Source organism: Lampris incognitus, chromosome 13, assembly GCF_029633865.1.
Source record: "Lampris incognitus isolate fLamInc1 chromosome 13, fLamInc1.hap2, whole genome shotgun sequence".
Lineage (NCBI taxonomy): Eukaryota > Metazoa > Chordata > Actinopteri > Lampriformes > Lampridae > Lampris > Lampris incognitus.
Genome location: NC_079223.1, coordinates 6,574,254 through 6,718,432, shown reverse-complemented (window position 1 = coordinate 6,718,432; position 144,179 = coordinate 6,574,254).

Sequence of the window (144,179 nt, the reverse complement as noted above, 5' to 3'; positions counted from 1 at the left end):
TCCCAAACATGCTGGCCGTTGAGAGTGCAAAATCCCTGAGGAGTGGAAAGCAGAACTCAGGTAGTAGTCTCCAAAATGAAATTCCTCTCTCATTGCGTGGCGCTTGAAAGAAGGGGTCCAACTCCTCTGTTGCTCTCCTTGAGGTTTCTTCCTATTTTTTCTCCCTGTTAAAGGGTTTTTTTTTTTTAGGGAGTTGTTCCTTATCCGATGCAAGGGTCTAAGAACAAGGGTCTAACGTTTTACGTTGCTGTAAAGCCCCTTTGGGCAAATTTGTAATTTGTGATATTGGGCTCACAGCAAGAAGGTCCTGGGTTCGAACCCCGGGGTAGTCCAACCTTGGAGGTCATCCTGGGTCATCCTCTGTGTGGAGTTCGCATGTTCTCCCCGTGTCTGCGTGGGTTTCCTCCAGGTGCTCCGGTTTCCTCCCACAGTCCAAAGACATGTAGGTCAGGTGAATCGGCCGTACTAAATTGTCCCTAGGTGTGAATGTGTGTGTGTCAACTCTGTGATGGCCTGGCGGCCTGTCCAGGGTGTCTCCCCGTCTGCCGCCCAATGACTGCTGGGATAGACTCCGTGACCCTGAGAACAGGATAAGCTGTTTGGCTAATGGATGGATGGATGGATAGATGGATAGATACTGGGCTATACAAATAAAATTGAATTGACTGGACTTGTTGTTCACAAAGTTCAAGCTGCCATTCTGGGGGTTGCTCACTGACAGCAGCAGAGAGGGAATCAGTGAATAACCCAATTCATGGCTGCACGGCACGGAAATCTTGAAAGCATTCCTCGAATTGCTGCTGCAGTGTTTCTATGTCTGCTCTGTATTCGAGAAAGGCTTTCTCACATTCGGGGCATCCTTGGACATCTTTGCCAAATTTGGATGGTCAGATGAAAAACCTTTGAATAGAACTAATTTATTCTTAAATGCATTCATGTGTGAATAGAGATCCGACACAGTTTGGCCTCTTCCCTGAGACTGCATATTAAGGTGATTTAAGATGTGAGGCAATATCCATAAGGAAGGCCATGTCGCAGAGAAAATCTGTATCCCTGAGTTTATTGCAGTAAGCACTTGTACCACATCGAATGCTGTCCTCCAAGAACACTGGGATTTCAGTGTGCAGCGCAAAAAACCTCTCCAAGCACTTCCCGCGGCTCATCCATCTGATCTTAGGGTGCATCTGTAAATCCCCGTAAGAGGCACTCACTTCATCCAAAAAGGCTACATACGTCTTATGATTGAGACCTGTTCCCGGCTCGAATGAGATTGGTAACCTTGGTAACTAAATCCATGACATGACTGAAGTTCATTGTCTTGGCACAGAGGGCCTTCTATAAGATCAAAATAAAATAGGATTTAGCTTATGATAAAAATTTTCATAAAGACAACCCACATTCATAATCGTATATTAATAGTTAGCTAGCAATAATATTACCCACCTGATGTATGATGCAGTGCAATATTGAACAGTCAATGCTGCTCTGTTGGAGGAGCTCGGTGAACCCAGTGCGTCTTCCTCGCATTGAGGGTGTGCCATCAGTAACAACAGCTGAAAGCTTGTCAAAGCCTCCATGCTCACTTGCAACACTTTTAATGGCGTTGAAAACATCCTTGCTCTTGGTCGTGTCATGCAAAGACACCAATTTCAATAATTCCTTGTGCACTTCAAATGAACTGTTAATGGCCCTTGTGTAAATGAGAAGCTGGATCACATGCATCACATCTGTACTCTCATCCAACGCTAAGGAGAAGTACTTGCAGTCATGCACGACTTGTTTTAGCTTTCTCTCGACATGATTTTGAATGTCAAAAATTCTTCGCATCACGGGACAGAGAGACTGTTTCAAAGTTCTTAGTCATGTTATCTCCAGGAGCTTTAGCCATCTCTACTGCACATAGCTTCACTGTTTCGCCATCTGACAAGGGCTTCTTTGCTTTAGCAAGCTCAAGGGAAACAGCATAAGATGCCTTGAGAGAGGACTCCTGGGTAGACGTGGCTTTGGTAAAAAGGCTCTGCTGTCGGTCTATTTTTCCTTTGAAGTCAGCGATGACAGCGGCTCTGGCACCTCTGGTGTACATGCCATATTTGTCTTTGCGTGGTATTGTAGTGGGGACTCAAGTTGAAATTCTTCATGGCCGATTTTGTTTCCAGGCACACTAAACACACGAGTTTGCCTTTGAATTCTGTACAAATATATTGTTCCCCATCTTGCCTGGAAGACACAGTTCTCTAGGTCAAATTTTCTTTTTTTGTCCCTCATGTCTCTCCTCATCGTGTGTTGCTGTGGAAGACCAAGACGAGACCATGTGCATGCAAGCAGTTGCTTGGCTACAGGCCTCTTGTGTTTCGAGGGAGCACCCTCTATCAGTGGACAGTATAATTACAATTGGCATCCGGTTCAAATGTGGTCAAATGGCCCACTTGCTTCTAACGCCTGTGAAACCAACAATTTATTGATATTTGGAAATTGACCCATGGGTGATACTGAGTGAGGAGAGGGGCCAAATGTGGCCCGCGAGCCGCCAGTTTACCATGTCTAATCTACACCAAAAGAGACAACACCAGCACCGACACTGACACCTGGCACACAGCTACAGAAAATTCAGTTCATGGTTAAGGTTAATGAAATGCAAATCATGAGTTTAAATGCTTGGGATCAACTGTCCAAAGTAACGGGGAGTGCAGAAGAGAGGTGAAGAAGAGAGCACAGGCAGGGTGGAGTGGAGGAGAGGGGCCGAAGTTGGCCCGCGAGCCGCCAGTTTACCATGTCTGATCTACATCAAAAGAGACAACACCAGCACCAACACCTAGCACACAGCCACAGAAAATTCAGTTCATGGTTAATGTTAATGAAATGTAAATCATGAGTTTAAATACTTGGGATCAAAAATAACGGGGAGTGCAAGAGAGAGGTGAAGAGGAGAGTGCAGGCAGGGTGGAGTGGGTGGAGAAGAGTGTCAGGAGGGATTTGCGACAGAAGGGTAGCAGTAGGAGTTAAAAGGAAGGTTTACAAGATGGTGGTGAGACCAGCCATGTTGTATGGTTTGGAGACAGTGGCACTGATGAAAAGACAGGAGGTGGAGCTGGAGGTGGCAGAGATGAAGATGATAAGATTTTCACTGGGAGTGATGAAGAAGGACAGGATTAGGAACGAGTATGTTAGAGGGACAGCTCAGGTTGGACGGTTTGGAGGCAAAGCAAGAGAGGCAAGATTGAGATGGTGTGGACATGTGTGGAGGAGAGATGCTGGGTATACTGGGAGAAGGATGCTGAATATGGAGCTGCCAGGGAAGAGGAGAAGAGGAAGGCCAAAGAGGAGGTTTATGGAGGTGGTGAGGGAGGACATGCAGGTGGCTGGTGTGACAGAGGACAATGCAGAGGACAGGAAGAGATGGGAATGGGTGATCCGCTGTGGCGCCCCCTAACGGGAGCAGCCGAAAGTAGTAGTAGTAGTAGTAGTAGTAGTATAATGAAAAGCAAATTGTTGCAAAAAGTGGTATAACTTTTCATACCCACTGTGATCATTGCTTTTTCATAGTGTAGTAGCTGTGTGTGGTTTCATAACGCTGCCTGGCAGGAAACTCAAGAAAACAGCCCTACCCTGCTGTTGCTGCTGCTCTCGTTCTGAGCCACACACGTAGCTCAGTCATCAGCAAGGCCACCAAACTGACAGTCCTTGGACGACCAAAGCAAACAAGACAAACAAAGCAAATGAAAAACAAACCCGACAACGCTTTCAATTAATCACACATCAAAATAAAACCACGAGCAGAAGATCATCAGGTTCTTAAATGGCATAGTGCAAATAAAACATCCCCTTTGCGTCTCACAGTCACTGTCATTTAGGGGCTTTAAATCAGCAATTAGGGAAGGCAATTACTGCCATCTCAACCAAGAAATGGGTACAGAAAAGCTAAACCTTTTTTTTTTCCCAGGGACGATGAATGGTTATACAACGTTTAAATAATCAGATTAAAAGGAAACAAATTGTGTCTGCCATTAAGAAACCCAATTGGCCAATGGGAAAACAAAAACAAATCTGACACACTAACAAGATTTCTATTTCAACCAACATCATACTACGACTTTCACACCGTATCGCCATGATCTTCTTGAGATGATTAAACAGGGAGAATTAGTGATTATATCTAGATGCTTTACGACGTTATAAAGGTTTCTTCATTTTGACAAAGCACGAAGATGATGGGTGCGATTACATCTTCACAGGTGAACAACTAGAATTACATATTGGGTTGAACTGATGAATGAAGATATGAAACCTTTTCTGTTAATGCCTGAATAAGGTCTTTCTGGTCCTCAACGCTTTACACACCTATGAATAAAGCAGAAACCTGGGTAGTTGAGTTGTAACCCATAACGGAAACCTTGAAATATGCTTAATGAAATCATTATGGACCAAGCTGATTGTTGTAATTTTTCAACTTTTCTATTGCTTTTGCTTTTTGTGGCAGTATTGGCAGATTCTTTGTTGTTCTCTTCTTCTTCTTCTTTTTCTTTTTTGATTTCGTACTACTGCACACTTATTCTGTAATTCTGTAAACTGTCCTTGAGCTCAGAGACAACGGAAAGATGATATATAATTGTAAATATATGTTTTAATCATCGCAGAAAATTATTAAACAGTTTTGTAGTTGTATGCTAGGCCTCGCCCAGCACTGACTGTGTTTTTGGTGTCAGGGTGTGGAGTGCGGGGAGGTGTGTCGAGGGTGTCTGGCCGGGAGAGCTGGCATTGGATCGGCTGGGGGAGCTCGGTCTGCTTCGTCCAGCAGGCCGGAGACCACGGCCCTTGCCTGGAGCTACGCCCGAGGAGGAAACGCCGAGGGCGGTCTGACAGGACGTGGAAGCGGGGAGGGCTAAGCTAACTGCTAGCCCATACAGACCGGCCGTTACGACAGTCATCCTGGCTGCTCATTCATCTTGGACAGTGAAAAAAAAATAAAAAAATAATTTTTTAAAAATGTTGGATATATGTTTTTGTAGTTTTTTTTGTAGTTTGGGTATATGTGTTCTTGTAGTTTGGATGTGTTTTTGTCTGTGTTGCACTGCTGTGGGCTGGGGAAACGATATCTCGTTTCATTTCATGTACGCAGGTGCATGGAATGAAACGACAAATAAATGTTCCTGATTCCCGAAAGGGAAAATCCTCGACTTGAAGTAAAATCCAAGTTTGAAGTAAGTAATTGCTCTGAAGTCAGCCAATTCTTAGTTATGTTACCAAATAGAATACCAAAAGGATAAAGCTTGATAAAACGGTTTGGATAATGGATGGTGGATGGATGGATGGATGGATGGATGGATGGATGGATGGGTGGATGGGTGGGTGGATGGATGGATGGGTGGATAAAACTTGAAACAGGGACAGACTGGCAACCTGGTAACATCTGGTAAAATGCCAGATGGACCAGCCCACCAGTGGGCCAAAAGGCCAGCAATGTGTGTGTGTGTGTGTGTGTGTGTGTGTGGGGGGGGGGGGGTGTCGACCTGCAGGCCGCGGCCCACTAATTGTTGGAGCAGCCCATCTGATTGGTACATGGTTCCTACTGTCAATAGGCTACCTATAATGTAAGGCAGGTGCAGGAAGTGCTACCTTCGTCCCCCCCCCCACCCCACCCCACCCCATCAAGTGGAGGTGTCCATCCATGTAATGTGTCATCCATCCATCCATTATCCAAACCACTTATCCCAATTGGGGTCGCGGGGATGCTGGAGCCTATCCCAGCAGTCATTGGGCGGGAAATAATCAAATAGAGAGAACGAGTGTAAGCTAAAAGTTATAAGTTATAAATAAAGCTAGCCTGGAATGAATAAAGGTCCCAAAAAGTGAAAAGGTGGAAAAGTCAGAGAGAGAAAAAACAAACAAAAAGAAAACTCGAGGCTTACGCAGCAAAAAGTTTGAAGTGAACACATATATAAAAAAAATATAATACCACTGATGAGACGTCTTAGGGAGGACATGCTACTCTATTCTATTCTACTCTATTCTGTTCTATTCGCTGCTTAAGGCTGCTGTGCGATGCTGTTTGCTAAGTGATGTCAAGGCGAGAGTGAGATTATGGTTCAGCTGATTAGTCACTGTGGGACTGCTCCAATAGGGTGCAGGCATGCTGCTTGTCACAGCCTGACAATAGCAGTGAATGAACCTGTTCAAATAGTGTTGGTATCGTGAAATCCTGACTGCCAAGCCTGATGTGTGAATTGCATCAGATCAGCGGCGAACACAACGTCAGATGATTGACTATTAATAGAGCGCTGTATATTCATGTCCAATTTCAGACACATTTCCAGATCGTCATTACGCTGGGCCGATATTAAGGGAAGCTTTTGTCCAGTGTGAAAACTGAGTTTGGCTGTTTTTGTTTCATGATGAAGTGACAGCAAGAAGCAAGGTTTAGTCAGCAGGTCCAAAATAATGAGCAGACATCTGGCTGAGGGAAAGATCATGTGGCAGGATAGAAAAACAACTGCTGGTGAATGTCAGGAAAGGTAACCATTTTTGTTTTTGTTTTTGTGTAAGCTGAACAACAAAAGTGGCAAATCTGATCTCAACACTACCAAGATTTATATTCTGAAGTAAAAGTTACATTCTGTGCATAACTTCTTTTTTTCCCCTATTTTTCAGTTCTACCTGCAACTTAGACTTTGGGGTTAAGGGGTTAAGTATAGGAGTAGTACCTTTCCTAGATGGCCTTTCATGGCGTCCTAGACTGGTCTCCATACACCCCAGAATCATGTGAAGCGCAAAATATAGCCTCTCTATGATGAACGACCCTCCATGCATGGTGAAGAGCCACACCCTCCTCGTGGTAATCCCGCTACCGTTGTCAGGAGACAACAGAGCAGAACACGGCGGATCTTGAGGAGTAAACCTTCATAATAAATCCTGCTATTCCTATGCGTAGCAGTAGACCTAGGTGCATTCATCAATACACTGATGTTATGAACCAGGGGACATCATGGCTTTGCACACGATCAATGCATCTTGACAATGGGAAGGCACGAAATCTCCAGTTGGTGTAGAACCATAGAACTGGATGTGGAGTAGCGCTCCATGCTTTAAACAAACATGCACAACCGAAACCCTATCGGGGCATCCTGACGGGACGACCTAAGTGAGGTGAGGTGCAACTTAGAAGACTAGAAAACAAGAGATCTCGTGAAAAATCACAAATGCAGTATTTATGTCTGGCAACATGCTCATCTGTCAGTCAACCCAACTCTGAGCAAGCTAAGCAGATCTCAGCCCTGCATTTCAGAAGGGAACTGACCAGCTGGCAGTGGGAGAGAATGCCAACAAAGCTGCATAATTTGGATGGTGCTAATTTACCTGCATTAGATTTGTTAACTTGTAACTTTTTTTTCATTTGATAATGCTTTATGCTTTGATTAATCTACTAAAAGAAATTCATTTGGTTACTACATCTGTAAAAAGCTCCCCTCTGGATATTGAAACCAAAATGAATTAAGAATTCATTTGACCATGAAATTTTCAATATTTGACCCATTGCATTTTTCATGGACTCACATTTCTGAGAGGTTTTACATGTATATTGAAAGCTTTTTCTAACATTCATAACCCAAAAGGCACATTGCATGTGCCCTCTTGCATGAAATGTGGATTTGTACAATATTCACAAAGAAAACCAATGTAAACAAGGAAACAGTATTCACATGGCCTGAGTGGAGAAGAGGCATTCTGTTACCGATTTTCAAGAATAAGGGCGATGGGCAGAGCTGTAGCAACTACAGAGGTATAAAGTTGATCAGCCACAGCATGAAGATATGGGCAAGAGTAATAGAAGATAGGTTAAGAGGAGAGGCGATGATTAGCGAGCAGCAGTATGGTTTCATGCCACAAAAGAGCACCAAAGATGTGATGTTTGCTTTGAGAATGTTGATGGAGAAGTATGGAGAAGGACAGAAGGAGTTACATTGTATGTTTGTGGATTTAGAGAAAGCATACAACAGGGTGCCGAGAGAGGAGGTGTGGTATTGTATGAAGAAGTCGGGAGTTGCAGAGAAGTATGTAGGAGTGGTGCAGGATATGTATGAGGGCAGTGTGACAGTGGTGAAGTGTGCGGGTGGAATGACAGATGGGTTCAAGGTGGAGGTGGGATTACATCAAGGATCGGCTCTGAGCCCTTTCTTGTTTGCAATGGTGATGGACAGGTTGACGGACAAAATCAGACAGGAGTCTCCGTGGACGATGATGTTCGCAGATGACATTGTGATCTGTAGTGAGAGCAGGGTGCAGGTGGAGGAGAGCGTGGAGAGGTGGAGGTGTGCACTGGAGAGAAGAGGAATGGAAGTCAGTAGGAGCAAGACAGAATATATATATATGCATGAATGAGAGGGAGGACAGTGGAATGGTGAGGATGCAAGGAGTAGAGGTGACGAAGGTGGATGAGTTTAAATATTTGGGGTCAACTGTCCAAAGTAACGGGGAGTGCGGAAGAGAGGTGAAGAAGAGAGTGCAGGCAGGGTGGAGTGGGTGGAGAAGAGTGTCAGGAGTGATTTGTGACAGAAGGGTACCAGCAAGAGTTAAAGGGAAGGTTTACAAGACGGTAGTGAGACCAGCTATGTTATATGGTTTGGAGACAGTGGCACTGATGAAGACAGGAGGTGGAGCTGGAGGTGGCAGAGTTGAGGATGCTAAGATTTTCATTGGGAGTGATGAAGAAGGACAGGATTAGGAACGAGTATATTAGAGGGACAGCTGAGGTTGGACGGTTTGGAGACAAAGCAAGATGCTGGGTATACTGGGAGAAGGATGCTGAATATGGGGCTGCCAGGGAAGAGGAGAAGAGGAAGGCCAAAGAGGAGGTTTATGGATGTGGTGAGGGAGGACATGCAGATGGCTGGTGTGACAGAGGAAGACACAGAGGACAGGAAGAGATGGAAACGGATGATCCGCTGTGGCGCCCCCTAACGGGAGCAGCCAAAAGTAGTAGTAGTAGTAGTAATTATCACATGGCCTACATTCGTATACATTATAGCTATACATGGGTAAAACTGTGTGTTATTATTATTATTATTATTATTCTTAGTTTAACCAGTGGTGAGATGGATCATTCTCACCAAATGAATCAAGTATTCTGATTGTGATTTGGATTTACCTCAACCTAGGCAGTGACCAACATATTGTGTGAACCACATGAACAAATTTGCAAACAAAAGATGTAGCTCCCTTCTTTGGGCAGTCAGTGCAATTCTAAAAATGCAAAACTATATTGGAGGCAGGTATCATTCCCGTCCCGCTTTGTCAAAATCTACTAAGTGGTGTAGAGATACTGGGCGAGACAGATGCATGACCAAACTATCGATTTGGCACTCCTGGCTTGTATCAGTGACATTTTCTTGGCTACCTGAAGAAACGAACAGGTAATCAACTCAAATGGTATCACAAGAGCTTGAAGTGCACAAAAAAAAAAAATCTCATAAAATCACAGTCGACAGAAAGAAAAGATGACAGACATCAGACGGCTGATGGAGGGAACTACAAAGAAAGGAAGGCTGATGTGAAAATAGGAGACCATCAGGTTGCCTCAACTAACAAAGGGCTACAGCATCAGAGAACAAATTGATCAAGGCTAATCAACAATGGATGAATAGACTGGGGAGGTGCAAGGACTCTGGAGACTGCGAGATCAAATGCTGGAATCAAAAGTGAACTCTTACACCAGGCAGAATCACACTGGATGCTAGAACACACACCTGAGGCCAGCATGGGAGGATGAGCTGGCTGACATCAACTGTGATGGAGAATATAATCAGGTGCAGCAGAAGAATGGTTTAAAAAGCATTACAGCCATATGTGTGCTGCAAACAAACAATGCCAATGCATATTAAACTGCAGCTTTATAGGTTTCAAACTGAGCGCCAACAGATCAAGCAACATTTATGCCCACTTTGTACTACCTGTTTGCTGGTGGCTTTTACGCTTTGGGTAAAAAAGAAGTATGGTAATTCCAGCAGTTGCTCATAGATTTCATTTCTAATATATGAACACCCGGGGTAAGTTGTACAAACGTTAAATATTGAGTATTTACATTGCTTGCAAATATTTCATAACTGTATCTTTGTGAATAAGGCAAAGACATACAACACAAAAAACTGCTGAGACATTGCAGACATTACATCAAAGCGAGACATACTGGCAGATGAGAAATGAATAAACAGCTCCAGACTTTGGATCAAGACCGGCAAACTAAGAGTGAGCTGCAGACACCACACCCCAATACGCTGCCCCCCACAACGCAGACACAACGGAACATCGGTGATTTCATGTAACATGGCCAGTATCGGCGATTTACGGTCAATGATGTGACAATCATTCATCATATTCCAGCCCAAAATTCCCCCAAAACCCCAACTCAGGGAAGCATGTAAAGAGATAATCAATTCTACATTCTCTTATTAACAAAAATGCATTTCTACCCCTACAAAAGTTGATTCATCCATCCATTATCCGAACCGCTTATCCTGCTCTCAGGGTCGCAGGGATGCTGGAGCCTATCCCAGCAGTCATTGGGCGGTGGGAGGGCAGGGAGACACTCTGGACAGGCCCCCAGGTAAGTAAAAGTTCATATGAAAAATAAAAATGAAATCATGTCAACCTTTAAAGATGCACCTCTCCCTAGTCTTTCTATTGTCTTTTACACTTCTCCGCCAAGCCACGGGAGTCGCTGCTCCAACCTGGTTGGAAAGCGGAACATGAAATAAAGGTTCATGCAACTTGAATGTCCCCAATGAGCTCGTTCTGGCTTGTTTGCTGACTTGGATCTCTTCATAGACTAGACCAGTGTTTCTCAACCGGGGGTCCGCGGACCACTAGGGGTCCGCGGACCCCTGTAATTGCAAGGGGGCCATGAAAATTAAATATCTTTAAAAAAAAGATCCTATGACATTTATAGAAATAGGATTATTTTACTCAAATGTGACTGAGACCTTTATCTACCTAAACTATAAAGGGTAACAGGACTTTTTTCTCTAATTACATCTGTTTCACAAGTGTAATTTATTGTATTTTAATAACAGATCTCGCTCCCGTTTGCATTGTTAAAAGTTACTGCATAAAAATTCTGTTGTTACATATATCTGAAAGTCACTGAATACATATTCTGTTTTGTTACATATATCTGAAAGTTACTGCATACATATTCTGTTTTGTTAACTATATCTGAAAGTTACTGAAAACATATTCTGTGTTGTTACATATATCTGAAAGTTACTGCATACATATTCTGTTTTGTTACATATATCTGAAAGTTACTGAATACATATTCTGTTTTGTTACATATATCTGAAAGTTACTGAATACATATTCTGTTTTGTTAACTATATCTGAAAGTTACTGAATACATATTCTGTTTTGTTACATATATCTGAAAGTTACTGAATACATATTCTGTGTTGTTACATATATCTGAAAGTTACTGCATACATATTCTGTTTTGTTACATATATCTGAAAGTTACTGAATACATATTCAGTTTTGTTACATATATCTGAAAGTTACTGAATACATATTCTGTTTTGTTACATATATCTGAAAGTTACTGAATACATATTCTGTTTTGTTACATATATCTGAAAGTTACTGAATACATATTCTGTTTTGTTACATATATCTGAAAGTTACTGAATACATATTCTGTTTTGTTACATGTATCTGAAAGTTACTGCATAAGAATTCTGTTTTGTTAACTATATCTGAAAGTTACTGAATACATATTCTGTGTTGTTACATATATCTGAAAGTTACTGAATACATATTCTGTTTTGTTACATGTATCTGAAAGTTACTGCATAAGAATTCTGTTTTGTTACATATATCTGAAAGTTACTGAATACATATTCTGTGTTGTTACATATATCTGAAAGTTACTGAATACATATTCTGTTTTGTTACATATATCTGAAAGTTACTGCATAAGAATTTTGTTTTGTTAACTATATCTACGTTACAACTGAAAGCTCTTATTTTTGCCCCAAAGAGTGAATAAATGCTATAATGCAATTTAAAATGCAGTTTCTACTGTTTCTATCAAATTGCAACCCCCCTCCCCCAAGATCAGGTGGAGGGCTCGTCAGGGTAGATCAAAAATATGCAGGGGGTCCAGGACCCCAAAAAGGTTGAGAACCACTGGACTAGACTATTCGAATCATATTTATGACATACTAAGTGCTTCCACAAGAGAATCTTCTAACCAGTTTTGGTGTAAGAAAGTATTGATACCATTCCGACAAATCAAATTAAACCAGTTTCAGCTAACAGTGCTGCTGTTAGACATTCTGCTGGCATTGTTGCGAGCGACATACCTAGTATGGAGATGGCCGCTACTGACGAATTTGGAGCCTAGTCGGAGGGCACAGACAGCGGGGAGAGGACGATGACCAAAACGAGGTGTGTGATGCGGCAACAGCAGCATGGATACGAAGATGTTACCTCCCTCTTTACACCAGAGGCCCTTCCTGCAGGGCTTAATTTGTGCCGGAGCATATGGCAAGGCCTTATAACATTTATTCTGACTAGGCGAAATGACGTTTGAGATATCTGTAATTATGTCAGTGGGAGGCGGGACTGGCTAATAAATGTTAAAAGAGCTTGCCATACTATTACATCGTTTAAGATATCTGTAATTACGTCAGTGGGAGGAGGGACTGGCTAATAAATGTTAAAAAGGCTTGCCATAGGAGCAAGCCAGAGCGCGCTCCGGGACCTCCCAGATTTGGACCAGCACCTATTGGATTGACTCTGCCACCTCTTTCGTCACTATAAAAGTCTGTAAACGATATCCTGGGACAAAACAAAAACTGCATGGGAGAGAGATTTGGGTGTAGAGCTTTCTGAAGAGGCATGGCGGGACAGCTTAACTCGTATACATACGTCCTCATTGTGTATACCACATGGCTTCATTCAGCTTAAGGTGCTTCACCGTCTTCACTACTCGGGGGACAAGCTTGCCAGAATCTTTCCCACCACAGACCCTGGCTGTCCGAGGTGCAGCCATAGTCCAGCCTCGGTGAGACACATGTTCTGGGCATGCCCCTCCCTCAGCAGTTATTGGGGACAGATATTTAATGTATTCTCACATATCTGTAAACAGACCATAACCCCTGATTTTCACACAGCCATCTTTGGCATACCGCCCCCCAACTGTAAGGTCACAACTTTGCAGGCAAAGCATTTGCCTCATTACTAGCACACAGACTTATCCTATTTAACCGGAAGTGGAATAAAGCTCCATCGTTTTTGCAGTGGTTGAGGGAGGTGCTGTCCTTTCTACCTTTAGAAAAGCTCCGATATAAAATATGTAAAACCCGTAAAAACTTTACTTTGATGGAGTCCTTTCATAGACTTTATTGAAGGGTTTCCCTTTTATTGAATGTACTTTTTATTTACCTGATTGTAACGACAATACTTATAGATACACTACCGTTCAAAAGTTTGGGATCACCCAAACAATTTTGTGTTTTCCATGAAAAGTCACACTTATTCACCACCATATGTTGTGAAATGAATAGAAAATAGAGTCAAGACATTGACAAGGTTAGAAATAATGATTTGTATTTGAAATAAGATTTTTTTTACATCAAACTTTGCTTTCGTCAAAGAATCCTCCATTTGCAGCAATTACAGCATTGCAGACCTTTGGCATTCTAGCTGTTAATTTGTTGAGGTAATCTGGAGAAATTGCACCCCACGCTTCCAGAAGCAGCTCCCACAAGTTGGATTGGTTGGATGGGCACTTCTTTGAGCAGATTGAGTTTCTGGAGCATCACATTTGTGGGGTCAATTAAACGCTCAAAATGGCCAGAAAAAGAGAACTTTCATCTGAAACTCGACAGTCTATTCTTGTTCTTAGAAATGAAGGCTATTCCATGCGAGAAATTGCTAAGAAATTGAAGATTTCCTACACCGGTGTGTACTACTCCCTTCAGAGGACAGCACAAACAGGCTCTAACCAGAGTAGAAAAAGAAGTGGGAGGCCGCGTTGCACAACTGAGCAAGAAGATAAGTACATTAGAGTCTCTAGTTTGAGAAACAGACGCCTCACAGGTCCCCAACTGGCATCTTCATTAAATAGTACCTGTTAGAGCCTGTTTGTGCTGTCCTCTGAAGGGAGTAGTACACACCGGTGTAGGAAATCTTCAATTTCTTAGCAATTTCTCGCATGGAATAGCCTTCATTTCTAAGAACAAGAATAGACTGTCGAGTTTCAGATGAAAGTTCTCTTTTTCTGGCCATTTTGAGCGTTTAATTGACCCCACAAATGTGATGCTCCAGAAACTCAATCTGCTCAAAGAAGTGCCCATCCAACCAATCCAACTTGTGGGAGCTGCTTCTGGAAGCGTGGGGTGCAATTTCTCCAGATTACCTCAACAAATTAACAGCTAGAATGCCAAAGGTCTGCAATGCTGTAATTGCTGCAAATGGAGGATTCTTTGACGAAAGCAAAGTTTGATGTAAAAAAAATCTTATTTCAAATACAAATCATTATTTCTAACCTTGTCAATGTCTTGACTCTATTTTCTATTCATTTCACAACATATGGTGGTGAATAAGTGTGACTTTTCATGGAAAACACGAAATTGTTTGGGTGATCCCAAACTTTTGAACGGTAGTGTATATGTGTACAACTTTATATCGTCTTGAAAAATATGGTTATTATGTGGAATTGGAATAAGAAATCCCTACATAGTCCTTTTTTTTCTTTCCTTTTTTTTTCTCTTTTTTGAGCCTTGGGGGGAGGGGGAATTCCTACATGTCTATTTTTGTTGTTGCTGTTGTTGTTCGTGTGCTTTGTATACCTGTTCCAAAAAACTTGAAAATTGGAAAATAAAGTTTTCAAAAAAAAATCTGTAAACCATTTTCTCTAATATTTAGTGTTATCTGTTCTGTCACTCTATTATTATTTCCCATTGACGTTTTTCAGAAATGGCTTGTTTGCCTACGTTTGATGCATTTTAAATCAGCTATTTTTTTTAAATAGAGAAAGAGGGAGAGAGAAGTCAATCGCTCAAGTCACGCAGTGCACGCCACGTCACAGGAGCTAACATTACCACGATATTAGACTCACACCAACTAGCCGCCTCCTCTATCAAAAGCCACTGATTAAAAAATGTCAAAAAGACAGTCACATGTGTTTAGTTTTTCAGACCAGCAGGTCAGCCGAACCCTAAGAAAGTCATGGTAATTTTGGGAGACCAACAGGGAAGGGCACAGCACAGCAGCAGCAGCACAGAACAGCAGCACAGCACAGCAGCAGCACAGCAGCAGCACAGCACAGCAGCAGCTAGCACAGCACAGCACAGCACAGCAGCAGCACAGCACAGCACAGCACAGCAACAGCACAGCACAGCAGCAGCTAGCACAAGCATGGCGGCACCTGCTACTAGCAAACATGACGAGCAGGAGGAAGAAGAGGATAACGAGGAGAACACAGGATCAGAGAGCGATGATGGTGGAGATGGAGATGACACGGGTGCAGTTGGTGGTGAGACAGGTGTAATTTGGACAGAAGCTCAATTCAGCATAAAAAAACAAAACTATTATCCATGGCTTACAATGAGCAAGACAGGTAGTTTGAGCTGTGAGATTTGTAAAAAAAAAAAAAAAAAAAAGTCAGTTCATTGGGTCCAGAAAAAAACTGCTGGCATGAACCTGGCTAAAGAATGGGTCTCTTGCTCAGTTACATCCTCTGCCATGAACCCCAAAAAACAACAAAGGGCTTTAAGGAAAAAGACATGCAAGCATGGAAAGACTAAGGCACACATAGCAGTATTAAATATTCTGGACAAAGCAAAGGAGGACGCATTCACAAATACAGTCATCAATAGCCAATCCCACCAAGTGCAAACAACTGTAAGGGTCTTTCGTACAGCTTACAAGGAGGCCAAGCGCCATAGACCAGCTTACGGCTTTGAGCATGAAATGGACTGTCAAAAAGTGAACGTTGTTGACATGGGGAACATTCTCCAGTCCAACGTAGCGTGTTCCCACATACAACAGCACTCAGCTGAAATGAAAAGAAACATTCTTGAGAGGACAGTTGATTGTGAACCAAAAATCGGGCTGATACTGGATGAGGCAACGGGCTTAAATAAAAACAGTGCATTAATTGTGTATTTGAGGCTTCAGTTGCTGGAAATGACAATGCCTGAGAACATATTTATTGATATTGTTGAGTTACATGACTTAAGCGCTGAAGGCATTGTCCACAGATTATTGGATTCTTTGAGGGGTGCTAATTTAAACGAGGCACTTCTCTCAGAAACGCTAATCGGACTTACATGTGACGGTGTATCTGTCATGCTTGGGCGCAAGAGCGGAGTGGCAATCAGACTTCAAACCCTTTTCCCAAACCTCACGATATGGCACTGCTCCGCACATCGGCTCAAACTCACAGTTGGTGATGTGATGACGGAGATGGGGGCTATTAATCTTTTCAGAATCCTCATGGATAAACTGTATGCAGTGTGCAGCACATCCAACAAAAACAGAATGGAGCTCAAAGAATGTGACGACAGTTTAGACATTTAGTTGTGCAAAATGGGCCGGGCCCTGGACAACAGATGGGTAGCATCCAGTTTTAGAACTGTCGAAGCTGTATGGAGAAATTATCAAGCCCTCTACAAACATTTTACGCAAGCAGCGGAGGATAACGCGCGTGACTGCACTACCCGTGAAAGCTAGTGGCCTAGCCAAACGCCTGTCATCTTATGCTTTTGTAAACAATTTAGGACTCACGTATGATGCATTACAAGAACTTTCGGAACCGTCTCTTGAGCTCCAAAAACGAGACTGCGCAATCATAATGGGACATAAAGCCATCTGTCGGGAGGTCAGGGTGTTCGAGGCACTGTCAGAGCGTCCGGGCCGTCATAGCCAACTGAGCAAGAGGGCAATCGAAGAGAACATTTTTCAAGGTGTACCTCTACATACAGGGCGAATGAGCGATAAAACCTGGACCAGAGGGGTTTTTTCAGAAGCCTGGCAAGGAATCTGGAGAAATGTATGCTAACACAAGGGAAGGCAAGGAATCTGGAGAAATGTATGCTAACACAAGGGAAATACCAAACAGGATAAAATGAGTTAATTGATGATTTAAAAGTACTCTACCCACGGCACTGTTTGGGGAAAATGAAGTCGAAAGACTCTGCCAGCAGTTTAGAATCGATGTCGTGCGGAATGTCATTCGGGCATATACAGAATATAGGGACAATGGTGGGACATTTGTCCCAGATGGACTGAAAGACCTCTTGGCAGCAGTCAACACTGTCCCCGTCTCAAGTGCAGAGTGTGAGAAGGGCTTTTCCCAGATGAACCTACTCTGCACCGCCAACAGGTCATCTCTTCGCACATCCACCATCTCCACGCTACTCTTCCTTTGCCTTGTTGGACCACCGCTCACCCTGTTCAACCCCATTCCATATGTGCGGTCCTGGATTACTAAAGGACACAGAACTGCACAGGACACTAGGAGTAAAGTAAGAAGCAGGGAGAAGGAGGCTGAAGGCTCTACTGATGTTTTGTGGGCCGTTTTGGATGAATAATTAAAAGGTACTTTTTAAAAATTATTTTCCGCAGTGTTGTTAATTGAGCCTTATAGTTTCGTGATGGTAATCAACGTATCGGGTCAAACTGCATAATTCAAGCGCCATAGCCTATATGCATTGTTTGCTGGCAAGTTATTCAATGTTTTTTTCTAAACATTTGGACGTTTCTTGAGCTTGGCATTAACTTGGCGAACTTTGCTACTGTGCATGTGTCTACTGCCTCATTGTCACGTCAGATTAGGCTAGGCTCGTCTATTTAATAAAAGCAACGATAAAATTATTGGTCGAAAACCACGTGACTATTGCGTAGCTGTTTCAGCATCATCAAGGCTCAGCGTTTTTACCGATTTTCACCGAAAAATACCCAGATTTTTTTAAAAGGAGCAGATCGGTTTAAACTGATTTCCATGTTTCCATGGATCCAAAAGTTGTTCCTGTTCGTGTGAGGTCATGTAACAGCGTCCTCTTGCGGCGAAATTCGGTATACTGGATGGCTTTGAAAAATAAAAACCGAAAACACTGAGCCCCGAGCATCACGAAAAGCACCCCTGACCTGCTGGAGCAGCACCCTCTCAGTGCTCCGGGACCTCCTCATTTAAACATCAAGCACCGCCTTCCTGACACAACCACTAACCCTATGGATGGGGGGGGGGGCACATGCCATCCCAGTAGTCACGGACTTGCGCCCATGCCTGTTGCTATTAATAAATAATTTAATAATCTCTCTCTCATCTCTTGTCATCAGCCGCTTCTCCGGGGTCGAGTCGCGGTGGCAGCAAGCTAACTATAAATAAATAGATCGATAGATAGATAGTAAAGCTTACCCAGCTGTATTATGTTATGAAAATAAAGTTAGGGTTAGACCAAAATCGTGACATAGCAAACCTTTTCTTTTTGGAAAGTGCAAGTTCATATTAGACTTGGTTGTAATCACACGAGAGTCCAAGGCCGCACATCCCCAGACTGACAGGCGAAACGTTTTTATATTAGGTAGATTTTTTTAGCTTGAGGGCTGTTTTTTTTTTCTTCATGTTTCCCATTCAATCGACTTGGGGGCAGCGCTTAAGTCTTATATGTGCAGGAAAAACACTTTTTTTCTGTCCGCGTGTGCGTGTATCTGTCCGCTGCTAATCTCACATTCTCATAGGCCTGGCAGCCTAATGATTTTTGTGCACAGTTATGATCAAGGACATGTCATGGTTACTGTGATTCAAAACCTTTAGAAAACCTGTTTTGTACCGCAATTGAGCGCTACCTCCTCAGCTGTTTTTTCGTTTTGTTTTTTTGCCGAGCACCAGAGAAGGGAGATATGCAGGCAGTGCCTCCATATTTTCCCTTCTCCCAGTAAGGGAAAATAAAGGGGTGGTTTGTTGCCAAGGCCAAGCACAGCAGAAAGGGGGATATTATTATCAAACTAGAAGAGCCCCGCTACAATGTAGCGGTGTGGTTATCCACCCGTCTAAATCTCCCTCCTCTTCATCCTGCCAGCTAACCGCCTTCCCCCTGCCCCTAAACCCCCCCCACACACTCCAACTCCCTCCCCCCAAATGCTCAAAATCATCCGAAATGCAGAGAAAGGTGGTTTTTAGCCATTTTTAGAAAATGCATATTTTGCATAATGATGCATAATTTTTTATAATTATTTTAATTTTCTGCTATTTTTCTGATCCTCTCTGGAACAATACCTACCACCTCCAAAAAAAAAATGAGGATCATAAGTGCATTTTTGCAAAAATGCATTTATTTTGCATAATGCCAAAACATTTGTAAGTACCAGAAAATTTTTTTTATATAGGTGAAAAAAAAAATCAAAGATGCTCAGAATCACCTGAAATGCCGAGAAAAGTGGTTTTTTAGCCATTTTTAGAAAAATGAATATTTTGCATATTTATGCATAATTATGCATAACTTCAATTTTCTGGGATTTTCCCCGTACTCTCTGAGACAATACCTACCACCTCCAAAAACAATTAGGATCATAAGTGCTTTAGTTTTCGGTCCCGCTATCTACACTAACTAACACACACACACACACACACACACACACTAACACCACACACACACACATTACGAAAATATATGAGTAGATTATGCCTGGTAGGGATCTGGTGGGCACTCTTCTGGCTGCGTTTGAATTTTGTTTGAAAAGCTCACTATTGCAAGATTTACAAGAATTGTATTTTACATTAAAACATATAAAAGTTGATTAAAACCTGCAGCAGGATGTGCGTTTATGTAGTAGTGGGGCGCTTTCATGGTGTTTTTAACAGCTGTTTTTCACTCGGGTGGAAAATTAAAATGTGGTGGTTGTCAAAGGTGGGGCGGGGGGGGGGTCATTGTATTTTAGGGGACTTTCACAATTTCTACATTTTAAGAAGTTTTGAATAGGGTTAATACATGGTCATAGACCAAAAAAATAGACATTTCATTGTCAAGCCTTTATTGTATGTCACAGAGGAAGTACTGCTAACAGCTAACAAGCACTGCTACTGTTCCAAACCTCTATAGTGTCTCTTTAATTAGCTAGTTCTAACACAAAAGACAAGGTGTTGCCTCTGGGTTTTATATCACCATTTATTTTATTTTATTCATTTCCTTTTATATATTCAAATGTGAGATTGAATGTTTGAACAGCCCACCTACTGGTACACTAGATGGACAGTTTCCCACAGCAGCAAAGCTAATGTGGAACTGTTTAGAATTGTCTCTGGTGGCATTGTAACACATTTACCTGAATCCAATGATTCCTGACACATGATCACATTTGAAATATGTGTTTTATAGCAAATGAAATATGTGTTTTATAGCAACTGGTGATTAAAGGTCAAAATTAAACAATACATAGACAACAATGTATGGTTTTTGTTGTTCTATTGTCTCATAAATGGTGTTTAACTTTGATGGTACTATCAATCTGACGCTTTTGAAAAAAGTCAATTTGAATGTCACATTTTTCAAAACTCGTTTGGAAGGAAATAAGATCTAATTGCTATGACTAAGATATTTCACTATGATTAATTAAGGCCCAACATCTGCGGCATTATTGATATTGCCATTATATTTCCGTCTAAAGCTAATGGCTGCTTTGGCATTGCTAGAAAACAATGTCAGACTTTGTCAAGAAAGAGTAGGCTATTTAATGATCTTGGTGATTTCCATGCCTATAATGCTTTGCACACCTCCAAACCTTTCCTGAATCTTTTCTTTTAATACCATTTAAATTTTACTCTTTGGGCAGGCTCTTGACCTTGTAGATATCACTTTCTAGATGTTACATCGCACTCCCAGATTTGACATGGACCGTGAAAGAGACAAGCAACAGAATCAAGCTCACCTACTGAAAATCAATACAGAGTATGAAATTAATACTCAGTATTAAAAGTCACTGAGCTCTTCAGTACAACCCATTCTACTGCCAATGTTTGACTATAGAAATTGCCTGCATCTACAAGCAATGGATGTGATTGAAATAGCCAAATCCACTCCATTAGAAGAGGTGTCCACATACTTTGGCTATACAGTGTATTTAGATGTATAGTATTGCATGATTGATATCATGGTCAAGTCTCTCTTCTCTCATAATATTTTGAAAGAGCTATTTTGTTCCAAAGGATTACATTGCAGCTTAATGTGTAGCAGTTGGCTGAGGTGAGCTTGCTCAATACTTTTCGAAAAGTAGTGACTGTTACCCGCCACTTTTTTTTAACCCCTAACGATAGAAAATAGGGCTTTGGTTAAAAAATCCCTGTGTTTCCCTTTAAGAGTCTACTATTACGTAATAAAATTAATGACCAAAACACGCGCACGGATTTTGTAAACAGCGTTTCAAAAACACATCCTGTCTTTTGCTTTTTTTTGGGTAATTAGCCTTATAAGATAATGCCGGACTAAGTTTAGTGACTTGACTGCAAAAGAGTGGTTTGATATATTATTGCAAACTGTAAGGATTAACTGTAAGCTGCAGCTGGATAACTCAGTAGGTAATAATGCAGGATTTCCTGCTGGAGATCGGGGGTTCAAAACCTGGTTCTCCAGTAAGAGTCCGTGGCTTAGAGTCCTAATGCTATACAAGCCAACTACCTCTCAAATGTACGTCACTTCGAATAAAAGTGTCTGCTAAATGAAATTGTAAATTCTAACGCCCCTGTTCAACAAGTGATGTTATGGCAACTAATAAACTAGCCAGCTGTGTGATTTTTATCTCGATGTGTACAGATGCAGAAGTCCCTATATGCAAAAAAAAAAAAAGAGAGATGTAATATCATGGTTGTGGTGGTGGGGGCAACCTGAATTCACCACATTATAAACAAATATGGCTTTGTCCCAAACACTTAAGTCTGCTTCCAAGAAGTCACCAATGGGACAGGGAAAATGGGGCTTCTCTTTATTTTCTTTCTCACATACATAAACTCACCTGAGCTCTATGCTCCTCTTTTTGCTTTACGCAAGGGACATCCTACCTAGTTAATGAGGACACATGAGGATGAGCGGGATGTGCCTGAAGAAAACACAAATGCTTCTTTTTTTCATAAACAGGAGGATAACTATTGTAAAGCAATATCTGAGTCAGCCCTCAGACAAACTCAGAAGCATGAGATATTTTTGGGAAATTTTCATTGCTCTGCTAAATGATGCAGTAACAATGATAGACCTCACAGGGGGGAGGGAGACAGAGACAGAGAGAGAGAGAGAGAGAGCGAGAGAGAGAGAGAGAGAGAGAGAGAGAGAGAGAGATTGTAACAATACTTTAATAAAAATGACAAAAAAGTTACAAAACAATAAGCAGGATAAAAACCAACATAGTCAGGAACAGAAGATTCACAGAATCTAAATCATCTCACTTCACTCCCAAAGATCAGCTCATCATCCACAACACAGCAAAGCACATCTTTGTCACACCACACACTGCGAAAACTTTTCCAAATGTTCCATCATTTTGAAAAAGTAAAAATCTACTTTAAAACGTGCCTTTAACATTTTTAAAAATAGCATCATCATCCCCAGCTTTCTCCATTCCACTTCTTCTGCTCAGATACATGGCCATCTTTGCGCTCCCCAGAATAAAATTTAAAAACTGGCATTTGACCTTGTTTTTTTTCCTGAGAGTACCTGTAGCCCAGAATGAACATGGGTTTAGAAAAGACTTCCCCAAACATTCCGAAAATATTTTCCAGCATTGCAAAAAGTGACAGCAGTCGACAACACTCCATGAAACAATGAAAAACTGTTTCATGATTAGTGCAAAACGGGCAATCGTGGCTAACATCAGAATTAATAACAGAGACAAAAGCATTAACAGCCACGATACCATGTAAAACCCTCCACTGCAGGTCTGCAGCTCTTTTGGTGGTTTGTTTGTACAGCACTCTCCACTCAGGTGCAACACTGTTGCTCAGACCTAAGTGAGTTCTCCATGGAGTGTCAGGTTTACCGTTTAATTTGTCCCTGTGCAGAACTTTAACAAACATATTATAACACTGACCTTCCATTTAAAAGAGGTCCTGTACAGTCCTTAAAAATCTGGGGAAATGTTCATTGAAGGGAAAACATCATTCTAATCAGGTTTAACAGAGCCATTGTAATACTGAATCAACAGTGTTTGCTCACCACTTGTGAGAGCTTCCCTCCATTTGCAGCACAGTAATAACACGAGTCGATCTCAGCTCTAAGCGGGAGGCAAGAGGAGCTCTATTGTCCATGTTTGGATCTGCAAGCTGAACTACATGTCCCAGAATCACCACACTAAACACACAGAACCGCCTCTGCCTGAGCAGAGTTGGCCCCACTTAACTTACTGCACTGAAACGGGTGCCATGTATGATTGGTTCCTGGAGCAGCCAAAATGAAGAGCCGTGTTATCTCAGTCTCTCTTTTTTTTTTAACAAATTCCAGACCTTGAACAGCCCATAGTAGAATTCAGGTAGTTCCTTGATGTTAAGCTGCTTTAAGTCCATCAAAACCAAAGATCTGTTCAGTCCCAGTCCACCTAGCTGACTCAGAATGGTGCAGGCCAGCGACCTCCACACTAGCTCAGTAGGACCGTACAGAAACCTTTGTAGGAACTGGAAACCGAAGCTAGCCTCCCTGCTGCTCAGGTGGATCGGGCCCTGCCCTCCTTCAACCCTCTGCAATACAGCATACTCTGAAGCACACAGTGCAGTTTGTCCACTGGACAAATCCACTTCCACTTTGCAAACCGACCTTTGACCTTTTCAAGAATATTTTCCCAGTTTTTAAGAACAGACTGATCACCTAGAAACACTCCTAAATATTTCAGCCCCCTCACCTTCCAAATCAACCCCTGAGGCAAACGGAGCTTTTTCTCCAGTACACCCCCCAACACTGAGAGCTTCATTTTTTGGCTGAAGATATTAAGTCAAACTGGACAATGTCTCTCACCAACATGTCAATATCCTGCTGACTGTTCACCAGAATTACTAAATCATCTGCATAAGCTCACAGTTTTAAGGATGAACTACAACCTGGGATAGTTATACCCTAAAGGTCAGATCTAAGGTTGTGTAACAGAGTCTCAAATACTAGGGAATACAACATGCCTGAGAGGGCACAGCCTTGTCTAACTCCCCTTTGGAGTTGAAAAGGAGCGCTCAAACCACCATTAATTTTCAGCACATTCAGAATGTCACAATACAGAATCTTAATTTTGTTAATAAAGCCAGGACCAAAACAAAAGGCACTCAATGTGAACCATAAATATTCATGATCAACATGATCAAAAGCTTTTTATTGATCAATTGATATGATGGTGGCTTTGAGGCCAAACAGCTTACAGATCTCTAAAAAGTCTCGAATCAGAATGATATTATCTGAAATCAACCTACCAGGTACACAGTAGGTCTGGTCACAATGAATCACTTGTTCCATCACCCCTTCCTCAGCCTGGTTGCTAGCACTTTTGAGAGGAGCTTATAATTAGTGCAAAGCAGTGACACAGGCCTCCGTTTTTTAATGGACTGTAGGTCACTTTTCTTAGGTAGTAAGGTGAGAACTGCCCTGCTGCAGCTTAATGGCAGATGCCCTCTGGTGAGACTATCATTTAGCACTGCCAGCAGATTCCCCCCAACCACCGACCAGAAAGATTTGTAAAAGTCAACAGGTAGACCATCAATCCCAGGAGCTTTCCCACTCTGCATACTCTGCAGATCAGCATAGAGTTCATCAGAGGAGAGAGCTGCTTCCAACTCTACATTACTTTGCGGTTCAACCTGTGGGAGATCGGTATAGAAACTCTGAGACACTGCCTGCTCCTTTCTATGCTCACATTTAAACAGGTTATTGTGTCTCTACAGACACAACTAGCCGTGTCTGCAGGTGGGAAGCTGGATGTGAAGAGTAGGGTAATTGGCCAAGTACAATTTGGGAGAAAAAGTGTGTGTGTGTGTGTGGGGGGGGGGGTAAATAAATATTCCTCACTGTTACAATTCTCAATAACTTCATTTAAAACATCTAGAAAGATCAACCTCTCCACTCCCACAACTGGAGCATAAATATTAATAAACACAATTTTTACATTTCCATACACTGCCCTTACTTTTACCAGGCGGCCTTTAATAACTTCTTCAGACTCAGACTGAGGAATAAAATTCCTGGAAAAAATAATCCCAACTCCACCACTGTTACTGTTTTCGTAACTTAAAAGGGTCTCACCAGTCCATTCTTTTCTCCAGCCAGCCTCGTTATCAGCAGCACTGTGCGTCTCTTGTACAAAAAAACACATCTAACTTTTTAAGAGCACACGGCTTGAAAAGAGGCCCTTTTCTCATAATTCCTTGCTCCATTTAAATTTAAGTTACCTATTCCTATGTCCTCCATAATACAGAAAAAAAGTTTTAAAACAGAAACAAGAGGCCAAAAAGAATAAATTGAAAAACTTATTCATCATTCTCTGACTGTCTTTTGACCTTTTGAACTGTTTTTTCTAAAAGGAAAGTTTCTTGTTCAGTGAAAGCTTTCTCCCCCAAACCACCAGGACTTCTCAGAAAAGTCTTCACTGAATCAAGGAAGAGCTGTAAATCAGGGAACACTTTCTCAACTTTAACATTTCTAGCTCCCTCAGTATCCTGCAAGAACTTCTTAATACTCACTAAAGAGTACCCATTCTTTTTTTGAGTCCCCATCTGCAAGATAGCTAGAGACCCCACATCACTCTCTTCATCACCGTCACTTTCATCTGACTGCAGACACCTACTCTGACAAGAAACCTTTATTGCTATACTAGAAGGCCGAGACACCTCATCAGCTTTCCTCTTCTTATCTTTGACATTAGAAGTCTTTTTTTATCAACATCTCACGTTCCTCCTCCAGAGAACATTCTGCTTCCTTTGCTTCAGTCTGTGTGTCCATTACATCACAGTTAATACTATCTGTGGGACACTTTTCAACAACCTCTACAACAGTATCTTTATGTATAGGACCCGGATCATCAGCAACCGAACCAGCAGCCCCCGGATTAGCAGAACCTGGATCAGTAGCCCTTGAACCAGCAGCCCCTGGATTAAATCGCTGAACCAGGAACAGCAGCGCCTGAACCAGTAGCCTGAAATTCAGCTTCACTGTTTGTTTGTTTTTTCCTGCTGTTTTTTTTCCTGCTTTGAGCTCAGTGCTGCAGTCCCAGTTTTCTCAGGGCTCTGTGCTGCAGTCTCACCCTCATTTGACTCAGCAGTTGGTTTCTCTGGACAGGAACGGATGACATGAGCCTCCATCCCACAGCCAAAACGTTTAATTTTCTCCGAAGATACACAAACATTATAGTCAAAACCATCCACTCTGAACTTCAACATCAAATTCAACTCCGTGTTGTTCTTCAGAATCATAAGGATCTGCCTTTTGAAGGGAACAACATGCTTTAAATGCAAAGATTTACAGCTCAGAGGAATTAGCTTCATAAGGGGCGTTAATTGTCCGTGTCTCGCCAGTTCTCTCCAAAACGTTTCGTTGCTAATAAACGGAGGGACTTTGGACAAAATGACCTTCTTGGCCGGATGAACCAGTGGCAACAAAGGCGTCTTGGATTACCACGTCTTGCTCCACAACCATGTTAACTTTATCAATACTGTCAAGAAAAATAACGACTCCACTATTCATAATACATGCAGACTTTACACCGTCATAACCAACAATTTCACTGATCGCTAAACTGCAATCTTCCACCTAGCAATTGAACGTCGGACAGAGTTTAACTCCATGTCAGCGTGTGAGCTCCTCTAGCCCCACGCTTCCGACTCCACGAGTCTGCACGACTCAACAGCCGGGCCGGTCAAAACTGTTCTAAAATCAAAAACACCACCGTGGCAGTAAATCTGTCAAAATACAAATCCAAAGAAACAATTAAAGTTGGAAAAGACAGAAAACACTCATGCTGAAACACGCACTCACGCTCACCGACTTCTGCTCCCAGCATACGCTGAGAGAGAGAGAGAGAGAGAGAGAGAGAGAGAGAGAGAGAGAGAGAGAGAGAGAGAGAGGAGTTGCTACAAAATACGGCTGAGATTTCTCTCTCCAAAAGTAAATTACATTTCATGTCTATGTGCTTTTCATAGCGTACATGCTACATTTGGTTGCTCATGAAGAAATTGACCAGTGTGTTCACCCTTTCAAATAACAGAGTAAGGTTATGAGCCTCAGTTGTTGCAGTAATTGAAATACTACACCTGAATGGCGTTATTACCCAAGACTCTATTCATTGTGAATCTAGCGCAGGTCGTCTACATTCTACAGTTCATTCCATCCCTTCCAACTCCTGTGGAGCTGTGACCGTGTGCTCTGACCTCGCTGGAAGATGACAAGCCTGAATGGTATTAAGATGTGACGGGAAATGACACTTTAGAAAACGGACACTACATTAAAATACTAGTTGTGCTCACTATCTGTTGATACTTATAACTGTCTTGAATCTCTGTGAAACAGTCAGCATGACCTCATTTGCTAATGTCTGCTTTTTACCAAAATAATTTCAAACTACAAATGAAGACTATGGGGCGGCACGGTGGCGCAGCGGTTAGCATGGTTGTCTGACAGCAAAAAGGTTCTGGGTTCCCGGGGTAGTCCAACCTTGGGGGTCGTCCCACATCGTCCTCTGTGTGGAGTTCGCATGTTCTCCTCTTGTCTGTGTGGGTTTCCTCCGGGTGCTCCGGTTTCCTCCCACAGTCCAAAGACATGTAGGTCAGGTGAATCAGCCATGCTAAATTGTCCCTAGGTGTGAATGTGTGTGTGGGCCCTGTGATGGCCTGTCCAGGGTGTCTCCCCGCCTGCCGCCCAGTGACTGCTGGGATAGGCTCCAGCATCCCCGCAACCCTGAGAGCAGGACGAGCAGCTTGGATAATGTTTGGATATGAAGACTGACCAATAGGGGTAAAGACTGGCCTCCTCAGTTTTTAATGAGATGATGTAAAAAGATCGTTTCATGTGGACAAAAGTTTTAAAACAAGCCACACCCGGGCCGCTCTGGCGGCCGAGCGGAATAACCCGCCGTTCTTGCAACCCGCTCGTCGCGTGGCTGAGAGGTTCGTATCCCAGACTCGCCGTAACCGGTCACAGCCAGAGCGTCCACGGGGTAAGGCCTTCATTAGGCCACCCTTACCCGAGGGATAGTGGGTGTAGATCGGTGTAGTGTTCGGGGACTCGTCGTTCCCCAGCGACCCCTCTGGCCCACCCGGGCGCCTGCAGCCAAGCAACTGAAAGCATTCTCCCTACGCCTCCTTCGCGGCCTGAAGGCGATGCAATCCATGCGAGGAGGCCTCAGCGTGGAAACTAGCGAGAGCAGCCGACACGAGTTTGAAGGAAGCTGGTGTAGCGACTACCTCCTTCCTGTGGAAACGTGAGCCAGGGGAGTTATTCCACAAGAGTTCCGGCCGTATGCCATTGGGTTAATAGGGTGAGATAAGGGGAAAAACTAGAAATAAATTTATGAAAAAAAAACAAGCCACACACAATAGTGCTGCACATACAATACACTATCTAAAAATTATCCCCAAAATTGATCAGTTTCATTTCTCATATAAATCCTGACTGTTTTAGAAGTTATGGTTTGAAGTTTATGCAAATCTCATTAAAGCATGCTGTTTTGCAGAAAAGTGGAATTATGCAATACCGGCAGATAGATACACACAACAACTCAGTCTTCTTAAACTATGACCCCATTGCTTTGATGGCATTTGAATATAACACTATATTTTTTTTTCTCAGAAATTGAAAAGAAAAATCATCAGCAGTCTCATTTAAAACAAGCTACCTTTCAATTTAATGACCTTTATTTCTGAATATCATCAAATGATGTGTTGCCTTAAATATCCTTTGAATAATACTTGATTACCCACAGCTCTTCTTCCAAATACAGTGTGTCTATGTGCATGTATAGGATGTCCATGGGATGTGCACAAAATGAGAAAATTAAATGAGGTGAAAGTGCAGCGGGATGAAACAAGGCAATGATGGCAGAAACCCTTCCGTAACATGGGAGACTCGCCGATGCAATGCGGGGTGGTCTAAACATGCAGAAATGAGTCAGTCATCATGAAAATAGAATCAGAACACATGCAATTAGCTTCCAGCAGAAGAAAATGAGGATTAGCTGCTTTTCACCCAGAGTCATCATGGTTCAATGGCATTACCAATCATTACGACGTCCCTAAATTGATTTCACCTGACTAGATGATTGTGAAATGACAAGTCGATGACTGATGAATATTACAAATGAAATCAAGCCATTGATTCGCTCCGTGAAATGTAAATAACACTTATGAGAAGTATTGTTTGTTTCCCTAGTCAAGATGCGCTGATAGATTTTAACGGCCCTTTTTAAAAGAGGAACCTTGTTATGGAGCTTTTAGAAGATTGCTGTGCCATTATATTTACCAGTACAAATGGGCCCTGTCTCCTCCTTTGTCTGCAATAGCCCCACTAGGGTGGCATTCACTGTCTGGTGCTAATGCCTACTGTGTGTAAGGGAATTCTTCTTGAACCGTTTCATGTATATATATATATATATATATATACCACTACTACCATTACTACTTTTGGCTGGTCCCATTAGGGGTCGCCACAGTGAATCATCCGTTTCCATTTCTTCCTGTCCTCTGCATAATCTACAAACTATTGTTAAAAGTCTAGGTGAACTGGCGTCTGGGTAGCGTGGCAGTCTATTCCACTGCCTACCAACACAGGGATCGCCGGTTCGAATCCCCGTGTTACCTTCGGCTTGGTCGCACATCTCCACAGACACAGTTGGCCGTGTCTGCGGGTGGGAAGCCGGATGTGGGTAAGTGTCCTGGTCGCTACACTAGCGCCTCCTCTGGTCGGTCGGGACGCCTGTTCGGGGGGGGGGGGGTAATAGCGTGATCCTCCCACGTGCTACGTCCCCCTGGTGAAACTCTTCACTGTCAGGTGAAAAGAAGCGGCTGGCGACTCCACATGTATCGGAGGAGGCATGTGGTAGTCTGCAGCCCTCCCCGGATCGGCAGAGGGGGTGGAGCAGCAACCAGGATGGCTTGGAAGAGTGGGGTAATTGGCCGGGTACTACTGGGGAGAAAATCGGGGGGGGGGGGGGCGAAATCCAAAAAAAAAATCTAGGTCAAAGAGAATATACCAGATTGTGACAGAAACTCACGCTGATCTCTCAAACACAGTAGCCGAGTGAGAGACCTTGCTTCTACAGGCTCGTCTGTTTACCACAAAGACGTTACGCTTCAGTTTACTACACACCAGCTTCTTCCTTTTTCCTGCCCGAGATATTTTTCGACATTCATCTCCACTCATTTAGACATAACGCCTGCAATTCTGCGGCTGACACATCTCTCTGGCCATCGCCAGTCGTCAGGAAAGTTTCCGTGGCGTTACTGAGATCTGTCCACGACGCAGACCTTTACATTTCAAAGCAAGGGCTTTGAGCTTCCCCCCACATCTTAAGAACTGAGCTCTGCTTACATCAAGCCAATCATCTCACACTTTGACAAGTTTCTTAATTAGCATTAGATAGCATTAGTATATTCCCCCCAGTGCAGATTGGTGCAATAATGTATGTGAAATCTAGCTTTGGTGTGCTTCCAGCAGAATCAATTAAATTCATTTGTGGAGAGTTTTTTTCTCAACTTTATAATTAGTGTCCATTTCATTTTCATATAGCAATTTTCACACAATGAAAATTGTCTCTTTGCTTGTGGCCATTTACCAATCCTAACTTAGAAACCATAGCTAACCAGAATGTCCGCCAACTTCCACATGACTGTGGTAGAGAAAAATCCCTCCTGTGAATTAAATATGAAGTTGCTCATTTCTTGCAGAATTACGTAGCTCATTTTTTTTTACAAAGAACAATAGTTTATTGGATAGCGTTCCAGGATCTGATATAGACTCACTATTTTGCAAACATTCATTCATTATCCAAATCACTTATCCGTACTCAGGGTCATGGGGGTGTTGGAGCCTACCCCAGTAGTCACTGAGCGGCAGGCGGGGAGACACCCTGGACAGGCCGCCAGGCCATCACAGGGCCCACACACACACACACACACACACACACACACATACGTACATTCACACCTAGGGACGATTCAGTACGGCCGAGTCACCTGACCTGCATGTCTTTGGACTGTGGGAGGAAACCGGAGCACCCGGAGGAAACCCACACAGACACGGGGAGAACATGCAAACTCCACACAGAGGACGACCCGGGGCGACCCCCAAGGTTGGACTACCCCGGGGCTCGAACCCAGGACCTTCTTGGTGTGAGGCGACCGCGCTAACCACTGCACCACCGTGCTGCCCTCTTTTGCAAACAATGGGACTTAATCATTTTGCTATAAATACTTTTGCTGACAAGGCGAGGCAAGCTAACATCATTAGCTACAGATTACTACTACTACTACTACTGCCACTACTTCTACTACTACTACTACTACTACTACTTTCGGCTGCTCCCGTTAGGGGTCGCCACAGCGGATCATCCGTTTCCATCTCTTCCTGTCTTCTGCATCTTCCTCTGTCACACCAGCCACCTGCATGTCCTCCCTCACCACATCCATAAACCTCCTCTTTGGCCTTCCTCTTCTCCTCTTCCCTGGCAGCTCCATATTCAGCATCCTTCTCCCAGTATACCCAGTATCCCTCCTCCACACATGTCCAAACCATCTCAATCTTGTATGTCTTGCTCTGTCTCCAAACCGTCCAACCTGAGCTGTCCCTCTAATATACTCGTTCCTAATCCTGTCCTTCTTCATCACTCCCAATGAAAATCTTAGCATCTTCATCTCTGCCACCTCCAGCTCCACCTCCTGTCTTTTCATCAGTGCCACTGTCTCCAGACCTTACAACATAGCTGGTCTCACTACCATCTTGTAATTGTTGTATTGTGTAAATTGTGTAAACACAACATCCACTGCACGTTGTCCATCTTGGGAGAGCGATCCCTCCTCTGTTACTCTCCCTGAGGTTTCTTCCTATTTTGTCTCCCTGTTAAATGGTTTTTGTAGGGAGTTGTTCCTTATCCGATGCAAGGGTCTAAGGACAGGATATTGTGTTGCTATGAAGCCCACTGAGGCTAATTTGTGATTTGTGAAAATGGGCTATACAAATACAATTGACTTGACTTGATTAACTTTAACTGTTTGGGAGCACCGGATGGCAGTGTAGTGTAGTTAAAGTGCAAGATATTGTCCTGCCCCGCATAAAGTAGCCTTTGTAGTTGTGATGAAACCTCTTAATAGCATATGTATGGTCACACACACACACACACACACATATATATATATGTGTGTGTGTGTATATATATATATATATGTGTGTGTGTATATATATATATATATATATATATATAGTCATATATACATGAGCAAGAGGTACGTACAGTGAATGGGCCTCCGGGCCAGCATGGCGTGTCGGAGGCCATTTCGATCAAGGCATGAGGAATGGCAGCAGGTCAAGATGCACTGTGCCTGTATTTCCATCTACTTTAAAGCCTTTTTAAAAATGTCATGTTTTGTTTGAGTCTGCTTCTTTTTTTTTTATTCCAAAGTTGACGTCTAGATTCTTTTACTTCCACGCGGAAGACTATCAAGATTGCGGCCAAAGCAAGTTAGCGCACTTTCATTTACATGATGTCTCATTTTTCAAGGTGTGAATTCTTGTGAATGTTAAGCTGCCTGTTTTGTAGTCAAAAAATATGTTCTGTACTGTCAAACATCTGAATAATGCATTTTATTTGTATTGTAGAGGAGAAAAGGACTTGTACCGATTGGCTAGACAAAGGGACCGAGCTGCGAGGGATGTGTAGCAAGTTAGGGCGATCAAGGATAGAGATGGAAATGTGCTGACAAGCGAGGAGAGTGTGCTGAGAAGGTGGGAGGAGTACTTTGAGGGGCTGATGAATGAAGAACATGAGAGAGGGAAGGTCGGATGATGTAGGTTTAGTGAATCAGGAAGTTCAGTGGATTAGCAAGGAGGAAGTGAGGGCAGCTATGAAGAGGATGAAGAGTGGAAAGGCAGTTGGTCCTGATGACATACCTGTGGAGGCATGGAGGTGTTTAGGAGAGATGGCGGTGGGGTTTTTAATTAGATTGTTTAACACAATCTTGGAAAGCGAGAGGATGCCTGAGGAGTGGAGAAGAAGCATACTGGTACCGATGTTCAAGAACAAGGGTGATGTGCAGAACTGTAACAACTACAGAGGTATAAAGTTGATCAGCCACAGCATGAAGATATGGGAAAGAGTGATAGAAGCTAGGTGCGATGTTCGCTTTGAGAATGTTGACCAAGAAGTACAGAGAAGGTCAGAATGAGTTACATTGTGTCTTTGTAGATTTAATCGATCAATCAATCAAGTTGCATTTTACATAGCGCTTTTCTAGCTGCAACAGCCACTCAAAGCGCTTCACATTTCTGGTCAAATCTGAATTTCAGACACCTATTGCAATAGAGCACAAGCCATTTTCTGTACAATCGCCACCTATTTCGTCTGCGTAAGGCCACCGAAATGTGATTTACAACGATTAACTTATTCACGCGTGTATTACAAACAGATTTGACATGGGCCGTTTGAGACTACTGACATTAAGCAGACCAGTGCCAGGCCCAGACCTTAGTCGGTATGCAGATAATGGATTGTCGACAGCAGTGGGATGGTCCCCAGAAACTACAAAGTTATTTCCCTGCACCTAACATGACCATTCCCATTATTACCACATGGGAATGAATCAGAGCCTCTGAACAGCACACAGGCACATTAAAAGCAATTCTGAAAAGGTGAGTTATGATTAATGATTTGAACATGGACAGATCGGTGCAGTCTCTGATGTGTTTGGGGAAGGAGTTCCAGAGGGAGGGGGCAGACATGGAAAAGGTTCTGTCAACCAGGTCCGGTTCTTGGACCTGTGTGATGGAGACAAGAGGTTGGTGTCGAAGGAGGGAAGGCTGCGGGAAGGAGTATGGTACTGGATCAGGTCGGTGAGGTAGGGGGGGCCTGGTTATGGAGGGCTTTGTGAGTGAAGAGAAGGATTTTGAATCGGAGTCGTTGTGGGATAGCGAGCCAGTGGAGGTTCTGAAGGACAGGAGAGATGTGGCCACAGGAGCGGGAATGGGTGCTGCAGTAGTCAATTCTGGATGTGATGAAGGCATGGATCAAAGTTTCGGCAGTAGAGAAAGAGAGTGATGGGCGGAGACAAACTATGTTTTTAAGTGAAAAAAGGAAGTTCTGATCATTTGATTGACATGGTGTTCAAAGGAGAGGTTGCTGTTGAAAATGATTCGGGGGTTATGGGTGTGTGGGAAGGGAGACAGAGTGGAGTTATCAATGGTGAGGTAGAAGTTGTGAGTGGTTTTGGTAAGGGATTTGGGATGGATGATGATCAAATGATGATCTTCCAATGCTAAGCTAGGGCACATCATCAGTTATGTAATCTCGGGTCCTCGGTTGTTTCGGGTCTTTCAGCATCAGACACCCTCGCCCAGGCAACCCAGCTAATGTTCATCAAGCCCAAGATTGTGCCCTAGCAGCAATCGCCAACTGAGCCACTCTTAATCCTAGCCAACTGGAGGTTTTCTTGACTGCTTTTGTGCTGTTGCAGATGGCGCCCCTTCGCTCTTCTGTGATGCCGAGTGCAGAGTAAGCCCTACAGAGGGACTGCCCTACCAAGCCTCTGCACCCAACCTCTACAGACAAGCACCTTGCCCTCCAGCCTTGACTGTGGCAGCCCTCATATTTCTCCCCATTCCTCTCAAAGGCCTCCTCCATGACTCAGTGAGCATGACAAAGTTCTTTGTAATATTCTTTGTTGTCTTTCACATCAGAACAATGTCAGGTCTAAGAGTGGTATTGGCAACATGCTGGAGGAACTTGAGTTGCCTGCCCAAGTACACCATCAGCTTCCAGTCGTGTTAGATGTTGTCCTTCGCTTTTCTCCGGGTCTGATGAAGTTGATGGCTGGTTCGTTGGTTTTGACCTCCACCAGCTGGCGATGACACTGTAGTGAAGACTCTCTTTCGCTCTCACACAGGAAATCAGCAGAGAAGATGAGCCTTTCATCTATTATCTATGAAGAATGTCTGCAGTGGCCTTTCCTTCACCTCATGTAAAAGTAACAATTTGACATTAACCAGACCGTTAAAATTCTCCTGGGAGTTTTATGCTTGACTTGGCTAACAGATCTAAACAGTACATGGGACCAATTAACAACCTTTCCAGGTTATCTTCACTGTTGATCACAGGAAGAATAAGAAGGTTAATCCCATTTCAACACAAGACAAGAACCCTTTCCTTTTAGAGTATGACTTTCTCACTCCATCATATAATGAGACCTTAATGGTGTGTTCGAGGCTAAATACATTCTTGTTTTACCAGGAAAATTACTTGAATTTAACAATTCAAACCTCATTCCTTCTCTCTCTCTCTCTCTCTCCGTTTCTCTCTCACACATGCAAACACACAACCACATAAACACCCTCAAGTCCTCTCTGGATTATCTGATTGTCCCAATAATGGAAATTCACCACAATCAACTTTCTGAGAGTGCTTTTTTACTGCGATCTGTGATAAAATCGTCTCATCCCTTCCCTAAATCTGGTCCATCCCATCAGCCTCTCCAGCCCCTTCAGGATCCATCTGACTCCAGGCGCCGACTCAGTGGTCACTGTTAGATCATCCATGAAGGCGCGGATTGGTAGTTGGTGAATCACGGAATTGGGTCCTCTTCACTCTGGTTCAGCACATTTCCCCAATAAATTCACTGTCAGAGCAAGCAGGATCACTGAGATGGTGCAGCCTGTGATGATTCCCACCTCCAGTCTGTGCCACTCTGTTGTCGACCCTGCTGAGACTCAATCTGAAATTGCTGTAATATTCCAGGATGAGGTCTTTCACTTTGGCTGGAACGTGGTGCCTAACCAGCATCTCCTGAACCAACCTAAGGGGTAACAGGCCAAAGGTGTTGGTCAAGTCTAACCAACAATGCACTGCCAACATGGATAGATTAGGACTAAAGTAAGGAAAAAAATAATAGAAATATGAGATTTAATTTTTCTTTCAGGCATTTGTTTCAGAATTTCACTATGGAAAATTCTCCCATAGTGAATCTCTTCTCGTTTATTCCCCCAGAGGCATTATTCCACTACGCCAGCCATGACAGACTGGCAGTGATGACGTATGCATTGCAAATTAAAATATTCCTCTTTTTTCATTTTTTTTTTCATTTTGATATACTTTATTAATCCCTATGGAGAAATTACGCTCTGCATTTAACCCATCCTGTGTAGCTAGCAGCAGTGGGCAGCCACCGTGCAGCACCCGGGGACCAACTCCAGTTGGTCTTGCCATGCCTCGGTCAGGGGAACAGACAGGAGTATTAACCCTAACATGCATGTCTTTTTTGATGGTGGGGGAAACCAGAGCACCCGGTGAAAACCCACCGCAGAAATGGGGAGAACATACAAACTCCAAACAGAGGACGACCTGGGATGACCCCCAAGGTTGGACAAACCCAAGGTTCGAACCCAAAAACTTCTTGCTGTGAGGCGACAGCGCTAACCACTGAGCCACAACATGCTCTTGCCTAACCCCGTGAGGCAACATCATCTAGCAAGTCTAAAACCTCTTCTGGCTCCAGAAGCAATCTCTCAGAGTTAGCATATATGTTTCTTAGCATCAACATGTATGCTAAGAAGCAAACAAAATATTTATGTCTTTTGTACAAATCAAATGTCAAATGCAGAGTGCATGGATAAAGGAAAAGAACATCAATGAAAAAATACATGAGTGAATAAAAGATTAAATGCGATAATATTAAAATAAAAATCCAAATGATGAAGTTCTACAAGGCTTTGAATATAATCTATATTTCTAATAAACAGTGCTACACATTTCAAGGTGGTAGTTCTTTCAATAATACATACAGCCTACTTACACTTAATCTTGAATTTCTGGCTCCAGGGATCAAATTACGCACTCTGCTCTGCACGGGGTTGAGACCTTCACACTCCGTGGTGAAGGGAGGTGAAACCCTTACTGAACTACACAATCAGCTGCAATAATGACACTATATCGTTACTTGAACAGGATGTGAATTTGGCAGATAACAGAGGATTGGTTGATGATTGACTTTACTCAATGGTTATTTTGGTGGAACAGACCAAACAAAAAAACATCCATCCATCATCCCAACTGCTTATCCTGCTCGCAGGGATACTGGAGCTTATCCCAACAGTCATTTGGCGGCAGGCGGGTAGACACCCTGGACAGTCCGCCAGGCCATCACAAGGCACACACACACACACACACACACACACACAAACACATTCACAACCTAGGGACAATTTAGGACAGCCAATTCATCTGACCTACATGTCTGGATTGTCGGAGGAAACTGGGGAACCCGGAGGAAACCCACGCAGACACGGGGAGAACACGCAAACTCCACACAGAGGACGACCCCCAAGGTTGGACTACCCCGGGGCTCGAACCCAGGACCTTCTTGCTGTGAGGCGACCGCGCTAACCACTGCGCCACCATACCGCCTAAAATAAAATAAAATAAAGTTAAATTAAATTAAATTTTAAAAAAATACATACATTTGTTTGTTTTTTTTATCAACTGTTGAAAAATAACTTCTTTAGGGATGAAAAATATCTTCCTACGGACCGCTCAGGTTGGACGGTTTGGAGACAAAGCAAGAGAGGCAAGATTGAGATGGCTTGGACATGTGTGGAGGAGAGATGCTGGGTATACTGGGAGAAGGATGCTGAATATGGAGCTGCCAGGGAAGAGGAGAAGAGGAAGGCCAAAGAGGAGGTTTATGGGTGTGATGAGGGAGGACATGCAGGTGACTGGTGTGACAGAGGAAGATGCAGAGGACAGGAACAGATGGAAACGGATGATTTGCTGTGGCGCCCCCTAACGGGAGCAGCCAAAAGTAGTAGTAGTAGAGAGGTGAACAATCCCTTTTGTCAATAGGTGTTGATTAATGTAAACGGAGGCGCGGGAAGGCTGTTTCAAGGAAACACAATTGATTACAACTGAGCAATAAATTTAACCTCCCTGTTCCGTTAGCAAACTGGAAACTGGGTTACTATTAGTGGATTAGATATACCCAGGACATGGTTAATCATCCTAAGCAACACAACAAATACATTTTCTGAATTGCACACAGAAAAAAACCCCGATCAAAATTATTTTTATCTCAACGACTAAGTCTAGCCAACATCTCTGCAAATGGTTGCTATTTTATCTGATAGATCACATTTAGCTTAGAGGGTGCCAGTTGTTTTCATTGAGAAATGATGTAGTTTATCAAATATATTCACTTGATGAAGGCAGAGGAACTGACATATTTAGCTGCGAAAACCAAAAAGGGAACACAGTATTTCTGAAGCAAAGTGCTGATTTATATTGTAGTTCGTCCATCATTCGGCATTATTTTTATGTATTGACAAAGTAGCCTACATAGGCCATCGGACATAGCATGGACAAAACACCACTATGAGATGCATCCATCCTTTATCCAAGCCGCTTATCCAAATAAGGATCACAGGATGCTGGAGCCTATCCCAGCAGTCATTGGGCGGCAGGCGGGGAGACACCCTGGACAGGACGCCAGGCCATTACAGGGCCCACACACACACACACACACACACACACACCTACGGACAATTCAGTACAGCCGATTCACCTGACCTACATGTCTTTGGACTGTGGGAGGAAACCCACACAGACACGGGGAGAACATGCAAACTCCACACAGAGGACGACCCCCAAGGATGGACTACCCTGGGGCTCGAACCCAGGACCTTCTTGCTGTGAGGCAACCACGCTGACCACTGCACCACCGTGCCGCCCCACTATGAGATGAATTAGTTTATTCAAAGTTGTTAAATATTGATTACATTTGGACATTTTTGTTATGAACAACGAAATAACAACACATTTCATGTGTCCGGGTAGCATAGCGACCTATTCCATTGCCTAGCAACACGGGGATCCCAGTTTGAATCCCTGTGTTACCTCCGGATTGGTCAGGCATCCCTACAGACAAAATTGGCCGTATCTGTGGGAGGGAAGCTGGATGCAGGTATGTGTCCTGGTCGCTGCACTAGCGCCTCCTCTGGTCAGTCGGAGCGCCTGTTCAAGGGGGAGGGGGAACTTGGGGGGAATAGCGTGATCCTCCCACGCGCTACGTTCCCCTGGCGAAACTCCTCACTGTCAGGTGAAAAGAAGTGGCTGGTGACTCCACATGTATCGGAGGAGACATGTGGTAGTTTGCAGCCCTCCCCGGATCAGCACAGGTGGTGGAGCAGCGACTGGGATGGCTCGGAAAATAGGGTAACTGGCCGGATACAATTGGGGAGAAAAGGGGGGGATCCCATTTCAACATGAAAGTAATGTTTCCTAAACAAATCTAAAAAGAATATGGTGTTGGTGTGTGCATGCATGGTTGTGATTGTGTGTGTGTTGTTGTGCATTTATGTATGGATGTCTGTCTGTGCTCGTCTAAACGGCATGTGATGGACCGGACTTTGTTTCTGCAGAACATATCTTGCTCCCATCGGAATACGCGACATATCTCCCTCCTCTTGCATCCAGCTACAAACTAGAAAAGAACCAGAAAAATCTATCACTGAAGAAAGTATTTCAGCTCATGATGACCTCTTGACACCTCAATATGGAGATTGCAGACATGGAGAGACAAGATGAGATGAGACGAGACGCGACGAGACGAGACGACTAGACACACACACACACACACACTTGGGCAGTGGCTGGGTAGATCAAATCAGTTTAATTTATTCAGCACATTTCATATAAAAGTAGACACAGTGGGCTTAACAATGAAAACAACAGGGAGAATACAAAAGTAATTACATCCACAGACACACACGGACACACACTGGCTTTGGGTAATAACTAATGAAAAACTGTTTTGAGCCTATTTTTGAAAGCGGTAACTTTATGGGTACATCTCAGGTCATCTGGCGGGCTGTTCCACAGTCTGGGGGCGTAATGACTTCACCAGGCTTCGATTTTATTCTTGGAGAAACTAAAGGTCTGTGTGAGAGCTATGGTCAGCTGATGACCAGTGTCCGAGTCTACTAACTAACCGGTAAGAGTCTTTCTAAGGACCTTGATTCGTGGAATCAGGTGTGTAACTGTTTGGTTCTAACAAAAGCTTGCATCACACCGGCCCTTTCTAGGTAAGACTGGCCACCGCTGCACTAGACCAGGCTTTTACAGTGGCATCTTACAGGGCGACTGAACACAGGCCTTAAACCTGTCCTTTCATCATCTACATCACCAACAACAGCTACAGCAACAACAAAACTTGAGCGTCTCGAGTTTTGAGCATGGGAAGATGGCGGCGTGAATTCACATTTGCAGAGGCCACACCCAGTACCGTCCATGCAGTGTCTTTGTCCACGTCTGTGTGATGTTCAGTATTAGGGGAATACACCTTTAAGGACACAGGGAATTATGGGATAGTAAACGGAGCAGCCACGGGAGCGGGAAGCTAGATGAGGGTCAGTCGGATTATGTGCACGTTATGCATGGAGCGAAATAAACATGCCGAAGTTCCACGGCTAATTCAGAAACGGTGTTATCATCTGTGAGAGTGGAAAGTAGGTCATTACAGTCTGCATCTACGTTTGTCTTCGATTGATGGCTGGGAGAGCTGGCGCTGCATCGGCTGTGGGCCCAGGCACCATGGCCCTGCCTGGAGCTGTGCCCGAAGAGGAAACACCGTGGGTGGCCTGACAGGAAGCGGAAGCGGGGCAGGCTAAGCTAACTGCTAGTCCACGCAGACCGGCAGTTCCGTTAACACCAAGGGCGGTCTGGCGGTCTTGACTGTGTTTTTAATAAAAATAATAAAAAAATCAATCCTATATAGTGCTTTTTTTACACTCAAAGTTGTTTTACAATAAATGGGGTGAAACAAGACAACAGACAAACATAGCACAAACATACAGGGGTGGATGGGAAGGGGGGCTACGAGAGGGAGACGTGGCAGCCACACGCGGCGCCGGCAGTACCCTCCGACTTAGACAGATACAAAAGGGCAAGAAAAAACAACAGCACTGTGGACGTTGATTTTCTGTAGGGGGTTTACTCCCGTAGCCTATCCCTCTCCTGAGGTAGTGTCGTTGTGCGGAGTGCAGGGAGGTTGGTCGAAGGCGTCTGGCTGGGAGAACTGGCGTTGGATCGGCTGAGGGAGCTTGGTCTGCTGCATCCTGTGGGCCCAAGGACCACAAACCTGCCTGGAGCTGCACCCGAAGAGGAAACAACGAGGGCGGTCTGACAGGACGCGGAAGCAGGACAGGCTAAGCTAACTGCTAGCCCATGCAGACCGGCAGACCGACGGTCATGCTGGCTGGCGTTCGTTCTCCTGGACAGTGGTTTTTTTTTTGTGGTTTAGTTTAGCTAGTTTGGATATATGTATGCTTGTAGTTTTTGGATATGTTTTTGTCTTTGTGTAGCACTGCTGTGGGAAACAATGTTTCATTTCATTTCACGTGCGCAAGTGCATGAAATGAAATGACAAAGTGTTTCTGATTCCGACTCTCAGTCAGACCGTGTACATGATTTCCTATTATCTATGACGTCTTGATTCCACTGGCCAGGTAGTTTCTTGTTGGTTACCACTACCTGTGTTTGGTATAGGCTGGTAACTCGGCAAGTTGAACCAGGAAGAAGCTCAGCATTGTGGCTGACCATTGATAATATTGGAAATTTCCGATTCATAACGTTTAACTTTTACTTCTGTTTTCACTTCCAAATACGTGATGTGGATATTTGGTTAAATTGGACTTGCTGAAGCAATTCTGATGCTCGTGTTCTGACGCCCTTTTAAGACAGTGTTGTGAAAGACAACTTGGTCCAGCGGTGGTCCCGTATCCAAAAATTCCACAATGACAACAGTGAGTTTGACGATATCGTAACCGATGTGCGCAGTCGCAAAAAATACAAAAATAAATCAAGGTTATAAATAAGACGGAACTAGCTTTTAATGTTGAGCAATGAAAACCAGTCAATTTGACAAGAACATAACCGAGGGTAACCCCCCCCCAAAAAAAACAACCCTGACCTGAGAAGTCTAGTCAGCTGATTACAAGAGCACAATTGCTATTGTAAAACCACATGAGTTCACTTACTTTTTAAAAAAAGTGTCATATATCCTCCCATGCTCAAAGTGCAGCCTAGTGGACATAAATCCAATGGACCCCCCCTCACCCCCTCCAAAACCTCATGCATCAAGCAGTATGGGTACGTGTGTCATTGTATGTGGCGGTTCACAATGTGTCATACATTAATTGGCTCACAGTACTTCTTTCTACCTGTATTTGACTGTGCATATGGATTTGATTTTTCCTCTGGTTTGCCCTTAAATCCAGTGCAATAGTGCAAACAGCCGCAACTATATGACCACAAATGTCACCAGAATGTTAAGTGGGGGATATCTGATTTCTACGAATCTCAGCTTTCCAACTCAAAACTGAAGTAAAACAGAATAGTGAAATGGAACAGACCGCAATGCTACCCGGACGCATAGCGGTCTGTTCCGTTGCCTACCAACACAGGGATCGCCGGTTCGAATCCCCGTGTTACCTCTGGCTTGGCCGGGCGTCACGACAGACAATTGGTCGTGTCTGTGGGTGGGAAGCTGGATGTGGGTATGTGTCGGGGCGCTTGTTCGGGGTATAGGGGAACTGGGGGGAATAGCATGATCCTCCCACGCGCTACGTCCCCCTGGTGAAACTCCTCATTTTCAAGTGAAAAGAAGCAGCTGGTGACTCCACATGTATGGGAGGAGGCATGTGGTAGTCTGCAGCCCTCCCCAGATCGGCAGAGGGGGTGGAGCAGTGACCGTGACGGCTCGGAAGAGTGGGGTAATTGGCTGGATACATGGGGATTACCAATCCAGGGAGGGCTACAGACTACCACTTGCCTCCTCTCATACATGTGGAGTCGCCAGCCATTTTTTTCACTTGACAGTGAGGAATTTCACCAGGGGAACGTAGAGCATGGGAGGATCCCGCTATTCCCCCCAGTTACGCCTCCCCCCTGAACAGGCGCCCCGACCAACAGGAGGCGGTACTGCAGTGACCAGGACATGTACCTACATCCGGCTTCCCACCCGCAGACACGGCCAGTTGTGTCTGTAGGGACGCCCGACCAAGCCGGTGGTAACACGGGGATTTGAAATGGCAATCCCCGTGTTGGTAATAAATTATTTTGAAAATAACTCTGCATATTGATTATTTAACCAGACATCTTCATGGCTTCTCAATGCTGTGTAAACAGATGCATGGCTACAGCAACACAGAGTTTTTATTCAACACCTTGTGCACCCAGAATCTATCCAGCCCTATAATGACAATACACTATTATACATGGCTTGATAAACTGGAATAGCGGGGTTGCGCGTAAATCATTTTGTGTGGGGGGGAAAAAGGAGCGTCAGCAGTTTTTCCAGTGAGAGTTACAGTGGTTATTGGGTAGACCACCTGAAAATTAAAAGATAATGAAAAGAGAGCGATGAAAGACAACAGAAAAGGAGAGACGGGGGCAGAGAAAGCCTGCTCTCTGCAGCGGCTGAACTGTAATTTACTTGAGACGACAGCAGAGATACAGGCACAAGTCTCTGACTGATGGCTTCTGGTTATGAAGGGAATGGAACATCAGTTATCTGCTGGCTAACTGACAGAGCCTGTTGATAGTACACAATGCACCCACAACTCTTTGAAGAGAAACGCAGGGCATTAAATCATGGAAAAACCCTGGCGTTTTCTCCACTTGGCCTTGGCGGCATTTTATTTCTTTTTAATATTTCCACACAAGCTCACACACCAGCAGTGTGTCTTGTGGGTTTGTATTATAGTTTACAAACAACCAGACAAAAACTTTGAACAGCCCTATATCGAGCTTCATTTTAAAGCTGCACATAAAAAACAGCAAAATATGCTGCTGTGCTGAAACCCGGACGAATCACAGCACGGGCTGCAGAATAGGCGGGTTTGCTCCATCTCCGAGGCCAAACTAACAAAACGTATTTCTCCGTCACACCCTGAAAGACTGATTAACTGCTGATTTATAACGGGGTGTCCTAAGTAGGGGTTGATTGATGATTTGCCCTGGCAGGTATTTAACATTTTTAAGGATATTTTTATGGCCGATGATGCCGATACGAGCTACGTTGAAAGGAAGAACAAAAGAAAGCCACGTTATTTTGTCACTGTACAGTTACAACGAGATATGTTCTCTGCGTTTAACCCATCCTTTTGTACAGGAGCAGTGGGCAGCTGCAGTGCCCGGGGACCAACTCCAGTTTTGTCTTTGTCTATGTCTTTTTGATGGTGGGAGGAAACCGAAGCACCCAGCGGAAACCCACGCAGACACAGGGAGAACATGCAAAGTCCACACAGGAAGGACCTGCGCCGGCCTGGGGTTCGAACCCAGGACCTTCTTGCTGTGACGCAACAGTGCTGGCCACTGGGCCACCCTAAGTCCTACATGACAGTCACACCTCTAATATACTTGATTCATCATGAACACGTCTGTTATGAACAATCGAAGGGGTACATAAGGTTTAGTGAATAATGTTAAATAGATTCCACATAATCCACAAGTTCCTTATTTTATCCCCAATTGTATACCCCCCCCCCCCGATAAGGCGCCCCGACCGACCAGAGGAGCAACCAGGACAGCATACCCACATCCAGCTTCCCACCCGCAGATACGACCACTTGTATCTGTGCAGACGCCCGACCGAGCCGGAGGTAACACGGGGATTTGAACTGCCGATCCCCATGTTGGTAGGCAATGGAAGACTGCTACACTACCTGGACGCCCAACTCCCTTATGTTAATAAAACTTGGAAGACGGTGACCTGATCATCAGAGGATAAGACCAAAGAAAAGGCAAAGCGCATTTAACATGTGTCATATCTGTATTAATGCTGACAAAGCACTGGTTGCAAAAGCCACATGCAATTGCCATGCTGCTACTAATATTAACAGGTGCCATGCTACCGCGAGTCCCCATTCAGGGGCATGATAGCAGAAAACCTGATATCTCCCAGATTCAAATCCACCAGGTTCCCTTTCATTTACTACAGCATTTTGCAGCCATAGGTTTTTACACTTCAGAAAGTGTTTACATTGGCAGCTATGATGTGTGCGCTTCAGCTCCAACATTAGCTAAATAATAGAATCCTTATTCATTCTGACATACAACCCCCTCCACAAAGTGTTTACTTTTTAACTTAACTGAAAAAAAGCACCTCCAAGTCTGACACCCGCACCTCCAAGTCTGAGGCCATGGTTCTCTACCGGAAAATGGTGGATTGCTCCCTCCGGGTTGGGGATGGGTTGTTGTCTCAAGTGAAGGAGTTCAAGTATCTCAGGGTCTTGTTCACGAGTGAGGGTAAGATGGAGTGAGAGATTGACAGGCGGATTGGTGCAGTATCAGCAGTAACGCGGACGTTGTACCGGAGCGTTGTGGTGAAGAGGAAGCTCAGCCGGAAAGCAAAGCTCTCAAATTTCCCAGTCAATCTTTGTTCCAACCCTCACCTATAGTCATGAGCTTTGGGTAGTGACCGAAAGGGTGAGATTGCGGATACGGATCCCTATGAGATAGGGTGAGGAGCTCGGACATCCGAAGGGAGCTCGGAGTAGAGCCGCTGCTCCTTCACGTCGAGCCAGTTGAGGTGGTTCGGGCATCTGATTAGGATGCCTCCTGGACGCCCACCTTTGGAGGTTTTCCAGGCATGTCCAACTGGGGGAGACCCAGAACTCGCTGGAGGGACTATATGTCCAATCTGGCCTGGGAACACTTTGAGACCCCCAGGAGGAGCTGGAGGGCGTTGCTTGGGAGAGGGACGTCTGGAGTGCCCTGCTTAGCTTGCTGCCACCGCGACCTGAACCCGAAGAAGTGGCTGAAGATTAATGAATGAATGAATGGGGGGAAAAAAGTCAGAATGTGCAGTGTCACACACACTCCCTTACAGACATATCATTAACAAATTCATTAATTCAGACATGCTGACAAAAAAACAAATTTTAGAACGGAAATTTTTAGGAAAGAGTAACTGCTTCTCGTCTGCATCCTGTGCATGTGTGCTTGAATGAATGTTATAATTCAACCATAATGGCAAGATGGTTAATGAAATCTATCTAAGTAGCCTAAAAAGGTGTTTTACAGTCCAGTACTCATATTCACTGTCCTGCTGAATTTTTTGCAACCCTAAATAGCTCGCAGTTACTCAGCCGGTCATATTAAAGCACCGAGTTATGCTGGGTCTGCCAAACCTGACATAATTAAGTGCTGATTGGTTGAGTACGTACAAACAGGCCCATTTATGCAGGGTTACTATGAAAATCTGCCAGACAGGGGACACTCGAGGACTGGGTTGGGAAACAATGACCTAAAAATATCGGCATCACTTTGGCCATTGGCACCGGCATCAGCAGTTCTCTACTCCCAAGGCTACAATGATCAAGTATTTGTGTGTCTTTACAAGTAGGTACTCAAGCTTCCTCTATGCTGTCTGGTCCGAGCTTTCAGTTCCTCTACACAGGTCTCACAGTCTGACTCGGTTACTGCCTATACCCACTTCATCCCATTCAGGGTCTTATGAAGGCAAGGGCCTATCCCAGCAGGCAGTGGGTACATTCAATTAATCAATCAAACTTTATGTACATCCCCTTTCAAACAAATCAAATGCAATTCAAAGTGCATTGCAAGCAATTGACAAAACATAGGATGTTAAAAATGGATGTGGAGACTAACGCACAGCAACACAACTAAAGAAAGCAAAAAAATGAATTGAATGAGACAACAAAAGATTTAAGATAATAAAATATAAATAATGAAAGATAATACAAGCAATAAAATAGATAAATACAGGGCGTCCAGGTGGCATGGCGGTCTATTACACTGCCTAGCAACACGGGGATCACCGGTTCGAATCCCAGTGTTACCTCCGGCTTGGTCGGGCATCCCTACAGACACAATTGCCTGTGTCTGTGGGTGGGAAGCCGGATGTGAGTATGTGTCCTGGTCACAGCACTAGCGCCTCCTGTGGTCGATTAAGGTGCCTGCTCGGGGGGGGGTGACTGGGGGACTGGGGGAAATAGCGTGACCTTCCCACATGCTACGTCTCCCTGGTGAAACTCCTCACTGCCAGGTGAAAAGAAGCGGCTGGCGAGTCCACATGTATCAGAGGAAGCATGTGGTGGTCTGCAGCCCTCCGCCGGATCGGCTGAGGGGATGGAGCAGAGACCAGGATGGCTCAGACAGAAGTGTGGGGTGATTGGCCAAGTACAAGAAAAAAAAAGGGGGGGGGGGAATCATCCAAGAAATAATTATAATAATAAATAAGATAAATACTACACAAAATAAACATATTAAAAGTAAAACAGTAAAGTGTCAATAAAATGTAAATAAATCATAATGATCAACAGTAAAATGTTGATAAACATAGAATAAAACAAATAATAATGGTAATTAAAATAAGTATAAATAATAAAACTATAAAATCACAAAACACTACATAAAAGCTGGACTAAATAGATGGGGGGGGGGTTAAGTTCAATTTAAAAATATCAAAATTTTTAGTTCCTCTCAGATCCTCTGGAAGGCTGTTCCAGAAGGTCTTGGGTTCAAAACCCCAGGCTGTCCCCGGTCCTTCCTGTGTGGAGTTTGCATGTTCTCTCTGTGTCAGTGTGGGTTTCCTCCGGGTGCTCCGGTTTCCTCCCACCATCAAAAAGACATGCATGTTAGGGTTAATACTCCTGCCTGTGCCCCTGAGCAAGGCAATGGAAAGAAGAACTGGAGTTGGTCCCCGGGTGCTGCAGCTGCCCACCTATACAATAGGATGGGTTAAATGCAGAGGATGAATTGTGTTGTGTGCTTGCCTACAATGACAAAATTGTGTCTTTCTTTCTTTTCTCCTTGCGGCTTGCAGCGTAACAGCTGAAATCGGCACCATCAAATGCTTCTTCTTTTTTATTGTGTGCTTTGTCTTCTTGGTTTTATTATTGCTATTGCCTGCACCGGGACCTGAGTAGCTCATTTTGACCCCTTTCATGTACAACATGTTCTGGAGCGACACTGATGATATCCTACGCTTGTTTTTTGCTCTGCTTTGTAGAACAGCTAAAAGAGAACCAGAGGATCCGAGGGGCTTTCCTGGTTCATAAACCAAAAGCATTTCCGAGAGGTAGTCTGGGGCAAGGTCACGTAATGCCTTATAAACTAATAAAGGAATTTTAAAATCAATACGAAAACCTAACAGGTAACCAGTGTAAAGACTTAAAAATAGACGTAACGTGTGCTCTCCTTTTGCTCTTAGTCAGCACTCATGCAGCAGAATTTTGAATGGATTGCAGCTGTATTTTTTTCTTTGGTACACCGGAAAGGACGGCGTTACAGTAGTGTAGCCTGCAAGTTATAAAAGCGTGCACCAGTCTCTCTGTGTTGCTCTGACAGAGAAATAATAGTTTCACTTTGGAGAAGATTCAGTTTTGAAGGAGAGTTAACCAGGAATCAGAAACACCTTATTACTGCCCCAAGAATACCAACAAGGCTGCCTGTCGGAACTGCTGGTCTGCATGGGCTAGCAGTTAGCTTAGCCTGCCCCACTGCTGCATCCTTTCAGACCGCCCTCGGTGCTTCCTCCTCGGGCACAGCTCCAGGCAGGGGCCGTGATCCTTGGGCCCACCGGATGCAGCAGATCAGGCTCCCTCAGTCGATCCAATGACGGCTCTCCCAGCCAGACACCCTTGACACACCTCCCCACACTCTACACGACACCAAAAACATCGCAGTCAACGCCAGGCGAGGATGCCGCCACACCGCCATTGGTGTTATTGGAACTGCTGGTCTGCATGGGCTAGCAGTTAGCTTAGCCTGTCCCGCTTCCGCGTCCTGTCAGACCGCCCTCGGTGTGACCCCCACAGTCGCAGCGCCAGGCAGGGCTGTGGTCCCTGGGTCCACAACACACAGCAGACCAAGTTGTCCCATTAAATTAAATTAAATTAATTAAACACAAGATATCTACTCATATATTTTCGGAATGTGTGTGTGTGTGTGGTGTTAGTGTGTGTGTGTGTGTGTTGGTTAGTGTAGATAGCGGGACCGAAAACTAAAGCACTTATGATCCTAAGTCTTTTTGGAGGTGATAGGTATTGTCTCAGAGAGTAAGGGAAAAATCCCAGAAATTAAAATTATGCATAATTATGCATAAATATGCAAAATATGCATTTTTCTAAAAATGGCTAAAAACCACTTTTCTCTGCATTTCAGATGATTCTGAGCATCTTTGATTTTTTTCACCTATATAAAAAAAAAATGTCTGGGACTTTGAAATGTTTTGGCATTATGCAAAATATATGCAGTTTTGCAAAAATGCACTTATGATCCTAATTTTTTTTGGAGGTGGTAGGTATTGTTCCAGAGAGGACCAGAAAAATAGCAGAAAATTAAAATAATTGTAATAATTATGCATAATTATGCAAAATATGCATTTTCTAAAAATGCCGAAAAACCACTTTTCTCAGCATTTCAGATGATTCTGAGCATTTGGGGGGAGGGAGTTGGAGTGGGGGGGGGGTTTAGGGGCAGGGCGAAGGTGGTTAGCTGGCAGGATGAAGAGGAGGGAGATTTAGACGGGTGGAGAACCAAACCGCTAGCGGGGGGGGGGGTTCTTCTAGTACAGCATAGAAACCGGAATCCCCACCCACTCAGCATGGCTATTTTGAAAACTGGCACTTAAACTGGAAATCTTGAACCTTTTCATATAAACGAACGTCCGAGTGTGTTACTATCGATTGCCAACTATGGTAAAACAATAATGATCCAGCTGTTTCAATTCATGAAAACCTTTCACATGAAAAGCATCTGCACTTAAAAAAAAAAAAAAAGTGTCGTTCCGAACTTTCCCACGAAAAAATCTTAAGCTGTACATAGTAAACTACATGTTTTATTCCAGTCAGCAGTGGCTGGACCACCAGAGAGGACAGGTGTAACAAGGATACTATATCAACACAAGATCGTAGTGGCATTTATTTAGCTAGGGAGAGGTGCTTGGCCCACACAGAGGCCGACCTGGACGACCCCCAAGATTGGACTACTCCGGGGCTCGAAACCAGAACCTATGTGGGTTGGAAATTAACTTTTTTTTGTCCACCTGCCACTGTGGATTCCAAAATCTACCAGCCATTCAACATTTTTTACCAGCCACTTTTTTGCTTTAACCGACAGTAAGTGCATTACACATTACACAGGTCTTATACTATGTTCTATGTTATAGAAGATAAAGAGCAGAGGAAGCAGGAGGGTACGGTGTCGGACTTTTCTACCCAGAAAGTGAACTAATTATTTCTATGTATTTATTGTCATTAGATGCTTTCTTTGTGAGGACTCTTGAACCACACTCGGTCTCTGTAGAATAGTTTGCCACATTATTTGAGGGGGCAGCAAAACTAGTAACTGATGCAAGCCCCCCCAATTTATTAGAAATTGATAAATGTGGGGGCGTCTGGGTGGCGTAGCAGTCTATTCCGTTGCCGACCAACACGGGGCTCGCCGGTTCGATCCCCATGTTATCTCCGGCTTGGTTGGGTGTCCCTACAGACACAATTGGCCGTGTCTGCGGGTGGGAAGCCGGATGTGGGTATGTGCCCTGGTCGCTTCACTAGCGCCTCCTCTGGTCTGTCGGGGCGCCTGTTTGGGAGGGGTAGGGGGAACTGGGGGGAATAGCGTGATCCTCCCATGCGCTACACCCCCTGGTGAAACTCCTCACTGTCAGGTGAAAAGAAGCAGCTGGTGACTCCACATGTATTGGAGCAGACATGTGGCAGTCTGCAGCCCTCCCCGGATCGGCAGAGGGGTTGGAGCAGATCGGGACGGCTCTAAGAGTGGGGCAATTGGCAGATACAGTTGGGGAGAAAAAGAGGGGAAGAGCCACAAAAAAAGAAAAGTCTATAAAGGATATATGGATACTTTTCATTTATAACCATTTTTGTTTAACAATCTGTGCTAGTGTTAATCTTTGTCAACGGAAATGTTGGCTATAAATATTCGATGATGATAATTTCATTCATGACAATGACAAAACGATAACATTAACGAGTAACTTCTTGAAAACATGACGAAATGTCTTAATTTCCCTCAAACAAATTTAACTACAAGAAAATGTCATTACTGTAAGGACAGGCATCTAACTAACTAGAGGAGTGCACTCAGTAGAGTGCAGATCCTTCCTATGGTGTTGGAACTTGGCGACAAACCCACCTTTTTTCCATCGGAAAGAGAGAAACACATGCACACATGGACATAAGAACCAGCCTTTTCCCTGCACTGATAAGACCCAGGGTTCCTACACTTTTTCACCAATGATTTTCCATGACTTCTCCAAAACCTTTTACTGAATTTCCATGACCAAAGGAAATTATTTTATCTCAATGGGACCACCGAAAACTAAGTATCGTAACACTAAGTAAAATTAGGTTTACATCTGAAATGTATGGTACCTCTCTAAAACAAAACAAAAAAACACCAGATAGGCACACTTAGATACATTTCCTCATATTTTAATTCCAACGGTTTAACATTTTTGTCACTGTCTCAAAAGACAAAAATGCCATCACATTTTCTGTCAGAGATAAACAGAGAGAAATAGTGCATTGGGGTGGGTAGGAATGCCAGCGCTAACTACTGATTACTCAGTAATCAGTACATGAGTTGTCAATATAAGAAAAAAGACATAACATAAATAAATTAAATAAATCTTCCAAAATTAACTTCCACCCCTAAAACTAGAGACGGAATGTGCAAAGTCTGGAACTCAATGTGTAGTCTTCAGTCTGTACTTCTGCTCCATCCCACCGCCTCACGTGGAAATCCATTTGTTTGGACTGCAAATGGTGGTTTAGGCTTTCGTCAAACAGCACTACATGTGCCTTTTGTTGGGACACTTCTGACAGTAAGAGTCTTTTAAAGTATGGAGCAAGCCCAAAAGTGCAGACATAGGCACACTTGTTCTCACCACAGGTACATTTCGCTGCAATCTGGCTGTCCGGGAACATGGCGGCCAAAACACGGCTCGTGTCCTCGGGTGACTTGAATGAGTAGTGTGAATTCATGATTTCTAGTGCCCACAGTATCTCCGCTTTGAGGACTTCAGTTTTTGCAGAAACGTCCAAAGTTGTCTGCTTTGTTGCCATGGAAACTGTAGTAGTGTTGCTGGATGTCTTCACAGCATCCGCGTTCATAAACTCGCCTATGGGTATTGCGCTGCTAGCAACTGCGGCTACAGTCTTGTGCTTTTTCCCCTTCAAGTGGCTAACGAGCGCTGCCTCGCCCACATCCGAAATGTCAAATGTTTTACAGCACAGTTTGTATTTAGCACGTCTTGGGTCAGTGTCTTTTGCCAGCCATAATTGGTATTTACCCTTAAAAGGCCATGTATTATTGAAGCTGCACTTCCCTGGCATTTTGTCGAAATCATCCGTTTGCTAGCAGAAGCAACTGCAGGCTAGTGGGCGTGCCTGCAGTTGCTAGGCGCTTGCACGGCGCATGCCCAGTAACACAGACTGGCCCAGTAACACAGACTGGCCCAGTAACACAGACTGGCCCAGACTGAATAAACTCTTCACTCCACCGAAATATCACGACGGTCCGTGGCAATTTACATTTTATCATGACACATCGATTTTGTTTGGATTAATTGATGAAACTTTAGATATATTTCCATGACTTTTCCAAAACTTCTGAAAAAATATTATTTTCCATAACTTTTCCAGGGCCTGGAAATTGCATTTTAAAGATCCATGACTTTTCCAGGTTTTTCATGACTGTACGAACCCTGTAAGACCTTTGCGCAGCACCCAAGTCGATTCAACCGGAACTAGGGAAATATGGAGAACAAAAAAAGTTGGGGGTTTTTTTTGGATTTTTCCCTCTTTTTCTCTCCAATTGTACCCATCCAATTACCCGACTCCTCCGAGCCATCCCAGTCACTGCTCCACCTCCTCCACCGATCCGGGGAGGGCTGCAGACTACCACACGCCTCCTCTGATATAACCCTAATTTAAGACATCTGATTCAATTAACAAGTAGGTTATTAGTAAAATCAGGTGTGTTAAATGAGGGTTGGAGTTAAAATCAGCAGGATGGTAGCTCTCCAGGGGCAGGGTTGGTGGTCGCTGGTGTACAGAATGACCTGATGGCCTTCTCTCAATCACCTCATGGACTTGTCCCATGACACAACAATGTGTTGTGGCTAACGTGATCACTAAATTGTTCATTCATTCATTCATCTTCAACCCTTTCTCTGGGGTCGGGTCGTGGTGGCAGCAAGCTAAGTAGGGCACTCCAGACGTCCCCCTCCCCAGCAACGCCCCCCAGCTCCTCCTGGGGATCCCAAGGTGTTCCCAGACCACACTGGACACGTAGTCCCCCCAGCGAGTTCTGGGTCTACCCCGGGGTCTCCTCCCAGTTGGCCGTGCCCGGAAAACCTCCAAAGGAAGGTGTCCAGGAGGCATCCTAATCAGATGCCCGAACCATCTCAACTGGCTCCTTTCGACACGAAGGAGCTGCGGCTCTACTCCCGAGCTCCTCACCCTATCTCTAAGGCTGAGCCCAGACACCGTACGGAGGAAACTCATTTCAGTCGCTTGTATCCGCCGTCTCACCCTTTCGGTCACTACCCAAAGCTCATGACCATAGGTGAGGGTTTGGAACGAAGACTGACTGGTAAATTGAGAGCTTTGTCTTCCGGCTCAGCTCCCTCTTCACCACAAGGGTCCAGTACAACGTCCGTATTACTGCTGATGCTGCACCAATCCGCCTGTCAATCTCCCCTTCCATCCTTCCCTCACTTGTGAACAAGACCCCAAATGATACATTGTAAGGACATAAAATCAATGACCCTTTAAATGACAGACCAGTGTAGTAAAAATATTCAGTAACTCATGCATTAAGTCATGAATCGCATGAAGCTATGATGAATAATGTACAAGTTGCTTTGTCTCCATGAAAAGTACACTGTTATCTATACTCATCCTTGTTATCTATGCTCATCCATGTTGTTGAGAGTCTGTTGAGTAATACATTTTTGGATTTAATATTCATCTATGATTAACAAAAAGTTCCCAGACACCTTCTGTTGTAAAATCAGGTTATGGTTTTTCTATTTGTGGTAACGTGCACCTTACTATTTAAGGTGCAAACTGTAAATTTTTTTCCCCCGACAGATGACAAAGTTAATGACAAGACAAAACAGGGACGTATAAACACAATGGATTTAAAATAAAACATCTGCTCTCCCCACACCAGACCACAGAGCTTGCTGTTGCCGTCCGCAAACAATGAGGTTCTAAGTAAGCTGTAAAAGGACTCTAAACTTTATAAAACTGAAAATGCTCCTCTCTCATATAAAAGCTGGGAGCTTCAAGAGGCATGAACTCTAACATACTACTTATCCACGGTGCGATGTGAAGTTGGGTGTCAGAGGAACCCCCCTAATAAAATGCATCTCCTAGCACAGAAGAGGAGGATTTTCAGGGTTTGCCCCCCCCCTTTTCTCCACAATTGTATCTGGCCAATTACCCCACTCTTCCGAGCCGTCCTGGTCGCTGCTCCACCCCCTCTGACGATCCGAGGACGGCTGCAGACTACCACATCTCCCTCTGATACATGTGGAGTCACCAGCCGCTTCTTTTCACCTGACAGTGAGGAGTTTCACCAGGGGGACGTAGCACGTGGGAGGATCACACTATTCCCCCCAGTTCCCCCTCTGAACAGGCGCCCCAACCGACCAGAGTAGGCGCTACTGCAGCGACCAGGACAGATACCTACACCCGGCTCCCCCCCCCCCCGCAGACACGGCCGATTGTGTCTGTAGACGCCCGCCCAAGCCGGAGGTAACCCGGGGATTCAAACCAGCGATCCTTGTGTTGGTAGGCAACAGAGTAGGCCACTACGCTAACCGGACGACCCTTCAGGAGTTTTAATGAATTTGGAGGAATATTTGGGGGATTATCTATACCAAGAATGCATGATGGAGGACTGTTCACCGTGTGACCAATTATGCCATTAATTTCTTTAAGAACATCTTTCCAGAATGTGTAAAATAATAATAAACTTTATTTATATCGCACCCTTCTGAACATTACAAGGTGCCTAGAATATATACACATTCTAGTAAACAGTGAATGTATTTGCCTTCTGTAGTCTTGTACTTATTACAAAACTGATAGATCTGGGTTCATTTTATTGCGTCTCACAGGGGTAAAATGTAGTCTACGACTTATCTTAAATTGTAGTTCTTTTGCTCTATTAGCAGTAAAACAGCTGGATAGGCTGAACCACATATCATCCCACTATTTGTCTTTGTAATTATACATGCGATATATAATAATCCCTGACAGCAGGATAAGCGGTTTGGATAATGGATGGATGGATATTTAATAATAATAATAATAATAATAATACATTTTATCTATAGAGTGGTTTTCAGAGTACTCAAAAACGCTATTACATAAGTTAAAATGAAAATAAAAGTAACACACCAAAAACATAAAACACACATTAAAAGCAATTCTGAAAAGGTGAGTTTGGATTAATGATTTAAATCAGAATCAGAATCAGAACGTGGACAGTGCAGTCTCAGATGTGTTTGGGGAGCGAGTTTCAGAGGGAGGGGGCAGCTATGGAGAAGGCTCTGTCTGCATCAAAGATTCGGCCGAATATTTTTGTTTTTGCAGGGGTTGTGATGATGGGAAGCTGTTTGCATTTGGCAGTTCAGCAGTGTAAATCAATCAAATAGCCGGACAGTAAAAATGGAAGTCGCAATCTTCATTACAAAGAACATGTTATATTTACTTTGTTGTCGTCATAATTTGACTCTGTGTCCCGGTGCTTTGTATGTGGTGCCAGCAAGGAAAGAAACAAATAAAACATGGGCACTTTTTTTCCCATCCGGATGCTCGCTCCTGTTGCGAGACATTTTCGCAGGCTAACGTATTTGTCCCTAAAGTTCCTCCACCGCTTTGTACATTCCACGATGTCCACACCAATGTTAGTAGAAATTTCTTTCCAGGAGTTTACTGCCATCTGGAAGTCTTTTGTAATGTTATGAAGACGACTTTTACAAAAGTACATATCTGTGAATTTCTCCAATTAATCTCTCCTCCATTTGGTCCATGGTCAACTAAACTGGCTGGTGAAGAAGGAGCAGACGAAGAGGAAGAAGCAGCCGAAAATGCGTGGCAGGAAATACGATGCTACCAAGCGGACCAATCCCAGTTGTTTCGGTCTTTCTTGCCACGCGACATGTAGTTAAATTTCTTAAACTTTCTAAATATCGCCAAAAAGTTTTACATTTTTTGGAAATGATTTTACAACCACAACTTCACATCTCATAATACATCATTGTGGAACAACAGATACATACTTTGCAAAAAAAAAAATAATAAAAAAATCTTTGTTTTATAGGAACTGGATGGATAGAAATATTTGGTGTGTGATGGACCTATTAGATGTAAATAGAGATGTATTATCTTACCATGATTTTTGTTATTAATTTTATTTTGACTGCAATCTCAAAGAATTTAAATCTCTTATTAATGTCATACCCAATACACTTCTTATCTTAGCAAAAAATATAGCAATGTATTCTCAGTCTCCTCCCATCTACCCACACCTTTTATAAATGGAATTCATTTTGTTGATGAAAGGTGTTTAAACCAAGTCACTCGGTCTATTCTAATACACAATTCATACCCTGCTCAGTCTTATAGAAATATTTTAAACATTTTTGACCAACCAACAGTATCCAAACTGAGAACCAAATTCTTCAAATACCCAGTTCCACTCAAAACAATAGAAATTAATGACAAAATAATGAATGATTTCTATCCTTCCAGTGAATTTTTAAGATTAATACTTGGCTTTGAGAATAATGAATGTGTTTTGTGTAAGGGTGATATTGAAACAACAGAGCATCTCTTTGTTTTATGCCCTCACCAGTTGTTCTGGAAACAATTTATGGAATGGTTAAGTAGAAAAACCACAACCACAACAATGCATATCATTTTTGGTGTGTTATTAGAAGATAAAAGATTGAACCTGCTGGTCAATGTTTTACTTACTTTAGCCAAATTTTTTATTCATAAGGCTAAATTTATTAAGACTCCACCCATCTTCATGTGCTACTATAATGAAACTCAACTCTATATTAAGTCTCTGAAATTAATGAAATCAAAGTGTGCCAAAGATGTCTATGGATTACTAGAAAATGATCCGACCAATGTAATATCTTAAAAACTAGTCAATCCTTATTGACGATTTAGTTATTTTCTTGTTATTTTACATTTTATTCTGCTTAATTGATTTATTTTATGGCTATTTTACATTTTATTCTGTTTAATTGATTTGTCTTGTGCCTTTTTGGTTTGGTTTGTGTACATGTTTTACATCTCTTGTGGCGTCTGCTCATTGTTTTTATTCTAGAGGATGACAAGTTTTCAGTTGTAATGTTTACCGTATTGTTGTAAATTTATCGTTTGAATTAAAAATAAAAGCTTAATTTCTGGGGATGTGCATGCCAGGCTACAGGTAGCCTACTGTGCACGGCGTAGATTCTACGCAGAATGATAAATTGGCCTTAAACAAGCAGTCAGCACAATTAAATTATCAAGATTATTTAAACTTAATTAAAATGGTGACACAATGACTGTTAAGCATTTACACTGAAGACAGTAGGCTACTGCTGATTTAATGTAACATTAGCTGACAGGCAGATCATACTGACACGTCATCATCTGTTGAAGTTTAATGTGCTGTCTAGAATTAATTATCATAGTCAATTAATATAAGACACCTAGTTGGGCTTGTCAAAATCAAACTACGGTTTCATTAAACAATTAGGCTAACAGTTCGTTTTGCAGCAAGCTATCGTAAGCTAACAGGTGACTGTTTTTAGTGCCTTTAAGACTACTGTAGTGGTTATGGGGCTACATAATTCCCCTTATTGAGCTGGTAGGAACGTTAGTTTACAGCTGCTGTTTCCTCGGTTCGGGTTTACAGTGACACACTTCCGCTGCGCGGGTTTTTCGTTGTAATGGTGGAAGGAATAAATGGTGCACGTTGTGTCGCAGATAGAGAAAGTTGTCACGACTCCTGCTTGAGCTCCTCTACACTACCATAGTTAGCTACTCACACTTCGGCTAGCTAACGTCAACTTTAATGTCCAATTCAAGACACCAGAATTGTTTTTTAATGTTAAACAAATAAAAGTTGATTCACATTCAGTACTCACTTTGACTGTCGTCCATCTTGTCCACAGAAACGCGGCCAGCGTTCTGCTCTACTGCCGGAACACGCCGCTCACCTTTGTAGGGACGCGTTTTCCGGTCGTTGGCTCTGACGGTACGTAGCAGCTGTAAGATGGCTGGTCACAGCCTGAAGAGCACCAGCCACACCAGGCATCAGGATCTTCACATTTATTCTACAAGAAGTAGAGTGGGGCACAGTCAATTCACACACGGTGGCAAGCTGTCTCACATTCCCCATTACAAGAGCTGCCCAACTTTTAAAAAAATATATATATACATACAGTGATTAAAGTGGGCCGGAGCTCCCCGGATCCCGACACCGGCACCCCCCCCCCCCCCCCCAAGTCAACCGGAGCTGAGATCCGGCACTCTGTAGACAGAAGTAATTTCAACCTTTTTGTCACAGTAAAATTTAAAACAAAAAACATGATGCAGCCAATTCACAAGCATTACAAAATAAATCGCAAATAAAGTCGTTCTTCTATTTTTATACTACTTTACTTTTTCTAAAAGTTTGAACGATATCGCGTCCTCACGTGACCCGCACCTGCCTGCTGTGTGGCTTCACCAGACATGACGTCAGAAGAGACTGGCTTCACACTCACGGGTCAGGGTCAGTTCACCGCACCAGGCAGACAAGACTCGAGAGAGCGTCAACCTGCTACCTGCGCTATTGTCTTGGATTGGGGGGCATAAAGAGTGAGTATCTTCAGTGTATTTCCAATAGTATTTCCAATAGTTTTGTCTAGCTCTGCTGTGGTTTTCATTCAAGCAACTAATGTTCGCTAGCTAGCTAGCTAACTAGCTAACTTCCACCCGGTAACGTTGCTAGCTAGTTGCTGACGTTGCTGGCTAGTTGTTTGAATGCTGCTAGGCAAGCAACTAACGTTAGCGAACGTAACGTTAGCTAGCTAGCTAACTAGCTATCTTCCACCCGGTAACGTTGCTAGCTAGTTGCTGACGTTGCTGGCTAGTTGTTTGAATGCTGCTAGGCAAGCTAACTATCGGTAGCGTCCGGTAACGTTACCGGTAGCTAGCTAGTTATGTTTGTCCAACCTTAGCTCTGGCCATGCAATATTTTCATTCAAATAACTAACTAGCTAGCAAACGTTAGCTACCGGTAGCTATTATTAGCTAACAATGCTATCACTCCCGCACTTTTTCTCACCTTTCTAATACAGAGATCCCCCACTTACCAAATCCCACTTTAACCCCTATATACATATAACAGAATACAACTGTAAACTACTAATAAGACACGTTAGCCCCTAGCTAACGGGTCTGACCCTTTAGTCGAGCGGTTAGTGATGTCGCCTTGTGGTGCAGTACACCCCGTTTCGAATCCCGCACCGGGCAAGAAAATAACCGGTTACACAACTATAAATAAAATATGTGCACACTAAGAGAATGTTTGCCCTTACGGTGTTTACACGTGTATGTGAAATCAGTAGTTAAAGTGAAGGCAAAAGAGAGGCAAGATTGAGATGGTTTGGACATGTGTGGAGGAGAGATGCTGGGTATACTGGGAGAAGGATGCTGAATATGGAGCTGCCAGGGAAGAGGAGAAGAGGAAGGCCAAAGAGGAGGTTTATGGATGTGGTGAGGGAAGACATGCAGGTGGCTGGTGTGACAGAGGAAGATGCAGAGGACAGGAAGAGATGGACACGGATGATCCGCTGTGGCGCCCCCTAACGGGAGTAGGCGAAAATAGTAGTAGTGGTTAAAAGTAAAGGCAAACACGAAAATAATAAGTAAAACTATGTGAGGCTACCCATTCAATGCAGTCCTCCCATAAAAAGTACAGAAGAATATAACAAATAACAATTTAAACACCATAACGCACCTACGAGAAGTAGCCTGGGTCAGTCAGTTCACACACCGGCAGGCAGGCTGTCTCTCGTCCCCCTGCAGCGAGTCTGGGAATACGCCAACGGTGTAAACTCCGACAGATTTAACAGGATTTAATGGCCGTTTTTACCGACCAAACCCAATGGCAGAACCCAAAGCATGTTAGCAGTGATCTGCTAACAGATCCGCAGTTTAAGCCGGGACATTTTTACTTTTAAACCCATGAGTAGCTGGCTGCAGACAAGATGGCGGACCTCCGCAGCTGACAGGACCTCCGCGGTTGACAGGAGCATGCGCAGGAGACAAGTGACAGGAGCATGCGCAGAAGACACCTCCGCAGTTGACAGGACAGACGACCCAACTTGACGGGCGCATGCGCAGGAGGCACAACAATCGCGATACGATAGCTAGATAACGTTAGCCAACAATGTTAGCAATTGCGTTACGTTAGCTAGATGTCTAACAATACTAGCGAATGCCAGCTAACGTTCGCTATGGATGGTTTAAACCAAGTCACTCGGTCTATTCTAATAAACGATTCATACCCTGCTCAGTCTTATAGAAATATTTTAAACATTTTTGACCAACCGACAGTATCCAAACTGAGAACCAAATTCTTCAAATACCCAGTTCCACTCAAAACAATAGAAATTAATGACAAAATAATGAATGATTTCTATCCTTCCAGTGAATTTTTAAGATTAAGACTTGGCTTTGAGAATAATGAATGTGTTTTGTGTAAGGGTGATATTGAAACAACAGAGCATCTCTTTGTTTTATGCCCTCACCAGTTGTTCTGGAAACAATTTATGGAATGGTTAAGTAGAAAAAACACAACCACAACAATGCTTATCATTTTTGGTGTGTTATTAGAAGATAAAAGATTGAACCTGCTGGTCAATGTTTTACTTACTTTAGCCAAATTTTTTATTCATAAGGCTAAATTTATTAAGACTCCACCCATCTTCATGTGCTACTATAATGAAACTCAACTCTATATTAAGTCTCTGAAATTAATGAAATCAAAGTGTGCCAAAGATGTCTATGGATTACTCGAAAATGATCCGACCAATGTAATATCTTAAAAACTAGTCAATCCTTATTTATTTTATTATTTTTCAGTGTTATTATCGGGTTCAGCATTTTACAGAATGTGGTTGAGGTTTTACATAATAATAATAATAAACAAAAACATCGAAACAAAATAAAGTAAAAATAAAATAAAATAGAAAAAAATATTAACGCTCGGCCTCGATCTACTGCCTCTTCTGCATCTTGGTAATATCAAACTCTTGCACTTCACTAAAGAATACATTGGGAAAAGAAAGACAGAGAGATAAGAAATACAATCGATCGGACATGAGAACTCATGGTGTATCATGAATATTAACACAGCTAGGGGATGTTAGGCACAAAGTGGTAGACTGATTTCAGACATTTGTACCTTTCATCATACAATGGTCCCGCGTTAAATCTTCTCTTTGCCTCAGCTAGAGAGAGGTTGTCCACTGCCACAAGAGCGTGGACAATGGCCTGGTAGAGATAGATAACCTCCAGTTAAAAGGGGTCCCATATTTACAACACACTACAAATTAGTGGTGGTTCGAGCGTAACCCATTCACTAAATCGCAGAATGCCCTTTTAACAGTTATAATACAGGCTTTGATGACTGGATAAACAGACAATTATTGAAATCAATGTAACTAAGACTAGATGGTTGAGTTAAACCTCACCTCAGGCATCAGCACATCCATCACGAAGCTGACTCTCCGGAACTCTGTCGTTGGGACATAAGGTGCACATTTTGTGGCTCCTTTGAGGACCAAGTTGATGTGCTTAAAAACTTCATCAATTTGGTCATCTTCTTCTAGGTAGGTGAAGACCCTGTCTGGTTTCGCAGACCTGCAATTCACCAGCCACTTGGAGCTGCCTTCACCTGTGATTATTTCCTATAGAAACAAAGACCATGTCAAATAAATGCACTGCAGAAGATCAGGCTTTGACCATCTTTTTTGCTATTAGAAATGTTTTATGTATAAGCGTTATTATTATTGGTATCATACCAGTAGCCGTTTGTCTGACCCCTTCAGCTTCGTGATGAAGTCCACCAATCTTTCATTGGCAGACCTGCGGGCTTCTCTTGTGGCATCTCCAGGAAGAGTGGCTGGTATTTTTTTCTCTTCATAAACGTATCGCACACTTCTCTCCATTGCTGTGGTAGGAGGGTAACTGACAGAGTGAGTAGCCTCTGGTAAGTTTGCTGTGGTACATGGTGCAGTCACGAAGAGTTCTTTCTGGGTTTGGAAAAGGTGCCATTTAGCAATGTTCTTGTGCGGACATGATATACACGCCTTTGCACAGGGGCAATGCCAGGTGCTTGTTTTTCTGTTGTACGTCACCATGACTCTGCCAAGACAACAGTAGTGGCAGATTTTGGGCTCGTGTATGGAGAGACAAATATGGTTTGGAGAACCTCCAAATTCCACCAATACAGACAATGGTGCATGAGCTTCCTCTGCTGTTTTTTGCCTGTTTTTGCATGCGGCCACCTCGGAGTCTCCAAAAAACTTGCATTCCACCATTTCTTCAAGGACGTCATGTTTAAGTGGTTCCTCAGTAGCAGTCTTGCTGCAGTAATCGAGTGACCGGATATGCTTACACAGACTGTGCCTGAGGCCACTCCGTTGTGCACGCAACTGATATTGACGACAGTCCTCCAATTCACACTTCGTCACATGTTGTTTGCCCCATGTTTTACGTTGTACATGTATGGGCACACTGAACCCATGAGTACCTTTTGGGATGGCAAAAAGGCCACGAGTTTGATCAACACATATGCTTTGAAGGTGAGATGCAGCTGTAATGTCTTTTGGCCTTGCATGTTTTCTTTCCATGTGTACTAACAAGTTCTTTTTGTAAAGAACAACAGAGCAGTGAGGGCACTTCACTGACTTTAGATTTGTCACACGTGAAGATGGCAACTCTACACTCTCTACTGACACTGAGGGAGGACGTGTGAACGAAGGGTCTACACTCTCGACTGATGCCGAGGGAGGAAGTGTGTCCGAAGGGTCTACACTCTCTACTGAAGCTGAGGGAGGAAGTGTGTATGAATGGTCTACACTCACTGCTGATTCTAACCCTACTGATGAGGATGGCACAGATGGGCTGATTTCAGCTGAAGGTGGCACTGATGGGGGTAGCGCCAATGGTTTTTGGCATCCAGTCACATGTATGGTCAAATCCTCTTTGCGCATGATCGTTTTTGCACAATACGGACAGTGGTAATGACCCGCGCCTCGGCATGGCTGGTTGCATCTGCAAATTATTTTGTCTGCAAGGGAACAGTAATCCAACTATTAAAAATTACAACTTCACAGAAAAATTTTTTTAATTTTGATGAAATATACAATGTACAATTATGAATTTTATCACATCCAACAGTGAATTAAAAAAAATTACAAAACAAATCTCAGTCCCTTGAACGTAACATTCTGCTTTCTTGCCAAGGTGATCTACTGACTCCAAGTAACACTGTTGACCTTTAACTCTATGGTAAATACAATGGGGAAAGAGGGCTTCACAAATTCCAAACTTGCTTGCTTCTCATCTACTTACCTCGGACATGCACTGCATTTTGGATGTGGGCATCCAGGTGTTTAAAAATGGTCTCCTCCCGTGTGGGGGTAAATTTGGGACACAGAGAACAACCCAACTGTAACCCGTGGGTTGTGCGTCCAAACTGGCTACCAGGCTGGATAATGGATGGGTGCATCTGGACAACAGTGTAGTTTTTATTATCATTATTATCATCCTAGATTGTTATTTTAAAGTGACTTTAACCAGTAATGCACACAAAGCCGTCAGGGCACTTACCAGTTCTGCGCGTGCCCATATAAAACTCTCAACAAATGCCTTATAAAGGTTATTGCTGTGCATTACATTTTCCTTAAATACACTAAATAAAATGAATGTAATCATACAACAGGCTACTCGCCAGCTAGCAGTAGCCCGCTAACCTCGGCTGTCAGGCTAGTAACGTTAGCTGCGTGCTACACTGCACGCTCTGGGAGTTAGCCAGGCTGAGCATCCCACCAGCTAACTACAGCCGCTGCCCATTAGCGGAGAGGTGATTCAAACAGTTTGTACTCAAACAGTATCCGTTTTAAACTCAAACTAATTCGTTTACACAGATATTTAATAAGTGCTTAACTAGCTACATGACCTGCAACGACACATCCCTAGCTAACGTTAGCTAAATGCTTAGAGCCGCTTGACATTTCGAATGTATTTCCTCCATACCGGTAACAGTTATTATACCCACGATCGCTGGGCTCTTCCATACATTAAGCTTGCCAGACAACACTGAATAAAACCTTAGAAAAGACAACTAACCTTTTAAAGTATCTTCTTACCGCTGTCGCAGTATCTTCTGCTTCTTCTTTCCGTTTTATAGCGGACCGCGATCTTAACAAACACGAAGAAGACCAACGTCCGGTTTTCTGTCAACCGCGGAGGTCACGTGATGGTACTGTCAACTGCGGAGGTCCGCCATCTTGTCTGCAGCCAGACGCGTCTCTTTAAACGCGCCAGCTTAACCAAGGGATAAGAGAGCGTTACAACACGTCTTACCGTTACAAGCGCTGCTCATCTTTTGCCGCGAATTCGCAGCCACGTCACTCCTGCGGCTCTTGTGTGTCACTAATTGAAGTCCCCCTTGCTACAACAGGTAAACCGGAACTACATATTCGTACGCTGACCTCAAGGTTGGTGACATACAACGACAAATCTTACTTTATTCAGACACAGAGGTAGGTCCATGTTAAAGACAACGACAAAGAAATACAACACAAGACAAGAACACAAAAATACAGACTATAACAGAAAATAGTGTAACGTGCATGGATAAGAAGACACGCTGGCCGCTGGCTCGCGGGTCTGACCCTTTGGTCGGGCGGTTAGCGATGTCTCCCGCGGCGCGGGCGATACGGATTCGCGTCCCGGCCGCGGCAGTTCCTGTGGTTGCCCCCCGAATTCGCTACAATATGACACACAGGTTTTGAGAATGTTCACCAAGAGAAAATATAAACTAAAGATAACACGAACAACCTATTGACTCAGCTGCAGGCAGAGAGAGATTTATAACCTCTGAACCGGCGCTCCCACCACCAACAAGGCAGGGGAACACATGCGGAATGTTACTCACTGAGCTCACCCCACCCTACCACCCATTACAGCGCTCGTCTGGTTCAAGCCCGTCCATTTCCTTTAGTTTGTCCAAGTAGCGCTCCTTTTATATTATAATTCACTTTTGTTTTTAAGAATTTTGATTGTGGATGTTTTTTTCTCTTCGTTTGTTGTGTTTTGTTTTGTCTTACTCAGACACATGCCAAAATGTTTTATACTGTAAACTACTAATAAGAGACGTTAACGAGTCTGACCCTTCAGTCGAGCGGTTAGTGATGTCGCCTTGTGGTGCAGTACACCCCGCATCGAATCCCGCACCGGGCAAGAAAATAACCGGTTACATTGGTGGCAGCGGTGGGATCCGGAAGTGTGCAGATCCTCAGAAGTCTCTTCGGAGCGCGGGAATAACAAAGCGCGAGGGCGCGCTTCAGGGGGAGGGTGACGACTGTAAACTACTAATAACACACGTTAGTCCTTAGCTATCGGGTCTCACCCTTTAGCCGAGTGGTTAGTGATGTCGCCTTGTGGTGCAGTACACCCCGTATCGAATCCCGCACCGGGCAAGAAAATAACCGGTTACACATACCATGGCTAATTTGCCTTGTAAAAATATTGTTTAATTTAAAAAAAAGAAGGTAGCGCTTCTTTGCTTCCTCAGCGACCGGATGTGTGTCAGTAAACTGGCTTTGAATTGTGAGAACTGAATACAGTTTGGAATTCAGTTCCAAACCAATGACTCTCAAGTTCAAATAACAATAGTGTGAATAATTATGCTATTCAAATTCAGTTTTTTATTCAATTTCAAATTCAGTTTCTAGTGAGACGTATTTCTGCCAAAATAATTGATCCAACGCTTGGAAATTGTATTTTTATAGTGCGGTTACTATAAAAATATGGCCCTTCGGCGCGGCAGTGAGTCGCGCATGCGCACGGTCGACTCAGCTCGGGCGGCGACAAAAGCCGCCTTGGTCGAGCGAGGCAGAGAGTGAATGGAGGGAGGGAGCTGCGATGGCGACAACAAAAGTTTTTCGAAGGTTTTGAAACACCGCAACCACGAAGGGTTCTTCATCATACCCTCACAACGCTGCACACAAACAAAACAAAAAAGGCTGAGAGGTCCAGTAGTTTGCGAGATAAGCTGCGGACAGACAGATTGACAGACAGACGGACACGCGCGCGACATGTCAATCTGTATGTCCGCAGCTAATCTCGCAAACCTTTGTGTGTGTGCATAGTTAAATGCATACGTCCGTTGTGCCGACTCCTAGCTGTTGGTGCATCCTTGTGCCGACTCCTAGCTGTTGGTGCATCCTTGTGCCGACTCCTAGCTGTTAGTGCATCCTTGTGCCGACTCCTAGCTGTTAGTGCATCCTTGTGCCGACTCCTGGCTGTTGGTGCATCCTTGTGCCGACTCCTGGCTGTTGGTGCATCCTTGTGCCGACTCCTAGCTGTTAGTGCATCCTTGTGCCGACTCCTGGCTGTTGGTGCATCCTTGTGCCGACTCCTGGCTGTTGGTGCATCCTTGTGCCGACTCCTAGCTGTTAGTGCATCCTTGTGCCGACTCCTAGCTGTTGGTGCATCCTTGTGCCGACTCCTAGCTGTTAGTGCATCCTTGTGCCGACTCCTAGCTGTTGGTGCATCCTTGTGCCGACTCCTAGCTGTTGGTGCATCCTTGTGCCGACTCCTAGCTGTTAGTGCATCCTTGTGCCGACCCCTAGCTGTTAGTGCATCCTTGTGCCGACTCCTGGCTGTTGGTGCATCCTTGTGCCGACTCCTGGCTGTTGGTGCATCCTTGTGCCGACTCCTAGCTGTTAGTGCATCCTTGTGCCGACTCCTAGCTGTTGGTGCATCCTTGTGCCGACTCCTGGCTGTTAGTGCATCCTTGTGCCGACTCCTAGCTGTTAGTGCATCCTTGTGCCGACTCCTAGCTGTTGGTGCATCCTTGTGCCGACTCCTGGCTGTTAGTGCATCCTTGTGCCGACTCCTGGCTGTTGGTGCATCCTTGTGCCGACTCCTGGCTGTTAGTGCATCCTTGTGCCGACTCCTAGCTGTTGGTGCATCCTTGTGCCGACTCCTAGCTGTTAGTGCATCCTTGTGCCGACTCCTAGCTGTTGGTGCATCCTTGTGCCGACTCCTAGCTGTTGGTGCATCCTTGTGCCGACTCCTAGCTGTTAGTGCATCCTTGTGCCGACTCCTAGCTGTTGGTGCATCCTTGTGCCGACTCCTAGCTGTTAGTGCATCCTTGTGCCGACTCCTAGCTGTTGGTGCATCCTTGTGCCGACTCCTGGCTGTTAGTGCATCCTTGTGCCGACTCCTGGCTGTTGGTGCATCCTTGTGCCGACTCCTGGCTGTTAGTGCATCCTTGTGCCGACTCCTAGCTGTTGGTGCATCCTTGTGCCGACTCCTAGCTGTTAGTGCATCCTTGTGCCGACTCCTAGCTGTTGGTGCATCCTTGTGCCGACTCCTGGCTGTTGGTGCATCCTTGTGCCGACTCCTGGCTGTTAGTGCATCCTTGTGCCGACTAATATCAGAATAACCCAAGTAGAATGAGAGTTTGGATAAAATGGAAAAAGAATGATAATAAATAAGAATGTAAGAATTATGTGTGTGTGTGTGTGTGTGTGTGTGTGTGTGTGTGTGTGTGTGTGTGTGTGTGTGTGTGTGTGTGTGTGTGTGTGTGTGTTGTTCAATGGCAGGGCAGGATATATAGCCTGATTGGTATAATGGAAAACAGGTGGAGTTGTGATTTTAGCCAGTGAAAATATAAACGCTGGTTCAGGTAAGAGGCAAGGGCTACAGTTGTTTTATAGACTGGCTTGTTGAGGCAGTCACCATTCACAATAGGAGGGAAGCACTATACAGTTACACACTGGTCATATCAGAAGACATGCTGCTGAAAAGAAAATTCTGGAAAATGGTGAATTCAAAAGGACAAACATGGATGAATCATTATTCTTATTATTCTTCTTCTATTATTATTATTATGTTAAAGCACATCTGTAGAGCTAAGTGTTAACAAGTGCTTTAAAATACCAAACACTTGCAAAAGAAATACGAATCTGCAAATGACATTCACGATAGTGCAGTAGGTTTCACACGTGGTCAGACCAGTGTTGATTTTGGCAGGATTTTTTCAATTCAGTTTTAGTCTCAGTCTTCCTGAAATCTGAAATTACTTGTTTTTGTCAGTTATTTTACCTTAGTTTTAGTCAAGTTTTAGTGAATACAACTTAATTTAAATTTAAGTCTAGATTTAGCCACCGATTTTTTTAGTCACTAAATTAACTATTACCCTTAGCAGTTAAAATTAATTGAATTGAGCTTAATTTGATCCTGATCATGACAAAAGGCATGCCAGCGCAATGTGATTAACTCGGTGTAAAACACGATCATCTCGCGTCCAATGGCAAGGCTGCACTAACAGCTAGGAGTCGGCACAAGGATGCACTAACAGCTAGGAGTCGGCACAAGGATGCACTAACAGCTAGGAGTCGGCACAAGGATGCACTAACAGCCAGGAGTCGGCACGGCACAAGGATGCACTAACAGCTAGGAGTCGGCACAAGGATGCACCAACAACTAGGAGTCGGCACAAGGATGCACTAACAGCCAGGAGTCGGCACAAGGATGCACTAACAGCTAGGAGTCGGCACAAGGATGCACTAACAGCCAGGAGTCGGCACAAGGATGCACTAACAGCTAGGAGTCGGCACAAGGATGCACTAACAGCTAGGAGTCGGCACAAGGATGCACCAACAGCCAGGAGTCGGCACAAGGATGCACTAACAGCTAGGAGTCGGCACAAGGATGCACTAACAGCTAGGAGTCGGCACAAGGATGCACTAACAGCTAGGAGTCGGCACAAGGATGCACCAACAGCTAGGAGTCGGCACAAGGATGCACTAACAGCCAGGAGTCGGCACGGCACAAGGATGCACTAACAGCTAGGAGTCGGCACAAGGATGCACTAACAGCCAGGAGTCGGCACAAGGATGCACTAACAGCCAGGAGTCGGCACAAGGATGCACTAACAGCTAGGAGTCGGCACAAGGATGCACTAACAGCCAGGAGTCGGCACAAGGATGCACTAACAGCCAGGAGTCGGCACAAGGATGCACTAACAGCTAGGAGTCGGCACAAGGATGCACTAACAGCTAGGAGTTGGCACAAGGATGCACCAACAGCCAGGAGTTGGCACGGCACAAGGATGCACCAACAGCTAGGAGTCGGCACAAGGATGCACTAACAGCCAGGAGTCGGCACAAGGATGCACTAACAGCCAGGAGTCGGCACGGCACAAGGATGCACCAAACGCCAGGAGTCGGCACAAGGATGCACCAACAGCCAGGAGTCGGCATAAGGATGCACCAAGAGCTAGGAGTCGGCACAAGGATGCACTAACAGCCAGAAGTCGGCACAAGGATGTACTAACAGCCAGGAGTCGGCACAAGGATGCACCAACAGCCAGGAGTCGGCACAAGGATGCACCAACAGCTTGTGCCGTGCCGACTCCTGGCTGTTGGTGCATCCTTGTGCCGACTCCTGGCTGTTGGTGCATCCTTGTGCCGACTCCTAGCTGTTAGTGCATCCTTGTGCCGACTCCTAGCTGTTAGTGCATCCTTGCCATTGGACGCGAGATGATCGTGTTTTACACCGAGTTAATCACATTGCGCTGGCATGCCTTTTGCCATGATCAGGATCAAATTAAGCTCAATTCAATTAATTTTAACTGCTAAGGGTAATAGTTAATTTAGTGACTAAAAAAAATCTGTGGCTAAATCTAGACTTAAATTTAAATTAAGTTGTATTCACTAAAACTTGACTAAAACTAAGGTAAAATAACTGACAAAAACAAGTAATTTCAGATTTCAGGAAGACTGAGACTAAAACTGAATTGAAAAAATCCTGCCAAAATCAACACTGGTCTGACCACGTGTGAAACCTACTGCACTATCGTGAATGTCATTTGCAGATTCGTATTTCTTTTGCAAGTGTTTGGTATTTTAAAGCACTTGTTAACACTTAGCTCTACAGATGTGCTTTAACATAATAATAATAATAAGAAGAATAATAATAATAAGAATAATGATTCATCCATGTTTGTCCTTTTGAATTCACCATTTTCCAGATTTTCTTTTCAGCAGCATGTCTTCTGATATGACCAGTGTGTAACTGTATAGTGCTTCCCTCCTATTGTGAATGGTGACTGCCTCAACAAGCCAGTCTATAAAACAACTGTAGCCCTTGCCTCTTACCTGAACCAGCGTTTATATTTTCACTGGCTAAAATCACAACTCCACCTGTTTTCCATTATACCAATCAGGCTATATATCCTGCCCTGCCATTGAACAACACACACACACACACACACACACACACACACACACACACACACACACACACACACACATCACACATAATTCTTACATTCTTATTTATTATCATTCTTTTTCCATTTTATCCAAACTCTCATTCTACTTGGGTTATTCTGATAGCAGTAGATCAAAAATACACTTGGGGTGAATTGCAGAGTGGAGCACTGCTCGCCTCCGAAGTGATTGAACTCATTTTTGTATTGCACCCGTGTCTTTTGATCATGATTACCATAATCCAGCACCCCCACAAATGGTTCCTGAAAAGCCTTAATATTGATATCATGAAATGATCAATGACCTGTCAAGATGACTAATACAATTAGTCCAAGAAGCGTATTATGCTAATTTCCATCAAAATGCAATTTTGATTACACTGCAAATATGCTGCTGGCTTAAAGGTGCTGAAAGATGAATGTCACGGAAAAATAAAAGGCACATAAGGAATTCCATTGGCTCCCCCTTGGTAGGCTGCTTTCTCTGTTAATATACCGAAAATGTAGTCTAGCTATAAATTATCTACCCATCACCTACTGCACATGCATTATTAATTTTTCTCTTTTGCTCACATTCTTGTTTTATGGAAGTGCGGTCCTTTTAGCAGTGATAACATATGAATGAGCTTTTTGTCCACCCTCACCAACCGAAATGTGTTTGAGCCATTGCATAGCTACCTTAGCTCATTACTATGCATTACCACAGCAACCACCTTCATTCCAGTGTGCATTATTCTTGGTCTTGTGTCATGAGCAGTGCTGTACTAATTCTATCAGATACTTTAAACAATGACAAGTAAATGTTATGGTGCTGTTATAAGCATTTTTTTCCTGCTTCCGGTGTGAGAAGATGGTGACATGTTTGCAGCGGCCTCACCCAGTACCGGTGTGGGAAGATGGCAGCGTGAACTTGCGTTTGCGGCAGCCTCACCCAGTACCGTCCATGCAGTGTCCTTGTCCACATCTGCGTCTAAGTCTGTCTTCATCTGATGGCTGGGAGAGCTGGTGCTGGACCGGCAGGGAGAGCTTGGTCTGCTGCATCTGGTGGGCTGAGGGACCGCGGCCCTGCCTGGAGCTGCACCTGAAGAGGAAACACCGAGGGCGGTCTGACAGGACACTGAAGCGGGGCGGGCTAAGCTAACTGCTAGCCCATGCAGACCGGCAGTTCCGACAGTCATCCTGGCTGTCACTCTCTTGGACAGTGAAATTGTTTTTTTTGGTATGTTGGATATATGTGTTTTTGTAGTTTGGATATGTGTTTTTGGAGTTTGGATATGTGTTTCTGTCTCTGTGTTGCACTGCTGTGGGCTGGGAAAAACATAAAATGAAACGACAAATAAATGTCCCTGATTCCTGATAAGCCTACAAACCAACAAAAGTTAGCATTACACTGAATGGCCACACACCTGCGGCTAAGTCCCAGATGAGGAAATATTCCAAAACACACAGCAGCACTGGACCCTCCCAGCATGGAGTATTTAGGCTTTCAGTCTTTCGGAGGTCTCTTCTGTTGAAATCTAAAATGCTCCGTGCTACTGACACGTGCCTTTTGCTTCCTGTCCACCCCACTGGGCCGTCTGGGTGGCTCAGCTGCGGAAGTGCACACCATGTTGGCTCAGGCCTCTCCTGGCTTGATATCCTTCAGAGATATTTTGCTTAAATACCCCCCTTCCCTCTCTCTCTACCCCCTCTGTGTCCAGTATCCTGTCTTATAAAGGTGGACCTCCGCCAAGGAAATACTCTCACCGCACCAACTCAGTCCAGACCGAGAGAAACTTCCAGTGGTATACGTGCACTCTGTGTCAACCACTTTTACTGAAAGCAAAAGAAAACAAACAACACATTTCTTGCTGCAGGGTAGCAAGTAATTGCACATGGTTGTTTTAAGCCGAGCAACGCCACCAACTCATTAATATTGCAGCGGGTAGAACGTGTTATCACACCGAGTGCCAATCCCCTGCCAGAAGACCGAGAGCAGGCACCCCTGTTGCTATGAACAAAAATACTTCCTCCGTCTCTCTGTAGCATATAGGTCATCAGGCGGACCAGAATGCCACGATATTCCCCACCCTTTTTTCCAAATGTTGATTTCAATACCATTTAATCTATGCTTGTAATGTGGAATAAATTGTATTTTATCATTCATTCATTCATTCGTTATCTGAACCGCTTATCCTGCTCTCAGGGTCGCGGGGATGCTGGAGCCTATCGCAGCAGTCATTGGGCGGCAGGCGGGGAGACACCCTGGACAGGCTGCCAGGCCATCACACAGTGCCGACACACACATTAACACACCTAGGGACAATTTAGAACGGCTGATTCACCTGACCTACAGGTCTTTGGACTGTGGGAGGAAACCGGAGCCCCCGGAGGAAACCCACGCAGACACGGGGAGAACATGCAAACTCCACACAGAGGACGACCCGGGACGACCCCCAAGGTTGGACTACCCCGGGGCTCGAACCCAGGACCTTCTCGCTGTGAGGCGACCATGCTAACCACTGCGCCACCATGCCTCCTGCTTTTATCATATTGTGTAGCTATTGTGCAGATATTGTGTAGATATTGTGTAGATATTGGAGAAAAACCTGTGAAGTTACCATCAATAATATGATTATATTGTGACCCAAACACATAATTAGTAATCTGAAACATTTTGAACAATTCCAGCCTTTTAAAAGGCAGTGTGAAAAATAAGTTGTGTTGATCACTGCGCCTTTTTTGTTTAAGGCCCTCTACTCAGCAAGATTTCGGATTGATGCCACCAATTCTTCTCTGCTTTGATTTCATAAATGGTGATTTTATTTTTGTACCTGAACAATTTTATAGCATGAGATAATGTTACTCTAGGTAACACCGCCCAGAGCACAGTTAAATTGTGGTTACCTGGGACTGAGGGTCAGTGCCTCGGGAAGCTTTGGTCTGGCAGTGAATGTACTTGAAGAGAAAGCCGAAGAGCTTTCTATGCAATGAAAAGAAAATTCTATAAAACAGACATCCCAATTAAAATCTGGTACAAAATCTCTTGACAGTGTCATCCTGCCCATTGCAGTATATGGAAGTGAAGTATGGGGTCTACTCAGTCAGCAAGACCACATTAGATGGGACAAACATCCAACAGAAGCCCTGCATGCAGAATTCTGTCATCACCATCATCATCATCACCATCATCATCAGTTCCATAACCTATGGAGGTCATAGGAGCACAGCTGATGCCTCTTTGGTTGAGTCATCGTTGTGTTCCAGTAGGGGGAGTACCTGGTGGTCCCTATCTCCTCTCCAGGTATGGATGGCCGCTGGTTCACAGAGGAACTCATCCGCCCTTTGACAGGTTTTGTTTTTAGTTCTGCTGGGTGTCCACACACCCTCCTCAAAACAACCCTAGGGTTGAAGTGGGGGGTGCCGGTTTAGTCGCCGACGACCCGACGGTTGCAGTTTAACGTCGTACCCAGGACTAAAATTCTGTCGAAAATTGCTAAATGTACAAAGAAGAACACCAACAAGTGCATGCAGGGCAGAATTGGGCCGTTTCCCATTGACAATAAATATCCAAAAAAGATCACTTAAATTCTGGATGCATCTTAAATCAAGTCCCCAAGTCCCCAAATCCAAGAGCTAAGCCCCAAAAAGAGTCCCCTCAGTCAGCTGGTCCTGAAACTACCTAACCCCGTAACCACTAACACAGATGAGTTTCAGACCAGCACTGCTAACCAGCCACAGATTACAGTAAACCACATCATCACACAGTGCAAAAACTCCTATTTGGAACATTGGGACATGGAAACCAAATTACAACACAAATTAAGAATGTTATCGGGCCCTAAAAAGAGAATACAAACGGACTGACTATCTGTCCACTGTCAGAGACAGTAAGCAGAGACACATCCTTACCAAGTACAGGCTCAGTCACCACTGTCTCGCCACTGAAAAGGGCAGACACACTAAAGCTTGGCTACCAAAACAGCAAAGAACATGTGGTCACTGTACGGCAAGTCAGGTCGAGACAGAGACGCACTTCCTGCTAAATTGTGAGGAATTCCAAAAGATAAGAGAAAAATACCGGGGCATCCGGGAAGCATAGCAGTCCATGCCGTTGCCTACCAACACGGGGATCGCCAGTTCGATTTCCCATGTTACCTCCAGCTTGGTCGGGCGTCCCTACAGACATAATTGGCCGTGTCTGTAGGGTGGGAAGCTGGATGCGGATGTGTCCTTGTCGCTGCACTAGCGCCTCCTCTGGTTGGTTGGGGCGCCTGTTCAGGGGGGACTGGGGAGAATAGCGTGATCCTCCCACGCGCTACGCCCCCCTGGCGAAACTCCTCACTGTCAGGTGAAAAGAAGCAGAAACATGTATCAGAGGAGGCATGTGGTAGTCTGCAGCCCTCCCCGGAGCAGCAAGCGGGACGGCTCGGAAGAGGGGGGTAATTGGCCAAGCACAACTGGGGAGAAACAGGGGGAAGTAAATCCCCCCCAATAAATAAAGAAAGAAAAAAGAAAAATACCAGGAGAGACTTGAAAACCAGATTCCAAACGTTCTACTCCTGGATGAGAAAGACTAATGGCCACTTGTTTTAGGACAGGGTCAAAGGTCACACCTTGCGGCACAATATGCGTCAGAATGCCATAGCCTAAAGGTCAGTGAGTGACCAAAGCACTTTCAATTACTGTTCCAACTACCGTCAATTACTGTCCAAATACTATTCTATACTTCTACCAGCTCTACCTATTCCTCTCTCCGTTAATTTTCATTTTGTTAAATACTCTGTTAACCTATTTCACTGTCGCCTGCTTCGGCAACATTGTAATGAATGCAGTCGTGCCAATAAAGCATTATTGAGTCGACCTGAATTGAATTGTATCGGTTAAAATATCCAATCTAAGGTTCTGTATGTTTAAGGGTTAATTTTAGGTAAAGCATCTCTACAGTTTCCTCGGGAAAATAATGAGACCCTCTCTGATATGTTGGCGGATTGCATTATATTCGAATTCACGTTGGAGTAGTCTTAAATTTACAAATTATTAGGCCGTGACGGTCTGAGATGAGGTAACAGTCTGCAAGGTGGGACTCGGTGCTGTGGGAAAGTAGATAAAAACCAAAAAGGGACTTAGGACGGGGTCACTCTGAAGAGCACGCCGACCACATTTGTCACCTGACAAATGTGCAAATCAGTTCGACTAGCGCGTGAGATAATACTGAGGCACAAAATGCATTCTTGGTCCAAACCGGTGTGAGAGAGGGAAAATGTACTGAAACGAGGACGTCCAGAACCTCCTTTTTCCTCCTATGGCGGTGGTGGGTCTGTTGGACTGGTTTTGTTAGAATCACATTGTCAAAATGTTGATGTTCCTCGAACAACCTGCTGTTCTTCCTGCCTGAAGGAGGGTGTTAGTGAGAGGTGACAAAGCTCTCGCGTTCATCAGAGGCTGCCTGTTGCCGAGCCAGAAATAGAAGACCAAACTTGATGTCATTACACCAAATGTCACTAGGCTGACGATTACGTCGGCCACAGACACGATGAGCGAATCATGAAAATTAAATGCCGAGACTATTTCATGTGGAACGGTGCAACCAAAATGAGATAGGACGGAATACACACTGCTTTGGACTGTGCAAGCTAAATAACGGTATATTGCTGCATTATTCTTCATTGCGGTGCCATGAGATGACCTTCCCCCAAGTTATGTGCATGTTGTCATTGTATTATCTCAGAGGAAGTCTCTCTGGTTTTGAATCCACATAAAACAAGAGCCAGCGCCACGCATTCGAATGAGCCTGTTAAAAATTATTTTCTTGGGCTTGTACTTAGTGTAAAATAACATTACAAAACAAGAACTTGGACTTAGACTGCTATTATAGTCATTTCCACATATGCGTGTCTCATACATACGGCGAACAAGGTTGCGTTTCACACGGACCTCGGTGCCACATAAAAACAAGTAACACGCAATGAATATCCATCCATTACCTAAACCGCTAATCCTGCTCTCAGGGTCACAGGGACGCTGGAGCCTATCCCAGCAGCCATAGGGCGGCAGGCGGGGAGACACCCCGGACAGGCCGCCAGGCCATCACAGGGCCCACACACACACACATTCACACCTAGGTACAATGTAGTATGGCCGATTCACCTGACCTACATGCCTTTGGACTGTGGATTTCAAAGTGATACCCTTCAAAGGTCTCCAGCCATCAGGCCACTTGACCCTCAGGGTGCTTAAAGTTCAAGAGCCAGGTAGGCGTGGTCGGTGCAGATGAGGAAGTGGCTGCCGTGTCAATGTGAGGTGTTGTACTGCCAGAACCACTGCCAGCGGCTGACGCCGGGTGATGCAGTAGTTCTTTTCTGCTCGACTCAGAGTGCGACTGAAGTAGGCCATGGCTCACTCCCCATTTCCTCTCTGCTGGGAGCAATGCTAGACACTAAAATCCGTCCATTAGGCGATCTGCTACACCACACTACTCCTTTTTGTCTGTTTTCACCTTCGCCAGACTTTCTGGTCGGGGATGTGACTGGTAGCTTCTGTTTTTCAGAAATCGTGTCGGCACACAGAAAGTGATATGTTTCACATATATCAGAGATACAGAATGTCTTCGTGAGATTTTTCCATGGGGATACCTTGTAAAAGTAAAACCAAAACCGTGTTGCACCCCCTGACCATGCTGTTTTGGTGCATGAAATGGTGGATGACGGAGCTCCACAGCTTGGGCCTTTAAAAGACACTAAAAGCATAAGATGCAAGGGAAACAGGGGGGAAAAAATGTGTGATATGCAGAGGAATAAAATGGGAATGGATGCTCATTCTGTCTTCATTCTGTAGTGGCACGTGAACGGGCACCAAGACATGTGAACCCATGCAAAGATGGCTGTTCTTTTACTGGGTAGGTACAGTGCAAACAACTACGTTTGCAGTTGTTTTTTTCTGGTTACAGAATAGGTGTATCCTTGCACTTACCCCTGCAGTATAGTTAGCGGCATAATTATCCCTGAAAAGCTGACTAGAAAATAGATACAGTTTTAGCTAAGTACAACGACGTGGCTAAGATGTTAGCTCGGGCTAGTTATTGCGTTCATCAATAGAGCGTGTCAATAAATAATTTTCAAGGTGCTGACTTCTACAAGTATCAGTTATAGTTCCGGATAAAAACTTGCACACTGCTTTTCATCTTTGCATTAGAATGTATAGGGCGGCATGGTGGCGCAGTGGTTAGCGCGCTCGCCTCACAGCAACAACATGCTGGGTTCGAGCCCCGGGGTAGTCCAACCTTGGGGGTCATCCCGGGTCGTCCTCTGTGAGGAGTTTGCATGTTCTCCCCGTGTCTGCGTGGGTTTCCTCCGGGTGCTCCGGTTTCCTCCCACAGTCCAAAGACCTGCAGGTCAGGTGAACCAGCCGTACTAAACCAAATAAGAAATTGTCCCTAGGTGTGAATATGTGGGCCCTGTGACGGCCTGTCCAGGGTGTCTTCCCACCTGCCGCCCGGGACTGCCGGGATAGGCTCCAGCATCGCCGCCACCCTGAGAGCAGGATAAGCAGTTTGGATAATGGATGGATGCAGGGACTGCATTCTCCATAACCAGCAGCAGTGAACAGATTAGAAGCCAAATTGGTGCCGTGGAAAGCGAACGTTAGCGGCTGGAATGTAAACAGACACTACAATCGTAGAGCAATAGCCTACCGGACATTCTCTCATAGCCTAAATCATCATAACGACGAGTCTCTTTGCAGTGCCCAGCAATATTAGTGTAGTATCTTAGTCCTTAGGTCATTGAATTGAAAATATGTCAGGGTTTATTGGTCGTTGCATCATTCTGCAGTAGCTCCTGTAAAGTTCCCACACCAGCCCATTACAGAAGACGACGGTTGTTAATGAATCAGTGATGTTTCGGTCATACCGTCACTCTACAGTAGTTATTATGAACAAATCTTTAACTGATTATTACTGACAGAAGGGGACTGTCATTTTTTAATGTATTGATTAGGTTATCGCATCATTCTACAGGAGTTGCAGATTAATTGCTTATCACTTATGGAACCACATTACAAGCCGTTACCATACATTCTCTCCATCCGGCCATTATCCAAGCCGCTTATCCTGTGCTCAGAGTGGGGGGGGGGATGCTGCAGCCTATCCCAGCAGTCATTGGGCGGCAGGTGGGGAGACACCCTGGACAGGCCGCCAGGCCATCACAGGACCCACACACACACACACACACACACACACAGACACACACACACACACACACACACACACACACAGACACACACACACCTAGGGACAGTTTAGTACGGCCGAGTCACCTGACCTCAATGTCTTTGGACTGTGGGAGGAAACCAGACCCCCGGAGGAAACCCACACAGACATGGGGAGGACATGCAAACTCCACACAGAGGACGACCCGGGACCACCCCCAAGGTTGGACTACCCCGGGGCTCGAACCCAGAACCTTCTCGCTGTGAGGCGACCACGCTGACCACTGCGCCTTATGCAGCCTAATTCCCTTAATTATGTAGCGCCTAACTTTTGCATGTTGTAAGCCCACTAGCAACACGCCCACCTCTCCATATTTGACCCTGTCAGTCTGAAAGGTCTGTGTTGGCATACTTAAGTGTCTGTGACCCACGAATCGACATCAGCCTGCCTGTCCCTCAGCATGCATCGGCGAAGGAAAAATTCACAATTTATCATTTGTCACTAGTTTTGCGCCCCCTCAAGAAAGAGGTGAACTGTTCTACAGAGTTCATGCGTTACATGTTACTCAAACAGTATTAATCACACACACATCAACATTCGTTAGTAAGTATCGCACGGGGGTAAATTATTATAGTATTATATTGGTAACTGACCATGCGTTACTAGATTTATACCCTCTCAAATGAAGTGAACTGTTCTACAGAGACCGAGTGTGGGTCAAGAGTCCTCACAAAGAAAGCATCTAATGACAATAAATACATAGACATAATTAGTTCACTTTCTGGGTAGAAAAGTCCGACACCGCAGCCTCCTGCTTCCTCTGCTCTTTATCTTCTATAACACAGAACATAGTATATGAGGTGTGCAATGTGTAACATGTCTACAGAGGGCACGGTCTGCAGGAGGAAAAGCGTGGTCAAGTTTGGAGGATGTAATTAGTGCATAAATAAATAGGTGAGATGATGGGCGTCCGGGTAGCGTAGAGGTCTACTCCCTTGCCTATCAACACGGGGATCATCGGTTCGAACCCCTGTGTTACCCCCGGCTTGGTCGGGCATCCCTACAGACACAACTGGCCGTGTCTGCGGGGGGGAAGCCGGATGTGTCCTGGTCGCCCCCCTGGTGAAACTCCTCACTGTCAGGTGAAAAGAAGCGGCTGGCGACTCCACATGTATCACCCCCTCTGCAGCCCTCCCCGGCTAAGCAGAGGGGGTGGAGCAGAGACCGGGACGGCTCAGAAGAGCGGGGTAATGTAAAGGCCGGATACAACTGGGGAGAAAAAGGGGGAACATTTTAAAAAAAAGGTGCGATTATAAGAGTGCTGTTTGCCAAGGACTAACACACTACTAAGGTGGAACAGCCGTCACAGCTCTGCTGGTAGTCGCCCGTTGTCAGATCAGTTGTGCAAGTGTAAGGGAAGTGAAGAGCCTGGATGATGAATCAGTCCCCTGGCCAGACCCTGCCAGTACGAAAATAGGAGCACAAACTGTTAATAAGACACAGTCGTGTTTTTTTTTGTCATGCTACATTTTGTCAAATGTTTGGATGGTCAGTTGAATTCCTGGTTCACTGAAAAAGAACAATTTTGCTGAGAAAAACATCGTAACTGTACTAGATGTCTTGCTTGTCATTTCAACAACAAAAAAAGCTTTAAAAATACAAAAAAAAAAAACATCAAGCCATTCTTATTCAAATTGAAAAGACTTTAATTTAGCATGGCTATATTAATTTTAAAAACCACTCCTTTTGAGCTTTTTGGAAAATAGACAGCTCGTAAATTACACTGTCGGGAAAACGGCCTGCTTTCTAAGGCCGTATTTGAAGGCCGTGCTTACTGCTTATTATTACTCATGCAGCTGCTTATTACGTTAGGCCAATCAGGTTGTACAGTGCTACCAAAATATTTTGCACAACTGTTGAACCGGGCTACTACTATTTATATATGTATTCATCCTAATAATGACACTCTTTAGTCAATAAATTCAATTACGAGTGTGTAACCAGTGTACTTATTCTGATAACCAATGTGCTTATTCCAAATTTTAGCATGCTTGTTGTTTTAAGATTATATTTCCCTCCATCCATCCATTATCCAAACTGCTCATCCTTACTCAGGGTCGCGGGATGCTGGAGCCTATCCCAGCAGTCATTGGGCAGCAGGCGGGGGACACCCTGGACAGGCCGCCAGGCCATCACAGGGCCAAGATTATATTTGAGAATTTTATTTTGACATGACTATGTTTAAGTATTCTTTAGAGACAATAAACACATTGCAAACATTATCTGGCTTGAAGCCCTGGCTTGAAGTCCAAACATTAAAACCATTATCTGGTTCTAATGTTTTCTAAAGAATGCGTTTAGTTAAACTTATATTGCACTGAAGAATTATTACAGTAAGTGTTCTGCTTTGTACACTGCTTCTGCACTACTACCAGTGTAAATAATTGTGTATAAGAGGCCTTCCATGGAATAATTTTGTCAGCCATGGTGCGTCATTGTTAACATTTGACTCTCTGACTACGTAGATTCTTGTTACATTTGTTGGTTTTTGTTTTGAATTGCAGAGCGGTGCATGTTTTGAGTTCACATTTCCAACGTTATATCTGTATTTTATTTGTTTTGCTTTGCGCTCAACTCATATCGGTGCCTGCAGAGACACGAATATGGAAATTCTTCAGCTCTATACTATTGCCAATTCATTTTATTTAGTGCCTTGGAGCCTATATATGGGCTGAAAGATCTAGAAGCGGCAGGAGTGTCAGGGTAGTTGTCTTAGCTTTCAAATGATCCATATGCAGGTGTGTCTGCCAGCATCACAGGCAATCCTCTGCCTCATTCTCTCCTCCGTGCTCCAGATGAGCAAAAGCGCCTCATTTAGTCAGGCATCAAAGGCTGTGCCTAACTTTTCTCCCGCATGACTCGCCTTCCCAGGGGGGGCCCAGTCTCTCCCTTTGAATCCAAACCAAACATGCTTTGATGGCCTCTTTGTGTATTACATGAGTCAACTGCATTCCAATGAGAAAAATAAGCTGTAATACCCGCTATGATACAACATGGGAAAGGACTCAAGCTTGACATCATACGAGTCATTATCAATGGAATGAAAGGCTTTATAGGTTCTGTAAGATTTTCAAGAAATAGGTTACTAAACATGATATACATCAGCGTCAGTTCTGAGGAAACCCAGAAAGAACCTTTAACTTAAGGAAAAACTGAAGATAAGAACTCAAAGTTATCTTTACCATTGTGCAACAGAAATCCCATGACACGGCTTAAAATGTTAGCACACGACTAGGTGAACAGTGGTTCACCACTTTTCTGTCTGATGGACATTTGTGTTGCCTTCAAGATCACTGTAAGATCCTTTGCTTGGGGTGTCTGCGTAGCATAGTGGTCTATTCCGTTGCCAACCAACACGGGGATTGCCAGTTCAAATCCCCAGTTTACCTCCGGCTTGGTCAGGCATCCCTACAGACACAATTGCTGTGTCTGTGGGTGGGAAGCCGGATGAGGGCATGTGTCCTGGTCACTGCACTAGCGCCTCCTCTGGTCAGTCGGGGCACTTGCTCGGGGGGGAGGGGTACTGGGGGGAATAGTGTGATCCTCCCATGTGCTATGTCTCCCTGGCGAAGCTCTTCACTGTCAGGTGAAAAGAAGTGGCTGGCGACTCCACATGCATAGGAGGAGGCATGTGCTAGTCTACAGCCCTCCCTGGATCAGCAGTAGGAGTGGAGCAGCGGCTGGGATGGCTCGGAAAACAGGCTAATTGGCCAAGTACAATTGGATTGGGGAGGAAAATCCCCCCCTCCCAAAAAAAAGATCCTTTGTTAACCCAGTATATAAACTGAACAGTTAATTCTGTGTTTTTACAAATGTTTAATTAACAAGATGGTGCAACATATTTTTAAAGCGATGGAGGAACGTGTTATTTTCAAAAATGTGACTCGTTGACTTATCCTAACATTACCTTTTAGGATGTACACGCTCATCACAATCATTGTACTTATATGGCTATTCTGTTTATTCTGCTTATGTTTTCTTGTTATTCTTTTTCCTTTGTCTGTCTGTACACAGATCAAGCAATAATGATGGGGTGACGTGTCATGTCCATCACAGGCACTGCTTTTTATCAGTTCCATTCTCACCTTTCCAATAGAGCCTTTTTAGTCCCCTGGCAATGCTCCCGCGTCATACCCCTCACCTATTTCCTTTGGTGTTCCCCAAGGATCAATTCTTGGTCCTAACATGTTCCCCATTTACATGCTCCCATTGGGCCAAGAAATTCCCATCCACCCCGTATGTCTGTGTTATGTATATCTGTTGTCTTGTTTTACCGCCATTTATTGTAAGGCAACTTTGAGTGTTAGAAAAGTGCTATATAAGTTTAATTTATTATTATTATTATTATTATTATTATTATTGTCATAACACTTCACTCATGCCCTTTTTTCATCACTTTTTTTTTAACTAGCCTCATATAATACATTGCAGACATAAAATGCTGGTGAGCAAACCATTTTCTCCTGCTGAACAATTCTAACATAGTTTTAGTTGCCCCCCTCCCCCCGCTGAAACTCCATTAACAATCAACATCTGGGGCAGTTGTTTACCTTTGTCAAGCCTAACATAAAAAAAAGCTTGGTGTCCAGGCCCTGACATTTGAAAAATTAATTCTGATGTGAAAGCCTCTACCAACTAAAAACTTTTTTTGTCTAAAATCATATCTTTGCTGTCCTTCTCAGACCTTGAGAGAATTATGTGGACTTTTATTTAATCCCACCTCCATTCACTGTTTTTTATTATCTGTCAAACCTCTATCTCATATCTCCGACTAGTCCAAAATTAGGCTCTTAACCACATGATCCCAGTCTCTCATCTGTCCCATGCGTTGAATTTAAAAAGGTAAGGGCAATTGAGCCTTTGCTGTAGCCACCACCAGCGCTGTTGAATCACCTTCCCCTTAACATCAGATCAGATCAACATCTTGGTTCTTTTAACACTCAGCTAGAAACAGATTCTTATCTTCGTTTTAATGTCTTAATGAAACAAGCGCTTTCGAGTCATTGTCTTAAAACCGTCCTCTCTTTTTGACCCGCCACACTCGCCCCTTTTCAGAGCATGACTTCAATTTCATAATTTCATGTTGGAGTTGGTGCCTTTTGGAGAGGAGGGACATCGCAAGTGACAACAAGCAAAAGACAGCGAAGGGTTGGAAACCTCCATGAGACCTATGACATGGAGGTTATATCATGAGACAGAACAGGGGCGTCAACTGGGTATGGCAAAGTATGGCAGCTGCCATACCTTGGCTGCCCGGTCAGTGTGAAATAATATATTTCAATTACACATGTCTCCGTGTTCTAAATGATCCCATTACTGTAGAACAATCATTCATTGCACGAAGTCGAATGAAATCGAGTGAATCGACACCTCACTCGGCTTAACTCCTGTCTCCTGGTCAACTGCCACACATGGGACACTAAGACAAGTGTGAAGGTGGATGTGTATGGATGTGCATGCTTGTGCCTGTGAACATGCATACGTATGTGTGCCCAAACAGTGCTGACTCCACCGCCCACAGCACCACCAAGAGACACCCCCATCCACACGAGCGCAGCAAAGCAAGAGAAGGACACATCCGCTGACTACCCAGCTCATGTCCCACGAAAGGGGACAAACCATACACGGATCAGCCCAAACAATGATCCCACACTCCACAACATGGCCACTGCCATACCCATCCCATACCTGCCCACCAGCACACCCACTGAATGCCCTGACTCGAGCCGATCTCAGACCAAGCATACCGAAGCCAAGGACCTGGATTCCCAAGGCTTGACCCTCGAATCCTCAGGCCTGGAAGGGCCTCCTGCCCAGGTGGATCACTCTGTCCTCGGTGCCAGGCGGTGTCCTTCCTGCTGCGTTCCGGCAGGGGTGGGGTGAGCACTGCCAGGTACTTTCTGGTGCCCCTGGGTGGCAGCTCATTGTGGTGGGTGTGGGCAACAGAGTGGGGGGTGGTGGTTGGACTTGATTTTCTGTGACGGTGGGCGGTGGGGGAACCGCACATTTGGCTGTCTGCAGGCAGGCCTGTCCGTCCCCACGGGGAGTGGGTACGGGTTGGGGGATTGCCGTCGGGTGGCCAGGGCCATTTTTGCGGGGGAAGGGGGGATTTTCCTCCCTTTTCACCCATTTTTGGTCTATATTTGTTCCATATTTGTACTATATTTGTTCCATATTTGTTCTATATTTGTTCCATAAATGTTCTATATTTGTTCCATATTTTTCCATATTTGTACTATATATTTGTTCCATATTTATTCTATATCTGTTCCATATATGTTCTATATTTGTTCCATATTTGTTCTATATTTGTTCCATATTTATTCCATATTTGTTCTATATTTGTTCCACATTTGTTCCATATTTGTTCTATGTTTGTTTCTTATTTATTCTATATATTTGTTCCATATTTGTTCTATATTTGTTCCATATTTGGTCTATATTTGTTCCATATTTGTCCTATATTTGTTCCATACTTGGTCTATATTTGTTCCATATTTGTTCTATATCTGTTCCATATTTGTTCTATATTTGTTCCATATTTGTTCTATATTTGTTCCATATTTGGTCTATATTTGTTCCATATTTGTCCTATATTTGTTCCATACTTGGTCTATATTTGTTCCATATTTGTTCCATATTTGTTCTATATATGTTCCATATTTGTTCTATATATTTGTTCCACATTTGTTTCATATTTATTCCATATTTGTTCTATATTTGTTCCATATTTGTTCCATATTTATTCCACATTTGTTCTATATTTGTTCCATATTTGGCAAGAGTCTTGGAGTCTCATGGCTGAAGTGATGTGTATGAACCAAAAAAGCAAAATATCTATCCTTGACTATTGACTTGGAGCCAAATGAAGGCCGACTGGACATGAGGAGGCAGTACCACCATGAATCTTGGCAAACATTTCTGAAGAAGATGTCTGTCTCCGTATGCTACGTCATGATGCAGAATTCTTAATGTCTTCTCCTGGTAAATATTGTGGAGAATAAATAATGTGGAGAATAAAATGTGCTCATCTTCTGGCAACACTACTGACCCATGTGTCCTATTACACCCCGATTAGTATATTTACCACAACCTATAAGTTAATTACACCCCCACATTATCATTCTTTTGTCTCTTCACTCTACCATTCATTTAGTCTTTCCATCGACTCTCTCTCTCTGTCTGTGTCTGTCTGTCTGTCTGTCTGTCTGTCTGTCTGTCTGTCTGTCTGTCTGTCTGTCTGTCTGTCTGTCTCTTGTACACACACTAAATCTCTGATAGGATATCTTGGATCTAGTGTTCTTACTTTGTTTTGGGGTTGTTTGTTTTTTTATTTTCCCCCTTTTTCTCCCCAAATGTACTTGGCGAATTACCCCACTCTTCTGAGCTGTCCCGGTCTCTGCTCCACCCCCCTCTGCCAATCCGGGGAGGGCTGCAGACTACCAAATGCCTCCTCCCATACATGTGGAGTCGCCAGCCGCTTCTTTTCACCTGACAGTGAGGAGTTTCACCAGGGGGACGTAGCACGTGGGAGGATCACGCTATTCCCCCCAGTTCCCCCTCCACCCCCTGAACAGGCACCCCGACTGACCAGAGGGGGTGCTAGTGTAGCAACCAGGATACACGTGGAGTCGCCAGCTGCTTCTTTTCACCTGACAGTGAGGAGTTTCCCCAGGGGGGCATAGTGTGGGAGGATCATGCTGTTCTTTTAATATATGTATATATACACTTTATTGATCCCCGTGGGGAAATTCCTCTCTGCATTTAACCCATCCTAGCTGTGCAGCTAGGAGCAGTGGGCAGCTGCCGTGTAGCACCTGGGGACAAACTACAGTTGGTCTTGCCAGGCCTCGGTCAGGGGCACAGACAGGAGTATTAACCCTAACATGCATGTCTTTATGATGGTGGGGGAAACCGGAGCACCCGGAGAAAACCCACCGCAGACACGGGGAGAACATGCAAACTCCACACAGAGGACAACCCCGGGTTTCGAACTCAGGACCTTCTTGCTGTGAGGCGACAGTGCTAACCACTGCACCACCATGCCGCCCATTTCCCCCATGTCCCCCTCCCCCCCGAACAGGCACTCCAACCGACCAGAGGAGGCACTAGTGCAGCGACCAGGAAACATACCCACATCCAGCTTCCCACCCGCAGACACAGCCAATTGTGTCCGTAGGGACATCCGACCAAGCCGGAGGTAATGCGGGGATTCAAACCGGTGATCCCCGTGTTGGTAGGCAACAGAATAGACCACCACGCTACCCGGACGCCTCATAAAATTGTGTTTTTACCTGCTGGAATAGCTTTTTTTTTTAAACAATGTTTAGCTGCGATCACATTTTTATCTATATTTTAGCCACTGAGACTGCACGTGAGTGCTTGGTTTGAGGGGCATGTTCGGTGACAGAGTCCATGTAGAGACTGCTGAGGGTTCCACGGACTGGTATGCTGAATAACATGACCTTCTCTGAGCAATGGCTGTGGTTTATGTCAACATGAAAGTCATGGAAAATGTCCTTGAAAAATCCTTGAAAATTATTCTTTAACCAACACTGATAATTACCCAGACTTTCACATGATAAGGGTGTCAGATTGTGAAAAAAGTATATATATATATATATATATATATATATATATATATATAAATCAGGGAGTCCTACCCACAAGAATACACCTATTAACAGCATTTGATAAAAGAGAATTTAAAAGTAATGCATCATACTGCCTCATTAAATCAGGATTGTGGAAGTCTGTGTTCACCCAGATGAAGCCGGCTTCCTCCAAGAAATGAAAAATACAGTTAAAGGAGGTTCTATTTTTCAGACGATGCTCTCCCTTTGGAGTATATCGCTTCCCTGCAGTCAGTAGATCACTGCTAACATGAGTGCTGTAGAAAAGATAATTTACGACACTACTCCCAGAGCTCGCCCTCTCGCTTCTGAGCTTCCTGCCCTCAGCTCTCTGCTCTGTACACTACTGCGAGGAGGACACACATGAAGACAGTGTTCTGTTCTGGGGCGTCCGGGTGGCGTGGCGGTCTATTCCGTTGCCTACCAACATGGGGCTCGCCAGTTCGAATCCCCGTGTTACCTCCGGCTTGGTCGAACGCCCCTACAGACACAACTGGCCGTGTGTGCGGGTGGGAAGCCGGATGTGGTTATGTGTCCTGGTCGATGCACTAGCGCCTCCTCTGGTCAGTTGGGACGCCTGTTCAGGGGGGGGGGGACTGGGGGGAATAGCGTGATCCTCCCACATGCTACGGCCCCCAGGGGAAACTCCTCACTGTCAGGTGAAAAGAAGAGGCTGGTGACTCCACATGTATGGGAGGAGGCGTGTGGTAGTCTGCAGCCCCCCCCCCCGGATCAGCAGAGGGGGTGGAGCAGCGACCGGGACGCCTTGGAAGAGTGGGGCAATTGGCCGGATACAAGTGGGTAGAAAAAGAGGGTGCCCCCGGTAACTCACCTGGTAGAGCGGTACCACATAAGGCTGAGTCCTTCCCGCAGCGGCCCGGGTTCGAATCCGGCCCGGCCCTCTTTGCTGCCTGCCATCCCTCTCTCTCTCCCCGTCTCTCCACTATCACTGTGGAATAAAGCGGAAAACGCCACACAAAAAAAAATCTTTAAAAAACATTTAGCATTTACAGCTAATGAACCATCCCAACGGACGACTGGCTCGCTGTCAGTATTGACTTCTATCAATTACTTTCTTCAATTATAGCCCGTGTTAGTTAGACTGATTTGATGGTGCCATGGAATACAGAAACACGCATTTCTCATCTACTTTAAAAGATATTAGAGGCAAGCTTTTGAATGAGGGATCATATGTAAACTCAGCACTAAATCCTCGAGGGCTTTTTCATCAGTGCATATTACTTCAACGGCATGAGAGCCGATATCGAACAAGTAGAAACAGAGAACAGCACCGTCGCCTTGCTCTGCAGAGTGAAAGAGGGAGGAATTTGGATTCACGTCATTTAATAAGCACCTGGTTCCACCGAACTGCTGAGGACGGTAACTTAAGGGGGAAACTCCTGCGTGTATAATCCTCATAGTTACCACAGAAGGGTTGGGTGATGGTTCGAAAATCCATTTTTGATGCCCTCGGGGCAGGCAACTTTGGGGAAGCGAATAACACCCCACAAAAAATCCACTCCCCCTTGACACTGCTTCCTTTTTCCTCCCTGTATCTCCCCCCTGCAGACAGGCTTTATGGGTAGGCCCGGATTTGCTCATCATAGCAGGCAAAGTTCACGTTGCTGTTGATAATCTACACATGTACAACATGTTGTTCAGTGACTCTCTTAAACAGGCCAACAATGTTGTGGTGAAATACTGCTTTACCCATCATCATCATCATCATCATCATCATCATCAGCTCGCGTATCCTCGGATGGATCTGACCCTCTCACGCCACCCGTCTCCACCCTGCAGAGCAGCTGGAAGACCCTCAGATGGACTTCCTGTGTCGTTGACAAGTCGATGGATGTAATTTCTTGCAGGCCTTCCCACACGAGTCTTTCCACGTCTGGGTGACCAGAGCAGAGCGTCGCTTGCAAGTTCCTCCTTGCTCCTCCAGCAACGACCAGCAAGTCGAACCCCTCGTTCTCGGGCGGTGTTTGAGATGGCGGGTATGTTGCCACAGAGACACTTCTTGTAGGGTGCGTCTTCCAGGACACATGTAGTGCAGCACGCAGCATTCTGGGGAACGCTCCATCAAGTCTGGATTCAAGCTGTTTAGCGAGGGTCCCCGAAGATGATCCGTAAGTGAGAACGGACTCGACTGTCGCTCGAAAGAATCCCCGCTCCAGTTTGTCTGGTAACAGGGACTTCCACATGACGTTGAGTCCCTCAATGGCACCCCGAGCCTTTCCAGTTCGAAGCTGCACATCTCTTAACGTGGATTCGATGCTGCTTCCAAAGTAAATGAATCCCGAGACAGATTTGATGTTATGACCATCTGATGAGGAGTTTTACCTAGACTTAGTGTATTTATAAAGACGACTATTTCCAAAGTATCAGTGGCACCTTGTGTGATGACCCAAGATTTGTATTAATGACACGCAGACAGTAATCTATTAGTCTATTAGACCGACAAATCTATTAGTTACACCAACATTGCTGTTGTGAAATACTGTTTTACTTACTGGTCGAGTATTATAAAGATACGTATCTCCGATGTGCCGGCACATTGTGCGACGACTTCTGTCCATGTGCTCTGGAGAGTAACGTATCACATGTCCATCCATCCATTATCCAAGCCGCCTCCCTTACTCGGGGTCACGGGATGCTGGAGCCTATCCCGGCAGTCACCGGGTGGCAGGCGGGGACACACCCTAGACAGGCCGCCAGGCCATCACAGGGCCGACACACTCCTGGTCAAGTTATTCAATGGATTTTGAGTCACACAGTTTGCAGAGCACTTGGCTATTCGGACAATTTATCCATTTTTAAGGAACCCTTAAGCGAGGGGACAAGTGTGGCCAACACTAAGACAATACTGAGAGAGGTGTGGGCAAGAGCAAAACTATGAAAATGCTGTCTCGTGACTTGAGCAGGTCTGGTCCCCACTATGCCATCCTTACAATAATCACACTATGAAAGGACATAACTTAATGTTCCTCTCTTACACTTCAAGTGCCACCTCACCATACGCACAACACCAAGCTTATCCAACACTTCAGTCCACCGCACATGTTAATAACGTATGCATGAATACACAAAACTCAGTGAATTTGTTACTTACCTCAACACTGATGTTGTGTGGGGGCGTCCGGGTGGCGTGGCGGTCTATTCCGTTGCCTTTCAACACGGGGATCGCCGGTTCAAATCCCCGTGTTACCTCCGGCTTGGTCGAGCGTCCCTACAGACACAATTGGCCGTGTCTGCGGTTCAGAAGCCGGATGTGGGTATGTGTCCTGGTTGCTGCACTAGCACCTCCTCTGGTGGGGGGGGGACTGGGGGGAATAGCGCGATCCTCCCACGCGCTACGCCCCCCTGGTGAAACTCCTCACTGTCAGGTGAAAAGAAGCGGCTGGCGACTCCACATGCATGGGAGGAGGCATGTGGTAGTCTGCAGCCCTCCCCGGATCGGCAGAGGGGGTGGAGCAGCGACCGGGATGGCTGGGAAGAGTGGGGTAATGTAATGGCCGGATACAACTGGGGAGAAAAGGGGGGGTCCAAAAAAACAAAACACTGAGGTTGTGAAACAGTATTGTATCTACAGTAGAAGTGTTTATTAAGATGAACCCTCTTCAGTCTGTCCCCCCCTACAGGATCCACAGCCATAACAGAAGCATGGCAGAAAAGCCGCGCATGTGAATGATTGACAGGCAGTAGGGCCGCCCGGTCACAGGGGGCTCCCGACTGGTCAGGGCCTTCGGTGCCATTCTGAGAGCCTGAACACAGACACAAGGTTGTACGCGGAGGCTGGGTTTTCTCTCACGTCATTCGTATTACTCACGGCTGTAAGAGCGGTATGACATTTTTTTTCATGAATGAGACCGAAAGAAAGCCGCCTGTCCCGGCTTTAAATAAAGCGTCGGCATTAAGGTCAATGAAGACACTTGGTGAAATGATAGCTATTCTGAGTGGAGCTCTCGTGGCCACCTTAACATTCTTTATCCAAAACACACTTCATGAACGGCCTTTCATTATATCGCCTGCAACCATCAGTTCTGCACAAGCAGGGAGAAAGATGGCGAGTTGTACTTGTATTTATGCAACGTGTCTGACTGTACTGACTTACTCTCGAGCACCTCCCCCCCCCCCAGCTCTTCCTTTATCTCTCGGTCCCAGGCGCACATACACACATCGGTACAAAGTACAGTGTTCACCCACATTTCTCACTTAAAAATCTCCTTCCCCGCACACTACAGGTCAGACGTGTCTCTGGAGCTCAATGCAGCCATGCAGACAGACGGGCAGACGGCCTGACCTCACACCCAGCATCAATACTGCACCACACACACACACACATATATATATACATATATATACATATATATACATATATATATATACTAGAAGAACCCCGCTGCAATGTAGCGGTGTGGTTCTCCACCCGTCTAAATCTCCCTCCTCTTCATCCTGCCAGCTAACCGCCTTCCCCCTGCCCCTAAACCCCCCCCCACTCCAACCCCCTCCCCCCAAATGCTCAGAATCATCTGAAATGCTGAGAAAAGTGGTTTTTAGCCATTTTTAGAAAATGCATATTTTGCATAAGTATGCATAATTATCATAATTATTTTAATTTTCTGCTATTTTCTGGTCCTCTCTGGAACAATACCTACCACCTCCAAAAAAAAAGAGGATCATAAGTGCATTTTTGCCAAAATGCATATATTTTGGATAATGCCAAAACATCTGTCCCAGAAATTTTTTTTTATATAGGTGAAAAAATCAAAGATGCTCAGAATCATCTGAAATGCCGAGAAAAGTGGTTTTTTAGCCATTTTTAGAAAAATGCATATTTTGCATATTTATGCATAATTATGCGCAATTTTAATTGTCTGGGGTTTTCCCCTTACTCTCTGAGACAATACCTACCACCTCCAAAAAGAATTAGGATCATAAATGCTTTAGTTTTCAGTCCCGCTATCTACACTAACTAACTAACACACACACATTACGAAAATATATGAGTGATATATATATATATAGAGAGAGAGAGAGAGGAGAGAGGAGAGAGAGAGAGAGAGAGAAGGAGAGAGAGAGAGAGAGAGAGAGGAGAGAGAGAGGAGACAGAGAGAGAGAGAAAGAGAGAGAGAGACAGAGAGAGAAGGAGAGAGAGAGGAGACAGAGAGAAGGAGACAGAGAGAGAGAGGGAGAGAGAAGGAGAGAGAGAAAAGGAGAGAGAGAGAGAGAAGGAGAGAGAGAGAGAGGAGAGGAGAGAAGGAGAGAGAAGGAGAGAGAGAGAGAGAGAGAGAGGAGAGGAGAGAAGGAGAGAGAGAGAGGAGAGAGAGAGAGATTATGATCGTATACAGCCTTTCTATATTTCCAAAGGCCTTTTGGAAAGTAAGCAGTACAAATGGATAAAGGGTTCTTGGGGAAACCTCTGAAAGCAACGTTTAGATTAATGTCCCGTTGTTTTCCTTGCATGAGTCGGGGGGCACTCAAATGAGCACTTTAAAAAAAACAGAACTCCTTAAAATGTGTCTTGGTGTACCGACTGCAGTGTAGTGCAAGTTAAGGTCCAATAACGGCGGAAACAGCTGGCGTGAGATAAGAAGAACCCGCTGGCTGTGCGTGGCCTTCCGCTTCCGGTGTGGGAAGATGGCGGCGCGAATTCGCATTGGCAGCGGCCTCATCCAGTACCGTCGACGCAGTGTCTTTATGTCCACATCTGCGTCGAAGGTTCTGCCTTCATTTGCTGGCTGGGAGAGCCGGTGCCGGATCGGCTGCGAGAGCTTGGTCTGCTGTGGGCCCAGGGACCGCGACCTTGCCCGGAGCTGCATCGCGAGGAGGTAACACCGAGGGCGGTCTGACAGGACGCAGAAGCGGGGCAGGCTAGGCTAACCGCTAGCCCATGCAGACCGGCGGTTCCGATAACCCCGAGGGCGGTCTGGAGGCCGCCTCGCCCGGCATTGGCTGGTGTTTTTAGTGTCGTCGTGTGGACTGCGGGGAGGTGTGTCCGGCTGGGAGAGCTGGCGCTGGATCAGGTGACCAACGACGTCACTGAAATGACACGATTGGCTGGCCGACCAACGACGTCACACACGGTGTTTCCCTATTGGCTGTTGCTCTTTCAAAACGAATCAGCGCGGCGGTTCCGGCTCATTCCACACGTATCACATGCTCACATCCACAGATAGAAACAGAGGAACGAGGAGGGGCAGTTCACAGATAATTAGAGTGGTTGTAATTACTTTAACAACAAATATTACTGAGACCACGACAGAAAAATACAGACGAATATTTAATATCCAGGCATTCACATTGTAGACACTACCACTGACTATTATAGACACTACCACTGACTACTATAGACACTACCACTGACTACTATAGACACTACCACTGACTATTATAGACACTACCACTGACTATTATAGACACTACCACTGGCTACTATAGACACTACCACTGACCACTATAGACACGACCACTGACTACTATAGACACGACCACTGACCACTATAGACACGACCACTGACTACTATAGACACGACCACTGACCACTATAGACACTACCACTGACTACTATAGACACTACCACTGACTATTATAGACACTACCACTGACTATTATAGACACTACCACTGGCTACTATAGACACTACCACTGACCACTATAGACACGACCACTGACCACTATAGACACTACCACTGACTACTATAGACACTACTACTGACTATTATAGACACGACCACTGACCACTATAGACACGACCACTGACCACTATAGACACGACCACTGACTACTATAGACACTACCACTGACCACTATAGACACGACCACTGACTACTATAGACACTACCACTGACCACTATAGACACGACCACTGACTACTATAGACACGACCACTGACTACTATAGACACGACCACTGACTATTATAGACACTACCACTGACTACTATAGACACTACCACTGACTACTATAGACACTACCACTGACCACTATAGACACTACCACTGACTATTATAGACACTACCACTGACTATTATAGACACTACCACTGGCTACTATAGACACTACCACTGACCACTATAGACACGACCACTGACCACTATAGACACTACCACTGACTACTATAGACACTACTACTGACTATTATAGACACGACCACTGACCACTATAGACACGACCACTGACCACTATAGACACGACCACTGACTACTATAGACACTACCACTGACCACTATAGACACGACCACTGACTACTATAGACACTACCACTGACCACTATAGACACGACCACTGACTACTATAGACACGACCACTGACTACTATAGACACGACCACTGACTATTATAGACACTACCACTGACTACTATAGACACTACCACTGACTACTATAGACACTACCACTGACCACTATAGACACTACCACTGACTATTATAGACACTACCACTGACTACTATAGACACTACCACTGACTATTATAGACACTACCACTGACTACTATAGACACTACCAATGACTACTATAGACACTACCACTGACTATTATAGACACGACCACTGACTACTATAGACACTACCACTGACCACTATAGACACTACCACTGGCTATTATAGACACTACCACTGACTACTATAGACACTACCACTGACTATTATAGACACTACCACTGACTACTATAGACACTACCAATGACTACTATAGACACTACCACTGACTATTATAGACACGACCACTGACTACTATAGACACGACCACTGACCACTATAGACACTACCACTGGCTACTATAGACACGACCACTGACTACTATAGACACTACCACTGACTACTATAGACACGACCACTGACTACTATAGACACGACCACTGACTACTATAGACACGACCACTGACCACTATAGACACTACCACTGACCACTATAGACACTACCACTGACTACTATAGACACTACCACTGACGACTATAGACACTACCACTGACTACTATAGACACTACTACTGACTACTATAGACACTACCAATGACTACTATAGACACTACCACTGACTACTATAGACACTACCAATGACTACTATAGACACTACCACTGACGACTATAGACACTACCACTGACTACTATAGACACTACTACTGACTACTATAGACACTACCACTGACTATTATAGACACTACCACTGACTACTATAGACACTACCACTGACTATTATAGACACTACCACTGACTACTATAGACACTACCACTGACTATTATAGACACTACCAATGACTACTATAGACCCTACCACTGACTACTATAGACACTACCACTGACTACTATAGACACGACCACTGACTACTATAGACACTACCACTGACTATTATAGACACGACCACTGACTACTATAGACACTACCACTGACTATTATAGACACGACCACTGACTACTATAGACATTACCACTGACTACTATAGACACTACCAATGACTACTAGAGACAATACTACTGACTATTATAGACACTACCACTGACTACTATAGACCCTACCACTGACTACTATAGACACTACCACTGACTATTATAGACACTACCACTGACTACTATAGACCCTACCACTGACTACTATAGACCCTACCACTGGCTACTATAGACACTACCACTGACTACTATAGACACTACCAGTGACTACTATAGACCCTACCACTGGCTACTATAGACACTACCACTGACTACTATAGACACTACCACTGACTACTATAGACACTACCACTGACTATGCCTGTAACAAACTGGTCACCGTTTCCAACACTGACCATACACGGTCCAGTTCTAGGCTTTGACCTGGTCTTATTTTAAATGCAGCTAATCTTGTTAACGTTCCAATTTCGGCTGAATTACAAAAACAGCATCCTCGTACCCAGCATAGCAAATCCTACACCCACGGTATGAAACACGCCCATTTGACTGAAGCTGAGAGGAGATTGGGGGTGTCCCGGGTCATCCTCTGTGTTGGAGCTGTGTTCTCCCCGTGTCTGCATGGGTTTCCTCCCACAGTCCAAAGACATGTAGGTCCGGTGAATCAGCCGTACTAAATTGTCCCTAAGTGTGAATGTGTGTGTGTGTGTGTGTGTGTGTGTGTGTGTGTGTAACGAGTGAGCGACCGTGTGTGTGTGTGTGTGTGTGTGTGTGTGGGCCCCGGGCCCCGAGAGACTGACAGACAGGCTGTCCAGCGTGTCGCCCTGCCTTCCCCCAGCGCCTGCTGGGATGGACTCCAGCCTCCCATGACCCTGGATTGGATTAAGCGGATGTAGGGAAGGGCGGCTGGCGTTTCTCCTCTTTGCATTTTCAGTCTGATTGCCTTTTTATCAGGTCTGATTGCTTCGGCTGTAATTAAAATGTTTGCCTGATGGAAGCGTTACTCAAAATTCTGCTCCACAAGGCTTTTGATAACAAAAACCCAACAACCCCCCCCCCCAAAAACAACAAGACTACGTCAAAACCTAGTGTATGGGTGAACCGTGTATGGCCAATGTCCAAACTTGTGGCATATTCTTCACAGGGCTGGTCAGTGGTCGTGTCTATAATGTGAATTCCTGGACATTACATGTCCATCTGCAATGTGCTGTCGCGGTCCCGCTAATATCTGTCGTTTGTGTACTGCAGTAGTATAGCACATGACATGGTTAATTAAGCCACGTTTGGGTGAAAAAAAAGAAGGCTATAAATGTGGTTGCAAGGACAATAGCTTCCACTCATATCTTGGGATGTTTTATTTGAAAGAGAGCGTAGTATAACTGTAAGTATACCTGTTCTATTTATCTGTTAACTCCCCCTCAAGCCACACAGATTAGTGCCACAATCCATAAATCGATCAGTGCCACAATCAATCACAAATGCGTACAACCGCGAGCCAAAAATGCGTACCTTCACCTGCAGATGTGCAGCATACAACTCACACATGCTGACCATGAAGCACAAAAAACCACCTACAAATGTCTTGTACCATGAATGAGTCACGTCACACTTGTTTGCAGAATTGTGGCACTCCTGTTCCGCGTGAGCAGCAGGGAAAACGACCTACAGACGCATCACACACCTCACTAAACGTCCCCCTCATCCAAAGCAGCAGGTTGTGTTCTTCTGAATACGCCCGGCTCAGGGTCATGGCTCTCCAAAGCCCGCACGCTTTCTTCACTGCTAAAGGATACGTACTGCAACGACCACGGATGACTAGACTCGCTAGCCCTTGGCTAACGGGTCGGACCCTTTACTCGACTGGTTAGTGCAGTCGCCCGTGGTGGGGAGACCCGGGTTCGCGTCCCGGCTGCCCGCTGGATTCACTACATTGGTGTCAGAAGTGGGGTGGTGAGACCGTGAGGCCATCGGAGGCGCGTGTGCCCAGAGTCGTGAGGGACCTGGTATGCTGAAGCATGGGGATGCACCTCCCGAAGGAGGTGGGGTAGTGTAATGACCACGGATGACTAGACTCGCTTGCCCTTGGCTAACGGGTCTCGGACCCTTCAGTCGACTGGTTAGTGCAGTCGCCCGTGGTGCGAGAGACCCGGGTTCGCGTCCCGGCTGCCCCCTGGATTCACTACATTGGTGTCAGAAGAGGGGTGGTGAAACCGTGAGGCCATTGGAGGCGCGTGTGCCCAGAGTCGTGAGGGACCTGGTATGCTGAAGCATGGGGATGCACCTCCCGAAGGAGGTGGGGTAGTGTAATGACCACGGATGACTAGACTCGCTAGCCCTTGGCTAACAGGTCAGACCCTTCAGTCGACTGGTTAGTGCAGTCGCCCGTGGTGCGAGAGACCCGGGTTCGCGTCCCGGCTGCCCCCTGGATTCACTACATTGGTGTCAGAAGTGGGATGGTGAGACCGTGAGGCCATTGGAGGCGCGTGTGCCCAGAGTCATGAGGGACCTGGTATGCTGAAGCATGGGGATGCACCTCCCAAAGGAGGTGGGGTAGTGTAATGACCACGGATGACTAGACTCGCTAGCCCTTGGCTAACAGGTCAGACTCTTCAGTCGACTGGTTAGCGCAGTCGCCTGTGGTGAAGGAGACCCGGGTTCGCGTCCCGGCTGCCCGCTGGATTCACTACATTGGTGTCAGAAGAGGGGTGGTGAGACCGTGAGGCCATTGGAGGCGCGTGTGCCCAGAGTCGTGAGGGACCTGGTATGCTGAAGCATGGGGATGCACCTCCCGAAGGAGGTGGGGTAGTGTAACGACCACAGATGACTAGACTCGCTAGCCCTTGGCTAACAGGTCAGACCCTTCAGTCGACTGGTTAGCATAGTCGCCTGTGGTGGGGAGACCTGGGTTCGCGTCCCGGCTGCCCCCCCGGATTCCCTACAGTGCAGTTTGATGAGGTCGTCTACTGCAGGCACAATACGGCGAGCGGCGGTGTCTGTGGTGTGATGGGGTTGATCCAGATTGAAGTGACGTGGTTCCTTGAGCAAAAATTAATAAATAACTCCACTATTTCCCCGAGTTTTTCTCTCTCTCGCATATTTGTGACTTTATAATCTCAGAGAATATTTGAAAAAAATTCCTCGTAAATTCACGACTTTAATCTCGGAAATTCGGAGTTTTTCCTCGGAACGTTACCCCCTCCCCCGGCTCCGTACTTTTATTTTAACCTACAGTGGTCCTAATATACCATCGTATGCTAACCATGACACCATGTGCCAGATCTTGCTTTCAGCTCTAGCTAACTACTCTCCGAGAGACACGAGTTGTTTGACTGCATTTAGTTTTCTCTCCCCCACATCGTCTACACATGTTGTTCAGCGAGGGGACACTGCATAAGAGGACGGTGGAGAGAGGACACCTGGAAGGGAAGAGAGGTGGACAGGACAGCAGAACACAAGACACACTCGCAAATTCACAAAAAGGTGACTCGGTTCATCTGGAACTGACAGATAGGTTTCATCATCATCTAAGTGTCCTCTTCAGTCTCAACTGACTGCAGATACCCCACCCTTATAAACTATGCAGTGGCATAACCACCCAAACCAACCACCGGTTTCATGTGCAAATAGGTGTGACCATTAACTAGAGGTACAACTGGCCATGTGTACTATTCACAGAGCATTGGGGAATGTTTGCAATCACAGCATTGTAAGATGGCGACAGATGTAGTCTTGGCCTCCTCGGTTCAGGGATGGTCATTCCCTCTTCACATAGATGGCCTCTCTGACTGCCCGTTCAAACCAGCGTTAATCCCTGTTAAGGATGTGCACATCCTCATCCAAAAGAGTGGCCACTGGCCTGTAGATGGGTGTAGAGTCCAGGGGTGGGCAGTCTTGTCCAGAAAGAGCCGTTGCGGGTGCAGGTCTTTACTCCACCCAAGCAGTTACACACCTGCGTCTCCTAATCAAGTTCCTCAGCAAAGACTCTACTGGTTGATTAGTGGGATCAGGTGTATAACTGCTTGGTTGGAACAAAAACCCGCACCCACACCGGCCCTTTCTGGATAAGACTGCCCACCCCTGGTAGACTGGAGTCCTGGCCTGACGTGTTAGCTCTCCTGTGTTGTGCCGTCCTCTTGGCCAGCGTCTGTTTGGTTTCCCCGATGTACAAGTCACGGCAGTCCTCCTGGCACTTAACAGTGTACTCTATACTGCTCTGTTTGTGCCGGGGGACCCGATCCTTGGGGTGGACCGACTTCTGGCACAGTGTGTTTTGGGGTTTGAAAGCAACTGAGATGCGTGTTTGGAAAATACACGTCCAACTGTTCCAACACTCCCGCCACATACGGAATCACCTCTGGTTAGGCAGCTGTTGTCCTTCTCCTCTCATGGAGCTGGTACACTATCTGGATGTCTTCCTGGCTTTGACAAACGCCCAGTTAGGATAACCACACTTAACCAGGGCCTGTTTAGTGTGGGCTTTCTCCCCTTCCCCAGCTGCTCTGTTGGTGGGGACGTTGTCAGCTCGGTGGTCCAGTGTCCTGATGACTCCTAGTTTGTGCTCCGGTGGATGATGAGAGTCAAACCTTAAGTACTGACCAGTATGTGTTGGTTTACAGTAAACATCACCAATCAAATATCCCCCGTCACCAACAGCAATTTACAGTGTAAGAAGGCCAACCTGTTATTTGTCACGTCCTCCCTGGTGAATTTGATGTGGTGTCCATCGAGTTAATGTGGTCGGTGAAATGTGCTACATCCTGAGATTTAATTTTAACCCAGGTGTCGTCCACAGATCTGAACCAATAGCTTGGTGGTGTCCCTGGATAGGACATCAGAGCCCTCTTTTCCACTTCCTTCCACTGTGTCCAGATGAACTGACTCACCTTCTGTGATTTCCTTACCTGGATATTTGAGCATGAATAAAGACACCCATATGTAGAACACTTTTTTTTGTATTAAAAATCTGATTTAAATATTTAGGAAAACAAAACCTCTACTCTCTCTGATGTAACCTCACTGACCTTACAAACGTTCCTCTTTTCCTTTACTGTCCATTCTTTGGATGCACTGTGACAGCTTCCCCTGGCTTTTGTTGTGTGTGGCATAAACATGAGATTTCACGCACAACCTGGCACTAGTGCAGGTAACTAGGTGTGGCGTTGTATTACAGGAAAATAACATAAGACTTGGTTTAAAAGTTCAGCTTGTGTTCTTGTATTCAAATATATCTCTGCACTATGTGGCTTGCCTACTTCAATAACTAGCATATTAAATGTGTTCTAAAATGCCCTGCAGGAAAGATTAATGAAGAGGCTACTGGTGAGCTTAATATTAAGAGCAATTAATGCCTCATTCCCGTACTTTTTGTAGCAGGAAGCTCAGGTCCTTTATGAAATCTAGGGCAATAAAAGAGAGGGAGAAGAAGACATTCTTCTCAAAGACACGTCCTAACTCTAAGAAGGCACAGAAACAGAAAATAGTGAAGGTATGCTCTTTTTAAAGTGGATTCTATTGTAAAAAAAAATAAAATATATATGTTGCTCCCAATGCAAAGCATTTTGATGAGAACTCTCATCAAACTGATCTCATCAAACTCTCATCATGATGAGAGTCGGCACCTCCCAGTCTGAGGCCACGGTTCTCGACCGGAAAATGGTGGATTGCTCCCTCCGGGTTGGGGATGAGGTGTTGCCTCAAGGGAAGGAGTTCAAGTATCTCGGGGTCTTGTTCATGAGTGAGGGTAGGATGGAGCGGGAGATTGACAGACGGATTGGTGCAGCATCAGCAGTAATGCGGGTAGAGGACCATTGTGGTGAAGAACCGGAAGGCAAATCTCTCAATTTACCAGTCAATCTTCGTTCCAACCCTCACGGTCATGAGCTTTGGGTAGTGACCGAAAGGGTGAGATCGTGGATACAAGCGGCTGAAATGAGTTTCCTCCGTAGGGTGTCTGGGCTCAACCTTAGAGATAGGGTGAGGGCCTCGCACATCCGGAGGCAGCTAGGAATAGAGCCGCTGCTCCTTTGTGTCGAAAGGAGCCAGTTGAGGGTGTTCAGGCATCTGATTAGGATGCCTCCTGGGCGCCTTCCTTTGGAGGTTTTCCGGGCATGTCCAACTGGGAGGAGACCACCCGGGGTAGACCCAGAACTCGCCAATCTGGCCTGGGAACGCCTTGGGATCCCCCAGGAGGAGCTGGAGGGCGTTGCTGGGGAGAGGGATGTCTGGAGTGCCCTACTTAGCTTGCTGCCACCGCGACCCGACCCCGGAGAAACGGCTGAAGATGAGATGAGATCTTACAAAAGTGTCTGCTCAATGAAATTGTAAATTTTAACATGCCAGACATGGTTTGGTCCATGGGAGCTGTAAACTTATACATTTGTGTCTTGCACAAAGTTGAACTCCTGAGGGATGAAGCTCTCCAATCAAAGCCATGACATCATTCCTTCTCACTGTCAGAGTACTTCTGGTGCAATGTCTGCTACATCAACTGGTAGCCATAATGCTGGTCTGGTCCCTTCAGCTCTTCTTGTATGGCTATATAAAATGCAACTTGATTGACTGACTGACTGGTTGGTTGATTGATTGATTGATTGATTGATTGATTGATTGATTGATTGATTGATTGATGGCAGCACATACAGCAGCAAGAGGAGATTTTTTTTTTGTCTGGACAATAAGAAACTTCCCAATTTACTCTTCAGAGAGCAAAGGCACATTTTAACATTGTGCGTCGTTGCCAGGAAACCCAAAATTTCATCATAGCTGTAGCCATCATGGACGTATGCTCGAATCAGATCCGCTTCTGTGGCGCTGTCCGATGCTTACCGTGACAAACGTAAAGGGAGAAAACAACAAAGAGACCACATTTTCAGCAAGAACAGGCTGTAGCACACCATCTGGTCTGCAGAGAAGACCTGCAGCTGCAGTCTGCCATGTGTTCAGGACCTGTACACCTCGAGGACCAGGAGGCGTGCAGGAAAGATTATGGCAGGCCTGTCCCACCCTGGACACCATCTGTTTGCCCCTCTTCCCTTTGGTAAGAGGTCTATCAAGACCAAAACTTCACGCCATGACAACAGTTTCTGCTCCATGCTAGTGGGACTCACCAACACTCTCCCTGCCCCTCACTGACTCGAAATGTAATTCTATGAACTGATATAAAGTTATTATATAATATAAGCTGTTAAAAAGTCTTTAATAAATTAGTCTCCAATCTAATTATGGCCTTTACGTATTTACATGAACAAATGTTCAGAAAAGTAGGCCTCCATGCTGATAACTGTCGTATCTAGCTACTCATTAGCATTCCAGATAGTGTGGTGTGTTGAACCCTTATATCCTGCAAACAAACACAAATACATACAATCAGCTGTACTCACGCTTGTCTTCAGCTTTGGCCAAAAACTTCCATTTTTGCCACATGAGCCACAGAACTCCTGAACGGTCCCCAGATCTCGGCCACAGAAGGGACAAAACATGGCAGCCTGGAGAGACAGACGCGGATATGGTGAATCCATTTAGTCAGCGCAACCAAAACTTACATGAACCGCGGTCATCACTGAACAGAGGAAGGTTAGAGGGATAGGACACTGTGAGTGTGTGAGTGTGTGTGTGTTTGGTTTCTGCTACGTCTCTGTATATGGATGTTTACCCTGTGTTTTGATTTACTCTGTCATCTCTTTCTCTCTCCTTGTCACTCTTTATTTCTCCTTGAGCATGTCTAATGCTCTCCTCACCTCTCCTCATCGCATTCCTATTTTGTCTTAATGTCCTCTCTCTGATTCCTGTCATCTCCTTTGTCCCTCTTCTTCGAGTTTTCTCCCTTTCTTCTTCACGCCCGTTCTCTTTCCTCGTCGCCTGCCAGCGCCCTCGCTGTTATTTACCTGCACTTGATTTGTCATCTCCTCAGTTTCTCTACTTTTTGCCCTTTACATACCATCTCTTTTCACCTCGCTTCACTTCCAGTTGTCCTCTCGCCACCGTCCTTTTGTGCGTTGTCCCCTCGCTGATCAATAAGGTATCCTATCATATGTGGAGACGACGCAGAGGAGAGAAAACTAAATACGATCAAAACACCCGTCTCTCCCGGAAACTAGCTAGTTACCACTACGGACAACCTGAGCCGGAGTTAACCGCGAGACTGACAAGGATAAACCCCTTGAGATGAACCAACTCCTTTTCAAGGGGGTCCTTAAAACAAATATACAGAAAATACAGCACATAAAGCAAACAACACAAATATACTCGCACATACACATATAAAAGCTCTCCCAGCCACTGGCTCCCCTAAAATGCCAAAACACATACAGTGAAAGGACACATACCCATGCAAAGCTATACACAGACATTAACATGCACCTACACATTACAGATCAATTATATTCATATCTCGCGTATAATTAGAAGCAGGTTGTTTGAAGACGGGTAAAAAGAGATGGCTGAGAGTGATGAAAGGAGGTAATAGATGGAACTGAACCGGCAGGTTGTTCCAATCAGATGGAGCATTAACTTTAAAGGCATGTCGTCTAATTTCTTCAGAAATTCTAGGAACGAAGAAAAAAAGGATGCTTGGTATGCCTTAGATTATATGATGGCCTATATGGAATTAAAAACTGTTTGAAGTAAGACGGACAGTTAAAGAAAACGCGTTCAAAAATAAATGGCAACCAGTGAAAGTGTCTTCTAGATTTGGGTGTTAACCAATTTAGTGACTCATACATAAAACAGTTATGGGTCCTGTAAGGACACCTCAAAACAAATCTGGTATGAGTACAGTGAGAGGGCGAACATTTGTTCCTGATGTGTTCTGGTAGACACTATCTGTATACTCTGGTCCTGGTAATACCCACTTGTGAACGATTCCTCTCCTGACCTATAGAGTGAAACGCTTAACAGAACGGTGTAATATTCCCAGGCTGCAATTTATTTCCTTTATGAATGAGTTAATAAGGGGCTTAAAAGAAAGATGAGGCATCCGGGTGGCATGGCGGTTTATTCCGTGGCCTACCAACACTGGGATCACCGGTTTGAATCCCCGTGTTGCCTCCAGCTTGGTCGGGCGTCCCTACAGACACAACTGGCAGTGTCTGCGGGTGGGAAGCCGGATGTGGGTATGTGTCCTGGCTGCTGCACTAGCGCCTCCTCTGGTCAGTCGGGGCACCTGTTTGGGGGGAGGGGGAACCAGGGGGAAGAGCGTGATCCTCCCATGTGCTACGTCCCCCTGGTGAAACTCCTCACCGTCAGGAGAAAAGAAGCGGTTGGTGACTCCACATGTATGGGAGGAGGCATGTGGTAGTCTGCAGCCCTCCCCGGATCGGCAGAGGGGGTGGAGCAGAGACCGGGACGGCTCGGAAGGGTGGGGTAATTGGCCAAATTCAATTGGGGGGGGGGGTGAGAATCAAGCCAGTGAACCATATATTTAAATTCCTCCACTTTTTCAAGTGATGTCCCTTCTAAGAAATTAATCGACCAAAAGGTCAGATCTAGTGCCAAGCAACACACTGTAAGACTTCTTACTCAACAGAAGTTTGCTAAAGGAAACCATTTGCGAGCGGCATCAAAATCAGCCTGTAATTTACACCGGATTTGTGAGATGTCAGACTTGGAAGAATAAATCAAAGCATCATCTGCATATAGCTGAATATGACAATCAGAGCATTTTATGAGAGATCTGGTACACAACGCTGTCACTAGCAAGCTCTTGTAGAAGTCAGAAGTCTCCAGCATGCTACCACTAGCTACGTAAATCTGTTTGCTCTTTTATAATATTGTAAAAGACTGAGGCCAAATGTAAAAAAAAAGAATACGTACATTTTCATGTCGCCGCTTTACTCCACTTTTTTTTCCCCATGCACGCTCTCATTTGTAGGGATGGGCAGATCAATACCAAAGTATCTCAATACTCCGATCCTGAGGTTTAGGTTTTGAGAATCAATCCTCATATTCAATACAAGGTACTGTCTTTAACTAGTGATATCCATCCATCCATTATCCAAACCGCTTATCCTGCTCTCAGGGTCGCGGGGATGCTGGAGCCTATCCCAGCTGTCATTGGGCGGCAGGCGGAGAGACACCCTGGACAGGCCGCCAGGCCATCACAGTAACTAGTGATATATAAAAAATTATTATTATTATTTTTTTAAATGGTTGTTTAGGATAAGGACTACTTTTCCTTCCACCTTCTCGCTCTGCTCCCTATAGTTATAGAAAGGCAGTGGCACAGAACCGCACCCAGCAAAGCAGAAGCTGCCTGCCACAGCCTGCCAGTCAGCAGAGAAGTCTGAGCTTTGGTAGTTTATTCAATACTAATGCCAAGGCTTTCAGATATAACTTTTTGGCGTCTGCATTTACCAGTTTTCTTCTACAAATCACAGATATTTGCTGCTTTTGCATACAAAAGAAGACTTTTTTTCTCCTTATCCGGTGAGAGGGTCTAAGGACAGGATGTTGTGTTGCTGTAAAGCCCACTGAGGCAAATGTGTATTTGCGATATTGGGCCATACAAATAAAACTGACTTGACTTTAAAGTATCAGTATCGCTATCTGCATTGGGAGACTAGTCTTAGTATTACTTGGTATCGGACTGAAAAGAAAATCAGTGGTATCACTCATCTGGTCTCTCTCTCCCGGGTCGAAGCTCAGGCTGTTCCACTCAGCACTCCCTTTAGAGGCCTGGAAAACGTCTGTTGTGTTGACCGGATATGCAGTGTTTTTCTGTTGACCTTGTTTTCAGGGGTTTGTGTGTTTTTGATTTTGCATCGTTTCTGTATTGGCAGCAATACTTGCCGTTAATGTATTTTTGTTTGGCTCCCTGCAGCAGGTTTTTTCCTTTGCAGCACGTTTGCATAGTTGTATTGGTCTTGGGTTTTTGTTTTTGAATTGGCATCGATTCTAAGGCTGTAGCACGTTTCTCCTAGCGGACATGTTTTGGGCCGTTGCAGCGCGCTTGCCCTTGCGGGCCACCGTAGCATCTGCAAATGATTTCGGTCTCCGTTAAATCAAAGTGACATTCTCGTTCGAAAAATCCACTCGCGAGCACACCTGGAACGATGACGCCTTTGCCTGGCAGCACTCACTGCTGCCATGACCGCTGCAAAGTCTGGGCCGGTGTGCACTTCCCACTGCACTTCAGCTACCACCACCTCTCTGAAGACGCTCGTCATTTTCAGCCAAACTGCATGTGGCTATTAGGGCCGGCGTTTGTCAATTAGACTTTTTTGCAGTGAGGCTCGTTTACACAGAAAGAGGCCAAATTTGCACCAAATGGATGCATATGTAAACATTTGCATGTCTGTATGCAAATGTATGTAATGTATGTAAATATGTGCAAATAGCACCCCTTACTGCACTGCAGTGCGGTAAGGGGTGTATTTCACCCTTCGTGGGTGCTTGGAGAATTACACGGTTTCTTGTTATCTTATCTGCGCAGGTTCAACGGCCATAAAGACCACGCAGTCCTTCTGTGAGTTTGCTAGCGAGCGTTTTGTCAGAGTGACTGTTATCTGGAGGGCTTTAACTGTGCGCTGCCCCTCATGCCCCTCGGCGCTCGGCTGACCAATTATGTAAGTTCAGTGACGTTGTGGTCACCTGATTCAGTGGCCCAATTGTGTCAAATATGATCAGTCAGTCAGTCAGTCAGTCAGTCAGTCAGTCAGTCAGTGGTCTGACCCACCGGCCAGTCCAACCAAAAAAAACCTGCACCAAATGTATTGTTTGTTTGTTTGTTTGTTTGTTTGTTTGTTTGTTTGTTTGTTTGTTTTTCCATCCTAAACTGCCTTTCATTTAGACAGAGGAAGTGTGTTTATCCGTCTTTTTTTTTTTTTTACGCGTCAGTTGACTTAGCAGTCTGATGAGGGCTCAGTACATCAAGCGCTTGTCAAACATTTAAAGGCATGCCATCATCCAGAGAAAATGGAGTCCCTGCTTTCTGTGCCCTTGAGCTGTGCTCACTGTCACGGGCCCATCGGAGCTGTCACTGACGGGGCCCGGCGGAGCATGAACTGGTGAGGCATTTGAAACGCCACTGTTCCTTTACTGACAATGGAGACAGAGGACCCCCCCCCCCCCAAAAAAAGGTAAAACTAATCACTATTTCTGGACTATGGCTGTCTGTCTGCTGTTCACTCATTCCCATAACTAGCATCCCCCCCCCCTGCTCCATTATTCCTCTACCATAAACTCAGCAACACCCCCCCCAACAACGTCATTCCCCGTTCTTTTCTCTCTGCGCTGGTGAAAAAGCTGCACAAAGGGATGGTAACACGGTATGAATTAAGTATAAACGTTAACTGCACGTAATGGTGAGTATTTCAGAATTGACTGAACGATAGAAACTGCGGCTGAGCGTCAGCGGCATCCAAGCCGCGCGTTTCCTTTCAAGTAATCCCTGCACATGCATTTTCCATGGCCTTCCCATTATTATTCTTTCTGTTATATACATGCCTCGACTGTTTCAAGGCGAACATATGAAGTATTTACTGACAGTGTACAACAGCCAGGTCTTCCACTCACATCATCTTTTTCTCTTCTATAAATTCATTTCTGAATTTTAGCTGATGACAGACTGGTTCTAACTAAGACCACTTACGTCTTGGGTCAACCAACGCGAACTACAACTTATGAAGCCCACGGGGTCTATTCTTATTGTTCACACTGTGCACTACACACTACTTTTAAATCTTATCCCAATGAAAGCAAATTCAGTCCACGACAACCTCTAGTTATCTGATGAATGATGAATGCTATTGAAAGGGATTGGAAGGAGGTGGAGTTGGAGGTGGCAGAGATGAAGATGATAAGGTTTTCATTGGGAGTGATGAAGAAGGACAGGATTAGGAACGAGTATATTAGAGGGGCCGCTCAGGTTGGACGGTTTGGAGACAAAGCAAGAGAGGCAAGATTGAGATGGTTTGGACATGTGTGGAGGAGAGATGCTGGGTATACTGGGAGAAGGATGCTGAATATGGAGCTGCCAGGGAAGAGGAGAATAGGAAGGCCAAAGAGGAGGTTTATGGATGTGGTGAGGGAGGACATGCAGGTGGCTGGTGTGACAGAGGAAGATGCAGAGGACAGGAAGAGATGGAGACGGATGATCCGCTGTGGCGCCCCCTAACGGGAGCAGGCGAAAGTAGTAGTAGCTATTGAAAGGGATCCGCGATCCTAACTTACCGGGATTAGTTTTGAACAACAACTGACCTGTCTAAAGTATTCTGTTAACAGAGGCGAGAGAGAAAAGCTATTTCCTGAGACCAAGCAAACACATTAATGACTACTCAAGGCATGATCTGGTTTACTATTCTGCTTCCGGTGTGGGAAGATGGCGGCGCAAATTCATGTTTGCAGCGGACTCACCCAGTACCGTCCATGCAGTGTCTTTGTCCACGTTTGTGTCTTCATTTGATGGCTGGGAGAGCTGGTTCTGGATCGGCTGGGAGAACTTGGTCTGCCACGTCCTGTGGGCCCAGGGACTCCGGCCCTGACCGGAGCTGCGCCCGAAGAGGTAACACCAAGGGTGGTCTGACAGGACATGGAAGTGGGGCAGGCTAAGCTAACTGCTAGCCCATGCAGACTGGCAGTTCTGATAACACCGAGGGCGGTCTGGCGGCGGCCTCGCCTAGCGTTGACTGTGTTTTGGTGTCGCCGTGTGGAGTGCGGGGAGGTGTGTTGAAGGTGTCTGGCTGGGAGAGCCGGCGTTGGATCGGCTGGGAGAGCCTGGTCTGCTGTGTCCTGTGGGCCCAGGGACCATGGCCCTGCTGAAGCTGGAAACATGGAGGGCGGTCTGACAGGACGTGGAAGTGGGGCAGGCTAAGCTAACTGCTAGCCCATGCAGACCGGCAGTCCCGACAGACATCCTGGCTGGCGTTCAGTGGAATTTTTGGACTGTGTGGCGCTGAGTGGACTGTGTTGTCAACTGTTTGTGTATTTTTAGGGGTCCAAGCAGCGAAGCTGGTGGAACCCTATTGGATTTGTTAGGATTATTATATATAGGATTATATTTTTCTCCGCTAAAAGTGTGTGAGGCTCAGCAACCGTAAGTCCTAGACCAACCAACTCTGGTACGTGGATTCCTATGGCCCCCCCCACCACTCAGGCACCACAAATCACCTATGTCAGCCAGATGGTGGCGCTATAACAAAGGGTCATGCGTAATTCCCACACCATAAGTCAGATCAACACAAAACTTAATTGACCCATGCATCTCAATGTGCTCAACAACTTTACTATTGGGACCACCTATGTCAGTCATATAGTCTGCCCGCTATTTTGACTTATTTGGTGTGGAAGCGCTGCAGCTCTACATACCACACACCAGGACACCACCTGGGTATAACGACATACTTTCTCTTTTTACGGCAGTCGGCTAGGACGCAAGAAATCACACACCGTCTGGTCCAGTGTTGGAAACTCTGGCACATGTTTCTGAAGCAGTGGAAGTGTTACGACATTTTAACAAATTACGGTAATCGTCTAGGACACAGGCGACCCAAGTAATCCGACATTGTCATATCTAGTTGGAAACTCGGGTAGGCTGCTGCTTCTGAAGCAAGATTCTTCAATCTTTATTACATTACCAACAGCGTTTTAGTGTCGTGTTGAAACGGTAGTCTATTACAGGCCAGGGGTATAAAAGGCCCCTACGTATCATAGCATTCATTATTTACATTGGGTGAAGGTATATGATCATGAGGACAAAACCATTCAAATTGCTCCATAGGGGGCGCAACAGTGCCAATGCTTGGACCCCTCCCAACGCCAGTTGCAGCTTTAATTATTTTTTGTTGTTTGCTTTGTTCTCTGTTTTTGTATGTTTTGGGTGGCGGTGTCATTTCTGGGACATCTGGGATGTGTTCTTGTCTTCTGTTCCGCACCGCTGTGGGCCGGGGGAAGCACAATTTCCTGATTATCTGCTAAATTTCTTTGGAAACGTAAGCCCCTGTCAACTAAAGAATAAACTAAACTAAACTAAGCCCCCACAATGCTGCAAAAATCCTCCCCCCCCCCCGCTTCATTTTGTTTTGTGTTTATAATACAAAACAAATCTCCAGCTGACCAACGACGTGTTCTGACATTACGCTGTCTGACACAGTGCTGCTTGTTTTGCACTTCAGGTACCACCACCTCTCTGAAGACGCCAGTCATTTTCAGCCACACTGCATGTGGCTATACAGTGTGTTCTGTAAGGTGTCCTTGAGTGCTCTGAAAGGTGCCCGCACATAAAATGCATTATTATTATTCTTAATGTGAATTCAGTTGGTCTCTGATTTCTTTAATTTCCCATTGGCCGTCTTCAGAACAGCTCCTGGGACACGTTAAACCGTCTCTCATTTGAAGGAAACGAGACGAATGAACTAGTCACAAAACCTGCAACAAGCAACTTGTTTATGTGACCAAAGCCCCCCCCCCCTCCCCTCCAGTTATACCCGGCCACCCCCCCCCCCACACTCTTCCGAGCCGTCCCGGTCACTGCTCCACCCCCCTCTGCTGATCCGGGGAGGGCTGCAGACTACCACATGCCTCCTCCTCCCATACATGTGGAGTCACCAGCCGCTTCTTTTCACCTGACAGGGAGGAGTTTCACCAGGGGGATGATCACGCTATCCCCCCCCCCCCGAACAGGCGCCCCGACGGACCAGAGGAGGCGCTAGTGCGGCGACCAGGACACATAGCCACATCCGGCGTCCCACCTGCAGGCACGTTCAATTGAGTCTGTACGGACGCCCGACCAAGCCGGAGGTAACATGGGGATTCGAACCAGCGATCCCTGTGTTGGTAGACAACGGAACTGAACGCCACACCACCTGCACACCCCGTGACCAAAGAATCTCTTAAAACGCAGTGTAGTATTTCCACATTTATCGTTAGACACGGGGCAAAGGGATTTCCTCTTTCTTCTGCTTGCTCTTGACTACTTGTTAGATTCTGTTGCCCCTACTTGCCCCGATGTTCGCCTCTTTCTGCCGCCACATTCTTTTCTCTGCAACCCATCCGGATCCTTTCTGCCAACACACGCAGCAAAGCTCTATCTCAGCCCCACTCAACCCCGTTATGACCATCATGCAGCTCTTCATCCACTGCCTGTAAAGGTTACCGTGCCAACGCCATAATGGCAAATATTCCTGCAGCTGTGGAGGCGGGGAAGGGTTCTCCTCAGACTCGCTATGATGTCACCATACCCGCAGTCCACAGAGCGACTCTATTCTCTCCATGTGGGACACAGCTGCATAGCCTACTACTTTTATGTGAAGTTGAAGGAAATTGTGGTGTGTGTGTGTGTGTGTGTGTGTGTGTGTGTGTGTGTGTGTGTGTGTGTGTGTGTGTGTGTGTGTGTGTGTGTGTGTGGGCCCTGTGATGGTCTGGCGGCCTGTCCAGGGTGTCTCTCTGCCTCCCGCCCAGTGACTGCTGGGATAGGCTCCAGCATCCCCACCACCCTGGGAGCAGGATAAGCAGTTTGGGTAATGGATGGATGGATGGATGGATGGATGGATGGATGGATGGATGGATGGATGGATGGATGGATGGATAGATAGATAGATAGATGGGTGAATGGATGGATGGATGGATGGATGGATGGATGGATGGATGGATGGATGGATGGATGGGTGAATGGATGGATGGATAGATGGGTGGATGGATGGATAGATGGATGGGTGAATGGATGAATGGATGGATGGATGGATAGATGGGTGAATGGATGGATGGATGGATGGATGGATGGATGGATGGATGGATGGATGGATGGATAGATGGGTGAATGGATGGATGGATGGGTGAATGGATGGATGGATGGATGGATGGATGGATGGATGGATGGATGGATGGATGGATGGATGGGTGAATGGATGAATGGATGGATGGATGGATAGATGGGTGAATGGATGGATGGATGGATGGATGGATGGATGGATGGATGGATGGATGGATGGATAGATGGGTGAATGGATGGATGGATGGATGGATGAATGGATGGGTGAATGGATGGATGGATGGATGGATAGATGGGTGAATGGATGGATGGATGGATGGATGGATGGATGGATGGATGGATGGATAGATGGGTGAATGGATGGATGGATGGATGAATGGATGGATGGGTGAACGGGTGGATGGATGGATGGGTGAACGGGTGGATGGATGGGTGGACGGATGGATGGACGGATGGATGGATGGATGGAATGGATGGGTGGATGGATGGATGAATGAATGGATGAATGGATGGATAAGGCATGTGGTCTGGCAAATATATTGTGACTTCAGCTTCAATTTATCAGTGTAATGATTTGGGGCAGATTAACAAATAATTCTCTTACTCTGCCATTTTGTAGAGTCTGTTTCATATCACTCCCTATATTCCAATTCAGCAGTCCTGGTTACGAGCCCCCCCCCCGGGCTCAGCAAGACGGACCCCCTTAATTCAAATGGAAAGAATGACACAACCATTTTTACAATTACTGTCAAACGTACCCCAAAGCTCAGTTATTGTTTACAACCTCGCAGTAAAAACGAAGTAAGATTAATTTGGGGGAAAAGACACACAACTGATATAAAAGGTCCACGCGCCCTGTTAAAACGACAGGTTTTTGCGATGTGACAAATGAAACCAAGATAAATCATGTCAGAACTTTTCCCACTTTTTTTTTTCCAGAAATTGCAACCTATAAAAATAAAGTAAAAAAACAATCCGGATCCGAGTCAGAATACTTTATTCACCCCCGAGGGGAAACTGGGTCCTATTACAGACACGCTCCAGTAAAGAACAAAACTAAAGACTAACAAGAGCCAGCGTAACAAGAAAATAGAAACAAGTAGAAATAAGAAAAACAGAAATAAACAGGGGGGAAATACAAAACTTGCAATGACCTGGTTGCATACTAAGTGTGCACATCCCTTATGTCACACTTGGGCGAAGCATCTTTCGGTCGTATTACGGCGCTCAGCGTTTTTGTGTAGGAGTCTACCAGCCCGGCACTTCTCGACCCGGCGATAGTTTCCCGCTCTTCCTTGCAGAAACCTTCTAGAGCCATCCGACTGTGCAGGCATCTCCTGTGCACAGCCCTCTTCAGGCCACCCCACAGACTTTCCACTGGATTCAGGGTCTGGGTTGTCTGGGCCCTTCCAAAACGCCGTTCTTCTTCTGGTCAAGTCATTCCTTTGTTCGTTTGGACGGAGGCTTCGGGCCGTTGTCGTGCCGAATGGTGGAACTCCTCTTCGCCTTTCCAGCAGACGCCTGAGGGTTTTGCACCAACGTCAACCGGTATTTGGAGCTGTTCATGATTCCCTCCAGCTTGACTACAGCCCCAAAGCCTGATGCTGCCGCCACCACGCTCCACCGTGTGTATGGTGTTCTTTTGTGATGCGTTGTGTTGCTTTTGTGCCAAACATGCCGCCAGGCCATCACAGGGGACTTTGGGAGACTGGGTGCATCTTCTTGCAAAATTTAGCTGGGCTTCGAAGTTTTTGTTTTGTGTAAAAAAAATTTTTTTAAGAGCTTCCATCTTGCCACCCGACCCCATAGCCCAGACCTGGAGGACACGGGAGATTGTTGTCACATGCAGGGAACAACCAGGACTTGCCAGAAATTCCTGCAGCTCTTTAATGTTGCCGTAGGCCTCTTGGCAGCCTCCCTGACCAGTGTCCTCCTCGTCTTCTCATCAATTTTGGAGGGACGTCCTGTTCTTAGTGATGTTATTGTTGTGCCATATTTTCTGCACTTGCAGATGATCGTCTTCTCTGTGTCCCATGATATATCTAATTCCTCGGGAACTCCTCGGCACCCCTCTCCTGATCGATACCTGCTGCCATCAGACCATCAGAGTCTGTTGAGTCCTTTAGATCCAAACTTAAAACTCATCTTTTTGCCTTAGCTTACAATTAGTTGCCTTCAAGTTGGGTGCTTCACAACCTTGACTGCATGGCGGGTTGGTTTTCTGTCTCAATGAATTTACCAACCACTGTTCTGCTGACGAGACTATCGAGTATAGATTACAGAGTATAGATTATGACTAGTTGATGACTTAGTTGATTATGGCTAATGACTATTGCAAACTGTTCTCCTCTCTAACAAGTATTTTCTCTCTCTCTGAATGATGTCTTCTCCTTTCTCTTTCTCTGTGTTTGAATGGTGCCATGTGAGTCTCTCTTGCATGCACGTGCAGTCGGTTCTCCTCCCAGGTCTCCGTGGTGATGGTGGTCACCATGTGGATGCTGCCTGCCCTTCCTCTCCTCACATAAGTTTTTCTTTTATTACATGATGATGCTGGTCACGTGGCTTGGGTCCTGGACTGCTCGGTTGGCATGTGGACACTGCTTGGCATCCTGTGCATCATGTTCTTCATACATTTTATGTCCATTATAATTCTGTTCTCCTCTTTCAATGTTGTACTATGTAAATTGCGTGAACACAACATCCATGGCACGCTGTCCGTCTTGGGAGAGAGATCCTCCTCTGTTGCTCTCCCTGAGGTTTCTTCCTATTGTTCTCCCTGTTAAAGGGGTTTTATATAGGGAGTTGTTCCTTATCCGATGAGAGGGTCTAAGGACAGGATGTTGTGTTGCTGTTAAACCCACTGAGGCAAATGTGTAATTTGTGATATTGGGCTATACAAATAAAATTGATTTGATGTGATTTTGATTTGATCCCATTCAACAATGAGATCGCTGTTCATGCTTTGTAAGCTCTTTGTGGACCAATGGCTTCTGCAGTCGGAGGCAAGCAGAGCGATGTCAGGCAACTCCTACAGGAGCAACTGGATATTATTTGGGGTTAGTCACCGTCACCTTAACTGATGGCAGGTCTATACTAACCGCTATCTAACAGGCGTTTGAATGTGATCAGTTAATTTTGAACACAGCCACACCCCCAATCGTCAAATGGTGTGCACACTTATGCAACCAGATTATAGTAAGTTTTCTATATTATCCCCCCCCCCCCAAAAAAAAGGTGTCTGGATGTTTTTCCACTTTATTTGTAATTCATTCAATACCATCAAAACTAAGGAGGAACGGAAGGGAGCTGAACATTTTCACAAGATTCTGTTCTCATCCCTGATACTTCATAAACAATTCAGCTTATCCGTCAAATGACTGAAATGTAATTGGTAGGCCCAGACACACACTGCTGAAAAGTAAAGTTGTATTAGCGTTCATGCAGTGAGCCAAAATATGTTTAAAGCATTTGAAAGGTGAATATCAAAGAAATATCTTGAATTAATTGGAATAAAATAATCAAAATAGAATATTCAATAGAACATATTCATCCCGTGTATGGCCGTTAGTATCTGAATGAACAGATCATTCAGATATTAACGGCCATACACAGGATCAATCATCAGAACTGTGTTTTCAAAGTTGTGTAAAGAAATAAAGTCCAGACATTTATTTCTGCAGTTGTCCCCTTCATGATGTGTGGTCAGATGATTACAGGAATCAGCAAAAACAGAAAAAACAGTATAAAAGTAAAATATCCTTACACTATGCACTAAAAAGCATATTTTCGTGGCACCTCTAGTCATCTCAAATGCACCATTTAAAGAGTATGATTTCAAAATTTCCATTTAAAGATTATGTTTTCACATTTTTCCCCGGACCCCCCTCTGGTGGGCTTCTCCAGCAGCTTCCCCCACCGTGAGAAATATTTCTGGTTAGCACACTGTATATAGTGGGGGGGGGGGGGGTTCCGGAAACCGTCAATTGATAGAAGTGCTCAACTAATGAGGAGTGGAATAATCAATATTTTTATTTTGTTTTGGATTTTTTTTTAAAAATTTATCTTGGTTTCATTTTTAAAAATCCCAAACACCTGCCATTTTAACAGGCGTGTGTACTTTATATATCCACCGTATGTGGGTTTACATGTTGCCCATCAGATCCATGCTAAGAGTGTTTCCTGTATTCACAACCACCGTGTTTACGACCTTGTTGGTCGGCGTCCTGTGCAGTGGGGCTTAACGAATAACCTCCATATTTGATTCGCCATATTCCATAAACCTTTGAGAAGTAAAGGGTGCGTACTGAAACGCACCGCGGCGGGTAACTCCTTCGTGGTCGTACTGTGCAGATCATGACTGCCATAAGGTTCATGCAGGCCGCCGCACCATGTAGTCCAAACACATCAGTACCGTGAACAGGAAACATGCACCCTTCTCTGCAGGTCGTGTTGGGTCTCGTCCTTTGCGTGCTGGTACGATCACCTCCATGCTATAACTCAGCTAAAGGAGGTCTAATGAAAGCCGACGGTGGGTCTGACTTCTGGAAATGGGATGAACTCACAACATACAACCCACTCGTTATGCCACGCATTTGGTGCACAACTGCACAGTGGTGAGATTCGACTAATAAAAACGAAGTAATAAAACCTTTTTTTTAAGCCAACAGTATTCCCAGTGTGTATCAATAGAAGCCCAAGTCACAGTCATGTGACTCCTTTTGCTCACGAGACACTGGGGGGAAAATTAAGCTGAGGTTGCACTGCATGACCATAACTGTATATTTAAATTTCGAACCGCCCAAGTGTCATAAAACTGTCCAGTTAATTAAGGGGGCGTCCGGGTGGCGTGGCGGTCTATTCTGTTGCCTACTGACACAGGGGTCGCCGGTTCGAATCCCCGTGTTATCTCCAGCTTGGTCGGGCATCACTACAGACACAACTGGCCGTGTCTGCGGGCGGGAAGCCGGATGTGGGTATGTGTCCTGGTCGCTGCACTAGCGCCTCCTCTGGTCGGTCAGGGTGCCTGTTCAGGGAGGAGGGGGAACTGGGGGGAATAGCGTGATCCTCCCACATGCTGCTACAACCCCCCCCCCCTGGTGAAACTCCTCACTGTCAGGTGAAAAGAAGTGGCTGGTGACTCCACATGTATGGGAGGAGGCATGTGGTAGTCTGCAGCCCCACCCGGATCGGCAGAGGGGGTGGAGCAGCAACCGGTACGACTCGGAAGAGTGGGGTAATTGGCCAAGTACAAATGGAGAGCAAAGGGGGGGGGGGTACAAAATGAGACTCAGTAACATATGTAGTAACTACACCAGTGAGGCGTCTGCATGCACATGCAGCTGCTTGTCTTTCAGACGTTCATTTTCTTATGAACTTGAAAAAGCAACATGAGATATAAAAATACAGTATAACAACGAAACGGTTAAGTGGAGTTTGGTTCACTTGATGAGGTTTAATCCTAGACCGCTCTAGTCACGGGTTTATTTAGGCCATCCTCAGCCCCAAACGATACCTCGTGGCCTCCTCAGACTCCTCAACAACAGCCCACATGGCTGGATCCAACAGGCGCGGGGCGTCAGGGGCGGAAATGAGCATCGGGGAGGACAATCGGCCGTTTTGTCCAGCGTAGGGACGTGGTGGGAGACAGCTGATGTGATGTCTGGGACACCTCATGACGCCCCAACGGAAATACTCGCGCGTCAGCATTTTCTTCATGTTTGTTGGCCCGGTGTGACGGCTAGACACAAGTTTTATGGTGCCGGCGATGACGTCTGTAACTTTGACCAGTCAGATCGCAGCAAGCCAAAGACAACCTTAGCTTCGTTTTCTAGATCCAAACGTCCATTTCTTTGTAGGACAGACTTTCCGGGGACTTCTTATGGTAATGCCAGTGCTCTGTAGTGAGGCTGTATTTTATCTGCAGCATATCTGAATCCTCTGCTGCAGCATGGACGATGACCTCTTTTCCTCTTTGCAGGATACACAGTCCATACTGTTCTTTTGCCCCTGGCGAGTAAAGGGGCCAATCTTATTTAGTTTTCTTCTGTCTGCTGGTGTCCTTGGGCCAGAGCTACTGACATTTTGCACCACTTCAAACCCTCCTTCAGCATTCAAAATCTACTGTCAAGAGACCCAATGGGCAACTTTGCACAAATAAGAGGAGGGAATGGGTTGGTCAAACTTTTTGCGACCTCAGCTTCATTCCTCTTCTTTCGGCTTGTTCCCTGTCTCTCAGGGGTCGCCACAGACGACCGTACAGTTTTCCCCGCCACCCTGTGAGGGCACAGCACCAATGGCGGTCGTTGTCAACCCGGGCCTCCACCGATCCCGTATGAAACCTCAACCGATCCGGTATGATTTTGTCAATCCGCATAATGACTTGGCAAAGTTTTACACCAGAGGGCGTCGGGGTGGCGTGGCGGTCTATTCCGTTACCTGCCAACACGGGGATCGCCGGTTCGAATCCCCGTGTTACCTCTGGCTTGGCTGAACGTCCCTACAGACACAATTGGCCATGTCTGTGGGTGGAACGCCAGATGTAGGTATGTGTCCTGGTCGCTGCACTAGCGCCTCCCCTGGTCGGTCGGGGCGCCTGTTCAGGGGGAGGGGGGACTGGGGGGAATAGCGTGATCCTCCCACGTGCTACGTCCCCCTGGTGAAACTCCTCACTGTCAGGTGAAAAGAAGCATCTGGTGACTCCACATGTATGGGAGGAGGCATGTGGTAGTCTGCAGCCCTCCCCGGATCGGCAGAGGGGGTGGAGCAGCGACCAGGACGGCTCGGAAGAGTGGGGTAATTGGCCAGGGGCACAAGTAAAGCGCTGAATGCCATCCTGGTATTCATGGACTTGCTCCCACGCCTGCCGCCCTGCGCCTCAGCTTCCTGTCATTTGCATTTATAGGAGTTAACCTTTTCCAAGCACAAAATGTTGGGAATTCCATTTTCCATTATCCGAACCACTTATCCTGCTCTCCGGGTCGCGGGAATGCCGGAGCCTATCCCAGCAGTCATTGGGTGGCAGGCGGGGAGACACCCTGGACAGGCCGCAAGGTCATCACACAGGGCCTACACACACACACACACACACACACACATTCACACCTAGGGACAATGTAGTACGGCTGATTCACCTGACCTACATGTCTTTGGACTGTGGGAGGAAACCGGACCCCCCGGAGGAAACCCACATAGACCCGGGGAGAACATGCAAACTCCACACAGAGGACGACCCGGGACGACCCCCAAGGTTGGACTACCCCGGGGCTCGAACCCAGGAGCTTCTTGCTGTGAGGCGATGTTAGGAATTGACTTTGGAAATAAACCTCAGTTTATCAAGACTGTTGGTAACACAATCTCCACAGGGTACACAGAAAAAGCATTTCAGAAAAATGTGTTTCTGTCCACGTAAATTAAGTCGCAATGTCTTGAGAAAACATTGTGTGAACTTACTGCATGCCACGTCACATTGTTCTCGATTTGTGAGAGGAAATCAAACAAGATGTGGGGCCTGGAACCCAGAGGAGTCATGCTATTGCAGCAATAACAAAGCCCTGCGCCACACTCCCGTTTATTTTCTTGTGGCTCAGCATCCGTAGCTGGTTTGCCCCAGCTAGCATGATCAGGCATGCTGCTGCAAGTTCTGGATGCACGAATGCGACGAGTGAGAATTCACACTTTTGTAAATCACCTTGACGCTCGACGCGGTCGACCAGGAATCTACTCATATATTTTCGTAATGTGTGTGTGTGTGTGTGTGTGTGTGTGTGTGTGTGGTGTTAGTGTGTGTGTGTGTGTGTGTGTGTGTGTGTGGTGTTAGTGTGTGTGTGTGTTAGTTAGTGTAGACAGCGGGACCGAAAACTAAAGCACTTATGATCCTAATTATTTTTGGAGGTAGTAGGTATTGTCTCAGAGAGTAAGGGAAAAATCCCAGACAATTAAAATTATGCATAATTATGCATAAATATGCAAAATATGCATTTTTCTAAAAATGGCTTAAAACCACGTTTCTCGGCATTTCAGATGATTCTGAGCATCTTTGATTTTTTCACCTATATAAAAAAAAATTTCTGGGACTTAGAAATGTTTTGGCATTATGCAAAATATATGCATTTTTGCAAAAATGCACTTATGATCCTCATTTTTTTTGGAGGTGGTAGGTATTGTTCCAGAGAGGACCAGAAAAATAGCAGAACATTAAAATATAATTATAATAATTATGCATAATTATGCAAAATATGCATTTTCTAAAAATGGCTAAAAACCACTTTTCTCGGCATTTCAGATGATTCTGAGCATTTGGGGGGGAGGGAGTTGGAGTGGGGGGGGGTTAGGGGCAGGGGGAAGGCGGTTAGCTGGCAGGATGAAGAGGAGGGAGATTTAGACGGGTGGATAACCAAACCGCTACATTGTAGCGGGGTTCTTCTAGTTTTAAATACAGCAGAGTTCCCAAATGCAGTGGGGGTAATCACCGCTACACGTGCAGCTCTGTTGTGCAGCACCGGGTACATGTAGGTGAACAAGGCTGCACCTGCAGTAGGTCCTCCTGCCCGGGTTCTGCAGGGGAGAACTGGGTCCAGGGTCGGATAAACGTCATTTGAAGAGGTAACGTCACAGACAGAAACTAATTTACCTCACACGTGTGTTCCATCAACACCAGGCGCTAATTTCTACAAATGTGGAACGGCTTCGGGGTACTGTGACTTTGATCGGAAGTTGTGCATCGTTACGTTTGACCCCCGTCAGTTGGGACGAAAGTAACACACAGGCGGGTCAAAAGTAACGCAACGGTATAAACTTTAATTGTTTATATTATTCTTGCTTTTGTTAAAAATGTCTTGATGTTAGGCGTCTGGGTGGTGTAGTGATCTATTCTGTTGCCTACCAACACGGGGATCGCCAGTTCGAATCCCCGTGTTACCTCCGCCTTGGTCGGGCGTCCCTACAGACACAGTTGGCCGTGTCTGCGGGTGGGAAGCCGGATGTGGGTATGTGTCCTGGTCGCTGCACTAGCGCCTCCTCTGGTTGGTTGAGGCGCCTGTTCACGGGGGGGACTGGGGGGGAATAGTGTGATCCTCCCACGCGCTACATCCCCCTGGTGAAACTCCTCACTGTCAGGTGAAAAGAAGCGGCTGGTGACTCCACATGTATGGGAGGAGGCATGTGGTAGTCTGGAGCCCTCCCCGGATCGGCAGAGGGGGTGGAGCAGACCGGGACGGCTCAGAAGAGTGGGGTAATAGGCCGGATACATTTGGGAGAAAAAGGGAGAGGGGGGATTAAAAAAGAAAAATAGAAAAACATGTCAGCTGTTCAGTTTTAGAACCTTGGGCCGGTCAGCCAGTGATGCGTTAACAGTTAGCAGTGTTAACAGTATTTGTTATATTACTAGAAAAATTATTATTATTCTATTCATTGTCCCAGCTGTAACACACACAGTGTGGCAGCATTAGCGGCGAGGGGACAGAAAGGCGCGGTGTCAGTGACTCCTGACAGTTAAACCTGACCTGCGTCTGTACTGGGAAAACTCTGACCCGGCAAACCTCGGGATGTGCTGTCATCTGTCAGATGATCAGGACGACGACGCATGGAAGAAAAAACAACGGCAAAACATTTACCAGGATTGAAACCTTTTGGGGCATAACTCCGGGACAGTGTGACACATCCACAAGCTTTTCCGCGGTTCTGGGAAGTGGTGCGTGCCGTACGTGCCGCCGTGGTTCGGCATAGCACCACTTGTATGGGATCAGAGAAAATCGCCGGGTTACTTTCGCCCCATGTTACTTTCGACCCAGTTCTCCCCCTAGATACCTCGCTAAACTGGCCGCCCCCATCGGCGCCAACTGTTGGCAACCTTGAGCTAATTTGTGCTTCTCATAGTGGATCTGGCCCCATTACTCAAAAAATAAGTAGGAGGCTGGATACCTTCTATGTCCACACCACAACGATGATGATAAACGACTGAAACCAAACAGATGCTGGCCAAGAGGACGGCACAACACAGGAGAGCCCCCACGTCAGGCCAGGACTCCACAGTCTACACCATCTACAGGCCGGGACTCCACAGTCTACACCATCTACAGGCCAGGACTCCACAGTCTACACCATCTACAGGCCAGGACTCCACAGTCTACACCATCTACAGGCCAGGACTCCACAGTCTACACCATCTACAGACCAGGACTCCACAGTCTACACCATCTACAGGCCGGGACTCCAGTCTATACCATCTACAGGCCGGGACTCCACAGTCTACACCATCTACAGGCCAGGACTCCACAGTCTACACCATCTACAGGCCAGGACTCCACAGTCTACACCATCTACAGGCCAGGACTCCATAGTCTACACCATCTACAGACCAGGATTCCAGTCTACACCATCTACAGGCCAGGACTCCACAGTCTACACCATCTACAGGCCAGGACTCCACAGTCTACACCATCTACAGGCCAGGACTCCACAGTCTACACCATCTACAGACCAGGACTCCAGTCTACACCATCTACAGGCCAGGACTCCACAGTCTACACCATCTACAGACCAGGACTCCACAGTCTACACCATCTACAGGCCAGGACTCCACAGTCTACACCATCTATAGGCCAGGACTCCACAGTCTACACCATCTGCAGGCCAGGACTCCACAGTCTACACCATCTACAGGCCAGGACTCCACAGTCTACACCATCTACAGGCCAGGACTCCACAGTCTACACCATCTACAGGCCAGGACTCCACAGTCTACACCATCTACAGGCCAGGACTCCACAGTCTACACCATCTAAAGGCCGGGACTCCACAGTCTACACCATCTAAAGGCCAGGACTCCACAGTCTACACCATCTACAGGCCAGGACTCCACAGTCCACACCATCTACAGGCCAGGACTCCAGTCTACACCATCTACAGGCCAGGACTCCACAGTCTACACCATCTACAGGCCAGGACTCCACAGTCTACACCATCTACAGACCAGGACTCCAGTCTACACCATCTACAGGCCAGGATTCCACAGTCTACACCATCTACAGACCAGGACTCCACAGTCTACACCATCTACAGACCAGGACTCCACAGTCTACACCATCTACAAACCAGGACTCCAGTCTACACCATCTACAGGCCAGGACTCCACAGTCTACACTATCTACAGACCAGGACTCCAGTCTACACCATCTACAGACCAGGACTTCACAGTCTACACCATCTACAGACCAGGACTCCATTCTACACCATCTACAGACCAGGACTCCAGTCTACACCATCTACAGGCCAGGACTCCACAGTCTACACCATCTACAGGCCAATGGCCACTCTTTCAGGGAGGGTGGCCACTCTTTCAGGGATGAGGATGTGCACATCATTGACAGGGAGGAGCGCCGGTTTGAACGGGGAGTCAAAGAGGCCATCTATGTGAAGAGGGAACGACCCTCCCTGAACCGAGGGAGGGTCACCATCTCAAAATGCTGTGACTGCAGACATCTCCCAGTCCTCTGTGAACACTACACATGGCCATTGTCACTCTCGTTAATGGTCATGGCAATTTGCATATGAAACCAATCGCTGGTTTCGGCCATTATGCACTGTGCTGTTTCTAAGTGTGGGGATACCTGCAGTCATCTGAGACTGACGAAGGCACTTAGAAACGTTTCTCCCTCTAAACGTTGAGTTCAGATGAACTGATTCAACTTCCTGTGATTTCCTTACCTGGTTATTGAGCACGCATCAAGACAACAACATGGCACCTCTGCTCACCCACAGCGGCACAGGGCACTGCTTTTGACCTGAGCATACGGGGGTTTGTACTGCTTTTAAAAATGTGCAATCATCTGTTTGAGAATATCGATGTTTCCATTGTTGACTGTGCTGAAAATGTGGACCTGTCAAACAATGTTAGGTGGGTAGTGTCCAATCTGAGTGCTTAGCCATCACCAGGTGTCCCCCAAGGTTAAATCTAGGGGCCCCCTTCTGCTAACAAGTCCTAGAGTAACACTGTTTTCTGACTAATACTGACAGTTTTCATTTATATGCTGATGACGCTTCTGGTTTTTGCACCAATTCTGCCAATGTAGAGTATACAACTTTCATGTAACGTCCTCCAAAAGCATTTCATTAAACCTGACTTCAAATTCTGTTAGGACACAACGGACGAGGTTCCCGAGAGAAAGGAAAGTTGATTATGATAGCCCCGAGATTAACTGCCTGAACGGCACTCTTACGGAGTCTCCCATCATAAATATTTAGATAACTGGGTCAGAAAAATGTAAAAAAAAAATCTGACAATCTCGTAAAAATGTGAAGAGCGATAAGCCCCGCTTCCCTATCTTTTATGGAAAACGATTTTTGAATCTGCCCATATTTCATTACGGTCATGAAATATACGGACGGGCAGCTGGTACCACCCTTAAACCATTAAACGCAGTCTACCCTTCTGCAGGGTGATTCAGCACCGCTTACTGCTGTGGTCACATCACTGTCTCCTGTACGACAAACAGTTTGGCCGGGCCTCTCTGAGAGATGGGCGCTATACTGGAACCTATTTATTTACAAAGTTCTTAAACCTAGCATATGTCATCATCACTGGTCTGACATGTTTGGACTCAACACACCTGTCCATGGGACTGGCCCACCATGTAGGTTCCCAGAGTTCATAATTAACTAGGAAAGCCTGCATTTCACTTTTTTTGTGGACCCTCCCCCTCCCCAATTGTATTACCCCACTCTCCTGAGCCGTCCCGGTCTCTGCTCCACCCCCTCTGCCGATCCGGGGAGGGCTGCAGACTACCACATGCCTCCTCCCATACATGTGGAGTCGCCAGCCGCTTCTTTTCACCTGACAGTGAGGAGTTTCACCAGGGGGATGTAGCGCGTGGGAGGATCACGCTATTCCCCCTCCCCTACCCCTGAACAGACACCCCGACCGACCAGAGGAGGCGCCAGTGCAGCGATCAGGACACATACCCACATCCGGCTTCCCACCCGCAGACACGGCCAATTGTGTCTGTAGGGACGCCCAACCAAGGTGGAGGTAACATGCGGATTCGAACCAGCGATCCCCGTGTTGGAAGGCAACGGAACAGACCGCCACACCACCCGGATGCCCCATGCAGTTCACTTTTGTGCTGCGCATGTTTGGAAGCCACTACCAAGCACCCAGAGGATGAACTCACTGTTAGTGCTGAGGAAATATCAGGACCTGAATGTAAATTTGATGAATTAAGTTCAATTTCTTGTAGCTGATTTGGAGTTAATCTCAGCTATCTTTGCTTGTTTGTGTCTTGGCACAATTGTAAGTGACGATCTTTCTCTCAGTGTGTTTCTCCGTTTCTCTAAGTAAGGTTGTAATGATGAAGATAATAATTATAGCCTGCTACTGTATTTGTTGCCATCGCCCTTGCGTCGGTACCCTTGTTTAGTATCGTCTCAGTGTTGCGATCAAGATTTAGGTTATTTTGCTACAGCCTTTATTTTGGTGCTTTAGAGCAGGTTATCAATAAAGCCATGACATGGAAAACTAATTTATTCCATGCTGGAACACCGGAGGTTGAACTGTGATACAAATCACCCTTTCCCAGGCACTCAAAAGCCCGTCTCTCAGCATCTGCGGAGTGCGATGGGGAAAATGGTCCATTTCGTGGCTGTGAAGCATGTTTTCTCTTTTCCCCGGGCACGGTTGGCATAGGCCTAACACGGACTCATTAATCTGGGAGATTGGAGCAGTCAGAACATTCCAGAGCCATGTCCCCTTCTCCTGCAGAGTGATTCCTTTGATGGAACTGTTCTCCGAATCCAGAAGAGCCTTGAGAGGCAACAGCTTATGTTTTCAATTACCGGAATATTCCATTTCACAGTTGTGCATGATATGTTAATTCTACTTGGCTTGTATTTGCATGAATATCCCCAACTTCATGCATCAAAACTAGTGAGCAGACCAATTGTATGACTTTTCCCTTTTCTTTTTTTTTCTAGCCCCCCCTTTTCTCCCCAATTGTACTTGGACAATTACCCCATTTTCCGAGCCGTCCCGGTCTCTGCCGATCCGGGGAGGGCTGCAGACTACCACATGCCTCCTCCCATACGTGTGGAGTCGCCAGCCGCCTCTTTTCACCTGACAGTGAGGAGTTTCACCAGGGGGACGTAGCGCGTGGGAGGATCACGCTATTCCCCTCCAGTCACCCCGAACAGGCGCCCCGACCGACCAGAGGAGGCGCTAGTGGAGCGACCAGGACACATACCCACATCCAGTTTCCCACCTGCAGACACGGCCAATTGTGTCGGTAGGAACGCCCGACCAAGCCGGGGGTAACGTGGGGATTTGAACCGACGATCCCCGTGTTGGTAGGCAACAGAATAGACCGCTACACTACCCGGATGCCTCTCTGGTTAAGAGGTTAAGATTATTTCCATAACTTTATTGTGTAGCATATCGTCTCTTTGTCTTTGTGATATCATTTCATCAAACACCTTATTTTGCTGGGATAGGCTCCAGCCTCCCGCGACCCTGAGAGCAGTTTGGATAATGGATGGATGGACTCTATTTTGCATGGGCATCAAAATTCAGGACCAGAACATAATGTCTAGTCAAAATTCCTAATAAGCCTGATAAGCCCAAACCATACAGTAAGAATACCAAATCTGGGCACCTTCCTGATCTGAAACGGAGGGAGCATATATTTCTGAAGTGAATAGAGATGAGTGTGAGGGCCCTGTTGAAATGCAGAGGAGTGTGCTGCATGCAGAGAGAGAGAGAGAGAGAGAGAGAGAGAGAGAGAGAGAGAGAGAGAGAGAGAGAGAGAGAGAGAGAGAGAGAGAGAGAGAGAGAGAGAGAGAGAGAGAGAGAGCGAGCGAGAGAGAGAGAGAGAGAGAGAGAGAGAGAGAGAGAGAGAGAGAGAGAGAGAGAGAGAGAGAGAGAGAGAGAGAGCAAAGACGAGGGGCTGTGCAGCCATGTATGTTAATCTCACTGCGTTCCTAAATAGCAGCAGCAGAAGATATGCTGGCCTAAAGAATTAGTGAAATGTCCTTCTGCAGAACGGTGCTATTACCTGCATGCTCAATTGATTACTTCGCTTATCCTGACCAGGTGCACGACCTCTGGACTTATCCTGGGGAACAACACTACCCGACCCGCGACGCACCACCACTTACTCAAGCCGCTGTTTTCCTGTGTCCCTATAAATATCGAATGAGTCTGTGCGTTAAAGATTTTTCACAGCACCGTAGGCTAAACTGCAAATACATCATTCGGCTAATTTTAAAGGGCACCAAGCGATATTCCATATTTGCAGAGAGGGGATTAATCCAGGGCGGCGCGGTGGCACGGTCGTTAGCGCGGTCGCCTCACAGCAAGAAGGTCCTGGGGTTCGAGCCCGGGGTAGTCCAACCTTGGGGGTCGGCCCGGGTCGTCCTCTGTGTGGAGTTTGCATGTTCTCATCGTGTCTGTCCAAAGACATGTAGGTCAGCTGAATGGGTCGTACTAAATTGTCCCTAGGTATGAATGTGTGTGTGTGTGGGCCCTGTGTGAGGACCTGGCGGCCTGTCCAGGGTGTCTCCCCGCCTGCCGCCCAATGACTGCTGGGGTAGCCTCCAGCATCCCCGCGACCCTGCGAGCAGGATGAGCGGTCCGGGTAATGGATGGATGGATGGATGAATCATCCTAATGTGATCAGGGAGAGTAAGTGTCCATGTAGAGAGAATCTAGCATCACGTCAAGCTCATGGCACCTCATTCATTCATGCCATCTGTGTTAGCATTGGGCATAAAACCGCTTGTGCAAATTACCGTCAATGAGGCGGCCCTTGTTGCAGAAGAACCTCGCTCTCGGTTGTTAAGCGTTTTCTTTACTATAGAAAATAACTCGCCATGACAGCTTTGCATCATGTTCCACGCTCCTCGGCTCCCACAATGGTTTTGATGGTCGTGACGGGGTGGAAGTAATTTGTTGTCAGAGGGGAGATTGGAGTCCACCGTTTGACAGGTGAATCAATGTGGGCTGAGGACAACCCTCTACCCTCCTACCCCAACCCTCCCACTCCTAACTCTCTTCATTTTTGGTCTAGGACATTTATCTTCAGTCTGTCTATAGATACCCGACAAATCCATTAAGCACCAAACACTTTAATGGCTCGGCGCCGCTGATGGAGAATCCCTTGTCTGATGAGAAAGGTGAAAGCTACTAAAGGTGCAGCATCACCTTTAGACCTTTGGGATTATATTCAGTCTGCTCTCGTCGAGAGCTGAGGATTCATCTGCCACAGAAGAGTTGAAGTCAAGCTTTGTTGTTGTTGTTGTTGATTTGCTTGTAAATAGTTTTGTTTATGCTGCCTGCTGCCGTCAGACAATCCGAGTCTGTTAGTCGTTTAAATTCAAATTTAAAACTCATCTTTTTGGGGCGCCTGGGTAGCGTGGTGGTCTATTCTGTTGCCTACCAACACGGGGATCGGTGGTTCAAATCCCCATGTTACCTCCGGCTTGGTTGGGGGTCCCTACAGACACAATTGGCCGTGTCTGCGGCTGGGAAGCCAGATGTGGGTATACGTCCTAGTCACTGCACTAGCGCCTCCTCTGGTCGGTCGGAGCGCTTGTTTGGAGGGGGAGGGGGGACTGGGGGGAATAGCGTGATTCTCCAACGCACTACGTCCCCCTGATAAACTCATTGTCAGGTGAAAAGCAGCCGCTGGCAGAGGTGTCCGGGTGGCATGGCGGTCTATTCCGTTGCCTTCCAACACGGGGATCGCCGGTTCAAATCCCTGTGTTACGTCCGGTCGAGCGTCCCTACAGACACAATTGGCCATGTCTGGAGGTGGGAAGCCGGATGTGGGTATGTGTCCTGGTCGCTGCAATGGTCGGTCGGGGTGCCTGTTTAGGGGGGAGGGGGAACTGGGGGGAATTGCTTGATCCTCCCATACGCTACGTCCCCCTGGTTATAGAGTGTAGATTATAGAGTATAGATTATAGAGTGTAGATTATAGATTATAGAGTGTAGATTATAGAGTATAGGTTATAGAGTATAGATTATAGAGTATAGGTTATAGAGTGTAGATTATAGAATATACATTATAGAGTATAGGTTATAGAGTGTAGATTATAGAGTGTATATTATAGAGTATAGATTATAGAGTGTAGATTATAGAGTGTACATTATAGAGTGTATATTATAGAGTATAGATTATAGAGTATAGGTTATAGAGTGTAGGTTATAGAGTGTAGATTATAGAGTATACATCATAGAGTGTAGATTATAGAGTATAGATTATAGAGTGTAGATTATAGATTATAGATTATAGAGTGTAGATTACTGACTATTGCAAACTGTTCTCTCTCATGTTTTCTCTCTCTGATGTCTTCACCTTTCTCTTCTTCTGTGTATGTGAATGGTGTGATGTGAGTCTACCCTGTGAGCAAGTGTAGTCTGTCCTCCTCCCAGGTCTCCATGGTGACGGTGGTCACCACCTGGATGCTGCTTGGCGTCCTCCTCATCACATTCTTTATATATCTTATAAATCCATATAACTGTGTTATCCTGTTTCAGTGTTGTATCCTTCTCTGTCTCCGATGTGTGACTAGTGTTTTTTTCTTATCTCTTCTCCGGGGGTGTGAATGGTGTGATGTGAGTCTCCCCTGTGTGCATCTGTCCTCCAGTCAGGTCCACATGGTGATGCTGGTCATGTGGCTCAGGTCCTGGGCTGTTCTGTTGGCATCGGGACACTGCTTGGCATCCTCCTCATCATATTCTTCATATATTTCATAATTCCATTATAATCCTGTTATCCGCTTTCAAAGTTGCATTGTATAAATTGTGTAAACACAACATCCATTTTACTTTGTCCGTCTTGGGAGAGAGATCCCTCCTCTGTTGCTCTCCCTGAGCTTTCTTCCAATTTTTTCTCCCTGTTAAAGGGTTTTGTTAAGGGAGTTATTCCTTATCCAAGGCAAGGGTCCAAGGAAAGGATGTTGTGTTGCCATAAAGCCCCTCAAGACAAATTTGTAATTTGTGATATTGGGCTGTACAAATAAAATGGACTTGACTTGACCGTGGGTGAAAGCCACGAGACGGGGAGGAACGGCAAAGACAGAAATCATGAGGACAAATCAAAAGGAAGGAGTGACTGTGGGAGGGTTTCACGGACGAAACAAAAGGCGGCAGCTGGAGGGATGAAGCAGAGCCCAGAGTGGATTGCTTGGCAGATAGTGGGAGACATGGCTGGGCATTCTCCACCACAGATAACATCAACCCAGACAGATCACAGGCCCCAGCAGTGGGCTGCAGGCCCAGGGAGAGATTAGCCCTATGGGTCTTTCTTGGACCTGGTCCCATTGCTAACTCTTACAGCAGAGCTCTCTACAGGAGCACACGGCAGATGAGTAGATGCCAGCGTGTCTGTCCCATGATGACTAAACACAAAGGTAATCTGATTTACAAGACTGCTAAATGGCAGGGGCTGCCACTATGGTTGCTTGCCAGAGGAGTCCCAGGAAGTTGAATCAATTCATCTGGACATGAAGTTTAGTGGGAGAAACGCTTCGTCACTCATCTAAGTGACTTGGTCAGTCTCAGCTGCCTGCAGGTATCCCACCCTTTCAAACAGCACAGTGGCAGAACGACTGAAACCGAAACCAGCGATTGGTTTCATATGCAAATTGCCATGACCATCAATTAGAGCTTCATTGGCCATGTGTCCTATTCACAGAGGATTGGGGAATAGTTGCAATCACAGCATTGTAAAATGGAGGCAGATTAACTCTTAGCGCCCCCCCCCCCGGTTCAGGGATGGTCATTCCTTCTTCACATAGATGACCTCTCTGACCCCCCTGTTCAAACCAGCATTCCTATCAAGGATTTGCACATCCTCATCCTTGAAAGAGTGGCCACTGGCCTGTAGATCAGGCTTAACTGACCTTCGGGGTGGACCAATCTCTGGCACAGCTTGTTTGAGGGTTTGAAAGCAACTTAGACGCAGTGTTTGGAAAATATGCATCTCAACTGTTCTGACGCTCGCCAGAAATTAGTCCAGCCCAAGGATCAGGTTTCCCGGCACAAACAGAACAATATAGCATACGCTGTTAAGTGCCGGGAAGATTGCTACGACTTGAACATTGGGGAAACTGAACAGACTCTGGTGAAAACGATGGCACAACACAGGAGAGCTACCTCATCAGGCCAGGACTCCACAGTCTACACCAACTACAGGCCAGGACTCCACAGTCTACAACAACTACAGGCCAGGACTCCACAGTCTACACCATCTACAGGCCAGGACTCCACAGTCTACACCATCTACAGGCCAGGACTCCACAGTCTACACCATCTACAGGCCAGTACTCCACAGTCTACACCATCTACAGGCCAGGACTCAACAGTCTACACCATCTACAGGCCAGGACTCCACAGTCTACACCATCTACAGGCCAGGACTCCATAGTCTACAACAACTACAGGCCAGGACTCCACAGTCTACACCATCTACAGGCCAGGACTCCACAGTCTACAACAACTACAGGCCAGGACTCCACAGTCTACACCATCTACAGGCCAGGACTCCACAGTCTACAACAACTACAGACCAGGACTCCACAGTCTACACCATCTACAGGCCAGGACTCCATAGTCTACACCATCTACAGGCCAGGACTCCATAGTCTACAAAAACTACAGGCCAGGACTCCACAGTCTACACCATCTACAGGCCAGGACTCCACAGTCTACACCATCTACAGGCCAGGACTCCACAGTCTACACCATCTACAGGCCAGGACTCCACAGTCTACACCATCTACAGGCCAGTGGCCACTCTTTCAGGGATGAGGGAGGAACACTGGTTTGAAGGAGGAGTCAGAGGCCATCTATGTGAAGAGGGAACGACCATACCTGAACTGAGGGGGGCAGGGGCAGGGGGGCTAAGAGTACATCTGTCACCATCATTGAAACTATTCCCCGATCCTCGGTGAACAGTACACATGGCCATATCAACTCTACATAGTTAATGGTCATGGCAATCTGCATATGAAACTAGTTGCTGGTTTTGGTTGTGACAAAACTGTGCTGGTTTCAGTCGTTACGCAACTGAGCTGTTTTTAAGGGTGGGGGGGGTACCTGCAGTCAGGTCAGACTGAACAGGTCACTTAGATGAGAAACAAAACGTTTCTCCCACTAAACCTCGAGTCCAGATGAACTGATTCAACTCTCTGGGACTTCCTTACCTGGATTACCGAGCATGCATCAAGACATCGCCAGAGGAGATTATCCCCGCAGAAGGCAGTTGAAATGCAGAAGCATGGTGTAAAAACTTAACCGTGTTTAGTATGTACCCGAACAGATTATGGAGTATGAGGTTTTATGGAGTGGCTCTATCTCTTGAAAAAAAAGGTTACCTTTATTTTGCCAGTAAGTTACATTTTGTTCCGGTCTTTAAATCAAAGAGCAGCCAGTATTATTCTACACACCCAACCAAGGGCGTAGGTTTGGCTTGAGAGGTGTAGGGACACATGGGTGGGGTGGAATGTGTAGGAGGGAGGGTAAACCAGAGGTTATAATATGGCAAATTTTATAAACAAACTACAGATATGATGTGGACAGCAATTAAACCAATACATCACAGGGTCTTGGTTCGGTTCTTTTTTGGGGGGGGGGTCCCCTTTTTCTCCCCAGTTGTACTTGGCCAATTACCCCACTCTTCCGAGCCGTCCCGGTCGTTGCTCCACCCGCTTTGCCGATCCGGGGAGGGCTGCAGACTACCACGTCTCCTCCGATACATGTGGAGTCGCCAGCCGCTTCTTTTCACCTGACAGTGAGGAGTTTCGCCAGGGGGACGTAGCATGCGGGAGGATCACGCTATTCCCCCCCAGTCCCCCCCCCGAACAGGTGCCCCGACCGACTAGAAGAGGTGCTAGTGCAGCGACCAGGACACATACCCACATCCGGCTTTCCACCCAAAGACACGACCACTTGTGTCTGTAGGGACGCCTGACCAAGCCGGAGGTAACACGGGGATTCGAACCGCCGGATCCCCATGTTGGCAGGACACGGAATAGACTGCTACGCCACCCGGGCGCCCCTGCCTTGGTTCCATTCTAGATGTTACTGAACATGTTGTATTCTGAATGGCGTTACTACACGGATCTTGCGTATCAGATGAAGTGACTTGCAGGGCTCAGTAACAGTGGCATGAGAACGGTGGTTACACATGTGGAGGCACTAATGTCAGTCTGCTTCAAACATTTTCCTGCCCTTGCAAGAACATTTTAAAACAGTTTCTTGCTCCAATGCCGCTGGTCTGGTACTGTGGATGAACTGTGTGTTATTCCTGGTGGTCCAATAGAGTTAGAGCCCACGTGCCTCCTTCGTGGTTTCCAGGTGGTCACATTATAAACATCTAACACAACAGGCTACTCAATCTATTGACTTTTGCCGCTAGGAAGAATATTTTGCTCTTTTGGATCAAGGACGTCGCTCACACAAAAACGTCATGGCAGTCTTATGATGGCGTGTATTCCCAGTGAGCACATCTCATGTGTGCTTCACTCCTCACTGGACACCTTCTGCAAAGTTTGAGACCCTTACTGAGAACATATCGGACCTACGCTGTCATCGTCCATATTACAAGGGTTTCCTAAACCGGCCCAGCCCGTCCCTGCACCTTTTCTATTGCACAACCAGTTCTCCTGTAACCTTGCTGTTGCTTTACATATTTATTTATTTGACGTTGCCTTTCTCTGACGTAGGGGTGGCGAGGGTGAGGGGTGGAGATAATGCCCACTATTTTTTATTTACTTACTCATTTTGTCATGTCCTGTCTGAGCTGTTGTGTTCTGTGTTGTATACAAAAATGTTATGAAGATATTTTTAAAAAAAAGAAACTTTCTTTACTCATATTCTAAAGAAATATCGCAGAATAAAATCTTATAAATGTGCCTTGGGAAAAAAACCCATTATATATAAGCAACACCGCCTCGATAAGGACTTCCGCTTGCTGTAAAGTGTCCTCGTGTGTTCAGAGGTAGAGGAGCGTTCATCAACACCAGTTGAAGGTAGACGGGATCAGGCGTCTTCGGGGGGTGTTTAGGAAAGCACTCACGGATGACAGATGGACGGTGTCAGAATGGAAGGGTTTACTGCACACCACATGCATAAAAACATGCACACACAAAAAGGAAACGGGGAAAAAAGGTAAATGGACTACATTTATATAGAGCTCCTCTAGTCTAGCGACCACTCAGAGTGCTTTACAGTGTATGTCTCGCATCCACCCATTCACACACCCGTTCACGCACTGATGGAGGAGGCTGCCATGCAATCACACTCATTCAGTTCAGAGTTGAATACAGGGGCGAGAGAGACCATCTGCAGTCACCTTCAAATCATCCTCCATTCATCATCACCACAACATAAACCAACCAGCGTTATGAACAGAACTTGGAAAGAGGTGGAAGAGAACCGTCCTCTGTTTGGTATCGTGAGTACTGATTTCACACAGCTAAACTTAAGTCTGCTGCATAATATATCTGAAACTGTACTGCCTCTTTGGCCCTGAGATGGTCTGGCGGCCTGTCCAGGGTGTCTCCCCGCCTGTTGCCCAATGACTGCTGGGATAGGCTCCAGCATCCCGCAACGCTGAGAGCAGGATAAGGGGGTTTGGATTATGGATGGATGGATGGATGGGCTAACAGTTCAGGAGTGGTAAACATTTTCTTGCAGTAAGTGCCACCTATTAGACAAATCTTGGGAAATTCGGAGGGTGTGTTTGATAGCCCCGAGTGATGGTGTCCCAGGTCTCGTGACAATCGGATATCATGTTCGCAAAATATATCTCCTTCTGTCAATACAGGCCACACCCCAAAATTGACTGGCCTGCTGCGGGCCAATGGTGTGGCTCATCAACTTACATTTGATAACCTTTTGTCACAGGCCTCGGAGAACGACCTGTCCCAAATTTCACGAAGATGTCTCTACTAGGCCTTACAGTTTTCAATTTTTTTGACCCCCCCACCCCCCTCATTTTCTCCCCAACTGTACTGGCCCAATTACCCCACTCTTCCGAGCCGTCCCGGCTGCTGCTCCACCCCCTCGGCTGATCCGGGGAAGGGCTGCAGACTACCACATGCTTCCTCCCATACATGCGGAGTTGCCAGCCGCTTCTTTTCACCTGACAGTGAGGAGTTTCACCAGGGGGACGTAGCGCGTGGGAGGATCACGCTAATCCCCTCAGTTCCACCCCCCCCAAACAGGCACCCTGACCAACCAGAGGAGGCATTAGTGCAGCAACCAGGACACACACCCACATCCAGCTTCCCACCAAGCTGGAGGTAACACAGGGATTCGAACTGGCGATCCCCGGCCTTACGGTTTTTGCGAGCCGGACACTTTTAGGGCACTAAACCTGGAAAAATAATACAGAAGAAGAAGAAGGATCAGAACAAACACAAAAGGGCTCCAGCAGCTTTGCTACTTGGACCTCCAGAAATGAATATCCACAAAACAATACAGCATCTTCTGCGTATCTCCAGTGCTCGATTCTCCTCTCATAGCCCTTTATATCTTGCAGCTACTTTTTGTTGTTGAAGGACATCTGCTTATGTTTCCCACACTACCAGTTGAGGAACATTCTCTTCCAAACACCTAGTAAGCAGCGCAATATGCATAGTGAACAGGCCTCGGCACACAGTAACACACCCGTGTTCTTCAACAACAACAGGTGGCTCCAATACATAGAGTTGTCTGAGAGGAGACTTGAGCATCAGAAATATTAGCAGTTGTGTTGAAGAGCAAGGACTTCCTCATTTAGGCGGTCTTGCCAGTTTTGGGCACCACTAGTGTTTTCTCCACCATCAAAAGAAACATGCATGTTAGGGTTAATACTCCTGTCTGTACACCTGAGCAAGGCAATGGGGAAAAGAACTGGAGTTGGTCCCTGGGTGCAGCATGAAGGCGGCAGCCCACTGCTCCTAGCTACACACATTAGACAGATAGGATGGGTTAATTTGCATTAACTGAATTTCCCCAAGGGGATTAATAAAGGAGCGGCACGGTGGCGCAGTGGTTAGCGCGGTCGCCTCACAGCAACAAGGTCCTGGGTTCGAACCCCGGGGTAGTCCAACCTTGGGGGTCGTTCTCTGTGTGGAGTTTGCATGTTCTCCCCGTGTCTGCGTGGGTTTCCTCCCACAGTCCAAAGACATGTAGGTCAGGTGACTCGGCCGTACTTAAGTGTCCCTAGGTGTGAATGTGATGGCCTGGTGGCTTGTCCAGGGTGTCTCCCCGTCTCCCGCCCAGTGACTGCTGGGATAGACTCCAGCATCCCGCAACCCCGATTGGGATAAGCGGCTTGGGTAATAGATGGATGTTTTGTTTGTGGTTAACTTTTTCTGGGTTTTATTATGGCTGAAAACGTTTTCATTAGCCGTTTGCTGTGGATCATTTCTGAACTTTGCTTGCTGGGAAAAGCAGCCAGATCTCTGACCATGGAGGTCGTGACCAGCGTAATGTCTCTGCACTGACACCACGACCAGGCTGAACTATCACTTTTAAGCCCGTGTGTGGGGAACGCCGCTACCCTATGCTACACACAGAATCAACACAATCACAGGTAGTCTTTGTGAACATGAAGTATTAAGGTCAATGTAAAGATCACAGCACAAATCAGAAGAAAACATTTGTCGAAATATAAGATAGCACAGATTCCCAACACTGGTCGCCAAGGGACTTCGTCAAATCGCTCTCAAGCCCAGAGAGTCTCAGAGTACATGACCGCAATGACAAACCAAACCACATGAGCCCTTCTCCTTGGTAGTCCTACATACAGTAATGTGACATATAGCCAAATTAGCGCTTAAAAATGTCTCAACAGGCGGCACTGTGGTGCAGTGGTTAGTGCAGTCGCCTCACAGCAAGAAGGTCCTGGGTTCGAACCCCGAGGTAGTCCAACCTTGGGGTCGTCCCGGGTCGTCCTCTGTGTGGAGTTTGCATGTTCTCCCCGTGTCTGCTTGGGTTTCCTCCAGGTGTTCTGGTTTCCTCCCACAGTCCAAAGACATGTAGGTCAGGTGAATCGGCCGGACTACATTGCCCCTAGGTGTGAATGTGTGGGCCCTGTGATGGACCGGTGGCCTGTCCAGGGTGTCTCCCCGCCTGCCGTCCAATGACTGCTGGGACAGGCTCCAGCATCCCGTGAACCGAATTCAGATAAGCGGCTTGGATAATGGAATGGGGGGGGGGGATTCTAAACATTTTTTTTCCCCACCCAAAATACGCTTCGTCTTGTAAGAAACTGAAAATATATTCTGGGAGTACTACTGCCAATTGCAAAAAAAAATTAATAACTATTAACTGGAAAAATACAACCCCCCCAAAAATACAAGACTGGAGGGTGAAAGTAAAAGAATTATATGTTATGGAAAGCATGACTGCAAAATTACAACTAAAAACACATACGTTTTATGTTGAAGGAGCCCGCTGTCATATCCGACCCCCCAAGACTGTGAAAATATGTGATGTACGTGAGTATGACCACCAACCACACCTCTCCTGAAATAGATGCAGGTCCATGTAATGTACGTTAACACGTCCACCTCTCTGTCAGTGGTGATGCCACGCTTGACTGACAATGAAGAAACTATGGTAAGCTGTAACTCTACTGTTATGATTGTATAGATGAATTATGATGTAAAAAATTGGTTAAACAATAAATTGAGATGGTTCCAAAAAAAACACTTCGTATTTATTTCTAAGTGCTACTAGTATTACTACTACTACTACTTTCAGCTGCTCCCGTTTCCATCTCTTCCTGTCCTCTGCATCTTCCTCTGTCACACCAGCCACCTGCATGTCCTCCCTCACCACATCCATAAACCTCCTCTTTGGCCTTCCTCTTCTCCTCTTCCCTGGCAGCTCCATATTCAGCATCCTTCTCCCAATATACCCAGCATCTCTCCTCCACACATGTCCAAACCATCTCAATCTTGCCTCTCTTGCTTTGTCTCCAAACCGTCCAACCTGAGCGGTCCCTCTAATATAATCGTTCCTAATCCTGTCCTTCTCCGTCACTCCCAGTGAAAATCTAATTTAGATGCTTCTAAGTGCAATGGGTCATAATCGATGTTTACCCTCAATGACTTGGTAGAGGGTGGCACGGTGGTGCAGTGGCCAGTGCAGTCGCCTCACAGCAAGAAGGTCCTGGGTTCGAGCCCCGGGGTAGTCCAACATTGGGGGTCATCCCAGGTCATCCTCTGTGTGGAGTTTGCATGTTCTCCCCGTGTCTGCGTGGGTTTCCTCCGGGGGCTCCGATTTCCTCCCACAGTCCAAAGACATGTAGGTCAGGTGACTCGGCCGTACTACATTGTCCCCAGGTGTGAATGTGTGTGTGTGGTGGTGGTGGTGGGAGGGGCCATGTGATGGACTGGCGGCCTGTGCAGGGTGTCTCCCCACCTGCCGCCCAGTGACTGCTGGGATAGGCTCCAGCGTCCCCGTGACCCTCAGAGCAGGATAAGCGGTCTGGCTAATGGATGGCCTTGGTAGAGAGAATGACAGGAGCCTTTACATCTCTAGAAGTTCAAAAGCGAAACAAAATAAAAGCGGACACGAGTGCGCAGCAAATGGTCTGGAACAGGTCCTACACCTGTACCCATAATGGACCCTGGCAGGTGACTCTGTGTTCTGCTGTCTGTCTGGCTCAAAGCGTCAAAGCTGCGTCGGCCGGCAAGTGCCAGGCACCTAAAACCGATCCACATGGTGCACGTGACCTGCCACTTGAAAAGAATCCAATTCAGATGGTAATGAAGTGGGGCTCTTTCTCCATCAGAGGGAGTTTACACCAAGCGGGCCGCATCATGTGGCATCAGCTACCCGCTCAGATCTCTGAACTCACCCCACAACAACACCAGCGGCGGATCTGGGCTCCACCATATCATCTATGTAATGGCAGCGGTGTATCCGGTAGGCGCCGGTCGTTGACAGGCGCCTCACGTTCAGCACATGTTGCCTGCCTTTTCCGGACTGCGAAGTCTGCTCTCAGCCAGCACGGCGTGTCCATGAATGTCGACTACTGACTCACTGGCTCTATTTACGTGTCTTCACACCAAATGGCCATATCATATTATATATATATATATATATATATATATTTTTTTTTTTTTGCTGGGGTAGGCTCCAGTATCCCCGTGACCCTGAGTAAGGATAAGTGGTCTGGATAATGGATGTGTGTATATATATATATATATATATATATATATATATATATATGTCATCATCTGACAGCTGATGATTGCTTATAGCATGAAACAGGCTTTTATATATATATATATACACACACACACACACACACACATATATATATATATACATATATATATATATCATCATCTGACAGCTAATGATTGCTTATAGCATGAAACAGGCTTATATATATATATATATATATATATATATATATATATATATATATATATATATATATATATATAATGACGTGACACAAATTTTGTTCTCAAATATACTTCTGTCCAACCTGCAGTCACTCTGAAAAGTCTTTGTAACCAGGATATTTGAATAATCACAGAATCTGAATAAAAAAAATTCACCACCATCATCATCATCAATAATCACTCAGCCACCAAAACTAATATGACTAACTACAAAAAAAAAAGAAAAGAAAAAAAAAGAACAGAAGCAGCAAAACCCCTAAAACCCGTGTCTTTTTAAAGTACATATTCAGCACACACATTGTTAAAAACAAAATCCATTGTGTGTGGCTTGTTACCCTAAGTGTGGCTGTTTAGTTGAAACTAAACCCTACATCGTCGTAGTTGCAGCATTTCATTTGCCACATTTACATGGTATTTCACCCCAGCATCGACGTCTCCACTTTGTATTCAGAACATGGCTTCATTTGTTCATCTCTGCACAACATGTCAGGGATGGAGGTAGACGTCTCGGCGGCGGCTGGTGAGCAAACTAAAACAGAGCTCAGACACCCGGTATCACTGACACGTAACGCTGCCACGGAGTGGCTGGGCACCTTTAAATTTTTATGCGTTGAAATGGAGGCATGCATGGAAATGAAATCATGAATATCCTTGAGTTTAATTCCAATCCAGTTAGCCTTGAATCAACAAGCATGAACCGCCGGGACAGAATGAGGTGGGGGACTCGGGTCACGCCGACTCACTTTATGTGAGACATTTCTTTTCCAGCAGAGCTCAGGTTCAATACTGCCAGTCTATTACTTGGGCCAGAGTGTGTGTGTGTGTGTGTGTGTGTGTGTGCTGCACACACGGGTGTGCATGGTGTCATTTAAAAAGGAGTCTGTGTAGCTCTATGTGCATGTCAGGGTCTGCGTATTGGCTCTCGGGAGACTCGGTGGACAGTGACTGAAACGCCTCTCCTAGGAGAACATGGCTAATAGCAATCTGGGGCCCTGCGTTCTGAGGTTATCCCGTTCAATCACCCCTCTCTACCTCAGCAGACCCATTACCAGACTGCAAGGGGACACCGCTACCGCGCTATGACAAGACATAGCGTCCGGTGACGCCGGCTGGGATGTGCACGGCGTCGGGAGAAGAATCTTGTGGGAGAGGATTACACCTTCAGGAGTGGGCCGCTACGTGTTTAAAGTACCCCTGCACTCAAAATTGTGTTTTTCTTATGTTGGTGTCCCCTGAAATGTCTGGCCTACACTGGCTTGTATCTGTGCAGCTTGTCACTAGAGCGGTGTTTTCACATTCCTCTCCTGGAGGAGGAATGTCTGTGCACTGCCCTAAAATCTGAGATGTGGGGCGTCCGGGTAGCGTGGCGGTCTACTTTGTTGCCTACCAACACGGGCATCGCCGGTTTGAATCCCCGTGTTACCTCCGGCTTGGTCGGGCATCCCTACAGACACAATTGGCCGTGTCTGCGGGTGGGAAGCCGGATGTGGGTATGTGTCCTGGTCGCTGCACTAGCGCCTCCTCTGGTCGGTCGGGGCGCCTGTTCAGTGGGGCGGGGGAACTGGGGGGGAATAGCGTGATCCTCCCACGCGCTACGTCCCCCTGGCGAAACTCCTCACTGTCAGGTGAAAAGAAGCAGCTGGCGACTCCACATGTATGGGAGGAGGCATGTGGTAGTCTGCAGCCCTCCCCGGATCAGCAGAGGGGGTGGAGCAGAGACCGGGACGGCTCGGAAGAGTGGGGCAATCGGCCAAGTATGATTGAGGAGAAAAGGGGGGGAAATCCATCTGTCCATCCATTATCCAAACTGCTTATCCTGCTCTCAGGGTCGCGGGGATGCTGGGGCCCATCCCGAACATCCCCCCCCCCCCAAAGAAGGAAAACAAACAAATAAATAAAAAAATGTAAAAAAAATCTGAGATTCCAAAATACCCTGTGCAAGCTAGATCTGGTAGGCCACAAATCCAAAAGCCAATCACTGTCTCATATGCAAATGTTGGACAGGCAAATAAACCTGAAACCTCCCGTGCAGAGCGGGCCTGTCAGTGCAGAGCGAGTTTGCATCAGCGTAGGGGACCTTCTGCAGCAAACGTGGTCGTGTGCAGTTTTTGGATGTCATCCGGACCCTGGACCTTCCTTCCACTATCTACCAAAATATCCCATCATCCTGCTGAAATGGTTGATATTTATTTAGGCATCAAGCCCCCATGCCTGCCAACCTGGGGGGGGGGGGGCTGCGTATCAGTGAGGAGTGTTTCCATCACCTAAAGCTACGTCACTGGGCTCTCACAAGACATTCGTTTTGAGGTCTGATGCTGTGCCGACTATTCATCCCGGGACCGTGACGGCGAGTGGGGGACTTGATTACTGTAATGTCGTGTTCTCAGGTCTGCCACATTCTAGTACTAAGAGTCTTCAGATGGGTAAGAATGCTGCTGCTAGAATCCTAACTGAAACTAGGAAATTTGACCATATTACACCAATCCTTGCCTCCCTTCATTGGCTTCCTATCCGTGTTAGATCAGAATGCAAGGGGCTTCTGCTGACTTATAAAATCCTAAATGGGCTTGCCCCATCCTACCTGTCTGATCTCCTTAAACCTTACATGCCATCTCGAGCTCTTCGTTCTCAAAGTACAGGGCTCCTGTGTGTACCCCAAGTTAAGAAGAAGTCGGCTGGTGGCAGCAGGGCCTTTTCCTATCGGGCTCCATTGTTGTGGAATAACCTGCCTGCTGCCATCAGACCATCAGAGTCTGTTGAGTCCTTTAACCCCAAACTTAAAACTCATCTTTTTGCCTTAGTTTATAATTAGTTGCCTTTAAGTTGGGTGCTTCACAACCTGGACTGCATGGCGGGTTGGTTTTACCAACCACTGTTCTGCTGACGAGATTATTGAGTATAGATTACAGAGTATAGATTATGACTAGTTGATGACTTAATTGATTATGGCTAATGACTATTGCAAACTGTTCTCTTCTCTAACATGTCTTTTCTCTCTCTCTGAATGATGTCTTCTCCTTTCTCTTTGTCTGTGTTTGAATGGTGCCATGTGAGTCTCTCTTGCATGCATGTGCAGTCGGTTCTCCTCCCAGGTCTCCATGGTGATGGTGGTCACCATTTGGATGCTGCCTGCCCTTCCTCTCCTCACATAAGTTTTTCTTTTATTACATGACGATGCTGGTCACGTGGCTTGGGTCCTGGACTGCTCCGTTGGCATGTGGACACTGCTTGGCATCCTGTGCATCATGTTCTTCATAAATGTTATGTCCATTATAATTCTGTTATCCTCTTTCAGTGTTGTATTGTGTAAACTGCGTGAACACAACATCCATTGCACGCTGTCCGTCTTGGGAGAGAGATCCTCCTCTGTTGCTCTCCCTGAGGTTTCTTCCTATTGTTTCTCCCTGTTAAAGGGTTTTTATATAGGGAGTTGTTCCTTATCCGATGAGAGGGTCTAAGGACAGGATGTTGTGTTGCTGTTAAGCCCACTGAGGCAAATTTTTAATTTGTGATATTGGGCTATACAAATAAAATTGATTTGATTTGATAATGCAAGTTTTGTATTTCTTTTACTCAACCAACAGGTCAAATGAAAGCTTTCTGCATGTTACACATTTCCTTTGACTTATTAGCAGCATTAACAATGTTAGCTTCTTGCTAGCTGCTGCTTGTTGGTTGGTAATAGTAAAACTGTAAACTATGTATTTAGCTAACGTTTCAGAGTTCAGCCACATGAAACAATGACGTTATTGCAGTGTTGATCTAGTGCAACAAATCTGGCTATAACATCCATCCATCCATCCACCCATCCATCCATCCATCCATCCATCCATCACCCAAACCCCTTGTCCTGCTCTCAGGGTTGCAGGGATGCTGCAGCCTATCCCAGCAGTCACTGGGCAGCAGGCGGGGAGACACCCTGGACAGGCCGCCATATAAATATATAATTGTTTATATAATTATAATTCTGTTATAATGTTATTGGCTACTGGTTT